The sequence below is a fragment of the Pristiophorus japonicus genome, chromosome 5 (assembly GCF_044704955.1).
Source record: "Pristiophorus japonicus isolate sPriJap1 chromosome 5, sPriJap1.hap1, whole genome shotgun sequence".
Classification (NCBI taxonomy): Eukaryota; Metazoa; Chordata; class Chondrichthyes; family Pristiophoridae; genus Pristiophorus; species Pristiophorus japonicus.
The window spans coordinates 154,361,675-154,505,853 of NC_091981.1; positions in this window are offsets into that span (position 1 = coordinate 154,361,675).

Sequence of the window (144,179 nt, forward strand, 5' to 3'; positions counted from 1 at the left end):
GCCATTTAGGCAAGTTTGGCCAGCTGAGAGTTACTCCAGTTCTTCTTCGGTCAGCATATGTGGCCTCTGTAGAAAATCCTTCTGGAGAGTTAAAGAAATCGGCGCAGGCAAGGATATCGGTGCAGGTAAGTGCAGCAGATACCTGGACAGCAGCAGCAGGAAAGGTAAGAGAGAGGGGGAGAGAGAGAGGGCGGGGGTGGGGGGAGAAAGAGAGGTGTGTGGAGGGGGGAGAGAGAGGGGAGGGAAGCCATTCGGGTGTCATTAGGTGTGGAAAACGGGAGGGAGGAGGCCTGGAATAGGGGCGAGCAACTGGACCGGGAGGCTACTCGGCCTGGGATAGAGACGGGATCAGCAAGACACTCGGAGCTGGGCGGGGAGCGGGACCGGCAAAACACTCAGGGTTGGGGTGGGGGAGTTTGGGCTGGACCGGCACCAGCAAGGGGCTTGGGGCGGGCTAGGGAAGCAGACCAGCAAGCCCTTCGGCCAGGGTTAGGGATGGGGGAATGGACCAGCATCGGCAAGGCACTCGGGGCTCCGGGCGGGCTAGGGAAGCAGACCGGCAAGGCACTCGGGGCGAAGGTCAGGTGGGGAAATGGGACCGGCACTGGCAAGGGGCTCAGGACGGGCGGAGGAAGCAGGCCAGGAGGCCGTTTGGCCTGGGATAGGGGCGGGGGCAGCACCGGCATCGGGAGGGGGTGTTGGGGACTTTAATAATTGGAGGTAAGTTGCTGCAGTATTTTTAAATGTGTTTTTAAGTTGATGTAATGTGTTTTAATGTGTTGCGAGCTGGCTGTATGTTTCACTTTCCAGCCTCAGCTCGCATTGTGTCCCTGGTTACCATGAGAATTCGATCATTTTTGCGCAGATCAAGGCTCCACTCCCAAAACTAAAGGATAGGTTAGGCTGCGCCAAAATGAAGAACTCCAACGGGGAAATTTAGAAATTTTTTTTTGGCGTACTTGGGGGCCCCCCAAAAACGGGTGTAACTCTTCACGTATGCCAAAAAAAAGCTTTTGGGAATATTGAGCCCATAGAAACAGAAATAGACTATTCAGCCCCTCGAGCCCATTCCATCATTCAATTAGATCATGGCTGATCCAAATCTGACTTCCACCCCCTCCAATCCCCACATGAAAGCTCCCAAACAGTGGGAACAATAACCCCTAGAATCTGTCTTCATTGTTTCAAATAAAGTCACCCTGGAAAATTCCTGGAAGGTCAGAGTCAGGCTACATGGACAAACAGTCATCCCTTGCGGTCACACCTCCACCAGCATCTGCATCAGAGAGGAACATCTAGGTTGATGATATCTCTTTTGAGGCCATAGTTATTTAAGCCTCATGTAACTCAAACATGGAAGGGTAAATATAGCAATTATCCATGGCATCAACTTCTCACTGGAATATTTTGGGAATTAAACCATTTCCCAGGTATATATGAAATTAAATTATTGTGAGGTCCAGGCATTGATGGGTACATTACACTACTGCTGTAGTGTTGATGGAAATTCAGCCTGCATTTATATTATAACTGCGGTATTGGCACCAGTGCTGCAGTTATAGTATAAATGCAGCCTGAATCCGCACCAGAGCTGTTATGTATGCAATAAGGTTACAAACTGAGTACTGTTTAACTGAACAAGGTACAACCTTGGCTCTGCTTGATTACGGCCCAAAGTGCCTGACTCACAAAATGGCTGGCCTTTTATACCAGAGCAGCACCATGTGTGTGCTGCTCAGTGGCCTCCAACAATGACACCATCTGGTGGCTACAAACAGCATGTACAAACATGACAAGAGCCAAGCAGAGAGTTTGTTTCATTCAGTTTGCTTTACACCCGATTTACCTTCCGAGCTAAACGTCTATGTGAAGTGGTGTTGGCTTTGCACTGATGCTAAAGCCTGAATAGGTTGTATATGAGTAATGCGTCAAATCAATTCTTGAAAATCCAGCACTGGTATCAAGTTGTTGCTGAGTTTGAAATTGCTGCTTTTTGTATTCAGGAAGCTTGAGAATTGTTTACAAATAATATTTCCTTTTGAACAAGGCAGCCCTGAACTGTGACCTTTGCATTTAATGCAACATGGTTGATTGATTGATTTGTCCATGGCATACCTGTACAAGTTAATAGCTGCTGCCACTGACACAGCTAGTATTAAAATACAGTTGAAATTACAAACTAAGATGGTACATCATTCTGGTTTTCTAAACCTCAGAGTTTGAGCTTGATAATTCTTCCTTAGATGATATATTCTTTTGGGAGAATGCTCTTTCCCCAGCGTCCTTCTTTTCTTCAGCAGCTATTACTGCCACATCAAAAAAGAATCAATGCTGCAAAACAGGGTAAAGGCTATGTTGTGTGAGTGCACTTTTATAATGATCTAGCAGGATTAACATCAGCTTTAACTTAGACTGAAGGGCGCTGGTGGTTATTGCTGGAATTTGTCATTGAAAATTGCAAGTAAGTAGCTTCTCTTCATTCTGCCTCTTGCTGACTATGAGTTTTAATAGGCTTTTAATCACTCTGGTGGTAAGCGTGAGTGAGAACTCAGAACTAGCACTAAGTACATCATGTTACCAGCAGCTTTAAATCAATTTAACCCCTGCAGCAGATAGGAACGTATCTTGCAATATGCCAAAGAATCTCAAAAACCTCAATATATATTGATATATTTTGATTAAATGTTTGAAACTGCATAATCCTGAAGTAGCTTTTCAAATATATTGTGTATCAAAGCCATATAAAAAGCCTGGTGCAGAAAATAGAGAAATATAGATGGTTGATAATAGTTTTGTGAAAATAAACCAATGATTGAGGTCAACCAATGAGCATAGAAACATAGAAATATAGAAAATAGGTGCAGGAGCAGGCCATTCGGCCCTTTGATCCTGCACCACCATTCGATATGATCATGGCTGTGCATGCAACTTCAGTACCCCACTCTTCTCTTTTCTCCATAGCCCCCTGATCCCTTTAGTCGTAGGGGCCACATCAAACTCCCTTTTGAATATATCCAACGAACTGGACTCAGCAACTTTCTGTGGTAGAGAATTCCACAGGTTCACAATTCTCTGGGTGAAAAGGTTTCTCCTCATCTCGGTCCTATATGACTTACCCCTTATCCTTAGAGACTGTGACCCCTGCTTCTGGACTTCCCCAACATCGGGAACATTCTTCCTGCATCTAACCTGTCCAATCCCGTCAGAATTTTATATGCTTCTATGAGATCCCCTCTCATTCTTCTAAATTCCAGTGAATATAAGCCTACTTGATCCAGTCTTTCTTCATATGTCAGTCCTGCCATCCCGGGAATCAGTCTGGTGAACCTTCACTGCACTCCCTCAATAGCAAGAATGTCCTTCCTCAGATTAGGAGACCAAAACTGCACACAATACTCAAGGTGTGGTCTCACCAAAGCCCTGTACAACTGCAGCAAGACCTCTCTGCTCCTATACTTAAATCCTTTAGCTATGAAGGCCAACATGCCATTTGCTTTCTTTACTGCCTGCTGTACCTGCATGCCTACTTTCAATGACTGATGTACCATGACACCCAGGTCTCGTTGCACCTCCCCTTTTCCTAATCTGTCACCGTTCAGATAATAATCTGCCTTCCTGCTTTTGCCACCAAAGTGGATAACCACATACTTCTCCACATTATACTGCATTTGCCATGCATTTGCCCACTCACCTAACCTGTCCAAGTCACCATGCAGCCTCTTAGCATCCTCCTCACAGCTCACACTGCCACCCAGCTTAGTGTCATCTGCAAAATTGGAGATATTACATTTAATTCCTTTGTCTAAATCATTAATATATATCGTAAATAGCTGGGGTCCCAGCACTGAACCTTGCGGTACCCCACTAATTACTGCCTGCCATTCTGAAAAGGACCCGTTTATTCCCACTCTTTACTTCCTGTCTGTCAACCAGTTCTCTAGCCATGTCAATACATTACTCCCAATACCATGTGCCTTAATTTTGCACACTAATCTCTTGTATGAGACCTTGTCAAAAGCCTTTTGAAAGTCCAAATACACCACAACCACTGGCTCTCCCTTGTCCACTCTACTGGTTACGTCCTCAAAAGATTCTGGAAGATTTTTCAAGCATGTATTCCTTTTCATAAATCCATGCTGACTTGGACCGAACCTGTCACTGCTTTCTAAATGCACTGCTATTACATCTTTAATAATTGATTCCAGCATTTTCCCCACGACCGATATCAGGCTAACCAGTCTAAAATTCCCTGTTTTCTCTCTCCCTCCTTTTTTAAAAAACTTTAGCTACCCTCCAATCCATAGGAACTGATCCAGAGTCCATGGAATGTTGGAAAATGACCACCAATGCATCTACTATTTCTATGGCCACTTCCTTAAGTACTCTGTTCAATTTGTCTGCCATGTCCTTGTTCCCCATGATGAATTCACCTGATTCCGACTGCAAGGGACCTACATTAGTCTTCACTAATCTTTTTTTCTTCACATATGAAGAATACAATCCTGTGTTTCCTGCTTGTTTTGCCATCATCCACCGCTCACAAGTTATTTATCTGATTCACATCAGTTATATCAGGTTACTGACTATATTCCATATTTTTGCAGTCATAAAAGCAATAGGGCCCTTTGGGACAATATTGCTCACTTCAGAGAAAATATGAACCCAGATAAATAAAACTGATATGACAACAGAAGTACAAACCTGTCAAGTCAATTAATGCTCAACAACCCCTCACAAAATATATCCTTACACACCATAAGTAGTCATAAATTGATAATTAGAATTTATTTACAGATACATCTGGTAGTCATTTTCAGGAAAAAGCCACGACATGATAGTTTGCTGGCAAGGTTACACAACAGTTAATAAATCATTTAATTCGAATATTTTTCTTCCTTCCCGCTTTCTTTGCTTAATCTTTCTCTGAGGACACATGGAAATATATGCAATATCATAGGTTTTTAGGCACTATGTTAAATCACAGATGAATCAAAATAAATTGAGAATTTCAAAATACATTGCCAATGCTTACAGCAGTACAAAAAAGCAAAGGAATTGAACAAAGATGGAAGGAAAGGCTTTGATTTACTGGTATGGAATACATTGCTAAGGTTTAATGCTGAATACCTAGAAGCTGACTACAGAACTGGTTACTAAATTGATAAGTACGTTGCTTTTGTTCTGGATGTATATAATTCAAATTGTGATAGATACAACATTTTAGTTTATGTTTGAGATATAAATATTATTTAAAAAAATCCTTGCTATATTTATAGTTATATGAGTTGAAGTATAGATCAACCATAATCTAATTGAATGATGGAACAGTTTCAAGGGGTGAATGGCCTAATCCTGCTCCTATGTTCATATGTCCCATATGCCACAGAAGATAAGAGATCAGAAAATTCAGTTGCAACACAGTTACTAGCATCACCATGGGATATATTTACAAACATTTATTTTACCAATGTCAGCTCCAATGAATTGATAATTAATTTCTAAACTTGTTTTATCAAGGAATATTGGGGCCGAAATTCAGGGTCGCGGTAAGACCTGTTACTGCCCATTTGCGGCGGCCATGTGGCGGAATCCCGTGGCCGCCACTTTGCCGTCAATTGGCTGCCGCGACAGAAATTTGGCCTGGGAGGTTTAGTGACGGTGTGGGCCACCTCCCCGATGGACGGACTTTTGTGGCCGAGTGGGGCTTGCGGCAGTGATGATGCAATCAAAGTGCATACCGCTGCCATTCTGCTCCCGAAACCATTTTCAGCTTAACAAAGCCGATCCTTTTACTGACAGTGCCCCTGCCAGCTTTTAGGGTCAGTGCACAGTGGGAGAGTGCCAGCTGGTGTGTTGAGAGACTTTTTGTTCATCAAAATTTATCAAAGCTTTTTGTTCATCAGAATTTATCGGAGCTTTTTGTTCAACATTTCAAATATGGCAGCAGGATTCTGAAAACTTTGCTGAGTGATAAAAATCTTTCCCTGTCTCTCATTAGTCGTGGCTGGTGGGAGTAAATCTCTGCTACACAGAGGGTCGTGCCTCCACCCATAATGGGTTCAGTTTTGGTAGGGGAACGCCTGCTCCAGATTGTCAGAGACAGGGAGGCATGCAGGAGGAGGTGTCCCTGTACAACGAGTCTTCAGGCAACAGGCAAGAGAGGCAGCAGCCATGGTTGTCCAACATGCAGAAGGGCCTGCAGACGTCCATGTCCAGAGGCTGGGTAGCAGGGAGATGGCGTGAAGAGGAGGGTGAGGTACGCTGACCTGCCTCACCAGATCGTGGGTGAGAAGCCTTGCCAGCAGCAGCCTGCAGAGGCTCCACAACATGATACCAAAAGGCAGAAACCGCTGGTGGGAGTTGTGTACAGGCCACCAAACAGTAGTAGTGAGGTTGGGGACAGCATCAAAGAAGAAATAAGGGATGCATGCAATAAAGTTATCATGCGCGACTTTAATTTACATATAGATTGGGCTAACCAAACTGGTAGCAATGCGGTGGAGGAGGATTTCCTGGAGTGTTTTATGGATGGTTTTCTTGACCAATATGTCGAGGAACCAACTAGAGAACTGGTCATCCTAGACTGGGTGATGTGTAATGAGAAGGGACTAATTAGCAATCTTGTTGTGCGAGGCCCCTTGGGGAAGAGTGACCATTAGGTGGTAGAATTCTTTATTAAGATGGAGAGTGACAAAGTGAATTCAGAAACTAGGATCCTGAATTTAAGGAAAGCTAACTTCGATGACATGAGGCGTGAATTGGCTAGAATAGACTGGCAAATGATACTTAAAGGGTTGACGGTAGATAAGCAATGGCAAACATTTATAGATCACATGGATGAACTTCAACAATTGTACATCCCTGTCTGGAGTAAAAATAAACCAGGGAAGGTGGCTCAACCGTGGCTAACAAGGGAAATTAAGGATAGTGTTAGATCCAAGGAAGAGGCATATAAATTGGCCAGAAAAAGCAGCAAACCTGAGGACTGGGAGATATTTAGAATTCAGCAGAGGAGGACAAAGGGATTAATTGGGAGGGGGAAAATAGAGTACGAGAGGAAGCTAGCCGGGAACATAAAAACTGACTGCAAAAGCTTCTATGGATAAGTGAAGAGAAAAACATTAGTGAAGACAAACGTAGGTCCCTTGCAGTCGGACTCGGGTGAATTTATGATGGGGAACAATGAAATGGCAAACCAATTGAACAAATACTTTGGTTCGGTCTTTATGAAGACACAAATAACCTTCCTGATGTACTAGGGGTCCGAGGGTCTAGTAAGAAGGAGGAACTGAAGGATATCCTTATTAGGCGGGAAATTGTGTTGGGGAAATTGATGGGATTGAAGGCCGAGAAATCCCTGGGGCGGGAGGTGGATTCCTCCACGTTCCTCACCACTTCTGACAGCCTCTCTGGCACCCTTGCCAGTGCCCCCAACATCTGGAAATGCATGGCCTCCAACCTTCTCTCGTAAGCCGCAACATCGATGGGCTCGTCCGAGTCCTCCTCTGTAGAACTCCGGTGTGGAATCCCCCGCCCCCCCTGGAAAGGTGGCACCTGAGGTTGCCTAGCCCCGTCACCATGCTGCAGCCTGCTATTTTCTGGTGCAACACCCAGTGCAGACCCCTCTACGATACTGACTACGCCAAACCACGCACTCCCAGTATCTGAGCTGGTGTGTGTGGGTGGAAGCAGTGACATGGTGCTCTCAGCATTGTCCTCCTCTTCCTCTTCCTCATCACTAAAGTTGCCAAAAGATGGAGTCAGATCCAGGGTATCAGCAATGCTCGAAAGCATTGAGGACACTGAGTTGTCAGTAAGCTCTTCTGTCTGGCTCTCATCAAAGGGTCTCCTCCAGGCCTGGTCCTACAGCAGGATCCTCTCCTTCGCCTCATCTGCCACACGGCCTATCATCTGCAAGCATCAATGGGAGAAGGGCTGCCGTGAGGGGAAGGTAAAGGATTAACGCATGGAGCCTGCATATAGCAGACTTTCAGAAGGTAGGGCACAGTGTGCGCTGTCACTTTCAGGGAGAGATAGCATTAAAGGAAGGCCCTCACTTACCCATGCTGCCCTAATCGGCATCGCCAGTACCTGAGCCCACAGTGGCGGGGGGTGAGGGAGTGCTCATCTGCAAACATAATTTGGAGAAGGGCTGCCATGAGGGGGATGTAAAAAATTTCCGCATGGAGTCTACAAGTAGCAGACTTTCAGAGGCAAAGGCACAGCAGGTGCTGCAGTATTCAGGGAGAGATAGCATTAAAGAAGGGCTTTCACTTACTCTCATCGGCATCGCCAGTGCCCTGGGCCACAGGGAAAGCACCATGTCTGCCGACTCTCGCCTTGACTCTCGCCTCCAAGGATGTGAGGATTTGAATGTCAGCCTCGCCATCACCAGTCCTCCTTTGCTCACTGCGATTATGAGCAAGTTTGGCCTGCAAAACAAAGAATGGTTGGTTTGTATCACCTTGATGATGCATCAGAAATGAGAGCACATGTGTGTTCATGACATGCAGCTGTCAATGTGAGATGAGAGGGCCTCTATTGCAAACACACACACACACATATATTTTTTATATAGAGGCCTCAGCAATGAAATGCTGCATCAGTGATTAAAGAGTGAAGGTGGGAAATAAGGGAAGGATGAAGGAGAGGATCGCAGATGGAAGGTGAGCATTTGGTGGAATAGGTACTCACTTTCATCAAACGAATGATGTCGTTCATACTTTTTCGACATTGGGTCACCATCCTATTATAGATGGAGGTCCCCGACACCTCTTCCACTATCTCCCTCCAGGCATCACTAAACAGTTGGCGAGTCGGTCTCCCTACATCTAGGTAGAGGATTCGCCTCCTTCCCTCCAAAACTTGCATCAGGGACCCCAGCTCGGCACCTGAAAATCTCGTAGCCCTTCTTACCACAGCAGCACCAGCCATCCCTGCACACCACTCGTTCCCTCCTCAGGGCCTAGCTGCAAACCCTGGCTTTTGAGAAGGCCAGGAAGCAGCTGGCTCGTTGGCTACCAATCACCCTAAGGGTGAATTTCCCCATGGGAATACCACCCCAATTAACCCACCCACACTGCTGCAAACTATATGTTTTGAAGGGCAATTAGCGCTGGTGTACTTTTTGGGGTCAAAAAACTGAATTTGGATCCAATGGCCACTGCAACCATAGTGGCGCTAATTGGGGGAAAAACGCGTTAACACCGCCAGCTTTCTGGCAGCTGTAACTTTTGGCCCCATTGTCACTTTATTTGGGAGTTTTTACTTAGTTTCACTTCCCAGAACTTTCTGCTTCTAAGGGTACATTTATGCAACAACTGTTCTGCCTCACACCATTATTACAGTTATAATGGGCTGGATTTTGTGGTCAGCAGCAAATGAACAGTGTCAGCCATTCGTTACACTTGCACTTGTCCATAGATTTTTTATGGGCTTTTGAACTAGCAGTTCCAATCAGCCAACTAACGAAAAAGTGCAGCGCCCCCTACAGAGCATCTGTGACCTGTGTGAACAGGGAAAGCAGCTGTGTATCTCCTTCACCAATCAGATTGAAGACTCGTTAATGAGCAGTGCAGTGTCTGAACCAAGAAGTGTCAGTTAGAATATTTAATTCAATGTCAAATCAGGTACAGAATGCAAAATAATGAAAGGGAAAGCGTCATGTAGCCTACATGGCTACTGTTTGTACTATCACAAGGTGTGCCACAAGAGGGCACAGCAGTGGGAGACTTGTAGGTTACCTGTACAGGTGTGCCTGGCCTAGTATAAAAGGCAGGCCACCAGGTGTGATCCTCACTCTGGAGCTATGAATAAAGGACTAAGGTCACTACAGTTCAAGTACAACACATTGCCTCGTGGAGTCATTATCAGAGCATCCAAGGACATAACAATTGGCGACGAGATTAAAGACTTTCACGCGAAAATGGCTACCCTTGGTACATTGCAGCAGTTCGCCGATGGTGATGATTGGGATGCCTTTGTGGAGAGGCTAGAACATTTTTTCACAGTAAACGACCTGGCAGGAGACAACCCGACCACACTGGCTGATAAGCGCAGAGCTATCCTGCTAACCAGTTGTGGGCCCACCGTCTATGGCCTCGCTGGGACTTGCTGGTACCAGCAAAGACAATGACCAAGACGTATGAGGAGCTCGTAACACTGATCCAGGAGCAACTCGAGACCAAGGAGAGCATCCTCACAGCCAGACACTGGTTCTACACCCACCGACGGCCCAAAGGCCAGGAAATCGCGAAATACACCGCAGACCTCAAGAGGCTGGCGGCACTGTGTGATTTCAGTAACCGCCTCACCGAAGCACTGCAGGACATTTTTGTTATTGGAATCAGCCATGAGGACCTTCTTCATAAGCTACTGTCGGCGGATACCAATCACACTGCAGAAGGCCATCTCTGTGAGCCAGGCATTCATGATCTCGACCTGCGGCTCTAGGCAGATGACTCATCCCCAGGACTCAAACCCAGCAAGTACTGTGCACAGAGTGGTGCTTTTTAGAGGCTGGACTGTAGAATGCGAACCTTCTTAGGGAAGAGAGAACAGGCCCCCGAGTCCCTTAACTCAGAGTCCACCGAGGAGGGCTAATCGAGTAGCTCCATGCTGGCGTTGTGGAGGGAATCACAGGGCTCACCAGTGCCATTTTAAAGACTATGTATGCAAAGGCTGCAATACAAAGGGCCACCTCCAGTGAATGTGTAAGAGAAATATGACTCACTGTTTCGATGAAGAGTCTGCAGATGGCCATGAATCCAGCACAGATTATGAAACGATAGGCAGAGAGGCAGCTCAGCCGCATAACAAGGTATATAGCATGTTTACCTGCACCACCGAGTGTTCCCTATTGAGGATGGAAGTCGAGAGAGATGGCGTTCCAGTCTTCATGGAAGTGGACACGAGGGCGAGTCAGTCAGTAATGAACCAAGAAGCATTTGAGAGGCTGTGGGACAATCAAGCTGAACGACCCAAGTTGGTCCCGGTTCAGGCAAAGCTGCGCACCTACACCGATGAATTTATCCCAGTCATTGGTAGTGCGGATGTTAAGGTACTCCATGATGGCGCGGTGTACAAGTTACCTCTGTGGATTGTTGCAGATGATGGACCAAAGCTACTCAGAAGAAGGTGGATGGAAAAGATCCATTGCAAGTGGGAAGACTTCACCCCTCCAGCGATCGACGTCCCCTGCGCTCAGAGGCAAAGCAAGCCCTCGCCAGAGGTTGTATCCGACACCAGAGAGCAGACCGCTCAGCTTGACTGCATGGAGATGATCTAGCTGGGACGACCCGAATGCACCTTCCAGGTTCCAGCAGCAGGACTCCGGAGGAAGAAAATCGGATCCAGAGGCGACTTCCCAGCTTCGGAGGCAGAACCCACGGAGAAGAGGATCACTGCAATCGACATCGTGGATGGAGGAAAGATGGCGCCCGAACCACGAGGTGATGCGCTGAAGAAAAAGATGGCGGCGGCCAGACCACAAGGTGCAGCGCTGATGGAGCAACACGTGGCACCAAGCGAAGAAGAGGATTGGGGTAAAGAGAGCAAGGTTCTCTTACAGGAGGCCTTCAACCCACCACATTTAAAGGGACAGTACCACACACTCACTCTAAGGGCCCAAGTTTCCACATGATTTGCGCCTGATTTTTAGGAGCAACTGATGGAGAACAAACGGACTATCTTAGAATTCGCAATTCTCCACATTTTTTTTTCTGCAGTTCTAGTCAGGTAGAACTGTTCTACTTTGGAACAGAATTTTTTCTTCAAAAGGGGGTGTGTCCGGCCACTGACGCCTGATTTCAAAGTTTCCACAGTGAAAATGTACTCCAAACTAAAGTAGAATGGAGCAAGTGAAGATTTTTGTAGAACTGAAAAAACCTGTTCTACACATTAAAAAATCAGGCGCAGGTTACAAATCAGGCGCCCAGAACGAGGTGGGGGGAGGGAAGGGAAGTCATTAAATTGTACAATAAATCCTTATTTATACTTATACAAATATTATCGAAATAAATCCAACCTGAATAAACATTTATAAGCAAAGAAAAGATTAAATAAACCATCTTCCTACCTGTTCTACACATTAAAAAATCAGGCGCAGGTTACAAATCAGGCGTCCGGAACGAGGTGGGGGGAGGGAAGTGAGCCGTTCCAGACGGCTGGCGGGAAAGAGAGAAGGTTGCAGGAAGCCTCACAAATTGAGGAGCCATTTCCCGACAGCAAAAGGGGGAGGTCGTCGGGAAACAGCTGCCTTAACTTTCTGAGGCTTCCTGCACCCTTCTCACTGCTACAAGAAGCCTCTGTGCTGATGGCAATGTACTTTTATTAAAAAATGTTCAAAATCTAAACAGCTACAAAGAACTACAAAAATGGCCGAGTGCCAATGTTTTTTTCACACTGAGCATGCGCGAACGCTCCAACGCGCACGCGCAGCGTTGCCGGCAGGAAAAAAACTAATTTAAATAGTACCCACCCCCTCCCACATACAAAATCGGCACGAGTGTCGGCTCCGCCCCCCCTGGGTGCCGCGCCAAGCAGACAAGGAGTTGCAAAGCGCTCCAGAATCGCTCGTTTTTTTTCCGGCGCCGTTTTAGGCGCGAAAAACGGGCGCCCAGCTCGGAGGGGCGCCCGTTTTTTATCGTGTGGAAACTTGGGCCCTATGTAATAGCAACTGTGAGTTAGAGATAAAATATGTAATTGTTGATCAGAATTGTGTACATGCAACAAGCAAGGAAAAGTCGCACGATCGCTATCGGAGCTACAGGGTATTCACAATAAGTAGTGAAACGTTGTGCGATGTAGGATTCCAACTGCACACACCCAATGCAGCGGGAAAACACCCATCAGGATCACACAGTTCCAGCGAGCTACCCAATGCTGTAGCCTGCGTCCCTGGGACCAGAGTAATGTACCACGGAGTATGGCCACAAGCAGCCAATATACACGAGCTGCAGAGCAAGTGATCTCAAGAGGGCAATAGCACCAGTATCGATACCTTACCCCTGATCGGATCCACCTCTCAGGCACCCGATGGCACCAACCGCCACGAGCCTGAAAGAGCAACCTGTGCTAAGGTGCAGCTCCCAGACCCCATCGCCACCAAGGCCATACCCGGAAACGAAGGGTCACCCGCAACAGTCCTCCCAAAGAGGACCAGGACCAGCCAGGATCCCAAACCAAACAACGCCCAGGCCAACGAGTCAGTAGTTCCCTGTGCACTGCTAGATGACAGCTCCTCTGGGAGCAGCAACGACCCAGGTCACAAAGAAAGGACAGGGAGGTCACAGGCATCTGTGAACTTGCCCGACGCTAGGAACCACGGCAACAGCCCCAAGAGCAGGCAACTTGAGCCAACCGGGTTCCCACTGCCAGCACAGGGCACCGCGCCGCCACCAGACTGCAGGGACACCATCCAGCAGTTCTGGAACTAGTTTGTCCTTGCGCACCAGTTACCGATCCCCAGTACATTTCAATAATGTATTTCACCAGTATAACGTACTTATCTCATAACTGAACCATAAATGTAATGCAAACTTCTTTTTCTGGACTTGAATGTTAATGAATGCAATGAGCCTCCGGCATAATATATATATGTGGGGGGGGGGGGGAGCAGAGAATGAAGTGAAGTGGTCAGGGACACACACAAAGAGCAACCACCAGCACTCTACTGCCAACGAAACACCAACTACTCACCCAAGATTGAAACGACCCACCAAGGGTCAACCAGATAGAGCTAAGCCCAGAGCACAGTCAATGCAAAGGCGATTTGCACTAAAGGCTTGGGGGCGAGTGATGTCATTTATCCTACATGGCTACTGTTTGTACTCTCACAAGGTGTGCCACCAGAGGGCACAGCAGTGGGAGACTTGTAGGTTACCTGTACAGGTGTGCCTGGCCTAGTATAAAAGGCAGGCCACCAGGTGTGATCCTCACTCTGGAGTTATCAATAAAGGACTACAGTTCAAGTACAACACATTGCCTCGTGAATCATCAGAGCATCCAAGGACATAACAGAAAGAAAGATTGGATTAAGAGGGAGAGATAGAAGCGAGAGAGAGAGAGAGAAAAGGAGATAGAAAGAAAATAATAAAAATAGCTTTTTAAAAAATTTAAATCTCCAACAATAATTAAAATCTGAAGGAATGAGACTCCATACTTGTTAAGGTTCATTTTCAGTGCCAGAGAGGATTTTTGTTATTCTTTTCTGGGATGTGAGAGTCACTGGCAAGGCCAGCATTTATTACCTATACCTAAATGTCCTTAAGAAGGTGGTGGTGAGCCACCTTTTTGAGCTGCTGCAGTTCGTGTGGTGAAGGTACTCCCATAGTGCTGTTAAGGAGGGAGTTCCAGGATTTTGACCCAATGACAAGTAAGGAACAGCGATATACTTCCAAGTCAGGATGGTGTGTAACTTGAAGGGAAACTTGGAGGTGATGTTGCTCCCATGTGCCTGCTGCCCTTATCCTTCTCGATGGTAGAGGTCATGGGCTTTGGAGGTGCTGTTGTTTAGCAGTAAGAACATAGGAACATAAGAAATAGGAACAGGAGTAACCCATTTGGCCCCTTGAGCCTGCTCCGCCATTTAATAAGATCATGGTTGATCTGATCTTGGCCTCAACTCCACTTCACTGCCCGCTCCCCATAACCCTTGACTTCGATTTCATTCAAAAATCTGTCGATCTCCACTTAAGTATGTTCAATGATCCAGCCTCCACACCATTCTGGGGAAGAGAATTCCAAAGATTCATGACACTCAGAGAAGCAATTGTTCCTCATTTCCGTTTTAAATGGGCAACCCCTTATTTTGAAATTATGCCCCCTAGTTCTCGATTCCCCCATGAGGGGAAACATCCTCTCTGCATTTACCCTCTCAAGCCCCTTCAGGATCTTATATGTTTCAATAAAATCCCTTCTCATTCTTCTAAACTCCAATGAGTATGGGTCCAACCTGCTCAATCTTTCTTCATAAGACAACCCCTTCATCTCAGGAATCAACCTAGTGAACCTTCTCTAAACTGTCTCCAATGCAAGTATATCCCTCCTAAAATAATGCGACCAGAACTGTACGCAGTACTCCAGGTATGGTCTCACCAATGCCCTGTACAGTTGTAGCAGGACTGCCCTACTCCATCCCCTTTGGAATAAAGACCAACATTCCATTTGCCTCCCTAATTACTTGCTGTAATTAAGACTTATCATGGTGTTAAAAATTTAGTTATGCTGGGATGAACAAGGCCTAACTTTTTCTGGCAAGTTTTGTGCATATATATCAGGTAAGTACTGCAACTTCACGCCGTTCCATGTTTTCAATGCCAAGTCTTCTCGGCGAGATGTCATTTTCGTGCAGCTTTTGGAGGATCAGGGCATCTCGGACAGCAACTTCCTGATTTAGGCAGTTACTAGAAGTTGCTGTCTGATTTACATGGTAAGAATGGTGAGCGCTGTCAGCCTCAGTTATTTCTGTCAAAAAAGCCAGCCCAATGTAAATGCAACCTGAATCTGGAGTTGAGTTCCAACCTGAAACTATGCAAAGTGTGACTTCCTTGACTGAGGCCTTAATACTGGATTTACACTGCACAACATAGTATCAATGGAAAGTTGAAACCACCTCATACCAACAATACATTTGTGGTGGAAATGTGCCCTAAAACTCTGTCACAATGGTGCAATGTGAACCTTTACGATGCTTTCTGCTTTTATACTTATTTCTAGTTTACGATTATGTCAGTGTAAAAGATGTATTGGCAACAGATGGAATGGGTGATGCATCACTGATTTCATCATTGTGGATTTTTCTTTGTAACCTGGTAAAGTATCAGGCAAGGCACTATCTCTACTCATAATGACATATAGGGCCCAAGTTTCTGCCTCAGTTGCTCCTGATTTTTTGGAGCAACTGGTGTAGAACGGAGTATCTTAGAAATTCAAAGGGGGGGGAGGAGGAGGAGGAGGAGGAGGAGGAGAAGGGGAAGTGGGGGAGGAGGAAGAGAAGGGGAAGGGGGGGAGGAGGAAGGGGGGGGGAAGGGGAAGGGGGGGGGAAGGGGAAGGGGGGGGGGAAGGGGAAGGGGGGGGGAAGGGGAAGGGGGGGGGAAGGGGAAGGGGGGGGGAAGGGGAAGGGGGGGGGGGAAGGGGAAGGGGAAGGGGGGGGAAGGGGAAGGGGGGGGGGAAGGGGAAGGGGGGGGGAAGGGGAAGGGGGGGGGGGGAAGGGGAAGGGGGGGGGAAGGGGAAGGGGGGGGGAAGGGGAAGGGGAAGGGGAAGGGGGGGGGGAAGGGGAAGGGGAAGGGGGGGGGAAGGGGGGGGGGGAAGGGGAAGGAAGAGGAGAAGGGGAAGGGGGTGGAAGAGGAGAAGGGGAAGGGGGTGGAAGAGGAGAAGGGGAAGGGGGGAAGAGGAGAAGGGGAAGGGGGGGGGAAGAGGAGAAGGGGAAGGGGGGGAAGAGGAGAAGGGGAAGGGGGGGGGAAGAGGAGAAGGGGAAGGGGGGGAAGAGGAGAAGGGGAAGGGGGGGGAAGAGGAGAAGGGGAAGGGGGGGAAGAGGAGAAGGGGAAGGGGGGGAAGAGGAGAAGGGGAAGGGGGGGAAGAGGAGAAGGGGAAGGGGGGGAAGAGGAGAAGGGGAAGAGGAGAAGGGGAAGGGGGGGGAAGAGGAGAAGGGGAAAGGGGGGGGAAGAGGAGAAGGGGAAAGGGGGGGGGGAAGAGGAGAAGGGGAAAGGGGGGGGAAAGAGGAGAAGGGGAAAGGGGGGGAAGAGGAGAAGGGGAAGGGGGGGGGAAGAGAAGAAGGGGGGAAGAGGAGAAGGGGAAAGGGGGGGAAGAGGAGAAGGGGAAAGGGGGAGTGAAGAGGAGAAGGGGAAGGGGGAGTGAAGAGGAGAAGGGGAAGGGGGAGTGAAGAGGAGAAGGGGAAGGGAGGGGTGAAGAGGAAAAGGGGAAGGGGGGGTGCGTGCATTTTTTTCTCTTTGTTTGCGTTTCGTTGTTGGAAGAGGAGAAGGAGAAGGGGGGGGAAAGAGGAGAAGAAGGAGAAGGGGGGGGGAAAGAGGAGAAGAAGGAGAAGGGGGGGAAGAGGAGAAGGAGAGGGGGGGGAGAGAAGAAGGAGAAGGGGGGGAAATGGAGAAGGGGGGGGAATGGAGAAGGGGGGGGAAATGGAGAAGGGGGGGGAAATGGAGAAGGGGGGGGAAATGGAGAAGGAGGGGGAAATGGAGAAGGGGGGGGAAATGGAGAAGGGGGGGGAAATGGAGAAGGGGGGGGAAATGGAGAAGGGGGGGGAAATGGAGAAGGGGGGGGAAATGGAGAAGGGGGGGGAAATGGAGAAGGGGGGGGGAAATGGAGAAGGGGGGGGGAAATGGAGAAGGGGGGGGGAAATGGAGAAGGGGGGGAAATGGAGAAGGGGGGGAAATGGAGAAGGGGGGGGAATGGAGAAGGGGGGAAATGGAGAAGGGGGGGGAAAGGAGAAGGGGAGGGGAAAGGAGAAGGGGGAGGGCCGGAAACGAGAAGGGGGAGGGAGGCTGAACGGGCTGGGCCTGGCCGGCCCAAGACTTCGGCAGGGCCCATCCCCAGCACCAGATTTACAGGTAGGTGGCATTGGGTCGGGTCGGGTCCGGGGTCCGGGGTCGGGAGCACGGGTCGGGTCTGGGGTGGGGGGGGGGACGGTCGGGAGCATGGGTCAGGTCGGCGGGGGAGAGAGAGGAGAGAGGGAGCGCGGGTCGGGTCGGGTCGGATCGGGTCGGGGGGGGGGGGGGGCAGAGGGGGGTCGGTTCGTGTTGGGGGAGGGGGGAAGTGGGAGTCGAGTCGGGAGGAAGCAGGAGCTGGGAGGCAGCCTTATGCACGCAGCCCCAGTGAGGCCATTCGGCCACGGCTGGGCGCTGCGTACTTCGGGCCCCTCCCACACAGTTTTGGGCGCCTGGAGCTACTGCACATGCACGCCCACTGTAGCACGCATGTGCAGAGGTCCCGGCACTGTTTTTAGCGCAGGGACCTAGCTCCGCCCCTTACAGCTCGTGCTGCGCCGCGCCCAACTCGAGGACCAGCAGGGAGCCGGAGAATACGTACGTTTTTTTTTAGGCACACTTTGTCCAGGTCGGGGCTGCGCCGTTCTAGGCGCGGCCCATAAAGGGGAGGAAACTAATTGCCAGATAGCAGTGAATAGAGAGAAAGAAAAAAACAGGCACATACAGACAAACATACATACATACACATACACATTAATGATTATCTCTCCCTTTTAAATGCAACAATAAATGAATTACCCTTGGCCTTTTCTTGCTGTGTGTGTCTGTCCCATAAGTATGCTTGTGTCACTGATTGGTCTTTATATAATAGTCTCTGTTGTATGGCCACTCACCAATAGGTGAAGGTTAAGTATTAAAGCTCATGTTTCCACTGAGACTTGAGGAGTACAGGCTTAATCTTCCCTTGTAGATTGAGCTCTTTATATAGCATTTATAATCAGGGCTGTGGATGCAATGTCAATGGCTGATTGGATTTGTCTTGATTTCTTCCTAATTTTGAATCTAACTGAATGTTGTGGCAATTGCAGTTCCTTTCAGCACAGTGTTATTTAAATTTGTATCTTGGCTGCACTGCATGTATATTGCTTATTAAATTGTGGATCTATTGCTTCATGTCAGGAAATACATTTAATTTTCAAAATACAAAAATATAATTCAAATCAATACTCCATACAGTTAAAAATATGTTCCTGAATTCTAAAATAACTTATATAATATATCATGAGCTGTGATTGTAACAAAATTAGACACTTATTAATAATTATATCCTGAAAGTGAAAACAAATGCACATGTGTGTATGTTAGTTTAAACAATACATTATACAAACAATGTATTAACATGAAGCTGAAGCTTAGTCAGTAGACAGAGTGCTTAAATTATGTAAATTTTAGAATTGATAACTTCATTATTTAAAAAATGTATTTTTGTTTCTGCCTCTGTATTGTATGTGTGTCTGAGTATGTATGTTTGTCTGTATGTGTCTGTCTATATCTTTCTCTCTCTTCACTGCTAGCTGGCAGTTAGTTTCCTCCTCTTTATACGTCATTATGGGTAGAGATATTCCCCATGTTGATAGTTTGTGAGAAAGTCAGCATGAATTTCAGATTTCCAATTGTGTACAGCTTTCCGTAAAATTATCAACAGGAGAAATTTCACCCATTTTGTGTCCGCCTTTCTTTATCTACATTTGGTTTTCAGTTTTGCTTTGTACTTTTTTTTGTGTTCTTGTTTTTATTACTTGCATTTAAAAAAGAATTACGAGCTTTTACATTTTTCAATCTGGCAAATCTCTACAGCCGTAATTGTCAATGTTGAAGATTTCTCAAATATATTTATGGTAAAGCATTTGGCAAGGCATGACATCCTGTGACAAATCGTGCAAATGTCTACACTTGCTGCATCTAGTGTCATTTGCTGCCTGAGTACTCAATTTTGCTTAAAAAGTCACAGAGGCAATAAAAGTGCCAGCTTCTTAGTAGATCAGAGCAATAAACAATTACGCTAAACATGACTACACAGATAGATTTTTAGCTCCATGAGAAGCATTTTATGCCTGGCCCGGTTTGTACATATTTCACTGTTTGTGAGAAGCTACATATAGAACAAAGGCAGCATGCTGAGCAGTTAGATGCTGGAAGCATTTGAATAGATGCTGAGACATCACCCCACAGCATCTCAGCTTGCTTAGAAGAATGAAATCACTAGGAAATTGACAACTTGCACCAAGAGGACAGCTTTAAAATCTTTTGTTTCTGTCTTTCACCACTCCTCTGGCAATAAGATCTCTCCAAACCCTCTCCCTCTGTTTACCCCTTACCCTTATTAAGGACTCTCTCTCTCTCTCTTTCTCTCTCAACAAGGTCACTATTTCTCTCCTCCCACCCACTTCCTATAGGTATCTCTCTCTCCTACCTCTCTCCCCCACCGTGATCTCTTCCCCTCCTTAATCTCCTTAACTAGGTCTCTCATTCCTTTCTCTCTTTCTAACATGATCTCTCTCCCTCTCCAGTCACTTTCTCCCCTAAAACAGGATCTCACACTTCCCTAGCCCCAGTAACAAGTTCTCTCTCTTCTCCCACCACCAGTAACATCGCCTCTCTCTCTCCCAATTATCTATCTTCTCAAGATGTTCCCTATCTCCTCCCTTCACATAAGATCTCTCTCCTCCTTCAAAAGAGGATCCCACTCTCTCATTATCCTTCAATAATCCCCAAGACAATAAGTCCCATGTACAGTCAAACATTCACTGTCTGTAACAACGATTCCAAGAAAACCACAGCAGTTGTTGTAATTTGGCCCACTGAGGTCTATATTGCAGAAGTCAAGCTTCACTAGCAAGTCATCTCACAAATAATAGTTTTTAGATATCTCAGACAGTCCATCTTGAAAAAACAATGTTATTATTTTGTTATGTTTCAGAGTTTCAAACTAAGCACAAGGTTTAAAGCTCATTTCTGAGATTTATGCTTCAGTTCCAGCTTTGACTTATACTTCAGCCTACTGGTCAATATGTCTGATCATCTTTTCAGGTTTACCAGGCAGGAAAAAAATGGTATTTAGTCCGTCTCCTACTGAATAAAGTATTCCTCCTGTAAATAATATAATGGTGTTTTAAAGCAGTTGGAAATAATCTGATTTTCATTATTCCTAGCTGAAATCTTTTGCATATTTGTAAAGAACTATGAACAGATACAGCAAAAAATGAATGAAAATGCACTTTGTTAACGAGTGCAACTTTCAATTGGATACAGTGCAAATCTTTACTTCTTTGTCTGACGAGTGGTCTCAATCTGAAATATCATGCCATCTTTTCTCTAAACAGATGCTGATGGACTTGCGGTGTATGTTCAGCATTTGCTGTTCCGATCTTAGATTTGTAGCCATGCTCCTTTACTTCTACTTGCATTGACTTTACAATGTACTGAAAGATACCTTGGTGATGCTCAGGTCTGAGGCTGAATTATATGACTTCAATATAAATTGTATTTTCTTTTGGGGCAAGTTATTTAAATATTCTATTAACCACTTTTTGGCCTTTTTCATGCCACAAGGTTAGATGATGAAGGCTGGGAATAATTGCCCTGTGCCACACCCCTCCCAAAGAGAACTAAACACTGATTTACTTTAGTTGCTTTCAGTTCAGATTAAGTGCAAATCTTCAGTCAGAGCTATTTCAAAGCATTAGCATACAACTCTCCTTGACCATGACAGATTGAATGCTTGGGAGAATTTGATGATGATTTCTACTGAAGACTTTGCTGCAAACACTCACTAGCTGCCAGGTTTCATATGAAATATTCTTGCACTGTTCTGTAACGTGCACAATCCAAGTGTCGAAATGTGTTCTATGAAAAACATTGAATTAAAAAAAATCAAATTTGGCAATGTTCTCTCCAAATTATGACCAATAATTGATTCATTTATTTTAATAAGGATGAGAAAACCATAATAGTCTACACAGCATTTTATTGGGGGGTAATTTTAACTTAACAGCACCGCCCCACCACCTGGTGTGAAATTGATGAGGTCATGTTGGCCAACCATTTTACACCCTTCAAAAGGAGAGTGAAATCAAGTGGGTGTAAAAAAGGTAGCCAACTAAATCCCATCAGTTTCCCGCCAGACATATTAGATTAAAATTACTCCCATAAACTCTATCTCTACTTATTCTTTGAACTCCCAATCCAAATTATATCCACAGGCATCGGATTCCTTTTTAAAGCTGTTAATCAAGGTAACATTACCTATATTAACTGCTTATCTGAGGGTTTCTTTCCACATATCCATGACCCTGCAGTGGAAAAAGTCCTAATTTCAATTGGTGGTGTAGTAGCATAGTGGTTATGTTACTGGACTAGTAATCTAGAAGCCTGGACTAATAATCTGGAGAACACAAATTCCATTCCTACTGTGGCAGGTCAAGAATTTGAATTCAGTTTTTAAAATCTTGAAATAAAAAGCAATTATCAGTAAAATAAAAGTGACGATGAAGCTGTTGGATTGTTGTAAAAATCCAACTGGTTCACCAATGTCCCTTAGGGAAGGAAACCTACTATTCTTACTTGTTCTGGCCTATATGTGATTACAGTCTCACATTAATGAGGTTAACTCTTCACTGTGCTTTGAAGTGGTCTAGCAAGCCATTCTGTTGTATCAAACTGCTACAATACAACACAAACTGCAGTGTTTCAAAAGCACCTTCTCAGGGCAACTAGGGATGGTGATAAATGCCAGCCTGGCCAGCAATGCCCAAATCCCGAGAATTAATATTTAAAAATTGAGAGGTAGGAAAATAGCCATCAGTTACACCGGATGGGATGCTCGAAACAAAATACATATAATTATGCCTTTTTCACTTTGTATAATGTTAAACAATGCAATTTGAAACACTAGATAACCATTTAATGCACAGTAACCTCTTAATTAATTTCAGCCATGCTGCTTGTTACAGAAACGACACATCACAAAGTGCAATATCATAGGATAAATCTTCCAATCAAAAATGACATTATATTTCAAACAGGTATATATTCTTTATATCTGCTAATGGCTAATAAAGAAGAAAGAGTAGACAGCACAAAATTAAAAGTAAAAAGGGAGCAAGCTTTACATTTGTCAACCTAATTACATGATTTTGGCTTTCTGACAAATAACCAATTAAATTCTGTCTTGGGCAGAATGCAAAATGAGTGACAATGAATGGGCAGCCTGTTTCCAATGAAGACAATGGAAAAGAAAACTGGAGCGAGTGTAAAGCGGATCCGCTACTGCCCTTTATACACTGTCACCCAAGTTTCTTTCCCTATATCCAGTCCACCTATAGAGCAATGTGGTGTGAACAAAGGAGAGAGATCGTGTGGAGGAGTGTGATAGGCCATAGCTTGTAAACATATTGGCACTTACAACAAGACATCTCATTCATTTGTTGTATGCTCTGAGGCCAATATAGCCATTGACAACTTCCTCAGATAAATCTTTTGCTAGAGAGTAAATTTGAATAATTTTCTATAATTTTGATTTATTGGAATTGACATTGATAGGCATTGATTCTAAGCCACAGTGGACATCTCTTGCGATTATTGATTCATATTGGTACCTGGAAGGTCTTGGTGGATGTCAACCTCAATTTGGATACAGTCTCTGGGACTGGGTTTAAAAGGGGCGAAGAGCTCTTTCGTCCTTTTCATCATTCTTCAACAGGTTATGCTCGCAGCATATGAGAAATGTGTCCAAATAATTCTTCTTCAAGGTTAAGATCTCCAAGGTCCGCTTCAGAAGGACATCTTCCAGCTCATGTTTGAGATCCATGACCACAAAGTGGTTGCTGACAGGGAGCTGTCACTAAGGGTGAGTCAGTCTCACAGTGGGTTAACCACTCTACTAATTCCCTTCACTTGTGGATCTAGATTAAGCAGTTGCTGATGAGTAAGCCTGGTATATGGCACTGGACATAAAGGTTTAGACATCAAACTACACCTGTAGGACCTTCCATCATGCTGAAGGCAAATATCTGTCTCACAGCTGATGACGAAACACTGGGATTTGGGATGACTGCTACTGAAAGGCTGGGATGCATTACCTGGGGGCTGAGTAGGAGAACATGTGCTCAGATATCCAGGATTTGGTATCTACCACATTTGACTTGCAGGGGCGACTGAAGCTCTGCACATCCAACTAATGGAACCATCTTTACATTGACATGGTGTAATTTTCATGATGGCAATGCCCGCGCATTCATATTATGGTGAGCTGTGCTGCTCATGCCACTTTGAAGGAACTCCTGATTCCTATTAGTGAGGCAGAAACCCACATTTGCCAGTTGTCCTAATACATAAGAACATAAGAACATAAGAAATAGGAGCAGGAGCACTCAATAAGATCTGATCTTGGCCTCAACTCCACTTTCCTCCCCACAATCCTTGACCATCTCCACCTTAAATATATTCAATGACCCATCCTCCACAGCTCTCTAGGGTAGAGAATTCCAAAGATTCACGACCCTCTGAGAGGAGAAATTCCTCCTCATCTACGTTTTAAATGTGTGACCCCTTATTTTGAAACTATGCCCCCTAGTTCTAGATAAGACAACCGCTTCATCACAGAAATCAACCTCGTGAACCTTCTCTGAACAGCCTACAGTGCACTTAAATCCCTCCTTAAATGAGGAGATCAAAACTGCATGCAGCACTCCAAGTGTGGTCTTAGCAAAGCCCTGTACTGTTATAGCAAAACTTCTCTACTTTTATACTCCATCCACCTTGCAATAAAGGCCAAAATTCCATGTGCCTTCCTAATTACTTGCTGTACCTGCATGCTAACTTTTTGTGTTTCATGTACAAGGGCCCCCAGATGCCTCCCTACTGCAGCATTTTGCAGGTTCTCTCCATTTAAATAATAATTTGCTTTTTTATTCCTACCAAAGTAGATAACCTCACATTTTCCCACATTATACTCCATCTGCCAAATTTTTGCCCACTCATTTAACCTATCTATATCCCTTTGCAGATTCTTTGGGCTAGACTTTCCACTTCACACCGCCCATTTATCACCCATATATCGCCCAAAATGGCCTTTCATCGCCCATTTTGACTGAAAAGTGGAAAGTTAGGCTGGAATATCGCTGGAAAATTGTCCCCCCAACTTTCAGCTCACATTGCCGAGGTGATCACGGAGGTGATCGCCCGCACATCGCTGGGTGCAACTTTTGGCAAATTGCCGGGCTGATTGCTCGCCGAGAACATCGCTGTAGAATACTTGCTTTTCCCTGGCCTTCCTCACAGAACTCGGCACTACGGACGTAATTTTGAACGTCGGATGGGAGGAGGCTGCTAAAACAAGGGGCTTATAATTTGTTGTTATTTAAGGATCTTTTACAGATAGAGCCACTCAAATTTATACTTATATTTATAAATATAATTATATTTGCATTTATTTTGTAGAAAGGGCAGTTTAGTAGTAGTAGAAAGGGCATTTATATCAATAGTGATAGTATTAGTGATCGTGATGGGGACTGTAGCTTCTCTACCATTACTTGTAATTGCTGACTGAAGCCCTTTACGCTCTCAGGATGGACTTTATAAGCTTCCCTATGACCAGGGAGACTCAGACTGGGAGGGCTTTGAGTTTCTCAAGAATAGCAAACTTCCCCAAGGTGCAGGGCGCAATAGACTGCATGCACATCACCCTGAAAGCCCCTTTACAGAACCCAGAGGTATTTCGTAACCGAAAGGGATTCCACTCCCTGAATGTGCAGCTCATTGTCGACCACAACCAAATTATCATGGCAGTAAATGCTACATTTCCAGGCAGCATCCATGATGAGCTCATCCCGCGTGAGAGTGCTATCCCTCACCTGTCAGCCAGAAGGTCATGGTTGGATGCTGGGGGATAAAGGATATGGTCTTGCCAGTTGGCTCCTGACGCCCCTACGTAATCCCCAGATGGAAACCGAGAAGCGTTACAACGAAAGCCATATAGCTACACACAATATCGTCAAAAAGATAATTGGGGTGCTGAAGCAGCGCTTCAGGTGCCTGGACCACTCTGGAGGCAGCCTGCAGTACCATCTTGACCAGGTCGCTGAGTTTATTGTGGTGTGCTGTATGTTGTGTAACCTAGCTATAAGGAGAGGATAAAATTGCCAGATGGGGTTTGTTGGGAATTGAAATAAAAATGTTTTTATTACAATAACAAAATGTCTTAAATAATTTAAAAGAATGCCCAAACACTCACACACCCATCCACCACCTCACACCTCAACCCACCCCCCAACCTGCCCCCCAACCCAGCCCCCCAATCCAGCCCCCAACCGTGAAACAACAGCAACAAACAATCTGAACATTATCAACTAAATAAAAAACATTATTGCACCCCCCTCACTACCTGCAGCGATGTTTCCCTCCAGGTCCTGTTCCCCCCCTGTGTCCTAGCCCACCCGTCTGTTTTGGTCTCAGAGTGGTACCGGGATGACGTTGGTGTGTAGCGGGCAATGTTGAAACTTCCTGCCGTGGTGGAGGTGGTGGTGGTGGCATGATTGCCTGTTGGGGTGTGTTGGAGGGGAACACAAAGCTGTGGAACCACCTTCTGAGTCAGAAGCAAGTGCAGCCTCCCAACTCGCTTGTGGTCTGCAGCATCACGGTATGTTCGGGTGCAGCACCGTGTTCCGCTAACAAAACATGTCCTTACTACTAGGGGGATCAAGGGGTATGGCGAGAAAGCAGGAATGGGGTACTGAAGTTGCATGTTCAGCCATGAACTCATTGAATGGCAGTGTAGGCTCGAAGGGCCAAATGGCCTACTCCTGCACCTATTTTCTATGTTTCTATGTTTCCTCCAGCTCGCTTGTCTCTTGCTCGGCCTCCTCTTCGTCCTCTTCACCACCCGTGTTAATGAGCACTTCCAGCGCTGGCGCTGTTCTTGGTGGCGCCATTGGCGCCTCTGATCCTGGCCAAACTGCAAAGCACAATTAGAACAGAAGGGTACACGTTAGTCTTTCACTGTGCTGGCATACATATGAGATGCATCACTACTACAATAATTGCGATCGAGAGACCTTACAGATTAATGCATCATTTGGTAGTATATATGGTCGTACATCTATGTGGAGCTTTGGAGGATGCATCAGTCGGAGAGAGACAGAATGATAAGGGGCTGTATGGGGAGCAAACAGGGAAGGGGACAACGGACAGATGGCCTGCACCTGCTCTTATGTACTTATGTTCTTATGTTGTCAATCTGAGAGTAGTACAGAGGCAGCATGCGTAACATGACGTCATTTGTATTTTATAATTAAATTGCATAACATTAATTTACATTAATTTAACATCATCATCATAGACAGTCCCTCGGAATCGAGGAAGACTTGCTTCCACTCTTAGCATGAGTTCTTAGGTGACTGTACAGTCCAATACAAGAACCACAGTCTCTGTCACGTAGGACAGATAGTCATTGAGGGAAAGGGTGGGCAGGGATCCTGGTTTGCCGCACGCTCCTTCCGCTGCCTGCGCTTGATTTCTGCATGCTCTCGGCAATGATACACTGCTTAAAACTGCTTAAAACACTCACGTGGTGCATGTGTGGGCTCTGCAAGACCACAGGTGGTGGCTGAGTGACTGTTGGTCCCCACAAGCACCGCCGCTCTCTCCTCAATCGACGACAGCTCCTGGAGCTGAGCAGGGCCACCTCCGGTGTGCCTCTGCTCCCTCCTGTTGTTCGATAACTTGCTCTGCAAAAGTGACAAGAGCATGGCATGAGCTAAGATACTAAAATGGATAGTCAACAGTTTCCATAGTTATACGCTAATAGGGTTTTTATCCATAACTGATCACCACTGAACTCGGCAATTACAATGACAAGAGCGAATGTCCCAAAGTCTCACATAGAAACATAGAAACATAGAAAATAGGTGCAGGAGCAGGCCATTCAGCCCTTCTAGCCTGCACCGCCATTCAATGAGTTCATGGCTGAACATGAAACTTCAGTACCCCCTTCCTGCTTTCTCGCCATAACCCTTGATCCCCCGAGTAGTAAGGACTTCATCTAACTCCCTTTTGAATATATTTAGTGAATTGGCCTCAACTACTTTCTGTGGTAGAGAATTCCACAGGTTCACCACTCTCTGGGTGAAGAAGTTTCTCCTCATCTCGGTCCTAAATGGCTTACCCCTTATCCTCAGACTGTGACCCCTGGTTCTGGACTTCCCCAACATTGGGAACATTCTTCCTGCATCTAACCTGTCTAAACCCGTCAGAATTTTAAACGTTTCTATGAGGTCCCCTCTCATTCTTCTGAACTCCAGTGAATACAAGCCCAGTTGATCCAGTCTTTCTTGATAGGTCAGTCCCGCCATCCCGGGAATCAGTCTGGTGATTCTTCGCTGCACTCCCTCAATAACAAGAATGTCCTTCCTCAAGTTAGGAGACCAAAACTGTACACAATACTCCAGGTGTGGCCTCACCAAGGCCCTGTACAACTGTAGCAACACCTCCCTGCCCCTGTATTCAAATCCCCTCGCTATGAAGGCCAACATGCCATTTGCTTTCTTAACCGCCTGCTGCACCTGCATGCTAACCTTCAATGACTGATGTACCATGACACCCAGGTCTCGTTGCACCTTCCCTTTTCCTAATCTGTCACCATTCAGATAATAGTCTGTCTCTCTGTTTTTACCACTAAAGTGGATAACCTCACATTTATCCACATTATACTTCATCTGCCATGCATTTGCCCACTCACCTAACCTATCCAAGTCACTCTGCAGCCTAATAGCATCCTCCTCGCAGCTCACACTGCCACCCAACTTAGTGTCATCCGCAAATTTGGAGATACTGCATTTAATCCCCTCGTCTAAATCATGGCAGCCAGTGAGCAAGGACAGCTCTTCCCCAAGTGTAACTGAGAGCAGCATGACAGATTTAAAAGGAGCACAGATTAATAGCCCTGTCCAGATCTTAACAGGGAATATAGTAATATATGTCGGAATAACAAGCTTAAATTCAATGGAGGAGCTTAATTTTAATTTTAAAAACAATTTGCATCTTTACAATAAAAAATCCAACTTACTCTTGCTGAAGCAACCAGGCTGTTCCATCGCTTACGGCATTGGTCGGCGCCCCTCGCCTCGTGCGATGCCGAGGAGACGACATCAGCGATCTCACTCCATATCTTCCAATATGCCTGGGTTAGGTGTTTACCCTTAGCCCCGTTAATTGGGCCCACCAGGAGTGCACCTCCGTGACGAGGGCCTCGTTGGCCTCGGCAGAAAACGGCTTGGCCTCCTTCCTCACCCCCTCCACATCATGTAAACTCTGATCAGAGTCAGACATATTACTGTTATTTCTCTCTCTTATTTTGAAAACTGTTATTTATCTGCTTTTTTTACAGTCAATCTGCTCTTTCTCTTTCCTCTAAAGTGATACTGGTATTTATCTGCTTTTTCTATCGTCAACCTGCTCTTTCTCCTCTGCCTTCCTCCTCTCTCTCTATCCTCTCTCTCTCTCTCTCTCTCTCTCTACACCTCCTTCTGTGCATGTGTGGATGACCTCTGACCTCCCGAAATGCGCAAAATGCTGTCAACCGGAAAACATTTTTAAAATTGCATGCGCGAAAGGCCGTTGTTTGGGAAGCTTTTGCCTTCCACATCGCGGGCCGTTTGTTGGGCGAGCGTCACATCGCTGACCTTTTGCATTGCCCATTTGACATTGCTGGCCTATTGCCGTGTGGAAAATCGCCATCCAAAAAAAGGTTGGGACATCGAACATCACTGGAACATCGCCCATTTTTTGGGCGATAGACAGCAAAGTGGAAAGTCTAGCCCTGTGTTTCCTCTTACACAACTTGCTTTCTCACCTATCTTTGTATCATCAGCAAATTTGGCTACATTACACTCGGTTCCTTCATCCAAGTCATTATTATAGATTGTAAATAGTTGAGGCCCCAGCACTGATCCATGTGATACCCCATTAGGTACAGTTTGCCAACCTGAAAATTAACCATTTATCCTGACTCTCTGTTTTCTGTTCATTAGCCAATCCCCTATCCATGCTAATATATTACCCCCAACCCTGTGAACTTTTATCTTGTGCAGTAACCTTTTATGCGGCACCTTATTGAATGCCTCTGGAAATACAAATACATGACACCTAATGGTTCCCCTTTATCCACTCTGCTTGTTACATCCTCAAAGAACTCTAGCAAATTTGTCAAACATGATTTCCCTTTCATAAAACCACGCTGACTCTGTTTGATTGTATTATGATTTTCTAAATGTCCTGGTACTACTTCCTTAATAATGGACCCTAGCATTTTCTCAATGACAGATGTTAGTTTCCTGCTTTCTATCTCCCTCCTTTCTTGAATAGGGGCGTTATAGTTTTGGTTTTCCAATCCGCTGGGATCTCTCCAGAATCCAGTGAATTATGATAGATTGCAACCAATGCATCCACTATCTCTGCAGCACTTCTTTTAAAACCCTAGGATATGGACCATCAGGTCCAGGGGACTTGTCCACCTTTAGTCCTATTAGTTTGCCTTGTACTTTTTCTCTATTGACAGTAATTATTTTAAGTTCCCTCCTACCTATAGCCCCTTCATCATCTATTATTATTGGAATGTGTTTAGTGTCTTCTACCGTGAAGACCGATACAAAATATTTGTTCAAAGTTATTGCCATTTGCTTATTTCCCTTTATTAATTCCCCAAGCCCATCCTCTAAACGACCAACATTTACTTTAACAACTCTTCCTTTTTTATACACCTGTAGAAGCTCTTACTGTCTGTTTTTATATTTCTTGCTAGTTTACTCTCATAATCTATCTTCTCTCTCTATTAATTTTTAGTCGTCCTTTACTGGTTTCTAAAAATGTCCTAATCCTCTGGCCTACCACTATTCTTTGCAACATTGTCTGCCATTATTTTTAATTTGATACCATCCTTAACCTCCTTCGTTAGCCATCCTTCTCTTAGAGTCTTTCTTTCTCATTGGAATATATCTCTGCTGAGAGCTATGAAATATCTCCTGAAATGTCTGCCACTGCTTATCTACCATCTTACCCTTTAATCTATTTTCCCAGTCCACTTTAGCCAACTCTGTCTTTATCCCTTTGTAATTGCCATTATATAAGTTCAGGGCACCAGTTTGAGACCCAAGTGTCTCACCTTCAAACTGAACTTGAAATTCTAACATGCTATGATCACTCTTCCCTAGAAGATGCTTTACTATGAGATCGTTAATTAATCCTATCTTATTGCACATTACCAGATCTGAAAAAGCCTGCTCCCTGGTTGGTTCCACAATGTATTGTTCTAAGAAACCATCCCGAATGCATTCTATGAACTTGTCGTCAGGGCTACCTTTGCCAATTTGATTTGTCCAATCTATATGAAGATAAAAATCGCCCATGATTATTACATAAGAACATAAGAATTAGGAACAGGAGTAGGTCATCTAGCCCCTCGAGCCTGCTCAGCCATTCAACAAGATCATGGCTGATCTGGCCGTGGACTCAGCTCCACTTACCCGCCCGCTCCCCATAACCCTTAATTCCCTTATTGGATAAAAATCTATCTATCTGTGATTTGAATACATGCAATGAGCTCGCCTCAACTGCTTCCTTGGGCAGAGAATTCCACAGATTCACAACCCTCTGAGAGAAGAAATTCCTTCTCAACTCGGTTTTAAATTGGCTCCCCCGTATTTTGAGGCTGTGCCCCCGAGTTCTAGTCTCCCCGACCAGTGGAAACAACCTCTCTGCCTCTATCTTGTCTATCCCTTTCATTATTTTAAATGTTTCTATAAGATCACCCCTCATCCTTCTGAACTCCTACGAGTAAACACCCAGTCTACTTAATCTATCATCATAAAGTAATCCCCTCATCTCCGGTATCAGCCAAGTGAATCATCTCTGTATCCCCTCCAAAGCTAGTATATCCTTCCTTAAGTAAGGTGACCAAAACTGCACACAGTACTCCAGGTGCGGCCTCACCAAGACCCTGTACAGTTGCAGCAGGACCTCCCTGCTTTTGTACTCCATCCCTCTCGCAATGAAGGCCAACATTCCATTCGCCATCCTGATTACCTGCTGCACCTGCAAACTAACTTTTTGGGATTCATGCACAAGGACTTGGAGATGGAGCACACGGTGTCCACCGGTACGCTCGCGGCCTTCCGCGAGAGGTGGGCACCGGAGGGACTGGAGTGCATCATCACGCCCGGCAACCAAATTTTAATTTGATTTTACGTTTTAAAGTTTATTTTGTTTTAATTGCCGGTGCTTTTAGTGTCCCCCTCTCCTTTTATAGGGGGCACTGGAAAAAAGGAAAATTTGATTTTAGTGCCCAAAAAAAAAGCAAAAAAAAAAAAAGAAAAAAAAAAAGGGCCTTGTAAATGTCTGCTGTGTCACCCAGGCGGGTGGCATGGTTTTAATGTTTTTGTTTTTGCAGGTAAACTCAAAAGAGTTTCATGCACAAGGACCCCCAGGTCCCTCTGCACTGGAGCATGTTGGAATTTCTCCCCATTCAAATACTATTCCCTTTTACTGTTTTTTTTCCCCAAGGTGGATGACCTCACATTTTCCGACATTGTATTCCATCTGCCAAGCCTTAGCCCATTCGCTTAACCTATCTAAATCACTTTGCAGCCTCTCTGTGTCCTCTACACAACCCGCTTTCCCACTAATCTTTGTGTCATCTGCAAATATTGTTACACTACACTCTGTCCCCTCTTCCAGGTCACCTATGTATATTGTAACAGTTGTGGTCCGAGCACCGATCCCTGTGGCACACCACTAACCACCGATTTCCAACCCAAAAAGGATCCATTTATCCCGAATCTCTGCTTTCTGTTAGCCAGCCAATTCTCTATCCATGCTAATACATTTCCTCTGACTCCGTGTACCTTTATCTTCTGCAGTAACCTTTTGTGTGGCACCTTATCGAATGCCTTTTGGAAATCTAAATACACCACATCCATCGGTACACCTCTATCCACCATGCTCATTATATCCTCAAAGAATTCCAGTAAATTAGTTAAACATGATTTCCCCTTCATGAATCCATGTTGCGTCTGCTTGATTGCACTATTCCTATCTAGATGTCCCGACTATTTCTTCCTTAATGGTAGCTTCAAGCATTTTGCCCACTACAGATGTTAAACTAACCGGCCTATAGTTACCTGCCTTTTGTCTGCCCCCTTTTTTACATTAGCTGCTTTCCAATCCGCTGGTACCTCCCCAGAGTCCAGAGAATTTTGGTAGATTATAACGAATGCATCTGCTATAACTTCTGCCATCTTTTTTAATACCCTGGGATGCATTTCATCAGGACCAGGGGACTTGTCTACCTTGCGTCCCATCAGCCTGTCCAGCACTACTCCCCCTAGTGATAGTGATTATCTCAAGGTCCTCCCTTCCCACATTCCCGTGACCAGCAATTTTTGGCATGGTTTTTGTGTCTTCCACTGTGAAGACCGAAGCAAAATAATTGTTTAAGGTCTCAGCCATTTCCACATTTCCCATTATGAAATCCCCCTTCTCATCTTCTAAGGGACCAACATTTACTTTAGTCACTTTTTTCCATTTTATATATCTGTAAAAGCTTTTACTATCTGTTTTTATGTTTTGCGCAAGTTTACTTTCGTAATCTATCTTTCCTTTCTTTATTGCTTTCTTAGTCATTCTTTTTGTCGTTTAAAATTTTCCCAATCTTCTGGTTTCCCACAAACCTTGGCCACCTTATACGCATTGGTTTTTAATTTGATACTCTCCTTTATTTCCTTGGTTATCCACAGCTGATTATCCCTTCTCTTACCGCCCTTCTTTTTCACTGGAATATATTTTTGTTGAGCACTATGAAAGAGCTCCTTAAAAGTCCTCCACTGTTCCTCAATTGTGCCACCGTTTAGTCTGTGTTCCCAGTCTACTTCAGCCAATTCTGCCCTCATCCCACTGTAGTAACTTTCTTACAAGCCTTCATTATTTATTGATTTATATTCTGCCCTACAGTGTAGCAACTGTTAGTGAGCCTTTAGACTATTCCCACCAGTGACTTATTTCCGTTTTTATTTCTTATCTCCACCCAAACTGATTCTACCTCTTGATTTTCTGAGCCATTATCATTTCTTACTACTGCACTGATCTCATCCTTTATTAACAAAGCTACCCCCACCTCCTTTTCCTTTTTGCCTATCCTTCCAAAATGTCTAATACTCCTGAATATTTAGTTCCCTGCCTTAGTCAAATTGCAACCACGCTTCTGTAATGGCTATCAGATCATACCCATTTACTTCTATTTGTGCCATCAACTCATTTAACTTGATACGAATGCTAATTTTCACCATTTTTCCCTACTCTGACTCTACTTTCTGGTGCACTCTTATGCTTATACGCTCTGTCTCTTCTTGTCACACTCTGGTTATCATTACCCCTATCGCTACCCTGCATTATTGCCTTCTCCTTTCTCATTGACTGTATACATTTCCCCTCACTTGAAAACTGCCCCCCCTTCCCACAATTTAGTTTAAAGCCCTTTCAGACCACCAAACAGTCGTAGTGAGGTTGGGGACAGCATCAAACAAGAAATTCAGGATGCATGCAATAAAGGTACAGCATGGGTGGCTTTAATTTATATATAGATTGAGCTAACCAAACTGGTAGCAATACGGTGGAGGATGATTTCCTGGAGTGTATTGGGATGGTTTTCGAGATCAATTTGTCGAGGAACCAACTAGAGGGATGGCCATCCTAGACTGGGTGATGTGTAATGAGAAAGGACTAATTAGCAATCTTATTGTGCGAGGCCCCTTGGAGAAGAGTGACCATAATATGGTATAATTCTTTATTAAGATGGAGAGTGACACAGTTAATTCAGAGACTAGAGTCCTGAATTTAAGTAAAGGTAACTTCGACGTTATGAGATGTGAATTGGCTAGAATAGACTGGCAAATGATACTTAAAGGGTTGATGGCGGATAGGCAATGGCAAACATTTAAAGATCACATGGATGAACTTCAACAATTGTACATCCCTGTTTGAAGTAAAAATGAAATGGGGAAGGTGGCTCAACCATGGCTAACAAGGTAAATTAAGGATAGGGTTAAATCCAAGGAAGAGACCTATAAATTGGCCAGAAAAAGCAGCAAACCTGAGGACTGGGAGAATTTTGTAATACAGCAGAGGAGGACAAACGGTTTATTTGAAGGGGGAAAATAGAGTATGAAAGGAAGCTTGCTGGAAACATAAAAACTGACTGCAAAAGCTTCTATAGATATGTGAGGAAAAAAAGATTCATGAAGACAAACGTAGGTCCCTTGCAGTCAGATTCAGGTGAATTTATAATGTGGAACAAAGAAATGGCGGACCAGTTAAACAAATACTTTGGTTCTGTCTTCACGAAGGAAGACACAAATAACCTTCCGGATATACTAAGGGACCGACGGTCTAGTGAGAATGAGGAACTGAAGGAAATCCTTATTAGGGAGGAAATTGTGTTAGGGAAATTGATGGGATTGAAGGCTGATAAATCCCCGGGGCCTGATAGTCTGCATCCCAGAATACTTAAGGAAGTAGCCCTGGAAATAGTGGATGCATTGGTGATCATTTTCCAATAGTCTATCGACTCTGGATCAGTTCCTATGGACTGGAGGGTAGCTAATGTAACATCACTTTTTAAGAAGGGAGGGAGAGAGAAGGCGGGTAATTGTAGATCGGTTAGCCTGACATCAGTAGTGGGGAAAATGTTGGAATCAATTATTAAAGATGAAATAGCAGCGCATTTGGAAAGCAGTGACGGGATCGGTCCAAGTCAGCATAGATTTATGAAAGGGAAATCCTGCTTGACAAATCTTCTAGAATTTTTTGAGGATGTAACAGTTAGAGTGGACAGGAGAAAACTGGTGGATGTGGTGTATTTGGACTTTGAAAAGGTTTTTGACAAGGTCCCACACAAGAGATTGGTGTGCAAAATTAAAGCACATAGTATTGGGGGCAATGTACTGACGTGGATAGAGAACTGGTTGGCAGACAGGAAGCTGAGAGTCGGGATAAACGGGTCCTTTTCAGAATGGCAGGCAGTGACTAGTGGGGTGCCACAGGGCTCAGTGCTGGGATCCCAGCTATTTACAATATACATTAATGATTTGGATGAGGGAATTGAGTGTAATATCTCCAAGTTTGCAGATGACACTAAGCTGGGTGGCGGTGTGAGCTGTAAGGAGGACGCTAAAAGGCTGCAGGGTGACTTGGACAGGTTAGGAGAGTGGGCAAATGCAAGGCAGATGCAGTATAATGTGGATAAATGTGAGATTATCCACTTCGGGGGCAAAAACACAAAGGCAGAATATTATCTGAATGGCGGCAGATTAGAAAAAGGGTAGGTGCAACGAGACCTGGGTGTCATGGTACATCAGTCATTTAAAATTGGCATGCAGGTACAGCAGGCAGAGATGAAGGCAAATGGTATGTTGACCTTCATAGCCAAGGGATTTGAGTATAGAGGCAAGGACGTCTTACTGCAGTTGTACAGAGCCTTAGTGAGGCCTCACCTGGAATATTGTGTTCAATTTTGTTCTCCTAATCTGAGGAAGGACGTTCTTGCTATTGAGGGAGTGCAGTGAAGGTTCACCAGACTGATTCCTGGGATGGCAGGACTGACATATGAGGAGGGCCTGTATTCACTGTAGTTTAGAAGGATGAGAGGGGATCTCATAGAAACATAAAATTCTGACGGGACTGGCCAGGTTAGATGCAGGAAGAATGTTCCCGATGTTGGGGAAGTCCAGAACCAGGGACATAGTCTGAGTATAAGGTGTAAGCCGTTTAGGACTGAGATGAGGAGAAACTTCTTCACTCAGAGAGTTGTTAACCTGTGGAATTCCCTACCGCAGAGAGTTGTTGATGCCAGTTCATTAGATATATTGAAGAGGGAGTTAGATATGGCCCTTACGGCTAAAGGGATCAAGGGGTATAGAGAGAAAACAGGAAAGGGTTATTGAGGTGAATGATCAGCCATGATCTTATTGAATGGTGGTGCAGGCTCGAAGGGCCGAATGGCCTACTCCTGCACCTATTTTCTATGTTTCTATGTTTCTATGTTTCTGACTAATAAGGATTTCCTTCAGTTCCCCCTTCTCCCTAGACCCTCAGTACCCTAGTATTTTCGGGAGGTTATTCGTGTCTTTCTTAATGAAGACAGAACCAAAGTATTTGTTCAAATGGTCTGCCATTTCCTTGTTCCCCATTATGAATTCACCTGACTCTGACTGCAAGGGACCTAATCTTTTTCTCTTCACATATCTGGAGAAGCTTTTGCAGTCAGTTTTTATGTTCCCAGCAAGCTTACTCTCATACTCTATTTTCCCCCTCCTAATTAAACCGTTTGTCCTCCTCTGCTGAATTCTAAATTTCTCCCAGTCCTCCGGTTTGCTGCTTTTTCTGGCCAATTTATATGCTTCTTCCTTGGATTTAACACTTTCCCTAATTTTCCTTGTTTGCCACGGTTGAGCCACCTTCTCTTTTTTATTCTTATACCACACAGGGATGTACAATTGTTGTAGTTCATCCATGTGATATTTAAATGTCTGCCATTGCCTATCCACCATCAACCCTTTAAGTATCAGTCTCCAGTCTATCCTAGCCACTTCACGTCTCATACTGTTGAAGTTTCCATTCTTCACCCATTTCTCCCACACCAATCTTTGAGCCATGCATCCATCTCTCTGATCTTATTTACCTTGTGCCAATTTGATTGTGACTCAGGTAGTAATTGAGAGATTATTACCTTTGTGGCTCTGCTTTTTAATTTAATCCCTAGCTGCTCATACTCCCTCAGCAGAACCTCTTTCTTTGTCCTGCCTATGGCATTGGTACCTACGTGGACCACGACAACTGGATCTTGCCCCTCCCACTCAAAGTTCCTCTCCAGCCTTGAGGAGATGTCCTTAACCCTGGCACTGGACAGGCAACATAGCCTTCGGGACTCATGCTCTCGGCTGCAGAGAACAGTATCTATCCCCCTAACTATACTGTCCCCTACTACCAGTACATTTCCTTTTACTTGAACTTGAATGGCCCCCTGTACCATGGTGCAGTGGTCAATTTGCTCATCCTCCCTGCAGTCCCTGCTCTCATCCACACAGGGAGCAAGAACATCATACCTGTTGGACAAGTGCAAGGGCTGAGGCTCCTCCAATGATACCTTCTGGATTTCCATACCTGCCTCACTCGTAGTCACACCCTCCTGTCCCTGACCATGGACCAAATTTGAAGCATTTAACCTAAGCGGTGTGACTGCCTCCTGCAACACAACGTCCAGGTAACTCTCCGCTCCCTGATGTATCGCAGTGTCTGAAGCTCAGACTCCAGCTCATCAACTCTGAGCCGAAGTTCCTCGAGCCTCCAACACTTACTGCAGATGTGGTCACTGCTGCAACGCATTGCTTGCTCTGCCATCTCTATTGCATTTTAGTTAACTAATTAGCTTTTCAAGTTTTGAAATATCAATTATCTATGTATAGCTTGTAATCTGTAATCACGGCTCTTATTTGAAACCAATGCCCAAGTTTGGAAAAAAGAGAGAAATACTCACCAACTAATCACTTACCTGCTTTCCTGTGACGTCACGCATCGATTTTTTTTTCTTTTTTCCCCCCCACAGGTCCGTGCGCTCCCGCTCTCAGCGCTGGTCTCCGGTTTGCCATTTATCTCCCCGCTGCTCCCACTCCTAATGACCAACTAGTAATTGTCCTCTTTAGCTCCAAATTCCTACCATTTTGAATTAACCTATTTTTTAAACCTTTTAAATGTGTTTTACCCTCTCAGAAAATTACACAAACATATAGGAGATTCTTAAGAGAGAAACAAAGGGGGAGAAATTCGGCTTAGGCCCAAAACGGTCAGCAATTCGGCAAAGTGGATGTTCCTTCCACTGATCCGAGTCATTTGAATGTAAGCGGTGTTATGTCTTTAATACTCATATGAATGACTCCACGAGGTCGAGTATTGTACATGAGCTGTTGTGACCTTAGTCCCATTTATTGGGCCAAAGTTTCCACATGATTTGCGCCTGATTTTTAGGAGCAACTGGTGGAGAACGGACTATCTTAGAAATCGCAATTCTCCACATTTTTTTTTCTGCAGTTCTAGTGAGGTAGAACAGTTCTACTTTGGAACAGAATTTTTTCTTCAAAAGGGGGCGTGTCCGGCCACTGACACCTGATTTCAAAGTTTCCACAGTGAAAACATACTCCAAACTAAAGTAGAATGGAGCAAGTGAAGATTTTTGTAGAACTGAAAAAACCTGTTCTATACATTAAAAAATCAGGCGCAGGTTACAAATTAGGCGTCCAGAACGAGGTGGGGGGGAACGGGGGGGGGAAGGGAAGTCATTAAATTCTACAATCAATCCTTATTTATATTTCTACAAATAAATCCAACCTGAATAAACATTTATAAGCAAAGATTAAATAAACCATCTTCCTACCTGTGTGAAAGTGCTTCAGCTATCGTTTGTTCCCGCGGGAGGAAACCGCCGTTTGTTGCCGCGGAGGGGAGGGAGGGGGAGGAAACCGCCGTTTGTTGCTGTGGAGGGGAGGGAGGGGAAGGAGACAGCGGTTTGTTGCCGCTGCAGAGGGGAGGGAGGGGAAGGAGACAGCGGTTTGTTGCCGTGGAGGGGAGGGAGGGGGAGGAAACCGCCGTTTGTTGCCGTGGAGGGGAGGGAGGGGGAGGAAACCGCCGTTTGTTGCCGTGGAGGGTGGGGAGGGGAAGGAGACAGTGAGAAGGCTGCAGGAAGCCTCAGTGCTGATGTGCTGATGGCAATGTGCTTTTATTAAAAAATGTTCAAAAATTAAACAGCTACAAAGAACTACAAAAATGGCCGAGTGCCAATGTTTCCTTCACACTGCGCGTGCGCGAACGCTCCAACACGCACGCGCAGCGTTGCCGGCAGGAAAAAAACTAATTTAAATAGTACCCGCCCCCTCCCACTTACAAAATCGGCGCAAGTGTAGGCTCCGCCCCCCTGGGCGCCGTGCCAAACAGACAAGGAGCTGCAAAGCGCTCGAGAATAGCATGTTTTTTTCTGACACCGTTTTAGGCGTGAAAAACGGGCCCCCAGCTCGGAGGGGCACCCGTTTTTTACCCTGTGGAAACTTGGGCCAATTGTAACTCCAGAGTGAGGCATAAGTATGGTGGGCAGTTTTTTATACTGGGCCCTGCACACCTATGCAGGTGACCCTCAGGTCTCCCACCTCAGTGCCCTCTGGTGGCACACCTTGTGTGACTATACAGTTAGTATACATAGTCTACATACATGACAAGCAGCAAGGTGGGTGGACCAAACGGGCATCCCGATGCAGTGCGCTGGTTGGAGCCTGAGGAATTCTGATTGGTTCTACTGTCGAGTCTGTAGGTTCTGGGGGAGATTAGCAAAACCACTGGGGAGAGCTCAAGCTGGCAGTAGCCCACCGTTATTTTGTGGAGCAAGGAGGAGCACAAAATCTAACTTTGAACATTTTTTGTTTTTTTGAGCGGCCTCTAGTGTCCCTTTAAGGATCATTAGTTAGGCCGCTCAAGACCAGGTACAACTAGACGGATTTTGCGTGGCACAAGCTCTGCCCATTTGTACTGGAATTCTCTCCCAGATTCATGATTGCTAACATCACTATTGACTCAAAGACGCCCATAGAATATTAATGACACCCCACCCAATACCCATTAAGTTGCAATGTAAAATTGTACGTTTATTATTCACTTTTCATAACATTAATAGGTTATCGAGTGAGATACTGCTTTTGGACAATGGACAAAGACTGTAAGGACTTAGTAGGAAGTCTTTTATTTTTCAAATGATTGAAGTCGCAGAGGTAGCTCATGTGGGAATCTTCTTTCCCCATTGAAAAATGCGAACGTGAGTGTGAATGTCATCCAGTCTATGCTTTTACTATTGGATTCCTCCTGTAAATTAGTTTTGTCTGAGTGATCTGCAAGATGCAATTTTCCAGTCCTCTCATGCTCATATTGTTAATCAATGGCAGTGTGTGCTGGGGTGTTTTATAATAAAAAAAAATAAATTCTAACAGATGAGTGCCAAGTGCCAGGCAGTATTAATAAAGCTATTACTTCACACTCTTGCCTGTGATCCTGTTTTGAGGTTTTGTGTTACAATGAACTATACCAGAGCATGTAGGTGTGCAGGAATCGTAAAAAAAATTCTATTTTTAACATAGTGTCAGCACGTAATAACATTATGGTTGGTAGTCATATCGTGGGTCATAATTGAGGATTGGTAGCTGGATTGCAAGTCTCGGCCTTCAAACAGCTTCTTTGTTCCCAGTTACAACCTGCTTACGCCCTAGTCTCCATTATTATTTATTTTGAATATTGAAAGCAAAATTGATGGAAAGCTTTTGGCAGGAGACATCGGGGGGACTTTTAAACTAAAAACCAGGTGGCTTTAGAGAGTGAGGTTAGTTAAATAGTTAAAAATGGGATTTCTGGCCTGGTCCCACCTCCAACCCACCCACTTCCAGTGGGACTGGGACGGGACGGGATGTGGGCAACCAACCACTCCTAGGGGGCAGACCGTCAATTTAAATATTAAAATGTGGCTGGAAGCTTCTTTTCTAACCTCTATTTTGTTTTTGACTGCACGTTGACGGGTTTCACACAATTCATGGTACCCGGCAGTTAAAGCAAGGCGAGGACTACTGGATCCAGGAGGTAAGTGGCTTTATACCTACCTCCTGGATCCACTGTCTCTGCCATACCCACCCCCAAGATTGGAGATTCCCCCCCCCCCAGGCCTCCGATCACCTCCCCAAGTCTTACCACCTTACTACCACCCCTTCAGGCCATTCTCCCCCCAACGATGACATTGAGGCCAACCACGATCCTTCTGTGGCTGGCCCTGATCTTCCCTCCCCCCCCATCGCATCTCTGCCCGACTACCCCGCCCCCCCCGATCCATTTAATGTCACTGCCCGATCGCTGATCGCTGGCCGAAATCCCCCCGATCGAATGTCTGACCCCAATCCCCTCCGCCTCCCTGATCCATTGCCCAGCCCCCCATCCTCTCTCCCCTCCCCCCCCCACCAACCACGATCCATTGCCCAGCCCCCCGTCCTCTCTCCCCTCCCCCCCCACCCCGATCCATTGCCCAGCCCCTCGTCCTCTCTCCCCTACCCCCCCCATCCCGATCCATTGCCCGGCCCTCGGTCCTCCTGTGAACCCCTCATTCCTTGTGCGGCCGCAGGCCTACCCGCCGGCAACCAGCCAGCCGAAACCGGGCCTCATCAGCCAGCCAAAACCGAGGCCTCATATGCAAATCAGGCCCTGACTTTAAAGTCGATCCCTTGAGTTTCCCGACTGTATCAGTGCTCCCCTCCGCCCCCCGCCACTACCTTCGGAAAATTCCGGTCATCATGTAATAAGTAATCCCATTTTAACCTGTGGTGGCTTTAGACGGACAAAGTGCGGGCTACGAGAAACAGAGAAATGAGAAGCGATCTCTTTAAGTGAAATTTAGAATTATCCACATTAACTATCATAAAATGATATAGATTTATATCATAATCTGTTTGCAGCATCTGATTTATTTCTTAAAAAAAATGTAGATGTACAAGAGCAGCCCAGGGTGAATAGTCCTGTATTTAGTTCCTGTTTACTCTGAGGGACATCTCCTCCCAGGGATATGATAATGCTTGGATCCTGCTCTATGGTGTACCTACAGCCTACTCTTCCACAGTACAACTATGTAACACATTAAAAACTTTTAAAACTCAAATTTGGCCTTATCTACAACACTGCTTCTTGATTTATTTCATCTTGTTTCCATTATTTTCAACCTTGTCCTGCATTATCGGTCTTGGCTCTTCAACCAGGTTACCCAATTTAAAGAAATCGAAAGCGTTGCTCACTGGTGTACCAACACACTGCCATTACTTATTTATCTGAATACTGAATTAAATAACTTGAGGATAAAGGCTGGAAATTTCTCTACAATCTGATCCAAAATCGGACGCGATAGCCTCTACTCCCTTTACATAAGCCTCTGAGCTGAGTCTGAATTCTCAATCAGCTCTTCCGCTCATTTTAACTTCAGCAGCACCAGAATTTTCTGCCCTTGCAGCGGCAAGCTCTCTCTTCATGGCGGGAATCCCATTTGGTGCCCACTTTGCAAACCTGCTGAACCCAACTCAAGAAATGGATTGGGATTGTGGGGAGGTCTAAGTGATGGAATAAATCATTCCCTGTCGGAATTCTGTCAACATGGAACTCCAAGCCTATTTATGTTAAAAAAAAATGTTTTAAATCATTTTGGAGGGCAATAATAAATATCTTGCTATCAGCCTGTAAGACTAAAGGGGCGGAATAACTGAGGCGAGGCGGGACTTTCTGTGCCCAGTGTGGAAGTCCCGTTCCGCACCTGAGAGGAAGTGGAGCGCAATGTCGGGCAGTATGCCCGTAAATTTTCCAATGCTACGTGGCCTCTCCGTGTAGCACTGGCACGAGCACAGGGCCTTCTCCTTCCGTTATAGGGAAGGGCAGTAGGCTGAGGAAAAGCCACTATGCCACTGGGGAGCAGGGTGCCGTGGCCACAGACCGATACAAAAGCAGAGTGCCAGGCTGCACCAACGCGGCACGGACCCCACGAAATGGGCAGCGAAAGGCCGGACCGGTATGTAAGACAAGCAAAAAAAATGGCGCTGCTCACCTCCCCTTTACTTTCGCCCCCACGAGCAGAGTGCAGCCCGGTTTGCGCCCCGCGAGGCTGGCGCTGACAACGACTGCAGTGACCTCATGGGGCTCTACCCAATTTCCACGACGGGACGGAAACAGGTCGCTACATACGGTGATGGCGGGAGTGCAAACGAAGCGAATTTCTCCATCTAAATTTTCTAACCAATCCACAATTTAGAAAGGCAGCATGTGTGTGTCAGAAGTGAGTATTTAGATTTCTTCAGCATTTAGATTTAGTGCTGGAAAGCTCAAAATTCATGTCTCTTGATACCTTGGCCATACCACCAGTTGAAAATATCCCCGGAGATTGTATGCACAGAGCCCCACCACCCAATGACTGGTAAACACCTTCTGAAGGAACGTGTATGTGATATATTCATAGAGCACAGTACACACTGCTCCTAACATGGCAGACAGCTCTGTTGGAAGCCTACGGAATCTGCCTGATTCTGTTTAATTATTAACTCTGCAGTTGCAGTACACAATACGTCCACATCCACAGTGTGGCGCTACAAACATTACGAGCTTACAAACGTTACATTTCTCCATCCTTAATGAAGAAGTTATTATAACAAACATCATACATAACTTTCATGTTTATACATAACACAGAATATAAATTTATTTTGTTCCATATTTACAAATTTCACTTGACTACTTGTTTTCTGTTTCGAAGAGGATACCTTCGCTCTCGAACAGAACCTTCCAAACATGGTGTCGATTCTAAAGTCATTCGAGGCTCATCCTGAGGAACGTTTTCCTCCAAGGAATTTCCTTGATTTTCATTTGAACTCACTCTAACTCCAAGCTCTTTGTTTTCCTGACTCGGACTCAGACTTTCATTCTGATTCTCTCCTGGATTTGTTTCCAGTACATTGGATTTAGGATTTGCTACTGGTGCATCAAAACTATCTGATGAGTCAGAAATAATTGAATCATTCCCATCTTCAACTCCTTCCATGTCTGTAGGTAAAATATGATCAACATGAACAAACCTAACCTGTCCATTATCAAACATCTTTACCAAATATGTGCGAGGACCACATATTTTCACCACTCTTTCTTGTAACCACTTTAATCATTTATGGTGATGGTTCTTCACTCTCAGCTTCTGGTTTAATTTCACACTTCTCTCTTTTACTCTACCTCTATCATGATTCTCTTTCTGTCTTAATTGTGTCTCTTCTACGGACTGTGCCAAATTTAGCTTGAACAACAGGAATCTGGTTCGTGACTGTCATTTGAGAAACAACTCTGCTGGTGTTCGACCAGTAGTTGTATGAGGAGTATTTCGATATGGAATCAAAAAATTAGCCAATTTGTGATCCAATGACAACTGTCGTTACCTTGGATTTGGATCTAACACTTGTTTTATGAGGGCACATTTTACAATTTGTACAGTGTGCTCTGCTGCACCATTCAAAGTAAGATGGTATGGTGGAACCTTGGTATGTTTCACACTATTTTTGCTCGTGAATTGTGCAAATTTATCTGAATGAAATTGTGGTCCATTATCCGCAACAATCTCTTCAGGGAGGGCAAATAAAGAAAATAATTTTCGTAAAATGTCAAATGTTTTATTTGTTATTTTCCACATTGGAAACACCTCAACCCCCTTCGAATGACTATCAATCACAATGAATAATTGTTGTCCTTCTAACTCAGCAAAATCAATATGTCGCCTTTGCCACATCCTGGGAGGCCATTTCCATGACTGTAATGGTACTGATGGTGGTTGCTTGCTTACAGATTGACATGTCGTACACTGACTCACGATGTACTCTATATCTTTATCAAGACCTGGCCACCATAAATAATTGCATGCAAAATTCTTGGTCAAGCACATTCCCACGTGCTGGTCATGGAGGTCTCCTAATAACTTGGACCTGAATTTATTTGGTATAACCACTCTTGCACCCGACATGATACAATCTTTATCGACGGATAATTCGTTCCTACGAATGAAGAATGGATGTGTATCTTTGTCTGTTACTTGGTTTTGCCATCCATTTGCAATATAATCATACACCTTTGACATCACTGGGTCAGGTTTGGTTGCTCTACCAATCTCTTCAGCTGTGACTGGCAGTTCATCAATGTATGAAAAATAAAACACTTCTTCCCTATCGGGTGTAACTTGTGATGGGGAAGGCAATCTGGACATTGCATCAGCATTACTGTGATCAGCTGATCATCTGTATTCAATATCATATGTATATGCTGACAAAATCAAAGCCCATCTCTGCATTCGGGCTGCAGCTAATGTTGGAACTGGGGACTTTGGATGGAGGATTGGTGTTCGGGGCTTATGGTCCGTAACGATGGTAACTTACAACCATACAAGTATTTGTGAAACTTCTTGGCCCCAAAATTTAATTCCAAAGCTTCCCTTTCAATTTGCGCATAATTACTCTCACTGACACTGAGAGTGCGTGAAGCAAAAGCAATTGGTCTCTCCTCCCCACTACGTGATACATGAGAGATCACTGCCCCAACTCCATACAGAGAGGCATCTCATGCTAGCTTAATCTCCTTAGATATGTCATAGTGAACTAACATGGTGCTCTCTACCAATTTGCTTTTACACTCCTTGAATGCTGTATAGCATTCTTTTGACCACTTCCAAAGGACCTGTTTTTTCAATAGTTCATTCAGTGGATGCAATACTGTAGCCAAATTTGCTCGGAACTTCCCATAATAGTTCAAAAGACCCAAGAATGAACGAAGTTCCGTGACATTCCTGGGATTGGGTACATTTCTAATTGCATCCAATTTTTCCATGGTTGGATGTCATCCATCTTCGTCTACTCTGTACCCTAAGTACTCCACTGGGTTTTTAACAGCTCACACTTACGAGCAGACACTCGTACTCTGTGCTTCTCTAGCTGTTTGAGGACTTCATTCAATATGTTATTATGAATTTGCCTATTTGGTGCTGAAATTAGTATGTCATCAAAATAACATACTACTTCTTCAATATCTTGCAAAATCTGGCTTATCACCCCTTGGAATATGGCAGGGGCAGAAGACATTCCAAACGATAGCCTATTAAATTGATATAGGCCTAGATGAGTATTTATATTCAAGCATGACTTGGACTCCTCATCTAGTTCAAGCTGTAAGTAGGCATTCGTAAGATCGAGTTTGAGAAGACCTGACCACCTGTCAGTGTTGTGAACAAATCTTCTATATTCAGCAATGTATTGGGGACATTACCCTCTAGAACCTGGTTTACGGTTACTTTATAATCACCACACAATCTTACTTTACCATCGGACTTAGATACAACAACAATGGGTGTAGCCCAATTACATCGATCTATCTTACAAATAATGTTCTCAGTCTCTAGTCTTTTGAGTTCTTGCTCAACTTTCTCCTTGAGTGCATATGGTACGGAACGTGGCTTGTAGTAAACCGATCTAGCATCCTTCTGTACCCTGACACTCGCCTTGAAGCCTTGGATCGGACTGCCCGTTTCGCAGAACACCTTCGGCTACTTCTTGATAACCTCATCCGTTGATGAAAATCTCGCTTCCACACAGAAAATCTCACTCCAATCCAGCTTTCAGTGAGCTCAACCAATTTCTTCCTAGTAAGGCAGACTTGTCTCCTTTCACTACTATTAGAGGCAAGTTCTGAAATTGATCTTTATATTTCACCGGTACGGTGATACGACCTACCACAGGAATTTTCTCTCCCGAGTAGACTTACAGCTCTCTCTTGGATTTCTCCTGTTGGAAATCACGCAATTTGTTGAGGTACAGCGACTCCGGTACTACACTCACGGATGCAGCCGTGTCAATTTCCATTGGTATCTTGAATCCCGCAACAGCTAATTGAATTTTGATTCTTTCCGAATCGCAGTCCGTTAACCTCGTGCTCCTGATGACGTGTAACTCTAACATCTCCTCGTCCTGTTGTTGTTCTTCCATGCTATGTAGTCTCTTTGGATTTCTACTCATAGTTTTGAACGCTGGACTCATAGCTTTGAAAGCTGGTTGACCCTTCAGTCAGCATGCCGTCGCAAGATGCCCAGTCTTTCTACAGAAGAAACACTGCCTTCACGTATGGACAACTTTGAGCAATGTGCTGTCCCAGGCACCTATAGCACGACTTCGACGCTCTGTTAGAATTTCCAGTTTCTGAGACTTTGGTCACCCACCATCTTTTACTTTGAACCTGCAGGTGATTTACCTCGGTTGATGATGACCGTAATTATTATTTAATTCTCGGGAATATTGTTCGGCCATGCCCAATGACCTCGCTGTCTGACAAGCAATCTCAAAAGTCAAGTCATCCGTCATCAATAACTTCCTTTTGATCGCATCATTTTTCACCCCACAAACAAAACAATCCCGTAATGCTCGGTTTTGAAAGTTTCCAAAATTACAGTGCATCGATAGCTTTTTTAATGCTATGATGTAATCACTGATACTTCATCAGTCTTTTGATTCCGAATCCCAAAACGATAGCTTTCAGCAATTTCTAACGGTTTGGGGTTATAGTGCTGCTCCAGTTTCATTAAAATCTCTTTAAGCGTTGTGTCCTTTGGCTCATCAGGCACAAACAGATTTACGTTCCAACACAGCCCGATTCTGGACTGCATTGTCTGGATCTTCGCTTATGTTATTTGCAGTGAAATACATTGCTAGCCGATCCTCATACGCTTTAAAACGTTCCCGGTCGTGTCTATATTCCCCCAAATGTCCGATTGCAACTGCCATTTTAATCTCTAGTTGTTCACACCATGTGCTGTATTTTACCTCGGATTTTGTAGCTTTTTCCAAAGACAGAAACTTCCAAAATCTCTCTATCGGCTGGCTGAATCCTTCACCAACAAAATTTAAGCTTTAAATCATCCAAAAAATCGCATCTCATCGCCAAATGTGATATATTCAGAGCACAGCACACACAGCTCCTAACATGGCAGGCAGCTCTGTCGGAAACCTCCGGAATCTGCCTGGTTCTTTTTAATTATTAACTCTGCAGTTGCAGTGCACAATATGTCCATATCCACAATGTGGAGCTACAAACATTACAAGCTTACAGACATTACAGTGTACACTTCTGCTAAATGATGGAACATCTTCCCCACTCAATTACCAAGAATAAAATATAAATGTTTCCCACATTATTCAAAATACAAGTCTATTTTCATTTGATGCCTCAGTCATAGATGCTGTCTACCATAATAGTCAAAAACCAATAACTCCACATTAAAAAGGCACTGCTCATAAACACGTCATCCCATGGTGCATGTGAGTGCTGGTTCAATATGCCAAAGCAATCCTCTACACTTTATATTAAGATTTCCATTGAGTCTAAGACCACCAGAACTAAGCAGTAATATCTCTTTGATGTATTAGAAATGTCTGAGTGTTGAAGTGGGTGATGTGGTAAAAGCATTAGCTCAAAGCACGTCAGGTTAAAGTGAAGAAAATATGTTTTATTACTAGAATAATACGTTCATTTAGGAACATTTTCCAAGAGAATTTAACTCTGTGAAATGAAAATGAAATTGGAGTTGTGTGGAAGTAGACAGCTCAGTTTGTCTTTGAGAAATGCTGACACCGACATGGTGCTGGACTGCAAACAGACATCGAGAGAAACTGTGCTGGATAATTAGTAATACATCAGCAGATGTTTGATAAATGTACTGGTGCCTTTCGACAGAAAAGTTAACAGTAAAGCTGTCCAGAAATCTACATGCTATTTGCAAATAGCTTTAAACATGTTTGTTTGTTCAACATCATGCAGTGTGTCCAGAAGAATTCATATCCACCTTCGGAATGATTATACCAGGTGCATAACTTTCAATATTCCCCAGTTACTTAAAACATTAATATTGTACATTTGTTATTACAAAAACATCCAGATTATAAATGACAACCAACACTTTTCCATTTGTGTGGTTGTCTTTTTTCGAAAGGTTGTGCTGTGTGTTAGGTTTCACAATATATTTACAACACAAGACTCTGAAGTTCCGGTTTGTACATTTGATTTTGCAGGAATTTTACATTATTGCAGCAAAAACATATTAATGTAGAAATTTTGATTAAGTACAAATTGCATTCCTGGGAAAAATCCAATGTGCAACCCCTACTCCACACATTTTGTTCAGTTCGAAACACAGATAGCAATTAATATGCCTATTAACATATTCATATGCCACCTTTTTACATTCTGTTAGAATACTCTCGCCCCACTGGGTCTATTTTTAATTTAAATAATGTTGGATTTTTGCGACCACTGGTTTGATATTTCGCATATTTTGCCATTACTTGCAACTCTCAGTACTTTATTTTTGTTTAGAAAAGGACAGGTGGATGCATGCAAACTTAAAGTGGTCTTAAATCATGTCACTTTGGGTCACAGGTCATCACTCAAGCAGCCTTTGTCACTTAATTTAATCACATGCCGTTTAATTAATGTGATTGGCTGAAAGGTTTGCTCAATCATTGATTGATTGAAGGGAACCTTGATGATGATTTCATACCAGCACTTTGATTGAAATGGAATGAGTGAAGCTGAAATTAAAAAAATCAAAACATCAGTATGTCATATTAAAATATATATTTATGCAATTTTTTATTCTTTCATGGAATGTGGGCATCGCTGGAAAGGCCAACATTTAATGCCCATTCCTAATTGTCCTTGAGAAGATGGTGCAGAGCGTCCTTCTTGAACCGCTGCAATCCGTGCGGTGAAGGTACTCCACAGTGCTGTTAGGGAGGGAGGTTCCAGGATTTTGATCCAATGACAATGAAGGAACAGCGATATACTTCCAAGTCAGATTGCTGTGTAACATGAAGGGAAACTTGGAGGTGGTAGCATTCCTATGCGCCTACTGCCCTTGTTCTTCTAAGTGGAGGGTCGCAGGTTTGGAAGGTGCTGCAGAAGAAGCCTTGGCGAGTTACTGCAGTGCATCTTGTAGATTGTACACACTGGTGCGATGGTGGTGCAGGGAATGAATGTTTAAGGTGGTGGATGTAGTGCGAATCAAGTGGGCTGCTTTGTCCTGAGTGGTGTTCAGCTTCTTGAGTGTTGTTTGAGCTACATTCATTCAGGCAAGTCGAGGGTATAGTATCCTGGCTTGTACTTTGTTAATGGTGGAAGGGCTTTGGGGAGTCAGGAGGTGAGACACTCGCCATGGAATACCCAGCCTCGGACCTGCTCTTGTTTATTATTTATTTGGCTGGTCTAGTTAAGTTTTGGGCCAATGGCAACCCCCAGAATGTTGATGGTGGGTGATTCAGCAATCATAATGCCGTTGAATGGCATAGGGAGGTGTTTGACTCTCTCCTGTCAACGGTGTCAAGGGCAGTTACTCTCACCTCACCTCTGGAATTCAGCTCTTTTGTCCAGGTTTGGACCAAGGCTGTAATGAGGTCTGGGGCCAAGTGGTCCTAACAGAACCCAAACTGAGCATCGGTGAGCAGGTTATTGGTGACTAAGAATAACCCAATAATAGAAAAAAAATATTAAAAATTACAAGATTGCTTCTATTTTCAATGTGGCTGAAGGAATTGCATCGACCAGGCTAATGCCTATTTCTATTCCTATACATGGCCACTGCTGGGATTAGAGGAAATGTTACAAGGACACCCTCGAAACCTCCCTGATAAAGTGCAACATCCCCACTGACACCTGGGAGTCCCTGGCCAAAGACCACCCTAAATGGAGGAAGTGCTTCCGGGAGGGCGCTGAGCATCTTGAGTCTCATTGCCGAGAGCATGCAGAAATCAAGTGCAGGCAGCAGAAAGAGCAGAATGCAAACCAGTCCCACCCTCCCTTATCGTCAACGACTATCTGTCCCACCTGTCACAGGGACTGTGATTCTCGTATTGGACTGTTCAACCACCTAAGGACTCATTTTAAGAGTGGAAGCAAGTCTTCTTTGATTCCGAGGGACTGCCTATGATGTTGATGATGATGATGATGGGATTAGAGTAAAACGATTGCAACTCTGCAGATGTAATATTATTTTGGACGACAAAATATCATAATTTTCTAAAATTACAATTGTGTGTGGTGGTTTTTAGATTTTACTTATTTTACACACACAGGGGCCGAAATTGCCCTCCGCCCGAAATGAAGCGCACCTACTGATTTCGAAGGGTTCCGTCCATCCCAATGCATGGGCCAACAATCCGGAGAAATTCAGGTCTTGGTGGGTTTTTTTTGGAGCGGGGCAGAAGTGGTCTCATCTTTGGGGTGGAAGTGCAGATGGGTCAGAGTGGCTGTCGCTCCGAGTCAGTTAAAGGGGAGGGCCACTGCGAATTCTGCAGCCACTTTAGTGGCAAACACTGGGTCACCAGGGAGGGTTTCGGCTGAGCCTATGGCCTAGTATCCAAGCGGGGTGCCGGGCTGATTATTGGCGGCCTGGCCGAACACGTGACCACTATTGTCGGGCCGACCTGTCAGTTGGCCAACCATTAAAATAAAATGGCGGCCACGGCAATGCCCCCTCCCCTTTAAGGGTGGATGTGTCGCCCAGCCACAAGAGGGTTCCCACCGGGAAAAGCTGTCGTGGGTACCGACTGGCGGTGGCGGCACCACTCCCATGGGGCAATTCCACATGAGAACAGATATGAATAATTAAAGTGTTTTAATTTAGTCAGCTAGTGAATGTGTAGAGTAACCACTACAGAAAATCTCACTTAATTTCAGCCGTTCCCCATACAAAGGAAAAAAGAAAGTACACCACACTAACCCTGCTAGTGGGCTAATTAATACTTTTGTTTGGTCAACCTATTCACTAACTCAGACCAAGGCTTACTTTGAGCCTGGTTAGCTCTCTTATTGAGGTAAATTTTCTTTGACCCTTACCTGCCTCACTCAGTAGATCTTACCAACTGATATCTAAAATATGTTTCACTTTAGTCCTGTAGCTTGACAGGAAGTTAGCAAATTAACCACTGACCCTCTTCCGGACTGGGGATTGGCCAGAATCACTGCCAATTAAAATGATCACTGCCCCTTAAAAAGGACCCCTGGGAAATAACTGCTAATATCGGGCTATCCCAGTACAATGAGCCTGGATGGCCTACCATTGTCTGATCTGAAGACAGAAGAATTAGGAGCATGAGTCGGCCATACGGCCCCTCGAGCCTGCTCCACCATTCAATAAGATCGTGGCTGATCTTTGACCTCAACTCTACTTTCCCGCCTGATCTCCAGATCCCTTTAATCCTCTAGAGTCTATATATTCAACAATTCAGCATCCCCAGCCATTTGGGGTAGAGAATTCCAAAGATTCACAACGCTCTGAATGAAGAAATCCCTCCTCAGCTCAGTCTTAAATGGCCGACCCTTATCCTGAGACTATGCCCCCTAGTTCTAGACTCTCCAGCCAGGGGAAACAACCTTTTAGCATCTACTCTGTCAATCCCCCTCAGAATCTTATATGTGTCAATGAGATTACCACTCATTCTTCTAAATTCCAGAGAGTAAAGGTCAAATCTATTCAATCTCTCATCATAGGACAACCCTCTCATCCCAGTGATCAATCTATTTCCAAGGAATCAATCTAATAGCTATCAGACAGGTAGCTTTCCAAAAACTGGTCCACCTGGCTTGGCTTGAATATACATCATCATCATTATAGGCAGTCCCTCGGAATCGAGGAAAACTTGCTTCCACTTTTAAAATGAGTTCTTAGGTGGCTGAACAGTCCAATACGAGAGCCACAGAGTCTGTCACAGGTGGGACAGATAGTCGTTGAGGGAAGGGGTGGGTGGGACAGGTTTGCCGCACGCTCTTTCCGCTGCCTGCGCTTGATTTCTGTATGCTTTCGGCGATGAGACTCAAGGTGCTCAGCGCCCTCCCGGATGCACTTCCTCCATTTAGGGTGGTCTTTGACCAGGGACTCCCAGGTGTCAGTGGGGATGTTGCACTTTATCAGGGAGGCTTTGAGAGTGTCCTTGTAACGCTTCCGCTGCCCACCTTTGGCTCGTTTGCCGTGAAGGAGTTCCGAGTAAAGCGCTTGCTTTGGGAGTCTTGTGCCTGGCATGCGAACTATGTGGCCTGCCCAGTGGAGCTGATCAAGTGTGGTCAGTGCTTCAATGCTGGGAGTGCTGGGAATGCCTGGTCGAGGACGCTAATGTTGGTGCATCTGTCCTCCCAGGGGATTTGCAGGATCTTTCGGAGACATCGTTGGTGGTATTTCTCCAGCGACTTGAGGTGTTTACTGTACATGGTCCATGTCGCTGAGCCATACAGGAGGGAGGGTATTACTACAGCCCTGTAGACCATGAGCTTGGTGGCAGTTTTGAGGCCCTGGTCTTCAAACACTCTTTTCCTCAGGTGGCCGAAGGCTGCACTTGCGCACTGGAGGCGGTGTTGGATCTCGTTGTCAATGCTTGCTCTTGTTGATAGAAGGCTCCCGAGATATGGAAAGTGGTCCACATTGTCCAGGGTCGCGCCATGGATCTTGATGACTGGGGGGCAGTGCTGTGCAGCGAGGACAGGCTGGTGGAGGACGTTTGTCTTACGGATGTTTAGCGTAAGGCCCATGCTTTCATACGCCTCAATAAATACGTTGTTGAACATACAACTGCACTCTTGTCTCCAGCCTTGGCCGAAAAGAGTATTTAAAACAAGTGTGAATTCAATTTAACTTAAAAGTAACACTTCAATAAAAAATAATAGCCCATCCTTCTGTGAAAAATGGTTGACCATCGCAAAACACAGAATTGGTTTGCATTAAATGTTGGGTGAATTTTGGGTGAGTCAAATAGTGCCAAACACCCAAGTCTTGGATACTTTCTTCATTCCTAATTACAAAAAGAAAAATATAAAAGAGAAACTAAATTGATCATTGCAATATATAATGCCATTCTCATATGCAATGTCCTTCCAATGACTACAACACTTTTTTGAGAGCAAATGTGGGTGTAGATTTGAGCTGAGTTTTGCTGTAGTCAGAGAATTTGTCTTCAGGGACAATATATCACCAATTCTGAATTTTCCCTCCTCACAAGTGTAAATGATGAGCTGCTGAGCACTGGGACATGTCAAGAATTAGAGTTTGGACCTTATCAATCATAGATAGCAATCAAGAATTGTATAGACTGTGTTTGTGACACAAGTCAAGAAATAGACCAGATCAGAAATAGAACAGATCTTATGGAGCATTGATTTTAAGGCCCATTTAAATTTTGGCACTCATTATAAACTGATAGAATATTTTTGTTCATTCTTTTTCAATACAGTTTTTTAGATTCACATTTCTGCTTAGTTTTAAATAAGAGTCTTAATAATATGGGTGACATTATCATATGTCCGACCATTAAATTATTTGGGCAGTAATTGGAGCATATTAACAGCCAATTACCAACCAGCGACTGCCATAAGATTTACTGCTTTTTTACCTTAACTTTCTGCTGGTATTAAGTTAAACTAACCAGTCAGGCAAAAGATGTAACCATGCAAATTAGTCATCCTAACAACAGGAAATGAACCGCTTGACCTTTGTTAATGAGCCAGACTTTATTTCGGTTGATAGTGGTGAAGGGAAAATGTCATACAAAATATCATTGTAGGTGTAGCCTACAATTTAGGCAGTTTAGTGAAATAATTAATAAAAATAAGGGACAGTTATGGTATTAAAACCACAGAGTCGACATTCCTGTCTTCATGAGCTTTATGAAAAAGTAGACATGCGTAAAGAGTGATGGAATGTTCGAAGAAAGTGGCAATGAATACTTTAAGCATTACAATTACTCAAAAACAGAAAGTAGAAATGTTGCAGAAATTGGTTTAAAATGCCAATTGCATTTGAGACCAAAGAATAGCAGCAATGTTTCCTGACAAGGAGCATGTGTGTAACAGGTAAAGTCAAACATTTCATTACTTTAGGCTCAGTGGCCTAGAAATTCAACTATGCAGCTCAGTAGATTTTTCATGCGCTAAACAGCCTCCTAAGGCTCAAGTATGGCGGGCAGAAAGTGCATGCTCATTATGAGCTGGATGTGTTTTGTCCACCATATTGGTGTCGGCAAAGAAATAGGTGCCCAGGGCCCACGCCTGAAAAAAGCTTTAGATCCTTTGCATATTCAAATAAGATGCTAATGCTTGTTTAAAGCCCCTCTGCAAAATTGGGGTGCCCTGAATGCAGCTCGTGCCAGAAAACCAGGTCTGCAAAGAGCCTAACAGGTGATCCTTAAAGGGAACGCAGCAGCCACGGCCAACAAGGTAATTGCTTAAATATACTTAGCTGAATGTGGATCTTGGAGCAGCAGGAGTGCTCCTCCCAACCCAACATTAAAACTACGTAGGCTGCTGTCTGGTTTACTCATTCAGGTATGGAGATCATTCCCTGCGCCCCCCCTGAGCATCTGTTTTTGGGTGCGCTTGAATTTTAGGTCAGTGCTTTCTGAGAAACTGCCGACTATCACTTGTGGATAGTTTTGCGATTGCACAGAATTACCAGTGACATGAGTGTCAAACAGTTGCGCAATGGCAGAGTGCAGTCCAGAAGTTGTAAGTCATTCCATGGGCTGCATCCTATCCGGCAAATGTTCCCCTATTGTGTTTGCCGACCTTCACGGGTTCCCTTTCCACCTACACAGAAATATCAAAATCCTTGTCCTTATCTACATATCCTTGCATGATCTTACCTCCTCCTTCCCTCTACAATCTCATTCAGTCCTCTAGTCCTGTTCGTCCAATTCTGACCTCCTTTGTATCCCTTCTCTTTGCTCCACTTTTGAATGCAGAGCCTTCAGTTGTTTTATCCCCACACTCTGGAACATTCTAAGTCCCTTTGCCATGATAGCTCTCCCATATCCTTCAAAAGCCATCTCAAAATCTATCTCTTCAATCTTGTCTTAAGTGACCACCTCAAATCTTTCTTCCTCTAGTTCTTGGTCTCCTGTTAATTTCCACCTTGGTGAAACATTTTAAGACATAATTAATGTGCTACATAAGTGTAAGTTACATTTGTATTGCAGCAAAGATGTGAGCAGTACCTGGTTTTGGGCTCCTCCAAACTGCCCAGACCTTTTTCCAATGTCGTTTTTTATTCCTGCACGGAATGTGTGCATCGCTGGCAAGGCCAGTATTTATTGCCCAAACCGAATTGCCCTTGAGAAGCTGGTGGTCGACCGATGTTCTTGAACCACTGCAGTCCGTGTGTTGAAGGTACTCCCACAGTGCTGTTAATTAGGGAGTTTCAGGATTTTGACCCAGCAACGATGAAGGAACGGCAATATGTTTCCAAGTTCACGAGGTTGGGGGTAATATATTAGCTTGGATAGAGGATTGGCTAACTAACAGAAAACAGAGAGTAGGGATAAATGGTTCATTCTCTGGTTGGCAATCAGTAACTTGTGGGGTGCCGCAGGACCCCAACTATTTACAATCTATATTAACGACTTGGAAGAAGGGACTGAGTGTCACGTAGCCAAGTTTGCTGATGATACAAAGATGGGAGGAAAAGCAATGTGTGAGGAGGACACAAGTAATCTGCAAAAGGACATAGACAGGCTAAGTGAGTGGGCAAAAATTTGCAGATGGAATATAATGTTGGAAAGTGTGAGGTCATGCACTTTGGTAGAAAAAATCAAGAGCAAGTTATTATTTAAATGGAGAAACATTGCAAAGTGCTGCGGTACAGCGGGACCAGGGGGTACTTGTGCATGAAACACAAAAGGATAGTATGCAGGTACAGCACTGATCAGGAAGGCCAATGGAATCTTGGTCTTTATTGCAAAGGGGATGGAGTATAAAAGCAGGGAAGTCTTGCTACAGCTATACAGGGTAGTGGTGAGGCCACACTTGGAATACTGCGTGCAGTTTTGGTTTCCATTTTTACGAAAGGATATACTTGCTTTGGAGGCAGTTCAAAGAAGGTTCACTAGGTTGATTCTAGAGATGAGGGGGTTGACTTATGAGGAAAGGTTGAGTAGGTTGGGCCTCTATTTATTGGAATTCAGAAGAATGAGAGGTGATCTTATCGAAACGTATAAGATTATGAGGGGGCTTGACAAGGTGGATGCAGAGAGGATGTTTCCACTGATAGGGGAGACTAGAACTAGAGGGCATGATCTTAGAATAAGGGGCCGCCCATTGATAACTGAGATGAGGAGAAATTTCTTCTCTCAGAGGGTTGTAAATCTGTGGAATTCGCTGCCTCAGAGAGCTGTGGAAGCTGGGACATTGAATAAATTTAAGACAGAAATAGACAGTTTCTTAAACGATAAGGGGTTATGGGGAGTGGGCAGGGAAGTGGACCTGGATCCGTGATCAGATCAGCCATGATCTTATTGAATGGCGGAGCAGGCTCGAGGGGCCATATGGCCTACTCCTGTTCCTAGTTCCTATGTTCTTATGTGTGTGACTTGGAGGGAAACTTGGAGGTGGTGGTGTTCTCATGCCGCCCTTGTCCTTCTAGGTGGTAGAAGTTGCTGCAGTGCATCTTATAGATGGTACACACTGCAGTCACGGTGAGCCAGTGGTGGAGGGAATGAATGTTTAGGGTGGTGGATGGGGTGCCGATCAAGCAGGCTGCTTTGCCCTGGATGGTGTTGAGCTTCTTGAGTGTTGTTGGAGCTGCACTCATCCAGGCAAATGGAGAGTATTCCATCACACTCCTGACTTGTGCCTTGGAGATGGTGAAAAGGCTTCGGGGAGTCAGGAGGTGAGATACTCGCTGCAGAATACCCAGTCTCTGACCTGCTCTTGTAGCCACAGTATTTATGTGGCTGGACCAGTTAGGTGTGCAAGGAAGCAAGTGATTCTTCAATATGGTCATTTCTCTGTGTCAGTATAACAGGATAATTTTACAAAATCACATATATAACATGAGCCTTGTTCACTGTACGCATATATTGGGAATTCAGGTGTGTGCATCCCCTGATTTCCAATTCATTAATTTTAATAAAAGAAAAATCATTGGGGCATTTCCTGCATTCACGATATGCATTCCTGGCGGGTGATAATCCTAACATCATATATCGTTTTCCACTATAATTAACCCTCATGTGCATGTATCTCCTTGACAGTTACATTTATGCCTTAGCTTTGTATTTCTCTTTAAATTGTGCACCATTTTCCAGACTTCCTGCCAGATACCTGCCAGGAGGAAACCGTGTTGGTACTGTCAGTAACATATTGCTATGTATGGTGCCTTGTCGGTGTGTTACAGGACTGTCTTTCCCATCCAAAGTGTCCCAACTCTTTATAATTATTTTCACCAGCACTTGCAGAGTCTGCTTGCTGTAACTGGCTTTGTGCAGCTGTCGTTGAAGCATTTTCCTTTGCTGTTCAACATTCAACAAGTGGATTCTCGGCCAAAATTTGTTGAAGATAAGTGGCACATCAACTGCTTCATGATTGGCTGATGCTTCTGCATTGCTGCTTATGATAATTTGCAAAATCACAGTCACGCTTGCCACCAAGAAATGCTGTATGATTTATTGATTTTTGTAGAAAATCTGTTAAAAGTTTGAAATGCATATCTTATACTTGCTCTTGCATGAATTAAGTGTGCCGTGACCCATGTGTTTATATCATGTGGGTATTTGGATCCCTGCGTATGTCCCCAAAAGTAACATCTGGCATGCCAAGAGGGATCCACAGGATTGTTGGAAGCATCGTGGCACCAACAAATCAGTTACGAAGCAAAGGCACGGGGACAACTTCACCAGCCCCCAAATTACATATTCCTACACAAGGTTATAGACAGAGCCAAGCAGATCCACAACCAACACTTTAGAGCAAAGCTTTGTAGCCATGCCACATCTAGTTGAGAATCTAGTGCCACATCTAGGTGTCGTGGCCCCGACCTGCGAGGGAACATCTTGCGGCAGGTCGGGGCCTTAAAAGGAGCGGCGAGCAGTGGCCTGGGAGCAACATGGCGGCATACCACTCCAGGGAGCAGCGCAAGGAGGGTGACGGCAGTGAAGAGGGCGACTGGATTGGCCGACACCATAATCTAGGTCGGTGATTGGAGCGTGGGCAGGTATAGCTGGAGCAGTGAGATCGGGGCGAAGGAGCGGTGAGAGGTTGTAGAGTGACGTGATTGGGACCCAGGAATGGAGTGAGTTCGGGGGCCCAGGTGCAGCATGGGTCAACCCACACTGTGATATGTGTGCACACTCGGTTCGTGCAGCAGAGCTGGCCTCCAGTCGTCTTGGTTAACCCTTGCCACTGGATCAAGACCTAGCTCTGGCAAGCCCGTGTGATGGCTGGTGTGCAACGGCCACCACACGTTAAAAAAATCCATGCACAGGCATCTTCCACCCTTCATTATGCAGTTCAGGACCTGGAATATTAGATCCTTCATTGAAACACCTGTGAACTCATTGAACTCATCCCTTTTTGGCGTGGAAGCAAATCATCCTCAATTCGAGAGACTGCCTAAGAAGAAGAGTTGAGAATGATGTTGCACAAATGCACAACTCATGGGAGGAGGAGGCTCCACGCACATCCTTGTCCTCAAACATTGTGGAGCCCAGCGCATTGAATACGAGAAGCAAGGCTCAAATATTCTCAAGTCTGTTCAGCCAAAAGTGCCAAATGGTTGATCCTATGCAATCATCTCGAGAGGTCCTCTTCATCATACATGCCATTGTTCAGCCAATTTGGTTCACCCCACGTGGCATTAAGAAATGGCTGAGCACATTGGACAGAGTAAAGACTATGGGGGAGAAATTCAGGAGCGCCTAGTTTGAAGCACTAACTTTTAAAAGTGGAAAAGATTAGCACCAGGCATTAATCATTTTCTACTTAAAAATAAATTCAAGGTTAGCGCTCCAGGAAGGAAGTGGAGCATGAAATCAGGCACTCCACTTCTTTCCTGGAGTGCAAGAGACAGCAGGTGGGGCGATAACTGTGTAGCTCTGTACATTGGGCCATGCAGCGCTGCCATGTTGAAAGGCTCCTTCCCTCCCTTGAAGGGAAGGGCCATTGCTGCAGGCTCTGCAAAAGAAAAAACTACCTGGACCCTGACGTCAGCCCCGATCCGGCCTGCTCAGTCCGACGTACCGCAGCAGACTGCCTGGTTGATCGATCGCGGGCAGGAACCAGCAACAAAACCTGAAAGAGAGGATTTAAAATTTGTTCCCACTTACCTCGGCCACCTCGCCTTGACGCATCACCCCCAAAGTGCCCGGTTTCCCGATGAACGCTTCCTGCAGCTGTCGGTGTTTTCGCCCAGCGGTGCTGCAGGGGGCGGAACCCAAGTGCAAGTCTGGGGTGCTTCCGGGGCAATGCACACGTCAATGATGTTATGATCTCCGGGTGAAGGAGATCAGGGTGCAATGTTCTACTGCCGCCGCAAACCTCCCACCAATGTTATCGCCACACCCGGTCGGTACCTAGTTAGTGTCTCGTTATCACCCTCCTGGAGGCAATAATGGGAGGTGCTAAGGAGGCCAATTTCTAGGCCTATAGGCCCTAATAACATTCTGGCTAAAAACCTGTACATTAGGGTCGCCAACTCTGGTTGGAGGCATTCCTGGACGTTTGATAATGTGATATTCTGACCACTTAATGCCTGATCATATGATGCCCAATCACGACATCTAATCACATGCTATTGCATTTACCTTATAAATTTTGGTTCCCCTGTAGTTGAGAATCTCTGCTTGTAGTTTCGTGCCAGCAGCCGTTGTATGAGAAGTCCCAAGAAATAGAAGGCCACACGCGAGCAGGTGAAGAAGGGAAAATTGGGTGTGGGGAAGAGGGGAAATGGAGGGTGAGGAAGACGGGAAACCAAGGGCGGGAAATCCGAAGGTGGGAAAGTGATTTGCAGAGGTGGGGCCAGAGGTGGAAGGAACTTTGATTCCACCAGTATCTAATGGCTCAATGAAAGTGTATTTGATTACTGATACTAATGTGGTGACACTCAAATTCCCCTCATAACCAACATTAATATAATAACTCACTGATAGTCTATATGTAACTGTAGCAATAGGTGTAATGCCCTGACCAACCTGCAACTTTAGTAATCTCATAACCCGTTGACATTCATGCTGAAACCGTTGCCAGAATCCCCCTGCACGGCACAAGGTGCAGTCAGGTTCCCCAGTTGATGCCACTTTTAACTGACCCGATCTCTCTACCACCTTGCACTCTGGTTTGGACTCTGGTTCCATGTGAAGGTGACAACTCTGAACTGGGTATCTCACTCGGAGCTGGTCTGTGCTTAGGACTTCACACATCAAAACCAGTTGATACAGACCGACCTGAACCAAACCAATTGATTGTACAAAGGGCAGCTTGCTCAGTGTATGGGCCACTTCTCACAGGGCTGGTCATCCTAAATTCAGCTTAGCGCTTACATTCCTTGGATTGGAACATTCCTTGGATTGGACTCGATAAAAGGAAAGCTTTCATAGATTTATAGAAATTAAAGTACAGGAGGCCATTCTCTAGTTTCTCAAAAATCTTTTTATATTTCTTCTTTTCAAATATATATCCCATTCTCTTTGAAATGGAGTTTTACTATGTACCTCAATCATTGCATGTGGTGAAGTCTTCTTAGGCAGTCCCTCGGAGTCAAGGATGACTTGCCTCCACACTATTATGAGTTCTTAGGTGACTGATGAGACCAATGCGGGACCTACAGTCTCTGTCACAGGTGAGGCAGGTGGTGGTTGAAGGGACGGGTGGGTGGGGTGCTCCTTCCGCTGTTTGCAGCTGGCTTCCATGTGCTCCCGGCAAAGAGACTCGAGGTTCCCGGCGCCTTACCGGATGCTTCTCCTACACTTTGAGCGTTCTTGGGCCAGGGATTCCTGGGTGTCGATGGAGATGTTACACTTTTTCAAGGAAGCTTTGAGGGTGTCCTTGAAGCATTTCCTCTGGCCACCTGGGACTTGCTTGCCGTGTCAGAGCTCTGAGTAGAGCGCTTGTTTTGGGAGTCGAGTATCGGGCATGCGGATGAAGTGGCCCGTCAATCGGAGCGTGGTCGATGCTTTGAAGTTGGGGATTTTGTCCTGAATGAGAACATTGATATTGGTATGCCTATCCTGCCAATAGATTTGCAGGATCTTGTGAATGCAGCATTGGTGGTACTTTTCCAGTGCTTTGCGGGGCCTGCTGTACATAGTCCATGGGCTAGAACCTCCACTTTTGAGCTTAGCGCCCAAAAAAGGCATTATTTCCGGCAAAGACGTTACAAAAGGATTTTCAGATCGCCGGCTTCTCACTCATTCTCAAAACACCTAGTTTACATTTTTGAAAATGGGCATTATCGTGAGCGATATCAAATCGGCGGTTGCGTTAAATTTTTCAGACCTTCTGTTGTAAAGTGTGGCCGTCCTTAGCAATGGCATGGCAATGCTCGATTCCTGCGATTTTGGAGGTCAAGGGTCACCATGACATGCGTGCAGAAGAGGAGAAAAAGAGAGAGGGACCTCAGAGGCACTGAAAGTGTGTGAAGCTGTGGTGTGTGCTTGTTTGGCTGTTGTGGGAGGCACGAGGGAGATTCACCAGCAGCAAAAAGCCCACTAAGCACCAAGAACATAGTTGGCACTGAGCTTTTGTCCAACAAATAACATATAAAATGGAAGGGATGGAGGAGGCCCTGGAGCTGATAACCAGGTCCAACATCGCCACACTGCACCCCAAGGTGACGCACCTCCATTGCCAACCACACATGAGAGCCAGCAGCAACATCTTGTTTCTGGCTTGGAGCACATTCCCACCTTGGGACCGTCCTCTCCCATATACGTCCAAGCAGCACTTCGGCTGTCACCTCCCCCACCCCCTCCCCCCCGCCAATGAAGCATCGCCTGAAGACCTCCTCGGTCAGGTGGCTTGAAGTCAGGAGGGGAAGGGGAAGGTGTAGAGCTGGGGAGGAGAAGCGGAGGGGGGGCGCGGGTCGTGGGGGGGGGAGGCGGGGAGAAGGGTTGGTTTGTACAGAAATACTAATGATTTCAGACTAATGTTCAGTTAAAAAAAAATTTTAATTTAACTAAACCTTGCAACACATTGAATCAGATAGCTGTACCATTACAACCTGGTGATTCCTTAACATCGAAGGGTATAATCACATTTAACTTCAAGCAATGAAAACTTTAATGGTCACCAAGGTGATGCCCACCATTGATGTATGACCTGCACACCCAGCAGTGTTTCAGCTATGGAAATAACACCAATGTTCTTTTAGGCAAAGCGATCATTGATGAGCTTCTGACGTAAGGCTCTTGCAGCTATCATGCCACCGTGGGCCCTTCCATACAGCCTTTTAAAGGACGTGACATTTCATCTACAACATGGCGTCCATAACGCTGTGATTCGTTCCGGTTAGTTCCACTTTTTGTGGGCGGTTTTTTGAGCGAGCGATATGGGCGAAATGTGTGGGAGGTGGTGAAATTGACGGTGGCCGATCTCCATGGCTGCTAGTTTGGGTAAATATGCTCTTTATAACAAAAAACAGTTGCCGGGCGTTAATATTGAATCTCGGTGTTAATTCCATGAGGAAAGTAACGCTGGGCGATATTATGGCCATTGAATTTGCCCATTCTGTGGTACTGCCCCAAAAAAGTGGGCGGGCGGGAATATTTATTCTCGGCGTTAAGCCCATTGGGAAAATAACGCTCAGCGATATGTCTCCTAAAAAAGCTCATCAGTTTCCATTTTGTGCCAAAATGGCCGACATCTGGGCATTATACATCATTTCAGCGGTAAAATGAGCGTTAAGTGGGCATTAAGCAGGGAAAAAAAGTGGAGGTTCAATCCCCATGTCTCTGAATCATACAGGAGGGCAGGTATCACAACTGCTCTGTAGACCATGAGCTTGGTGCCGGGTTTGAGATCCTGGTCTTCAAACACTCTCTTCCTCAGGTGACCGAAGGCTACACTGTCATACTGAAGGCGATGTTGGACTTCGTTATCGACATCTGCTTTTGTTGACAGTAGGCTTCCAAGGTATGGAAAGTGGTCCATGTTATCCAAGGCCTCGTCATGGATATTGATAATCGGGGGGCAGTATTGTGAGGCGGGGTCAGGTTGGTAGAGAATTATGGATGTTTAATGTAAGGCGCATAGTGCCGTACACTTTGGTGAAGGTTTGGAGTTCGACCACCGAGTGTGTACGAATGCAAGCATTGTCTGTATACTGTAATTCAATAACAGAGGTTGGAACAACCTTGGTTCTGGACTGGAGGCGATGGATATTGAACAATTTCCCCTTTGATCTATAGATTAGCTCCACTCCAGCGGGGAGCTTATTGAGGGTGAGATGGAGCATTGCAGCAAGGAAAGTCGAGAAGAGCGTTGGTGCGATGACACAACTTTGCTTGACCCCGGTCCGCACATGTATTGGGTCTGTGGTGGATCTATTGGTCAGGATCACGGCTTGCATGTCATTGTGAAGTAGATGGAGGATGGTGACAAACTTTTGAGGGCATCCGAATTTGAGAAAGACAATCCATAATCTCTCATGGTTGACAGTGTTGAAGGCCTTTGTGAGGTCAAAGAAGTCCATGTACAGGGGTTGATGCTCTCCCTGCATTTTTCTTGAATTTGATGCACGGTGAAGATCATGTCCATTGTGCCCCTTAGTGGACCGAATCCGCATTGCGACTCTAGAAGGAGCCCTTCAGCTACTGAGAGAAGGCGATTGAGGAGGATTCTTGCGATGACTTTCCCTGTGGCAGACAGCAGGGAAACTCCTCTCTAATTACCGGTCGGACTTGTCACCTTTCTTGAAGATGTGAACCTCAGTCGGAGCTGGTCTGTGAAACAAAGAAACATAGAAACATAGAAAAAAGGTGCAGGAGTAGGCCAGTCGGCCCTTCGAGCCTGCACCACCATTCAATATCATGGCTGATCATTTACCTCAGTACCCCTTTCCTGCTTTTTCTCCATACCCCTTTAGCCGTAAGGGCCATATCTAACTCCCTCTTGAATATATCCAATGAATATTGGAACTTCACACATCAAAGCCAGTTGATACAGACCTGAACCAAACCAATTGATTGTACAAAGGGCAGCTTGCTCAGTGTATGGGCCACTTCCCACAGAGCTAGTCATCCTAAACCCAGCTCAGCACCTACATTTCTAAACCATTCCTTGGATTGGACTCAATAAAAGGAAAACTTTCATAGATCTATAGAAATTACAGTAGAGGAGGAGGCCATTCCCTAGTTTCTCAAATATCTTTTTATATTCCGGCTTTTCAAATATATATCCCATTCTCTTTGAAGTGAAATTTTACTGTGTACCTCAATTGCCGCATGTGGTGAAGTATCCCATGGTATAATAGCCCTTAGTTTAAGAACTGTCCTCCTCCCTTTCCCTTTGTTTCTTCCAGTGAGAATCCTCGTTTTCCATTCCCTAATTCCCCATTCGTCCACAAACAGAAATAATCCTTCACTATTTACCCACAGTAAGGTCTCTGGTTACACTCATCCCTTTTATTGGCTGCTCCTTTCTCAGTGCCGCTCCCACTCACCACCTTACTGCTGCAGCTCCCGGCTCTGTGGCAAATGCTGGTCCCCACACTCACCCCCCACTCGCTTTATTCCCAATCCCCAACCACTAGTTCCCTTCTTTCCCATGACCTGTCATTCCCTAATTCCCTATATCTCCCCTCGAGCTCCCATTCCCTAGTCTCCAACTTTCTCCCTGATCCCTATTCCCCAGTCTCCCCTTGATCCCCCAGCCCCTCCTTCTCTCCCCTCGCCCCCCACAACTCTGAAGCCACCAGCCCCCCCAAGCCCCCCGATTTCAAACCTCCTCACCAATTTCAAGCCCCACCGATTTCAAGACCCCTGCTTTCGGAGCTCTCACGAGTTGAGGGACTCACCAAACGCTGACACTCTGGGATTTTCGAACCTCTTGATGCCCGACTCTCCAGTCCTCTGCCGATTGCATTTCCCATGATTGCGGCTTCCTGCAGCGGTGATCGAGCCTGAGGCTTTAACTGCAGCGGTGATGTCATGGAGTGGGGGTTGGGCACACTGCGGCAGGAATTTTAAATACCTGTTCTCCCGGTCTGCTGCAGGAGAGGTACCCCCGATTCGGGGAAACCCCCGGTCATTCTGGAGGGCTGGGAACCTTAATGTGCACTAGAGTCAACCAGTCCCCAAGCCAAGCTGTTCAAGTACAGCTATAACATTGATATATACCTGACTATTTGAAATATTGCCGACGTATATCCTGTCCACAAAAACCAGGATAAATCCAACCCTGTCAATTATTGCTGAATCATCCTCCTCCCAGCCATCGGTAAAGAGATGGAAAAGTCATCTGTAGTGCTTTCAAGCAACGCATGTACATGAATAACCTACTCACTGATGCTCAGTTCAGGTTCTGCCAGAACAATTTGGATCCAGACCTCAGCACAGCCTTGATCCAGACATGAATGCAGGAGGTGAGTGCCAGAGGAGAGGCGAAAGAAGCTGCTGTCAAAATCAAGACAACATTCAACTAAGTATGACATCAAGGAACTCTTGCGGAACAGATTAATGGCGGAAAAGTAGTTGCTGTCACATCTCACACAAAGGGGAAATTTTAACCCCAGAAAATGGGTGGATTAGGATCGGGTGGGAGGTTAAAGTGTTAAAAATCTGAATCCCGACCCCAATCTGCCCACTTCCGGTTGAAATGAAGGTGGGACGGGGCGAGCAGCCAACCCGCTTGCAGGAGGCGGATTGATACTTCATATATTATAATGAGGGTCTATGCCTCACAGTGACCCACCATTTTAAATTAACTGTGGGTGGGCAAGTTTTCCAAGCCTCAGGGAACCCTCCACCTAAAGGGAGGCGTGGACTGCTAGATCCAGGGATTACCTGCTGGATCCAGCACTCCTGCCTCGCCAACCTCCCATGATTGGATACTCCACGACCCTTCCAATGTCCCCTCTATCTCCCCCTGAGGTATCCAATCTCCTCCCCCATGAGGCCTCCAGTCTCTGATCACCCCTCCACCCTGCGATCATCTTCCGACCTCCATCCTCTGGCCCCGTTCACATTCCGACCTCCCCCTTCTGCCTCCGATCACCTTCCGACCTGCCCCCCTCCAGCCCCGATCACCTTATGACCTCTCCCCTCTGACACCTGATCACCTTACGAACTTCTCCCTCCGCCACGCAATCCTCTTCTGGCCTCCGATTGTCCCCCCCTCCCGCGATTTCTCCCTCTGTGATTTCTCCCTCCCTCCTCTCTGTGGCCTGGTCCTGCAGGCCTGCCCACCGCTGCCAGCCAGCCTCTCCATCTGGCTGGCTGCGGGCTCGAAACAGTGATTTGAAATGCTAATTAAATTCGGCAGGGTTTGTGGGAAATCCGTTCTCCCGGGTTTCCCAACCACTTTCCAGCACCTGCTCCCTACCCGCCTCCAAATTAACATTCCGAGCAAAGGCTGGTTATCGTGTTTCAATGTGGCTAATTCCTGCAGTCCCAGGACAATGCTGCAGAGGCCCTCAGAGAGGCATATTCGGTCCAGCTTCTGTCACCCTGACTTGGAGTATATTGGTGTTCCTTCATTGGGTCAATATCCTGGCATTCCCAACCTAACATTACCTGGAAGTAGCATTGCTACAAGGACTGCAACACTATTCAAGTGACATAACAGCCAGTAGGACAGAACCAATGAAGAATGACATTTCAATTGTAGATTCCTACCTGGGGCCACCTTTCAAAAGGAAACAAATTTACTTGGTTCAACCTAACAGATATGATAATAGAATACATTAGCTGCTGGAGCAGTGTTGATGGTCCTTGGCCTGGACTGTCCCATATCAGAGGGGACGAGTGTGAGAAGAGGCAGGACCGAAAGAATGTTAAATGATTGTAAAAATATCAATAAAAGAAGGTTGTAAACGTTTTTATCAAAGATTCATGAAAGAATATTGGAATTTGAATGTTTTGAGATGAAAATGTTGTTTCCATTAATGTTGCATGCATCCACTGTCTTTCCCTAGAGGAATCCAAGAAGTGATGACATTCTCTCGACAGTGTTTGACAGGGAACATGTAAACCTGGAAATTACTGTAAGAGGTGTTACCATATGAATTCCTAAAGCACTCAAATCAAATTCTTCTCCTTTATTGTAATAGATGCATCAACCTGTTTATTTTAAAACAAGGTAATGCCTATGTCTAAATAGGGAAGAAGAATTGGATCCAAATCATTAAGTATTCAAATGGAAACATGAATCATGGAAAGATACAACTATAGTTCCTTACAATTACATAATCAATGATGGAGAAAGAATCCAGCAACAAAAATTATCATTGAACTTTTGGGAATTTGCGCGCATTTGCGTAATTCATAAAAGGGAGACAAATTAGAGTTATCCACTGGTAGTCCCTTGTCCAAGAGAGTAAGTGTTGGACAGAGTTCATTTGCTCGGAGGTGATACATAGTTGTCATTGGAAATGAAGCCTGACCAACCTAGTCACAAGTGAATGACAGATTAGAAATGTCTTTCATTGTCTGGTGCTGAAGAAGTAAAGTTATTAGAAGCTTTTTTTTTTTGATTGACATGCCTCTCAACTTCGGCAAACCATAGTTGTGCAAAGGAGAGGAATAATAATTTGATATTTGATGTGTCAAGAATCGAGAGAAATATTTCCTGTAGAATATAATGTCAAACTAAAATACAACCAGCTTAGAGAGTCATAAAAATTCAAGTAGTCAGCCTGGCAAACTTTACCTTCCTTCTCGGTGATGTTTCTGAATGATGAAACCTGTCTGTTAATTCGTGCACTGTTAGATTTTATGTCACACTTCACATTTTTTTGGAGGGTCTTGCGCAGTTCATGGAAACAACAATGACTTGTCAAGTTATTAGTAGTAGTAATTTAATAAAAAGGTGAAAACAAACAACAGAGGTGAGTTCTATCAGTTCTGTGATCTCTATTATCATAGTTTCTAACATGATGAAATTCAGCAAAAGGTTAGACCAATCAAAAACAATATAGTATTGATTTTCAATTCACACTGACTGGAACCACAGTACAAGTTTTTACAAAGGAGTAATAGATTTTCACGGCAATTCAAATAAATGGAATGTATATGTATATGAACATCCAGGGCTGTATTTTTGTTTACCGCCCCAGCCACTCTTTAACCCCGGCCCAGTTTCCTCTCTGGGCCTTATTAAAAATGCAGTGCTGTCTCTCGCCACTAAGAGGGAGCCCATGGCATTGCTGTAGTGGGACACTGGTTACAGCAGCAGAAGAGGAGAGCATGGTCTTAAAAGGGCTAGATGTCCCACGAACACTGCAGACTCAGGCCTGGACCTTCAGGTTGGCTGCACTTCCACCAGGGGCAGATCAGGCTTTCTCCTGGTGTACTCGCTGCCTGGTGAATCCCAGGTCAGGGCTGTGTGAAAACTCTTGCCTGGGAATCCTGTCCCCTAGATAATACCTCACAGAAACTGGTGGTGAAGGCTGTGATCCAGCATAGACAGGTCCCAGCCTAATTCCCAGGGCTTCTGCCACAGTCCTGCCCAATTTACAGTGGGAGTGCACCGAAATACCAACAGAAATTCAAGGCCTTCACCTTTTAACATAGCAGCAGTATAGACTAAAACAGGATGATTTGGTCCATATTCTGCCAGTGCATTGTCTTTTTCACCATGTAATGTGTAGTTTACATAAGCCTGCTGTTTCCACTTGCACTATCTTCCTTGGTGTATTCTTGTTACCAGCTCTCCTTGTGAGTACAGTATTTTTGAGAATCTTTCTAACAACTATGGCTTAGAAATTTGTGTCCACCACAAAACCTGCTGGTGCCACCGCCACCGGAAATGGTGGCACTAACAGAACCTAAAAATTGGCGCTGAGGACTAATTATCATTCGCCCAGCAATAAACTCATTGTGGAATGCCATCCTGGTGGCATTGGTCCAGCAGGATGTTCCAATGTCTAAAAGCCAGCCTTCCACCATCCATGCTGCAGCCACTGGGGTAGCACTGCATGACATCAGTCGGATAGGCAAAGGCACACCCAAGACAGTCACTAAGGGAATGTATAAGGGTGATGAGTTGATTTCTTGATGTCATATTGAATGGATAGATGTATAAAGTTGGATTGGAAAGTTTGCTTTGTGGTGGCTTTTATTTCAGCATTGTGGACAAGCGGACAGTAACAGAGGTGGTAAGGGGTTGAAAGGGGAATTGGGGTTTTGGTCACTGGTACTGATGGCGGATGATTCCATCCCGGATATCCAGGCCAGAAAGGGGCTGTCTAGGTTGCATCCTTCCTTCTGATTCCTCCTCTTCTGCTTCCTCCTTTTCTGTGTCTTCCTCTTTTGCATATTCCTCTTCTGCGTCTTCATCTTCTGCTTCTTCCTCTTCCCTCTGCGAGCGAATGCTGGAAATCTAAAATAAAAGCAGAAAATGCTGGAAATACTCACCCGGTCAGGCAGCATCTTGATTTGAGACATGAGCTCTGTTTCACTCTTGATGGATGCTGCCTGACCTGCTGAGTATTTGCAGCATATTCTATCTTCTCAGAGGACTTCCTTTACCATCTAAGGCCTTGCAAGCATCCAGCAGCACTCCCTGCACACGTAAAACACTTTTATCATCTATTGCACCAAGCCAATACTTCAATAAAATATAAAAACTCCAGTCCAAAAGCTTAAGTGCAAACTTATCTTAAAAAACAATTTCCTAGTAAAGGATCCCCTCGGAATGAGTGATCATAGCATGATTGAATTTCAAATTCAGATGGAGGGTGAGAAAGTTGGATCTCTAACCAGTGTACTAAGCTTAAATAAAGGAGGTTATGAAGGTATGAGGGCAGAGTTGGGTAAAGTGGACTGGGAAAATAGATTAAAGTGTAGGACGGTTGATGAACAGTGGTGTACATTTCAGGAGATATTTCACAACTCTCAAGAAAAATATATTTCAGTGAGGAGGAAAGGGTGTAAGAGAAAAGATAGCCATCCATGGCTAATGAAAGAAATAAAGGACGGTATCCAATTAAAAACAAGGGCATACAAAGTGGCCAAAATTAGCGGGAGGACAGAAGACTGGGAAGCTTTTAAAAGCCAACAAAGAACGACTAAAAAAATGATTAAGAAAGGGAAGATAGACTATGAAAGTAAACTAGCACAAAATATAAAAACAGATAGCAAGAGTTTCTATAGGAAGATAAAAAGGAAAAGTGACGCTAAAGTAAATGTTGGTCCCTTAGAGAACAAGACCGGGGAATTAGTAATGGGGAACATGGAGATGGAAGAAACTCTGAACAAATATTTTGTATCAGTCTTTACGGTTGAGGACACTAACAATATTCCAATAGTGGCTAGTCAAGGGGCTATAGTGGGGGAGGAACTTAACACAATCACAATCACTAAGGAGGTGCTACTCAGTAAGATAATGGGACTAAAGGCAGATAAATCCCCTGGACCTGATGGCTTGCATCCTAGAGTCTTAAGAGAAGTAGCGGCAGGGATTGTGGATGCATTGGTTGTAATTTACCAAAATTCCCTGGATTCTGGGGAGGTCCCAGCAGATTGGAAAACTGCAAATGTAATGCCCCTATTTAAAAAAGGAGGCAGACAAAAAGCAGGAAACTATAGACCAGTTAGCCTAACATCTGTGGTTGGGAAAATGTTGAAGTCCATTATTAAAGAAGCAGTAGCAGGACATTTAGAAAAGCAAAATTCGGTCAGGCAGAGTCAGCATGGATTTATGAAGGGGAAGTCATATTTGACAAATTTGCTGGAATTCTTTGAGGATGTAATGGACAGGGTGTATAAAGAAAAAACAGTGGATGTGGTGTATTTGGACTTCCAGAAGGCATTTGACAAGGTGCCACATAAAAGGTTACTGCACAAGATAAAGTTCACGGGGTTGGGGGTAATATATTAGCATGGATAGAGGATTGGCTAACTAACAGAGAACAGAGAGTCGGGATAAATGGTTCATTCTCTGGTGCCGCAGGAATCAGTGCTAGGACCCCAACTATTTACAATCTATATTAATGACTTAGAAGAAGGGACTGAGAGTAACATAGCCAAGTTTGCTGACAATACTGTTATGTATGCAATAACTGTTAGACCGAGTACTGTTTAACTCCAAGAGGTATGACCTTGGCTCTGCTTTATTAAGGCCCAAAATGATTAATATACAACATGGCTAGCCTTTTATACTTGGGTTGCACACCAGTGCGTGCAGTCCAATGGCCTTCAACAGTGACGCCATCTAGTGGCTAGTGATCCCAAAAGTACATATATGACAGATACATAGATGGGAGGAAAAGCAATGTGTGAGGAGGACACAAAAAATCTGCAAAAGGACATAGACAGGCTATGTGAGCGGGCAAAAAATTGGCAGATGGAGTATAATGTTGGAAAGTGTGAGGTCATGCACTTTGGCAGAAAAAATTAAAGAGCAAGTTATTATTTAAATGGAGAAAGATTGCAAAGTGCCGCAGTACAGCAGGACCTTGGGGTACTTGCACATGAAACACAAAATGATAGTACGCAGGTAGAGCAAGTGATCAGAAGGCCAATGGTATCTTGGCCTTTATTGCAAAGGGGATGGAGTATAAAAGCAGGGAAGTCTTGCTACAGCTATGTAAGGTATTGGTGAGGCCACACCTGGAATACTGCGCGCAGTTTTGGTTTCCATATTTACGAAAGGATATACTTGCTTTGGAGGCAGTTTAGAGAAGGTTCACTAGGTTGATTCCAGGGATGAGGGGGTTGACTTATGAGGAAAGGTTGAGTAAGTTAGGCCTGTACTCATTGGAATTCAGAAGAATGAGCGATAATCTTATCGAAACGTATATGATTATGAGGGGGCTTGACAAGGTGGCTGCAGAGAGGAAGTTTCCACTGACGGGGGAGACCAGAACTAGAGGGCATGATCTTAGAATAAGGGGCCACCCATTTAAAACAGAGATGAGGAGAAATTTCTTCTCTCAGAGGGTTGTAAATCTGTGGAAATCGCTGCCTCAGAAATAGACAGTTTCTTAAACGATAAGGGGATAAGGGGTTATGGGGAGTGGATGGGGAAGTGGAGCTGAGTCCATTTTCAGATCAACCATGATCTTATTTAATGGAGGGGCCGAGGGGCCGTGTGGCCTACTCCTGCTCCTATTTCTTATGTTCTTATTCTTATGTGTGTGTCCCTTTAACAGGTGCTGACAGTGTCTCTGTCAGTCAGCTGAACGCTGGGTTTTCATGGAGAGCTTAGAACTCAGCGCTAAGGTCAACATTTGCTGATCTCTTAATTCACATTTTCTGTGCTATCGCCAGCGCTAAGGTCCTCACCAAAATGGAAGCTGCTGAGTCCTGCACCAGAAAAGTGCACTAGAATGGCGGCCACCATATTTTGACGGGATCATGGCAGTGACTCATGGAGATAAGTGGTCCAGTTTCCAAGCCTATGATTTTTATTCGTGCTCTGTATGTCTTGTTGCCCCCACAGTAAAATTCTTGCCTTTCTAATCTTTGTCAAGTGGTGCAATTTCTTTGAGTTTCCATCAGGTGCTCCGAGTTCTGGACATCATATTTGATTACATGCTTCTTGCCTCCATGTCTTGTTGGGAAATACCTTCCAACCTGCCAAAAATGTCCTGCCATTTTACTTCATTACACAATTCAATTGGACAGTTAGGGTCCAGTCACTGAAATGCACTTTCATAACCCTGTTGTTCAGCCACTTCCCAACACTTCTGTGCATCACAAGCATGTTGTCATTTACACATCAATGACTCGTTAGCTGTTTGAGCAGGAACATTATTACAGCTGCTTTAGAATTGGCTGTTTTTTTTTACATTTACACTAACTGTTGTGTATCTGTAAAGTATGCACTCCCATGTTCCGCCACCAGTGAGCTCATCCCCTGAAGTCCCAAGGGATCCCAGCATCCCATGGGAGCACTGTATATAAACCAGCTCCTAAGGCCTGTTCCTCACTCTGGAGTGTCTTATTAAAGACTGAGGTCACTGTCACTTTAACCTCCCTGTGTGCAGCCTCATCTGTGTAAGGAACCACAATAACTGGCGATGAGAATACGAATCCAATGCAAAGATGCAGCAAATTGTGGGCATCATGGAGAAGTTCTCGGAGGGTGAGGACTGGGAAGCCTATGTCAAACGGCTAGACCAGTACTTTGTAGCCAGCGAGCTGGACGGAGAAGGAATCGCTGCAAAAAGGAGAGTGGTCCTCCTCACAGTCTGCGGAGCACCGACCTACAGCCTCATGAAGAATCTTCTGGCTCTGGTGAAACCTATAGATAAGGCGTATGAGGAGCTGTGTACACTGGTTCGGGAGCATCTTAACCCAAGGGAGAGCGTGCTGATGGCGAGGTATCGGTTCTACACGTCCCAGCGATATAAAGGTCAGGAAGTGTCGAGCTACATCGCCGAGCGAAGGCGACTTGCAGAACAATGTGAGTTTGATGGCTACCTGGAGCAAATGCTCAGAGACTTTTTTGTACTGGGCATTTGCCACGAGACCATCCTACGAAAACTTTTGACTGTAGAGACACCGACCCTCAATAAGGCCATTGCGATAGCACAGGCATTTATGTCCACCAGTGATAACACCAAACAAATCTCTCAGCACATAAGTGCTAGCAATGTTCATAAATTAACTGGAACTGTGTTTGCGAGCAGAAATGTACAGGGCAGAACCCATGAGTTTTCAACTGCCAGCAGGCCTCAGCTGACCCAGATGACTCAGAGTCCGCAACAAAGGATGAATGCAAGTCAATTCACACCTTGTTGGTGTTGTGGAGGCTTCCATTCAGCCTATTCATGCCACTTCAAAGGGTATGTTTGCAAGAGCTGTGGAACAATGGGGCACCTCCAACGAGCTTGCAAATGAGCTGCAAGCTCTGCAAAACCTGCTAACCACCACGTGGCAGAGGAAGATTGGTCCATGGTGGATCAAAGCAATTTCGAGCCTCAGAGAGAGGAGGCAGATGCTGAAGTACACGGGGTGCACACATTTTCGATGGAATGTCCACCTATAATGCTAAACGTAAAATTGAATGGCTTACCCGTAGCCATGGAATTGGACACTAGCGCTAGCCAATCCACCATGAATAAAAAGATATTTGAGAGACTGTGGTGCAACAAGGCATTCAGACCAGTCCTGAGCACCATCCACACGAAACTGAGAACGTACACCAAAGAGCTTATCACTGTCCTGGGCAGCGCCATGGTCAAGGTCATCTACGAGGGCATGGTGCATGAACTGCCACTCTGGATTGTCCCGGGCGATGGCCCCACACTGCTTGGAAGGAGCTGGCTGGGTAAAATCCGCTGGAACTGGGATGACATCCAAGTGCTATCACATGTCAATGAGGCCTCATGTACCCAGGTTCTTAATAAATTTCCTTCCCTTTTTGAACTAGGCATTGAAAACTTTTCGGGGCGAAGGTGCGGATCCACTTGATCCCAGAGGCACGACCCATTCACCACAAGGCGCGAGCGGTACCTCACATGATGAGGGAGAGAGTGGAAATCGAGCTGGACGGGCTGCAATGCGAGGGCATCATCTCCCCAGTGGAATTCAGTGAGTGGGCCAGCCTGATTGTTCCAGTACTCAAAATGATGGCACGGTCAGGATTTGTGGCAATTATAAAGTAACTATTAATCATTTCTCGCTACAGGACCAATACCCGCTACCTAAGGCAGACGACCTATTTGCGATGCTGGCAGGAGGCAAGACGTTCACTAAGCTCGACCTGACTTCGGCCTACTTGACACAGGAACTGGAGGAGTCTTCGAAAGGCCTCACCTGCATCAACACGCACAAGGGACTGTTCATTTACAACAGATGCCCGTTTGGAATTCGGTCGGCTGCAGCGATCTTCCAGAGAAACATGGAGAGCCTACTCAAGTCGGTACCACACACAGTGGTTTTTCAGGACGACATATTGGTCACGGGTCGGGACACCGCCGAGTACCTACAAAACCTGGAGGAGTTCCTCCAACGACTGGATCGCGCAGGGCTGCGGCTGAAGAGGTCGAAATGCGTCTTCATGGCAACAGAAGTGGAGTTTTTAGGGAGAAAGATCGCGGCGGATGGCATTCGGCCCACGGACGCCAAGACAGAGGCTATCAGGAATGCGCCCAGGCCACAGAATGTCACGGAGCTGCGGTCGTATTTTGGTAACTTCCTACCGGGGTTAAGCACCCTTTTAGAACTCCTACATGTGTTATTGCGTAAAGGTGAGAACTGGGTATGGGAAAAAAAACAAGTAATTGCTTTTGAGAAAGCCAGAAACATTTTATGCTCCAACAAGCTGCTAGTATTGTATAACCCATGTAAAAGACTTGTGCTAGCATGTGACGCATCGTCGTACGGAGTCGGGTGTGTATTACAACAAGCTAACATTGTGGGGAAGTTGCAACCTGTCGCCTATGCTTCCAGGAGCTTGTCTAAGGCCGAGAGGGAAACCGACCACAAGCCCCTCACATCCCTGTTCGCTGAAAACAGGCGGATAAATACTAATGCCTCAGCCCGCATACAAAGGTGGGCACTCGCATTATCAGCGTATAACTATACCATCCACCACCGGCCAGGCACCGAGAACTGTGCGGATGCTCTCAGTCGGCTACCATTGTCCACTACGGGGGTGCAAATGGTGCAGCCTGCAAACTTGTTGATGGTGGCGCAGCCCGCAGACTTGTTGATGGTCATGGAAGCGTTTGAAAATGAGAAATCACCTCTCACGGCCCACCAGATTAGGATTTGGACCAGCCAAGATCCTCTGCTGTCCCTAGTAAAAACTGTGTGTTGCATGGGAGGTGGGCCAGCATCCCCGTTGAAATGCAAGAGCCAATCAAACCGTTCCAGCGGCGAAAGGACGAGCTGTCCATTCAGGCAGATTGCCTGTTGTGGTATAACCGTGTAGTGCTACCAAAAAAGGGCAGGGAGATGTTCATCTCGGATCTCCACAGCACACACCCGGGTATAGTAATGATGAAAGCGATAGCCAGATCCCACGTGTGGTGGCCCGGTATCGACTCTGACTTAGCGTCCTGTGTACGGCAATGCAGCATATGTGTTCAGTTGAGCAACGCGCCCAGAGAGGCACCACTAAGTTTGTGGTCCTGGCCCTCCAGACCATGGTCGAGGATCCATGTCGACTGTGCGGGCCCGTTTCTCGGTAAAATGTTCCTGGTGGTGGTGGATGCTTTTTCAAAATGGATTGAACGTGAAATAATGTCGGGAAGCACCGCCACCGCCACCATTGAAAGCCTGAGCACCATGTTTGCCACCCACGGCCTGCCTGACATACTGATCAGTGACAACGGGCCATGTTTCACCAGTGCCGAATTTAAAGAATTCATGACCCGCAATGGGATCAAACATGTCACCTCGGCCCCGTTTAAACCAGCCTCCAATGGGCAGGCAGAGCGGGCAGTACAAACCATCAAACAGAGACTTAAACGAGTCACAGAAGGCTCACTCCAAACCCACCTGTCCCGAGTACTGCTCAGCTACCGCACGAGACCGCACTCGCTCACAGGGGTGCCCCCGGCTGAGCTACTCATGAAAAGGACACTTAAAACCAGACTCTCGCTGGTTCACCCCAACCTGCATGACCAGGTAGAGAGCAGACGCCAGCAACAAAATGTAAACGATGGTCGCGCCACTGTGTCACGGGAAATTGATCTGAATAACCCTATGTATGTACTGTACTATGGACATGGTCCCAAGTGGAGCGCGGGCACGGTGATAGCTAAAGAAGGGAATAGGGTGATTGTAGTCAAATTAGACAATGGACAAATTTGCAGAAAGCACCTGGACCAAACGAGGCTGCGGTTCACAGACTGCCCTGAATAACCCACAGCAGACACCACCTTTTTCGAGCCCACAACACACACCCAAAGGATCAATGACACTACACCGGACCAGGAAATCAAACCCATCACGCCCAACAGCCCAGCAAGGCCAGGCTCACTTAGCAGCCCTGCAGGGCCAACAACATGCCAGCCCAGCAAGGGCACAGCCAACACACCAGAACAGACATTTGTACCGAGTCAGTCCACCAGGGAAAGAAAGGCTCCCGACCGCCTCACCTTGTAAATAGTTTTCACTTTGACTTTGTGGATGAGTGATGTTGTGTATCTGTAAAGCATGCACTCCCATGTTCCGCCACCAGGGACCTCATCCCCTGAAGTCCCAAGGGATCCCAGCATCCCTTGGGAGCACTGTATACAAGCCGACCCCTAAGGCCTGTTCCTCACTCTGGAGTGTCTTATTAAAGATTGAGGTCACTGTTACTTTAACCTCCCTGTGTGCAGCCTCATCTTTGTTAGGAACACAATACTAACAAAATCAAATAAACAAAAATCATCGTTTAAAACTTGGGTGCGCTTGACATTTTGTCAGTGGGTCATAAATAACTACAAAAAAAGATTATTAATATTTATGAACAGAGAGGAAAATATAACGCAGAATTCTATCACCTGCAGTGGAAGCTTTCACAAACAGACAATGCATAGTTTTCTTCTCATCTCTACCCTTGAATTAACTGCTCTTCAGAGTATTCCAGCCATGTGAAAATTCCCTTTCTCTTTCCATTGTGATTTACTTTGTCTCTTTAATTCTGTTCACCATTGGAGTTGTCCCTTTGCTTTCCTGTTTGTGATTGTGAATTGGCAAAGCCTGTTTCACAGTCAAATTGGTTACTTTAACTCAATCCTGGCAAATTCAAGCTGCAATTTCTTCCTTTCTCTGCCATGTCCACTTGTGATCACCAATTTATTTATGATATTCAGCACTCCTCTGACCAGTACTCTTAATATTTCATTCAATTCATCCGCTCGCTCCTTTGTCATATGCATTTTATTGCCCTTTGCCTGACAGTATTGGTTAAGTGCCCTGATGCTCACTCCTGAAACTTTAATCTATCCTTCTCCAATGCTAATCAACCTGCTGTGTACGTCAAGCACTTTCTGTTTCAGTGATGTGGGTTTTCAATGCACAGTGTGCTTGCTTATTTCAGCAACTGAGCCAACCCAAAAAATGTTCATTATTGTAACAACAACCCTTCAAACATTAAGGCCAATAAATTATGGTTCCTGATATTAACAGTCGAATACTTATCAAGATTATATGACATTCGTTTGCCCACTATTTAAATGCAGACATTTTAAATAGGTTAATACGTCTACTTAAAAGAGCAGAGACAGTATCACCTTACATGTGCATTGATTGTTCATCCAATAATATCACCAACAACATTTCTAGGCTAATAACAAACACAAGGAAAACTTCACCATGATTAAAAAAAGTGCTTTTGCTCCCTCGATGACACGGTGAGTTTATCTGGTGAGTAGCAAAGCTATATTGATCAGGAGAATCAAAGGTATAATCGTCAGTGTATCCTGAGTTAGCTAATCTCATTAAGGCAGCAGTAGGACGAACATAGAGAGGGACCCACTTTGTTTCCCATAGCATAGCAAAGCATCATTTTAGATAGAACAGAACAATAACAACCACAACTTGCAGTTATATAGCATCTTAAATGTAGTGAAAGTCCCAAGGTGCTTCACAGGAGCGTTGTCATACAAAGTTTGGCACTGAGCTACATAAAAAGATATCAGGGCAGATGACTTGGTCAAAGGGGTAGGTTTTAAGGAGTGTCTTAAAGGAGTAAATAAATATGGAAAAGTGGAGAGATTTAGGGAGGGAATTCCAGAGCTTAGGGTTTCGGTTGCTAATGGCACGGCCAACAATGTTGGAGTGATTAAAATCAGAGGTGCACAAAAGGCCAGAATCGGAATAGTGCAAATATCTTAGAGGGTTGTGGGGCTGGAGGAGGTTACAGAGATAGGGAGGGGCGAGACCATGGAGTTATTTGAAAACAAGGATGAGAATTTTAAAATCGAGGCGCTGCTTAACCGGGAGCCAATGTAAGTAAATGAGCACAGCGCTGATGGTTGAACAGGACTTGATGCGAGTTAGGATACGGGCAGCAGAGTTTTGGATGGGCTTAAGTTTATGTAGGTTGGAAGCTGGAGGTTGCCAGGAGTGCATTAGAAAAGTCAAGCCTAGAGATAACAAAGTCATCTATAAGGGTATAAGCAGATGATGAGCTGAGGCAGAGTGGAGTAGGGCGATGTTATGGAGGTGGAAATTGCCGGTCTTAGTGATGCTGTGAATATGTGGTTGGAAGCTCAACTCGAGTTTAATCATGATACCAAAGATGCAAACAGTCTGCTTCAGCCTCAGACAGTTACCAGGGAGAGGAATGGAATAAGTGGCTAGGGAATGGAGTTTGTGGCGGGGACTGAAAAAAATTATTTTGGTCTTCCCAATATTTAGCTGGAGGAAATTTCTGCTCATCCAGTATTGGATGTTGGACAAGCAGTCTGACAATTTAGAGACAGGCCATTTGGCCCAACTGGCCTGTGGCCAGTTCTGATGAAAGGTCATTGATCTGAAATGTTCACTCAGTTTCTCGCTCCACAGATGCTGCCTGACTTGCTGAGTATTTCCAGCATTTTTAGTTTTTATTTCAGCCTGTGCCGACATTTACTCTACACAAGAGAAAGATCTCCGACCCCGGAGTGGAGGGGGTCCAATCCCAGGAGGGGTTCTGATCCCTGATCGGGGAGGGGAAGGGGGGGGCCTCCGATCCCAGGAGAGGTTCTGATCCCTGATCCCAGGAGGGGAAGGGGGGACTCCGATCCCAGGAGGGGTTCTAATCCCCGATCGGGGGAAGGGAGGGGGGAGTTCCGATCTCAGGAGGGGTTCTGATCCCCGATCCCAGGAGGGGAGGGGGGGGGGTTCCAATCCCAGGAGGCGTTCTGATCCCCGATCAGGGGAGTGGGGGAAGGCAGATCAGCACTTCTATTGTCTAAGATAGATGAAAGGGTAATAGCACATCAGGTGCCTTCTAACTCTGTGATAGTTTTCAATAAATGCGAAAACAACAATTACCAAACACTCAGTATTTCTAGCCAGTAGCCATTAACTATCTTTGTGAAATAATCCTGAATAATGATGCTTATAACTGCATTTCAGAAAGATAAAAATATAACACAGACATCATCCATTTCAACCTCAACAGAAGGCAAGTGGTGGAGTTAAACAAAATCAATACTTCAGACAACCTGGAGGAACGATTTTCCTGTCATTAATAAACCATGTGCACCAGTTCACAAGGCATAATGACAAGAGAAAAGCAGCAAAGATCTATAATGCTGTGTCTCTATCTGTTTACACATGACGTGCATTTCTGGGAGAGGTGGGGGAGATGAAGGGGGAGCTTGGAAATTATATAATAATGACGCAGATGTGATATAATAACCCATGCCAAGTCATTTTTTTCTCTGTATGCTAGATGTATTCTACTTCCAATTGCCGCCCATGTAAATGGGTTTCCAGACTTTCTGGGCACTAAACAATATATTGAAGACATTTCAAAGGGTCATGAAGGAGAGTTTATCTACCATTTTTAGACCATCTCTGCTGATCCTTAAGGGTTTTGTGCCAATTGTTCTTTATTTTACTCCCTGCACCATTACTGGCACCAATAGGTTTCCCAATGGGAATCTCATTATCTCCGAGGCTTGTGGATGGGTTGAGAAAGCAACAGTGGCAACACTGATTGACACAAAAACAGAATTTGAGTCCTAACAAGGTCATAGGACCTTCATTTTAATATATTAATCTGCCAATTTGGAATGTGACATTTTTCAGGTGTCCGTGGGACATCGGGCATAACCTTGCAAAATTAGTCAATGTTGCCCTATCCGGAAACATTAGCAATTTCTACCTCCTAGTTCTGTAATAACATGTGGGTAAAAGTACTGGCTAATGAAAACCAATGGCCAGGACCAGGAAGTGCTTAAGGCGCATAATTCTTTTTGCTGTTAAGTGTACACATGAGGAGATCAAGAACTGTGCAACTCACTTGCCTGAAGAATTATAGGCATATAAATTGGATCATGCCTGATTCGAGGCCAGTTCTGGTGGGCAGCCTAGACGTGTACAAAGTGCTCTAACCAATATGACATGTGGCGTACCTCTGGCGTGGAATGAATACATGCACACCGCATGCCATAAATACAAGTTGTTGTTGTTGTTGTTAACCCTTCAGTGCTTGTTTTCCACCAGAAACCAGTTTTAGCATCTTAGCCTCAAAGCTCTGAATGTATTGGCGAGATAATAATTGACCACAAGTGAATATGAGGCTTTAGTGGCAGCAGAAGAAGAAATGGATAGATGAGGGTAATGTGCACTTTGCTAAACATCTGACACTGTTTTGAGTAATGTCAGCCGTGAATCAAGAACAAAGTTTTAATTGTTGTGTAAAAGTGATTAATAATGATTTAAAAAGGAACACTCTGAGTAAATTGTAATTATAGTGACAGACAGAAGTTAACTATGACACTTCATTAAACTCACAGATTTTTATGATGGTGATTTTTCTTCTTAAATGAAAAGAACACGTCAGTATGGATGGCTGATTCCATAATGAACTTTGATGAATTTTTTTTGAAGTACATTAAACTGACTTGCATCCTTCTTAAATCCCATTATAAAACGTATTCCAGATATGCCTTCCGATGCATATAGAAAGAGCTGGGAGTACCGGCATGAAGGCCAACATGTTGTGCTTTGCCAGTAATAACCCTAAATTGCCTGGAGTGTTAGGAGTGCCTCTTAAAAGTCAGGCATTGTATTGAGTTAGAAATTCTCATATGCTGAGCAGGGTAAAGAGAAAAAAATCAACCCTTTTGAATTGGGCCCAAATATCCAAGGTTAATTTTCTCCGAAAGCTGCAGCAGTTAGATAAGACTTTCCCCTGCAAATTAGTTTTGCCTGCCTGGATTACAGCTAAATTTATGCAGCTGCCTTATCCTTTCAGGAGCAGCTCTGAAGTGCTGTAATTAACTGGCACACATAAAATGTGCAAATTTTCTGCTTGGTGGCAGCAATCCCTCATCTTCATCTTTTCAATTCTGACCCTGTTGAATAGGTAGTTTATTTCAGGAGCTTTAACCCCTGAGGTCTATGGCACAATTTTAACACCATTTCAAATCAATGCAGAGCCGCGTTAGCTCGACAGATGCAAAGGGTAATTTGTTTGTGTATTTTTTAATTGTATTCTGCTTCCTTTAACAGATAAACATTAGGCAAAGAGCAAACGCAGGATTGTGTCGGTGTCTATCAATGGGAGAACAAACAATATTGTTAGCAAATTGGTTTGCTCAATGTTTTTGTACATTGTCTTGATGTAACCATTTCTTGAAACTTTGGAATGCTGCTTCAAAATATGTTGCTCATTACAATGTGTTTCTGCCGAGGCTCCACTATACACGAGCAGTAGTTGAGTTGTCTTCCAATAAGCTATTTAACAGTCACTTAAATTCATCCTTCTTAACAGTTATATTTTTATGCAGCAATAAACAGCACGTCATTATAATGTAAACAGACGATTTGAGACTTTTCCACATGAAGTGTTAACCCACCAGTACAAGCTGTCTACTCACACTCTAGAGCAGTGTATCCAAACTACAGGCTATGCTACTGGCACCAAGCTTTCCCTGACAATTATCCTCTCTGGTTAGAATTTACAACCAGAAGTTCCATTCTATCTCCAGTTACAAGCTTGTCCTCTGACCTGAAACCTTTTCCACAGTTGCCGTTCCAAACAAATAATTCTGCTGGTCTCCAAAATAGAAATATAATTTTACAACACAGAAAAAGGGCCATTTGGTCCATTGTGCCTGAACTACTCCCTGCCCTATTCCTATAGTCCTTTAAAATATTTATCTATTTCCCTTTGAAAAGCTATTATGGATTCTCCTTCCATCATTCTTTCTGGGAGGACATCCCATGTTCTAAAAACCGTCTGGTTAAAAAAAGTTCTCCTAATCTCGCCCTGCGTTCTTTTGGTGATGATCTCAAATGTATGCCCTCTTGTTACTGCCTCACTGACCAGTGGAAATAGTTTTATCCTAATTGCCTCATCAAAAAACCCTCATAGATTTTGTTATGTTGAACGATATATGCTTATCATTCTGGCAACTTTATGGGCTCAATTTTGCCCAAAGCCCTTTTTTGGCATATTGCTATAGTTACACCCATTTTTCTAGGTCAGAACTACACCAAAAATAAATGTGCCAAGTTTCCCTGCTCTATTTTTCAAAATTGGTGCCGCGCAGCCTGTCCTGTAGCCTCGGGGGGTGGAGCCAACTGTCTGTGCCGAAAAAACGATGTTGCCCTTTCTGCTCATGCGCAAAAAAAAGGACGTTTTTGACATGATTGCTATGGGCGCGCATGCCCAGTACAGCTCCCGGTCTGCAATCGGCCATTTTTAAAGAGCCAGTTATGTGTGAGAACTTTAATTCTCATTGGAAAAATCGGAGCTGCAATACAAGATGCAATGTGGCACAAGGACCAAGAATTTCTTACAGGATTAAGTGGAGGCACTAGTTACTGTGATTGAGGGCAGATGGCACGAGCTGGACACCAGCAGAGGTCACATAAAAGTTCCACCCAAAGAAATGAAGAGACGCTGGAACCAACTTGCAGAAGATTACTGTGCAATGGTGACCACCCCGAGGTCTGGAGGCCAGTGCAAAAAGAAGTGGCAGGACATTGGTCAAGTAGTTAGTGAAAGTAATATTTTCATTTATTCACTAGAATTGCAATTGTAACTATGACCATCTGTATATGTCCCACTCAGCAGAAAGACACCCTCTCTAAAAAGTTATATTTTCATCTTTGCAGAGGAAAGTGACACACAACAAATGAGAAAGAACTCGAGCAGGAGGAGGCCCGGCAAATCTGCACCCACTGACACCTGTGGAAGAGAGGGTTGCTGCTTTGATGGGTCCTGCCTGGAGAAAAGCAACCACCACTGCACAAGCTGGGCCCACACTCGAGGGAGAGGGTAAGTCCTGCAAATTCCACAATCTGGCTTTGCTAAATGTTAAGTACTGCGCGGGCTAGATATGCTTCAGTTCATGGGGATGTCTCCGTCAGCTATACTTCGGATGATGCAATGTACTATCGTTCATGTGGTCCTTCAAATCAGCCTGCTGCCTGCGCTGTGTGAGCCTACTCATGCCACCCACCCTGCCCCCTCCTCTGCTGCTAACCATTTGTCTGTTCTGTTATATTTTGCATAACTTGAGGCCAACCCTGACGATGCAGAAGAAGATTCAGGCGAGGACAAACCTGAAGAGGAGAACATCTTCCAATCTCACTTTCCAGACCAAGAGCTTGGGGGTGAGGGGGAGGGGGAAGGGGAGGGGATGGATGAAGTCCCCACTGTTGTGCTCACTTTTGAGGAGGTGCAGGTGTCGCCCATTGAAGTGATAACCCTCCCCTGAGTAGTGGCTTGAGTGTTGGTGGGACATTCCATGGTTTCTCACAGTCCGAGGCTGGGGATTCCAGTGGGGTGCAGCGAGACACACCCAGGGTCACTCCGTCTGAGGCTGCAGGTCCCAGTGGGGTGCAGCGAGGCACACCTAGGGCCCCACCATCCCAGGCTGTGGATCCCACTTGGATGCAGCGAGGCACACCCAGAATCCCTCCGCCCGAGGCTGCAGGTCCCAGTGGGATGCAACAAGCCACACCCAGTGTGAGGAGGGGAAGGAGAGCTCGACAGTGCTCTCCTGAGGTGCAGGATCTAACAGATGTGGTTCACATGATGGCAATGAATGCAGAGAACATTGACCTTATGCAATCACTCCTGGACACCATCAATGGGGTGGGTGATAAGGTATTGGGACTGTCGGGAGAAGTAACAACACTTTCACGAGAAATGGGAATGCTGTCCGGGAACATGAGGCAGGGAATAGCTCAGTCAGCTGAAATCATGTCGGTGCACATGAGGGAGGGAATGTCGCAGGTAGCTGATGCGCTATCAATGAACACGAGGGAGGGCATGGCACAGGTAGCTGAGACACTGTTGGTGAACATGAGGGAGGGAATGTTGCAGGTAGCTGAGACACTGGCGGCAAACATGAGGGAGGAAATTTTGGAGACTCCACGCCCATTGAGAGAAACAATTGCTACTCCCTCTCCAATCGTCTCTGAAGGGGCCCAAGCCGGGCCCTCCACATTATCGCCTGTCCCCCCCACCCCCATCAAGAAATGTGCATTACCCGAGATATTTGATAGAATAAGCTTGGTACCAACCCGAGAAACGCTGCACCACCGCCTGCAGGCGTGCAGTCAATAAGACCAAGCGCAGCGGGCGGTGTTAGAATAAGGTGGAGGAGAGATGGGTGCAGTCTTTCTTTGCTGCTGTTGTTGTTTTTGTCGTTGATATCATTATTGTTGTTACTGTTGTGACTGTTCTCAAATTAAATGTTTTTTGTATGTTATGGAAATTTACAAGTTTAAGTTAGTAAGTGATCTTAAAGTTTGCAAGTGATCTTAGAGTTTGTAAGTGATCTTAAGTGAAAACGTTAAAGTTTGATACAAGAATATGTTCATTAAAGTTAATTTAAGTACAAACAAATATTTGTTAAACTTTTGAATAAAATTTATTTTAAATTATAACTGAATCATTTGCATTATTTGTTCGATTATTAACACAAATTTTTGAACTGAAGAAGAATCATTCCCATTATTTGTTCCATTAACACAACACAACATTACGGGCTCAATTTTCCCCAGTGATTTGCGCTGTTTTTTTGGAGCAGGCCGCTTTTTTTGGCCTATGTTTAAAAAAAACAGTTTCCCCGATCAATTTGCACCTGAGTTACGCAGTTAGTTATGATTGTTTGAGGTACGTTTTTTTTTTCAGCCAAAGGGGGCGTAACCTGCCATCCATGCCAATTCTGGCCATTTAGGCAAGTTTGGCCAGTTGAGAGTTACTCCAGTTCTGCTTAGGCCAGTGTATGTGGCCTCTATAGAAAATCCTTCTGGAAAATTAAAGAAATCGGCGCAGGTAAGGAAATCGGCGCAGGTAAGGAAATCGGCGCAGGTAAGGGAATCGGCGCAGGTAAGTGCAGCAGATGCCCGGACAGCAGCAGCAGGAAAGGTAAGAGAGAGGGGGAGAGTTTTAGGTGGTGAGGGGGGGGGGGGGAGAAGAGAGTGTGGTGGGGGGAGGGGGTGGGGGTGGGGGGAAGCCTTTTGGTGTAGTTAACTGCAGGGACAGGGAGGGAGGAGGTCATTCGGCCTGGGATAGGGGCAGGGGAGTGGACCGGGAGGCCAGTCGGCCTGGGCTAGCGGCAAGGAAGCGGACCAGTCAGGCACTCGGTGTCAGGGTTAGGTGGGGGAGTGGACCGGCAAGCCCTTCGGCCAGGGCTAGGGATAGGGGAGCGGACCGGCAAGGCACTTGGGGCCAGGGTCAGGTGGGGGAGCGGATCGGCAAGCCCTTCGGCCTAGGCTAGGGGCAGCGGGCTGGGACTGGCAAGGCACTTGGGACTGGGGGTGGGGGGGGGGGAGTTGGAGCGACACCGGCAAGGGGCGTGGGGCGGACTAGGCAAGCTGACCGGCAAGCCCTTCGGTCAGGGCTAGGGGATAAGGGAGCGGGACCGGCTTTAATAATTGGAGGTAAGTTGCTGCAATATATTTTAATGTGTTTTTCAGTTGATGCAATATGTTTTAAAGTGTTGGGAGCTGGCTCTATGTTTCATTTTGCAGCCTCAGCTCGCATTGTGTCCCTGGTTACCGTGGCAACCCGATCTTTTTTTGAGCAGATCAAGACTCCACCCCCAAAACTAAAGGGCAGGTTAGGCCACGCCAAAATAAAGAAATCCAACGGGGAAACTTAGAACATTTTTTTTTGGCGTACTTGGGCCCCATAAAAAAACGGACATAACTCTTCAAGTATGTCAAAAAAAAACTTTGGGGAAAATTGAGTCCTACGGAACAGTAAACATGATTCATTTGGAATAGTTGCCGCTAAGCCTCCAAGTAGCAAAGCGTTCACGGACGAGCTGCTGGCGCAAGACTTGAGCAATCGTTAACGGGGCACGACGGCCCGCCCTCCTCCGTTGTCTTGCTCCGGGTTCAGGTAGTTGGATAGCTTCCTCATCCTCCTCCTCCTTCTGCTCGTCATCTGCATCTTCCTCATCATTATCATTTGCCACTCTCACTTCCAGTGGGTCTTATACTACCAGCTGCTGCTGCCTCATGATGCTAAGCTATGCAGCATGCAGCACACAACAGTGAACTGACCGACAATCTCAGGGGTGTATTGCAAGTAACCTCTGGAATGGTTCAGGCAACGGAAACGCAGTTTCAAGATGCCAATGGTCCTCTCTATTATTCTGCGCGTCGCAATGTGCGATATTTTTGTATTCCCGGTCAGTTTCTGTCCTCCTGGCTGCTGCTGAAACATGGCAGATATAGTGCTCTCGTGTAGGATGAACACCATTATGGGTTCTCCCAGGGTATCTTGCGTCAACTGACATGATGCGATGCAGTTGGTGAGACGCGGGAGCGACCTATCAAAAGGCAGCTACAGCGGGAGAGAAAGCAAAATAGAAGTAGAAAGTAATCAAAAAGTGACGTCACAGCCAATGGGGTAAGTGATTGGCTGGTGATTGGTGAGTAGCTTTTCTTTTATTTTTTATATCAGTAAGTGAACTGTAACATTGTTATTACCAATTTAAGGGTATCTAAGGTTAAGACATGGCAGGAGAGCTCGGCCATGTGATATGCTCCTCCTGTACCATGTGGGAACTCGGGGACACTTCCGGTGTCCCTGGGCGCTACGTGTGTGGGAAGTGTATCCGCCTCGAGCTCTTGACGGTCCGCGTTGCGGAATTGCAGCTGAGGGTGGATTCACTCTGGAGCATCCGCGATGCTGAGAATGACGTGAGTATCACGTGTAGTGAGTTGGTCTTACCGCAGGATAAGGGTCCACAGCCAGATAGGGAATGGAAGACCAGCAGGAAGAGCAGTGCAAGAAAGATAGTGCAGGGGTCCCCTGTGGTCATCCCCCTGCAAAACAGATACACTGCTTTGAGTACTGTTGGGGAGGATGACTCATCAGGGGAGGGCAGCAGCAGCCAAGTTCATGGCACCGTAGGTGGCTCTGCTGCAAAGGAGGGCAGGAAAAAGATTGGGAGCGCGATAGTGATAGGGGATTCGATGGTGAGGGGAATAGATAGGCGTTTCTGCGGGCGCAACCGAGACTCCAGGATGGTATGTTGCCTCCCTGGTGCAAGGATCAAGGATGTCTCGGAGCGGGTGCAGGACATTCTGAAATGGGAGGGAGAACAGCCAGTTGTCGTGGTGCACATTGGTACCAACGACATAGGTAAAAAAAGGGATGAGGTCCTACGAAAAGAATTTAAGGAGCTAGGACCTAAATTAAAAAGTAGGACCTCAAAAGTAGTAATCTCGGGATTGCTACCAGTGCCACGTGCTAGTCAGAGTAGGAATCGCAGGATAGCGCAGATGAATACATGGCTTGAGCAGTGGTGCAGCAGGGAGGGATTCAAATTCTTGGGGCATTGGAACCGGTTCTGGGGGAGGTGGGACCAGTACAAACCGGACGGTCTGCACCTGGGCAGGACCGGAACCAATGTCCTAGGGGGAGTGTTTGCTAGTGCTGTTGGGGAGGAGTTAAACTAATATTGCAGGGGGATGGGAACCTATGCAGGGAGACAGAGGGAGACAAAAATGAGGTAAAAGCAAAAGACAGAAAGGAGATGAGGAAAAGTGGAGGGCAGAGAAACCCAAGGCAAAGAACAAAAAGGGCCACTGTACAGCAAAATTCTAAAAGGACAAAGGGTGTTAAAAAAGCAAGCCTGAAGGCTTTGTGTCTTAATGCAAGGAGTATCCGCAATAAGGTGGATGAATTAACTGTGCAAATCGATGTTAACAAATATGATGTGATTGGGATTACAGAGACGTGGCTCCAGGATGATCAGGGCTAGGAACTCAACATCCAGGGGTATTCAACATTCAGGAAGGATAGAATAAAAGGAAAAGGAGGTGGGGTAGCATTGCTGGTTAAAGAGGAGATTAATGCAATAGTTAGGAAAGACATTAGCTTGGATGATGTGGAATCTATATGGGTAGAGCTGCAGAACACTAAAGGACAAAAATCGTTAGTGGGAGTTGTGTACAGACCTCCAAACAGTAGTAGTGATGTTGGGGAGGGCATCAAACAGGAAATTAGGAGTGCATGCAATAAAGGTGCAGCAGTTATAATGGGTGACTTTAATATGCACATAGATTGGGCCAGCCAAACTGGAAGCAATACGGTGGAGGAGGATTTCCTGGATTGCATAAGGGATAGTTTTCTAGACCAATATGTCGAGGAACCAACTAGGGGGGAGGCCATCTTAGACTGGGTGTTGTGTAATGAGAGAGGATTAATTAGCAATCTCATTGTGCGAGGCCCCTTGGGGAAGAGTGACCATAATATGGTGGAATTCTGCATTAGGATGGAGAATGAAACAGTTAATTCAGAGACCATGGTCCAGAACTTAAAGAAGGGTAACTTTGAAGGTATGAGGCATGAATTGGCTAAGATAGATTGGCTAATGATACTTAAGGGGTTGACTGTGGATGGGCAATGGCAGACATTTAGAGACCGCATGGATGAATTACAACAATTGTACATTCCTGTCTGGCGTAAAAATAAAAAAGGGAAGGTGGCTCAACCGTGGCTATCTAGGGAAATCAGGGATAGTATTAAAGCCAAGGAAATGGCATACAAATTGGCCAGAAATAGCAGCGAACCTGGGGACTGGGAGAAATTTAGAACTCAGCAGAGGAGGACAAAGGGTTTGATTAGGGCAGGGAAAATGGAGTACGAGAAGAAGCTTGTAGGGAACATTAAGGCGGATTGCAAAAGTTTCTATAGGTATGTAAAGAGAAAAAGGTTAGTAAAGACAAACGTAGGTCCCCTGCAGTCAGAATCAGGGGAAGTCATAACGGGGAACAAAGAAATGGCAGACCAATTGAACAAGTACTTTGGTTCAGTATTCACTAAGGAGGACACAAACAACCTTCCGGATATAAAAGTGGTCAGAGGGTCTAGTAAGGAGGAGGAACTGAGGGAAATCTTTATTAGTCGGGAAATTGTGTTGGGGAAATTGATGGGATTGAAGGCCGATAAATCCCCAGCGCCTGATGGACTGCATCCCAGAGTACTTAAGGAGGTGGCCTTGGAAATAGCGGATGCATTGACAGTCATTTTCCAACATTCCATTGACTGTGGATCAGTTCCTATCGAGTGGAGGGTAGCCAATGTAACCCCACTTTTTAAAAAAGGAGGGAGAGAGAAAGCAGGGAATTATAGACCGGTCAGCCTGACCTCAGTAGTGGGTAAAATGATGGAATCAATTATTAAGGATGTCATAGCAGCGCATTTGGAAAATGGTGACATGATAGGTCCAAGTCAGTATGGATTTGTGAAAGGGAGATCATGCTTGAGAAATCTTCTGGAATTTTTTGAGGATGTTTCCAATAAAGTGGACAAAGGAGTACCAGTGGATGTGGTATATTTGGACTTTCAGAAGGCTTTCGACAAGGTCCCACACAGGAGATTAATGTGCAAAGTTAAAGCACATGGGATTGGGGGTAGTGTGCTGACGTGGATTGAGAACTGGTTGTCAGACAGGAAGCAAAGAGTAGGAGTAAATGGGTACTTTTCGGAATGGCAGGCAGTGACTAGTGGGGTACCGCAGGGTTCTGTGCTGGGGCCCCAGTTGTTTACATTGTACATTAATGATTTAGACGAGGGGATTAAATGTAGTATCTCCAAATTTGCGGATGACACTAAGTTGGGTGGCAGTGTGAGCTGCGAGGAGGATGCTATGAGGCTGCAGAGTGACTTGGATAGGTTAGGTGAGTGGGCAAATGCGTGGCAGATGAAGTATAATGTGGATAAATGTGAGGTTATCCACTTTGGTGGTAAAAACAGAGAGACAGACTATTATCTGAATGGTGACAGATTAGGAAAAGGGAAGGTGCAACGAGACCTGGGTGTCATGGTACATCAGTCATTGAAGGTTGGCATGCAGGTACAGCAGGCGGTTAAGAAAGCAAATGGCATGTTGGCCTTCATAGCGAGGGGATTTGAGTACAGGGTCAGGGAGGTGTTGCTACAGTTGTACAGGGCCTTGGTGAGGCCACACCTGGAGTATTGTGTACAGTTTTGGTCTCCTAACTTGAGGAAGGACATTCTTGCTATTGAGGGAGTGCAGCGAAGATTCACCAGACTGATTCCCGGGATGGTGGGACTGACCTATCAAGAAAGACTGGATCAACTGGGCTTGTATTCACTGGAGTTCAGAAGAGTGAGAGGGGACCTCATAGAAACGTTTAAAATTCTGACGGGTTTGGACAGGTTGGATGCACGAAGAATGTTCCCAATGTTGGGGAAGTCCAGAACCAGGGGTCACAGTCTAAGGATAAGGGGTAAGCCATTTAGGACCGAGATAAGGAGAAACTTCTTCACCCAGAGAGTGGTGAACCTGTGGAATTCTCTACCACAGAAAGTAGTTGAGGCCAATTCACTAAATATATTCAAAAGGGAGTTAGATGAAGTCCTTACTACTCGGGGGATCAAGGGGTATGGCGTGAAAGCAGGAAGGGGGTACTGAAGTTTCATGTTCAGCCATGAACTCATTGAATGGTGGTGCAGGCTAGAAGGGCTGAATGGCCTGCTCCTGCACCTATTTTCTATGTTTCTATGTTTCTATGTCGTTACACACGAGCTGTACATTCATGGAGTGGAAGCCATTTCTGCTCTTGTACATCTCGGAATCCTCTCGAGGTGCTCACAAGGCGATGTGGGTACAATCAATGCAGCCCTGTACCTTTGGGAAGCCAGCAATCCTGGAGAAGCCCACAACCCTGTCATGCATTGCCTGGGCGGTCATGGGGAACTTTATGTAGTGATTTGTCCAGGCATATAGTCACATGGCGAATCCAGACATGTGTTGCATGTTGACACATTCCCAGTTGTGATGACGTCTCCTCCGCAGCACCATCATGCAAAAGGCTTGCACAAGGTATAGTATTGTTATTATTGCCCCCATGATTAAATTTTACCTTTGCAAAAAGCTCAAAACGGCAGGCAAGCAGGACAAGGTTCTTTTTTCTCTCTCCCCACAGGTCTGTATGGACTACACCCAGGTTTGAGCAGGCGCAGTGATCGGGAAACCCCCCCATCTCCTGGGCTACATTTGATGTGCAGTGCAGTCTTGTGATGCCTTCTTTATGCCTTCTACAGCCCTCCACCCACCCAGGCTTGATTTGATGCGTAGTGCAGGCTTCTGATGCCTTCTGATTGCCTTCCATAGCCCCCCCACCCACCCTCCCAGGCTTCTTTTGCAGCTGAGGCCCGAGCCCCTGTGTCCGGGTGTGAGACCGATTCTGCCGGCCAACGCTCCGACCCTCCAGCCCTGTTTGCAGATGTTCGGTGGTGGCGTGTGGGTTGAAAAAATGTGAAAACTTACAGAATTCCATCAAACTTCCATTTACTGCGTTATAAGATAAAAAAAATGTAATCTTTATTATGCATATTTAAGTGTTCTTGACTCCCTCCAAAACTTCGCTGAAAAACAATAGTGTCTTTCTGCGCCGTTTGTTCAATGTGTGCTGCTTTTTCTTAACTCCCCAGAAGGCTGTCAGGAGTGGTCAACTCTGAGAAATTTTTTTATGCAAACTTCCATAATTGACAAAAACTGGCGCAGACATCAGGTTATGCCCCCTATTACATAAAAGAAAACGGACCTAAAAAAATCCTAACTAACTGAATTACACTGACGCGCACAGTACTTGGGGAAACTTTAATTTTTTAACTTACGCCAACAAAAGCGGTGCATGCCAAAAAAACTAACACAAATCACTGGGGAAAATTGAGTTCTATATTCCTGGTTGTGCGGAAGTCCAGCCATCAAGCAACCCACCTTTAGCCAGGACCTCTCTATGAATGGTGTTGGTACCACCAATCTACTTGCAGAAGTTGCAATTTGTGGGTGAGAGAGGTTCACTCTAATAATGTGATATATTCACACAGCTTTCTAACATGGCAGGCAGCTCTGTCGGAAGCCTCCAGAACATGCCTGGTTCTGTTTATTATTAACTCTGTAGTTGCAGTATACAATACGTCCACATCTACAGTGTGGAGCTACAAACATTACAAGCTCCCAGACATTACACTTCTCCCTCCTTAATGAAGAAGTCAATATGACAACATCATACATAACTTGCATGTTTATACATAACACAGGATATAGACTTACTTTTTTTCCATGTTTACAAATTTAACTAAACCACTTGTTTTCTATTTCAAAGAGAATACCTTCACTCTCGAACAGAACCTTCCAAACATGGTGTTGAATCTAAACTCTTTCGAGGCTCATCCTGAGGAACGTTTTCCTCCAAGGAATTTCCTTGATTTTCATTTGAACTCACTCGAACTTCAGGCTGTTTTGTTTTCCTGACTCGGACAAAGACTTACATTCTGATTTTCTCTTGCATTTGTTTCCACTACATTGGATGTAGGATATGCTACTGGTATATCAAAACTATCTGACAAGTCAGAAATAATTGAATCATTCCCACCTTCAACTCTTTCCATGTCTGTAGGTAAAATATGATCAATGTGAACAAACCTAACCTGTCCATTATCAAACATCTTTACCAAATATGTGCGAGGACCACATATCTTCAGCACTCTTCCTAGTAACTATTTATGATGATGGTTCTTCACTCTCACCTTCTGGTTTAATTTCATACTTCTCTCTTTTACTCTCCCTCTATCATGATTCTCTTTCTGCCTTAATTGTGTCTCTTCTACGGACTGTAACAAATTTGGTTTTAAAAATGAGAATCTGGTTTGTGGCTGTCGTTTGAGAAACAACTCTGCTGGTGTTCTACCTGTAGTTGTATGAGGAGTATTACAATACGTAATCAAAAAATTAGCCAATTTCTGATCCAATGACAACTATCATTTCTTTGGATTTGGATCTAACATTTGTCTTATGAGGGCACGTTTTACAATTTGTACAGTGCGCTCTGCTGCACCATTCGAAGTAGGGTGGTACAATGGAACCTTGGTATGTTTCACACCATTTTTTCTTGTGAACTGTGCAAATTCTTCTGAACAAAATTGTGGTCCATTATCCGAAACAATTTCTTCTGGAATGCCAAATGAAGAAAATAAACTTCGCAAAATGTCAAATGTTTTACTTCTTGTTATTTTTCACAATGGAAACACCTCAACCCACTTCGAATGGCTATCAATCACAATGAACAATTGTCCTTCTAGCTCAGCAAAATCAATATGTAGCCTTTGTCACACCCTGGGAGGCCATTTCCATGGCTGTAATGGTACTGATGGTGGTTGCTTGCTTACCGATTGACATGTCGTACACTGACTCACGATGTACTCTATATCTTTATCAAGACCTGGCCACCATAAATAACTGTGTGCAAAACACTTGGTCAAGCAAATTCCCAGGTGCTGGTCATGGAGGTCTGTTAATAATTTGGACTTAAATTTATTTGGTATAACCACTCTTGCACTCCACATGATACAATCTTTATTGACTGATAATTCATTCCTTCGAATGAAGAATGGATGAATATCTTTGTCTGTTACCTGGTTTGGCCATCCATTTGCAATATAATCATTAACCTTTGACATAACTGGGTCACGTTTGGTTGCTCTACCAATCTCTTCAGCTGTGACTGGCAGTTCATCAATGTTTGAAAAATAAAACACTTCTTCCCTATTGGGTGTAACTTGTGATGGGGAAGGCAATCTAGACATTGCATCAGCATTACTGTGATCAGCTGATCATCTGTATTCAATATCATATGTATATGCTGACAAAATCAAAGCCCATCTCTGCATTCGGGCTGCAGCTAATGTTGGAACTGGGGACTTTGGATGGAGGATTGCTGTTAGGGGCTCATGGTGCATAAGGTTGGTAAATCTTCGACCATAAAAGTATTTGTGGAACTTCTTGACCCCAAAGATTAATGCCAAAGCTTCCCTTTTAATTTGCACATAATTACTCTCACTGGCACTGAGAGTGCGTGAAGCAAAAGCAATTGGTCTCTCCTCCCCACTATTTAATACATGAGAGATCACTGCTCCAACTCCATACGGAGAGGCATCACATGCTGGCTTAATCTCCTTAGATATGTCATAGTGAACTAACATGGTGCTCTCTACCAATTTGCTTTTACATTCCTTGAATGCTGTATAGCATTCTTTTGACCACTTCCAATAGACCTGTTTTTTCAATAGTTCATTCAGTGGATGCAATACTGTAGCCAAATTTGATAAGAACTTCTCATAATAGTTCAAAAGACCCAAGAATGAACGAAGTTCAGTGACATTCCTGGGAGTGGGTGCATTTCTAATTGCATCCAATTTTTCCATGGTTGGATGTAAACTATCTTTGTCTGCTCTGTACCCTAAGTATTCCACTGAGTTTTTAAATAACTCACACTTATGAGTAGACACTCGTACTCTGTGCTTCTCTAGCTGTTTGAGGACTTAATTCAATATGTTATTATGAATTTGTCTATTTGGTGCTGAAATTAGTATGTCATCCAAATAACATACTACCCCTTCAATATCTTGCAAAATCTGATTCATCACCCGTTGGAATATGGCAGTTGCAGAAGACACTCCAAACGGTAACCTATTAAATTGATACAGGCCTAGATGAGTATTTATATTCAAGCATGACTTGGACTCCTCATCTAGTTCAAGCTGTATGTAGGCACTCATAAGATCTAGCTTTGAGAAAATCTGACCATCTGTCAGTGTTGTGAAAACATTTTCTATATTTGGCAATGTATTGGGGACATTACCCTCTAGAACCTGGTTTACGGTTACTTTATAATCACCACACAATTTTACCTTACCATCAGACTTAGGTACAACAACAATGGGTGTAGCCCAATTACTTCGATCTATCTTACAAATAATGTTCTCAGTCTCTAGTCTTTTGAGTTCTTGCTCAATTTTCTCCTTGAATGCATATGGTACAGAATGCGGCTTGTAGTAAACAGATCTAGCATCCTTCTGTACCCTGACACTTGCCTTGAAGCCTTGGATCGGACTGCCCGATTCACAGAACACCTTCGGATATTTTTCGATAACATCATCCGTTGATGCACATCTCGCTTCCACACGGAAATTCTCACTCCAATCCAGCTTCAGTGATCTCAACCAATTTCTTCTTAGTAAGGCAGGCCTGTCTCCTTTCACTACTATTGGAGGCAAGTTCTGAAATTGATCTTTATATTTCACCGGTACAGTGATACGACCTACCACAGGAATTCTTTCTCACGAGTATCCTCGGAGTTCCATCTTGGATTTCTCCAATGGGAAATCCCGCAATTTGTCGAGGTATAGCGACTCCGGTACTACACTCACGGATGCACCCGTGTCGATTTCCATTGGTATCTTGAATCCCGCAACATCTATGTGGATTTTGATACTTTCCGAATCACCTGTCCATTCACCTCGTGCTCCTGATGACATGTAACTCTAACATCTCCTCGTCCTGTTGTTGTTCTTCCATGCTATGTAGTCTCTGGGGATTTCTACTCATAGCTTTTAACGCTGGACTCATAGCTTTGAAAACTGGTTTCCCCTTCAGTTGGCATGCCTTCGCAAGATGCCCAGTCTTTCTGCAGAAGAAACACTCTGCTTTCATGTATGGACAACTTTGTGCAATGCGTTGTCCCAGGCACCTATAGCACGACTTCAACGCTGTTAGAATTTCCAGTTTCTGAGACTTTGGGCCCCCACTGCCTTTTACTTTGAATCTGCAGGCGATTCACCTCGGTTGACTGACGACAGGAAATTATTATGACATTCTCGGGAATATTGTTTGGCCATGCCTATTGACCTCACTGTCTGACAAGCAATCTCAAAAGTCAAGTCATCCATCGTCAATAACTTCCTTCTGATCGCATCATTTTTCACCCCACAAACAAAACGATCCCGTAATGCTCGGTTTTGAAAGTTTCCGAAATTACAGTGAATAGATAGCTTTTTTAATGCTACAATGTAATCATTGATACTTTCATCAGCTTTTTGATACCGAATCCTGAAACAATAGCTTTCAGCAATTTCTAATGGTTTGGGTTTATAGTGTTGCTCCAGCTTCGTTAAAATCTCTTTAAGCGTTGTGTCCTTTGGCTCATCAGGCACAAGCAGATTTATCAGTGTTTCATACAATGCCGGACCAGCTTCTGATAAGAAAATTGCTCTCTTACATTCCAATATGCCTGATTCTGTACTGCAGTGTCTGGAACTTCGATTATGTTATTTGCAGTGAAATACATTTCCAGCCGATCCACATATGCGTTAAAACATTCCCGGTCATGTCTATATTCACCCAAATGTCCCATTACACCTGCGGGTGCTGCCATTTTAATTTCTAACTGCTCAGTGTGCTGTATTTTACCTCGGATTTTGTAGCTTTTCCCAATGGCAGAGAAACTCTCAAAGTCTCTGGAGTTCAGAAGAATGAGAGGGGACCTCATAGAAACGTTTAAAATTCTGACGGGTTTAGACAGGTTAGATGCAGAAAGAATGTTCCCAATGTTGGGGAAGTCCAGAACCAGGGGTCACAGTCTGAGGATAAGGGGTAAGCCATTTAGGACCGAGATGAGGAGAAACTTCTTCACCCAGAGAGTGGTGAACCTGTGGAATTCTCTACCACAGAAAGTAGTTAAGGCCAATTCACTAAATATATTCAAAAGGGAGTTAGATGAAGTCCTTACTACTCGGGGGATCAAGGGTTATGGCGAGAAAGCAGGAAGGGGGTACTGAAGTTTCATGTTCAGCCATGAACTCATTGAATGGCGGTGCAGGCTAGAAGGGCTGAATGGCCTGCTCCTGCACCTATTTTCTATGTTTCTATGTCTCTTTGTCGGCTGGCTGAATCCTCATCAACAAAATTTCAGCTTTAAATCATCTGAAAAATACCATCTCGCCGCCAAATGTGATATATTCACAGAGCATAGAACACACAGCTTTCTATCATGGCAGGCAGCTCTGTTGGAAGCCTCCAGAACATGCTTGGTTCTGTTTATTATTAACTCTGTAGTTGCAGTACACAATACGTCCACATCCACAAACACTACAATCTCACAGACATTACAAATAATTATTCCTTGTCCAAGATACATGTTGTGTATTGATGCATTTTTGATGAAGTGGAACTCTGTGAATAAAAACACTCATAAATCCATGGATATTTTAATCGGAATAATGCCCTGTGGTGTTCAGCTTCTAAAACAAAGCTACAGCATGGAGAAAAAATAAGTTTGATGATACTTAGGTTTGTCAAAAAAATACATAATGAAGATGAATAGTCTCATTTCATTGGCAACATACATATAACTTAAACCATGGGTCGGAAGGTCAAAACATCAAAACATCTACAGAAAATAACATTTTATTTTACCTCCAATGTATCTCTTTTTTAAAATGAATTGAGCATCAGTATATAAATAAGATTAAACCATGCTGAAGTTATTCAATTGTCATTGAAACCTTTAATTTGAAAACATTTGGGAATAATGTTGAATGAATGATTTAGATATAATATTTGGATTTGTGGTATGATGTGACAAAGTATCCTGTGTTACAGCATTAAAAGTAGCAATGCTAAGAATAAATTATTTGTTCTGATGAAAGGTCATTGACCTGAAATGTTACTGTTGTTTCTCTCTCCACAGATGCTGTCTATCCTGCTGGGTATTTCCAGCATTTTCTGTTGCTTTCATAAATTATTTGGACTTAACAAAAGAACATCATCTCATAATCACACTTATAGTATAAGCAGTCTGACAATTTAGAGACCAAAGAGGGGTCGAGAGAAATGGTAGTGAGGTCGATAGTAAAAGCTTTTACCGATATATAAAATGGAAAAGAGTGACTAAAGTAAATGTTGGTCCCTTAGAAGATGAGAAGGGGGATTTAATAATGGGAAATGTGGAAATGGCTGAGACCTTAAAAAATTATTTTGCTTCAGTCTTCACAGTGGAAGACACAAAAACCATGCCAAAAATTGCTGGTCACGGGAATGTGGGAAGGGAGGACCTTGAGATAATCACTATCACTAGGGGGGTAGTGCTGGACAGGCTAATGGGACTCAAGGTAGACAAGTCCCCTGGTCCTGATGAAATGAATCCTAGGGTATTAAAAGAGATGGCGGAAGTTATAGCAGATGTATTCGTTATAATCTACCAAAATTCTCTGGACTCTGGGGAGGTACCATCGGATTGGAAAGCAGCTAATGTAACGCCTCTGTTTAAAAAAGGGGGAAGACAAAAGGCAGATAACTATAGGCTGGTTAGTTTAACATCTGTAGTGGGAAAAATGCTTGAAGCTATCATTAAGGAAGAAATAATGGGACATCTAGATAGAAATAGTGCAATCAAGCAGACGCAACATGGATTCATGAAGGGGAAATCATGTTTAACTAATTTACTGGAATTCTTTGAAGATATAACGAGCATGGTGGATAGAGGTGTACCGATGGATGTGGTGTATTTAGATTTCCAAAAGGCATTCGATAAGGTGCCACACAAAAGGTTACTGCAGAAGATAAAGGTACACGGAGTCAGAGGAAATGTATTAGCATGGATAGAGAATTGGCTGGCTAACAGAAAGCAGAGAGTCGGGATAAATGGGTCCTTTTCGGGTTGGAAATCGGTGGTTAATGGTGTGCCACAGGGATCGGTGCTGGGACCACAACTGTTTACAATATACATAGATGACCTAGAAGAGGGGACAGAGTGTAGTGTAACAAAATTTGCAGATGACACAAAGATTAGTGGGAAAGCGGGTTGTGTAGAGGACACAGAGAGGCTGCAAAGAGATTTAGATAGGTTAAGCAAATGGGCTAAGGTTTGGCAGATGGAATACAATGTCAGGAAATGTGAGGTCATCCACCTTGGAAAAAAAAACAGTAAAAGGGAATATTATTTGAATGGGGAGAAATTACAACATGCTGCAGTGCAGAGGGACCTGGGGGTCCTTGTGCATGAATCCCAAAAAGTTAGTTTGCAGGTGCAGCAGGTAATCAGGAAGTCGAATGGAATGTTGACCTTCATTGCGAGAGGGATGGAGTACAAAAGCAGGGAGGTCCTGCTGCAACTTTATAGGGTATTGGTGAGGCTGAACCTGGAGTACTGCGTGCAGTTTTGGTCACCTTACTTAAGGAAGGATATACTAGCTTTGGAGGGGGTACAGAGATGATTCACTAGGCTGATTCCAGAGATGAGGGGGTTACCTTATGATGATAGATTGAGTAGACTGGGTCTTTACTCGTTGGAGTTCAGAAGGATGAGGGGTGATCTTATAGAAACATTTAAAATAATGAAAGGGATAGACAAGATCGAGGCAGAGTGGTTGATTCCACTGGTTGGGGAGACTAGAACTATGGGGCACAGCCTCAAAATACGGGGAGCCAATTTAAAATCGAGTTGAGAAGGAATTTCTTCTCCCAGAGGGTTGTGAATCTGTGGAATTCTCTGCCCAAGGAAGCAGTTGTGACTAGCTCATTGAATGTATTCAAGTCACAGATAGATAGATTTTTAACCAATAAGGGAATTAAGGGTTATGGGGAGCGGGCGGGTAAGTGGAGCTGAGTCCAAGGCCAGATGAGCCATGATCTTGTTGAATGGCGGAGCAGGCTCGAGCGGCTAGATAGCCTACTCCTGTTCCTAATTCTTATATTCTTATGATAAGAATGGAACCAGGTGAGTTTGTCCACCCAGCTGGACAACAGTGGAAAGGTGTTGGAGAAGGATGTAGTGGTCAACCATGTCAAAGGCTAAGGCAAGTCAAGAAGGACAAGAAGGGATAGTTTGCCTTTGGCACAGTCACAAAGGATGTCATTTGTGACTTTTATGAAAGTCATTTTGGTACCGTGGCCTGTGCGGAAACCAGATTTGAGGAAACTGAATTTCTTGTTATACAAGAAACAAATGATTTCAATATTTTGTCCCTACTCTGTGTCTGAAATTAGACTCTTTGAAAATTGATGTACAAATGCTGAATATGTCCATATAAAATTTATTTGTCTGCTAATTTATCAGGGGAAAAAGCAAAATACTGCAAATCTGAAATAAAAACAGAAAACGCTGGAAAACACTCAGCTGGTCAGGCAGCGTTAATGTTTCAGGTCAATGGCCTTTCGTTAGAACTGGTAAAAGTTAGAGATGAAACAGATTTTAAACAGGGACAGGGAAAGGGGGAGGGGAGGAAAGAACCAAAGAGAAGGGGGCCGAAATTGCCCTCTGCCCTGTTTGGGCGGATAATTTGAATGAAATGATGAATTACCACCATGATTGATGGGATGGGGAATAGAACATTTTGGGCACTTTTGACTGCAAAAATGAACAGGGCACTTTTGGGGGTGGGAATGGCCTCTACGGAGCGGTGTGGAGGCGGGATCACCGAATGAGGACCCAATGTCACCTGACTCGCATTCACTCATAACGAGGCAGCTGATCCCTAGCCTTCTTAAAGGGCAGGTATTTCAGGTAGTTACTGCTCATTCTGATCAGAGTGATTGGTTTGTGTTGTTGTGTCACATGTGGTAAAATGGCAAGTCAGAGAGGTAGCATGATGGCAAGCAGATTCACAAATGCCCAAATTGAGACGCTGCTGCAAGCTGGAGGCATCTCCTATTTCCAGAGTCTGGCAGGCCCTCTTGGCAGGTCTTCCGAGATGCTTGGGCAGAGGTGGCTGCAGAGGTGTCGGTGACCTCAATATTGGACCAGGAGAGACAGCTCCAAGCACTGTGCCACTGCTTCTTACGCTCACACGCACCAGCTCAGATACTGGGAGTATGTGTTCTTTGCAGCTTAGCTTAGGAGAGAGGTCTGCACTGGGTGATGCACCGGGGCTTAGTGGGCTGCAGCAAGTTGTTGAGGCCAGTTCGTTCGATATATTCAAAAGGGAGTTAGATGTGGCACTTACGGCTAAAGGGATCAATGGGATATGGAGAGAAAGTGGGATATGGAGAGAAAGCAGGAATGGGGTACTGAAGTTGTATGATCAGCCATGATCATATTGAATGGTGGTGCAGGCTCGAAGAGCCGAATGGCCTACTTCTGCATCTATTTTTCTATGTTTCTATGTTTCTATGTCACAGGCAAAGTGAACCTTGGGAACCAGATCCCCGGAAGACGACTTTGCATGTGAGTTCTGCTGGACAGGACTCAGATGAGCACCTCGATGTGGAGGCATTCAAACAAAGGGTGTTGGCCATGCACTCGGAGATTTTGGGGGCAATGGCAAAGGTGCCTGAGAGCCTGTTGCAAGTGGTCAGGAGCGCGGAGGAATCTGCCTCCCGCATTGCAGACAGCTCTGCGCACACCATGGAGCCCATCCTTGTAAGTGTACAGACCATGTCGGACTCTCAGAGTGACCTTGCGGATCCAGCTCTCATGACGCGTGTCGTAGGAGATGTGGCAGCTGCCATTACAGCACAGGCGGAAGTGACCCAACATCTCAGTGCTGTAATGGAGAGGATGGCTGCTGGCGTGGAAGCTCAGAATGCTCTCACGCAGTCTCAGCAAGAGGCTGCGTCTTACTGCACAAGATCCTGCAAATCCCCTAGGAGGACAGGCGCACCAACATCAGTGTCCTCGTCCAGACTAACATCCCCAGCATTGAAGCATTGACCACACTAGATTAGCTTTGCTGGGCAGGCCACATAGTTCGCATGCCAGACACGAGACTCCCTAAGCAAATGCTCTATGCGGAGCTCTTTCATGGCAAACGAGCCAAAGGTGGGCAGCGGAAACGTTACAAGAACACCCTCAAAGACTCCCTGATAAAATGCAACATCCCCACTGACACTTGGGAGACCCTGGCCGAAGACCGCCCTAGGTGGAGTAAGTGCATCCGGGAGGGCGTTGAGTTCTTCGAATCTCAACACTGAGAGCGTGAAGAGGTCAAGCGCAGGCTGCGGAAGGAGCGTGCGGCAAACCAGTACCACCCACCACTTCCCTCATCGAATGTCTGTCTCACCTGTGACAGGGTCTGTGGCTCTCCTATTGGACTGTTCAGCCACCAAAGAACTCACTTCAGGAGTGGAAGCAAGTCTTCCTCGATTCTGAGGGACTGCCTATGATGATGATGTCTGCTGGTATCGAGTTTGTGTCTGCTCTCATGCAGTCTCAGCTGGATGCCACGGGAGCTCTGACTGCTGCTATCACCGCTGGGTCCACCACAGTCCACCGGGGATCTGACGGTATCGCAGCACCTCACCAAACTGTGCTCCAGCAGATTGGTGGGGTTGCTGAGGTGCTGCCCTGGGGGAGTGGCGCCGAGTCATTGGAGAAGGAACGTGCTGTCCTCTCTCATGATCACAGCATTCCCAGATCCCAGCCCTGCCACTCCATCATTGCACCCAGCCAATCCAGAGTGTTAGCGCTAAGGCTGAGGCGGCCCTGTCTGCAGCCAGCACTCCCAGGGCCAGAGCTGGTCGAGATCGACCTAGAAGGACATCTATAGTGTCTAGAGGTGAAACAGAGCAACCTTCCCACAGCCATGCTGCAGCCACAGGGGAGATACTGCGGCAGAGTTGTAGAGGGGTTATAAGGAATCGTACAAGGGTGATTGAGAATGTTGATGTTGTTGCTGCACGTTCTTGTTGTATATATCTTTATTTGAAATTTCAATATCTGTTGCTGTGTCTCATTTCAGTGTGGGGAATGATGTGTGGACGGGCTCATTGGTGAGGCCATGGGGATGCACAGAAGAAGCTGGAAGTGGCGAACAACTTAGTGAAAAGGAGCGGCAATGAGACAGTCTCGGGCGTCCCTTGCAGGAGCAGGATGGCGAGGCCACCTCCTGCGTGGTCACGGAGCCTCCTCCTCCTGCACCTCCTCCTCCTGCGCTTCCTCCTCCTCCTGCACCTCCTCCTCCTGCACCTCCTCCACCTGCACCTCCTCCTCCTCCTGCACCTCCTCCTCCTCCTGCACCTCCTCCTCCTCCTGCACCTCCTCCTCCTGCCCCTCCTCCTCCTCCTGCACCTCCTCCTCCTGCACCACCTCCTCCTGCTCCTCCTCCTGCGCCTCCTCCTGCTCCTCCTCCTCCTCCTGCTCCTCCTCCTCCTGCTCCTCCTGCTCCTCCTCCTCCTCCTGCGCCTCCTCCTGCTCCTCCTCCTCCTCCTGCTCCTCCTCCTCCTCCTGCGCCTCCTCCTGCTCCTCCTCCTGCACCGCCTCCTCCTGCACCGCCTCCTCCTACGCCTCCTCCTCCTACGCCTCCTCCTCCTGCGCCTCCTCCTGCTCCTCCTCCTCCTGCACCTCCTCCTGCACCTCCTCCTCCTCCTACGCCTCCTCCACCTGTGCCTCCTCCTCCTTCTCCTCCTCCTCCTCCTACACCTCCTCCTTCTGCACCTCCTCCTCCTGTGCCTCCTCCTCCTCCTGCCCCTCCTCCTCCTGCCCCTCCTCCTCCTGCCCCTCCTCCTCCTTCTGCTCCTCCTCCTTCTGTGCCTCCTCCTCCTTCGCCTCCTCCTCCTCCTCCTGCCCCTCCTCCTCCTGCCCCTCCTCCTCCTGCACCTCCTCCTCCTGCGCCTCCTTCTCCTCCTGCACCTCCTTCTCCTCCTGCACCTCCTCCTCCTCCTGCGCCTCCTCCTGCTCCTCCTCCTCCTCCTGCGCCTCCTCCTCCTCCTGCCCTTCCTCCTCCTGCCCCTCCTCCTCCTGCCCCTCCTCCTCCTGCACCTCCTCCTCCTGCTCCTACTCCTCCTCCTGCACCTCCTCCTCCTGCTCCTCCTCCTCCTCCTGCTCCTCCTCCTCCTCCTCCTCCTCCTCCTCCTGCACCGCCTCCTCCTGCACCGCCTTCTCCTACGCCTCCTCCTCCTACGCCTCCTCCTCCTGCGCCTCCTCCTGCTCCTCCTCCTCCTGCACCTCCTCCTGCACCTCCTCCTCCTCCTACGCCTCCTCCTCCTGTGCCTCCTCCTCCTCCTTCTCCTCCTGTGCCTCCTCCTCCTCTTGCCCCTCCTCCTCCTGCCCCTCCTCCTCCTTCTCCTCCTCCTCCTCCTGTGCCTCCTCCTCCTTCTCCTCCTCCTCCTCCTGCACCTCCTCCTCCTGCCCCTCCTCCTCCTGCCCCTCCTCCTCCTGCACCTTCTCCTCCTGCCCCCCCTCCTCCTGCCCCTCCTCCTCCTGCACCTCCTCCTCCTGCCCGTCCTCCTCCTGCCCGTCCTCCTCCTGCACCTCCTCCTCCTGCCCCTCCTCCTCCTGCCCCTCCTCCTCCTGCACCTCCTCCTCCTGCCCCTCCTCCTCCCCCTCCTCCTCCTGCACCTCCTCCTCCTGCCCCGCCTCCTCCTGCCCCTCCTCCTCCTGCACCTCCTCCTCCTGCCCCTCCTCCTCCTGCCCCTCCTCCTCCTGCCCCTCCTCCTCCGCTGCTACTGCTTCGTCGTCGGCCAATGGCTGTGCCCTCATGATTGTCAGGTTGCGAAGCATGCAGCAGATGACAACGAATAGGGACATTCTGTCAAACAAGTACTGCAACACTCCTCCTGAGTGATCAAGGCAGCGGAACCGTTGTTTAAGGATTCTGATGATCTGCTCAATGATGCACGTGGTGGCTGAATGAGACTCATTGCACGATTGCTGCACAGGAGTGGTGGGTTGTGAAGGGGAGTCAGTAGCCACGTGCACAGTGTGTAGCCCTTGCGTCCTAGGAGCCAACGGCAACTTTCATCTGATGGCTGAAACTGACCTGGCACACCGGTCTGCCGCAGGATGAAGGCATCATGGCTGCTGCCAGGATACCGGGCATCAATGTCCATGATTTGGTGCTTGTGGTCGCACACCAACTGAACATTGAGTGAGTGGTATCCCTTGCAGTTTCGGAAGATATCCGGATTTTCTGCAGCGCCCTCAATGCCACATGGGTGCAGTCTATGGCGCCCTGAACCCTGGGGAAGGCTGCTATCCTGAAGAAGCCAGTGGAGCGCTCCAACTGCTTTGCCCTGGTCATTGGAAAGAAGATGTAGTCCCTCCTCCCATTGTGCAGAGCATCTATGACATGGTGGATGGAGCAATGCGCCGCAAATTGAGAGAGTTTGGAGATGTCTGTTGTAGCTCCTTGGAAAGATCCAGTGGCATAGAAATTCAGGGCGATGGTAACCTTTGATGCCACTGATAGAGCTGTACTCACCCTTGTTTGAGGCTGCAGGTCTAGCTGGAGGAGATGGCACAGCTCCGTCACCACCTCTTTCCTGAATCACAGTCTCTGCAGACACTGGTCATTGAGGTCCATGTAGGAAAACTGTTGTCTGAAGACCCTTGGACCATAGGGTCTTCTGCCACCACGTCTGTGTCTGTGTATTGCTCTGTCACCTTCCTCATCCACTTCTGCCTCCTGTCATGCTGGTCCTGACCCTTTGCATCCTGGTGCTGGCAAACATCTGGCTGCTGCTGAAGCTGCCTTCTCCTCTCCATGTCTCTCTCTCTGACTATTGGTGTCAGCATCCCTGACCCTCCTCCTCGCTGCATGCCCTTCTTAGAAACATGGAAAATAGGAGCATTAGTAGGCCATTCGGCCCTCGAGTCTGCACTGCCATTCAATATGATCATGGCTGATCCTCTATCTCAACACCATATTCCTACTTTTTCCCCATACCCCTTGATGCCTTTTGTTTCTAGAAATCTATCTGTGTCCCTCTTAAATATATTCAGTGACTTGGCCTCCACAGCCTTCTGTGGTAGAGAATTCCACAGGTTCACCATCCTCTGAGTGAAAACATTTCTCCTCATCTCGGTCCTAAATTTCCTACCCCGTATCCTGAGACTGTGACCCCTTGTTCTAGACTTCCAGCAAGGGGAAACATCCTCCCCGCATCAAGTCTATCCAACCCAGTCAGAATTTTATAAGTTTCAATGCGATCCCCTCTCATTCTTCTAAACACTAGTGAATACAGGCCGAGTCGACCCAATCTCTCCTCATACGACAGTCCTGCCATCCCAGGAATCAGTCTGGTGAACCTTTGCTGCACTCCCTCTACGGCAAGTATATCCTTTCTTAGGTAAGGAGACCAAAACTGCACACAATACTCCAGGTGTGGTCTCACCAAGGGTCTGTATAACTGTAGTAAGACATCCTTGCTCCTGTACTCAAATCCTCTTGCAATGAAGGCCAACATACCATTTGCCTTCCTAACTGCTTGCTGCACCTGCATGTTTGCTTTCAATGACTGGTGTACAAGGGCACCCAGGTCCCTCTGTACATCGACACTTCCCAAACCATCACCATTTAAATAATACTTTGTCCTTATGTTTTTCCTACCAAAGTGGATAACTTCACAGTTATCCACATTATACTGCATCTGCCATGTGCTTGCCCACTCACTCAACCTATCTAAATCGCCTTGCAGCGTCTTTGCATCCTCCTCACAACTCACAATCCCACCTAGTTTTGGAAATATTACATTTGGTTCCCTCATCCAAATCATTTATATATATTGTGAATAGCTGGGGCCCAAGCACTGATCCCTTGGTGCCCCACTATTCACTGCCCGCCACCCCAAAAAAGACCCATTTACTCCTACTCTCTGTTTCCTGTCAGTTAACCAATTTTCAATCCATGCCAATACATTACCCCCAATCCTATGTGCTTTAATTTTGCGCACTAACCTCTTATGTGGGACTTTATCAAAGGCCTTCTGAAAATTCAAATACACTACATCCACTGGTTCTCTCTTATCTATTCTATCAGTTACATCCTCAAAAAACTCCAGTAGGTTTGTCAAACTTGACTTTCCTTTCATAAATCCATGTTGACTTTGTTTAATCCTGTTGATATTAACTAAATGTGCCATTATCACATAGACTCCAGCATTTATAATAGACTCCAACATTTTCCCGACTACAGATGTCAGGCTAACCGGTCTGTAGTTCCCTGTTTTCTCTCTCTCTCTCCTTTTTTAAATAGTGGGGTTACATTTGCCACCCTCCAATCTGCAGGAACTGTTCCATAATCTATAGAATTTTGGAAGATGGCAACCAATGCATCCGCTATTTCCATGGCTACCTCTTTTAGTACTCTGGGATGCAGATCATCAGGCCCTGGGAATTTATCTGCCTTCAGTCCCATTAGTTTCTCCAGCACTATTTTCTTATTAATAATCATTTCCTTTAATTCCTCTTGCTCACTAGACCCTTGGTTCCCTAGCATTTCTGGGAAGTTATTTGTGTCCTCTTCCATGAAGACAGAACCGAAGTATTTATTTAATTGTTCTGCCATTTCCTTGTTCCCCATTACAAATTCTCCCATTTCTGTCTGTAAAGGACCTACAATTGTCTTCATTAATCTTTTTCTTTTTGCGTACTTGTAAAAACTTTTTCACGTCCTTTCCCATGTCCTTCTTTATCTGCAGGTGTATGGCCATCTCGGTGGCCTTCTCTATCTCGGTGTCCCATCCTATCTCTGTCTCTCTCCCGCTGCCTCTGCATCTGTAGTTGGTGGCGCTGCTCTCTTCTGCGAGCCACCGTGCCCTGCACAATATGCAGGAGGCAGTCCACTGCCAGAACTGCGCGCATTATTTGCAAGCAGTGGCCTACTCTGCTAATGCTAGCCCTTGGAACAAGTTCGGTATTGGAGACTGTGCAAAGTGAGGGCCAGTAATCGTTGAAGCTCGAATTAGAGGCAAAACGTTCAAAGCCTCAACACAGAATAAAAATTTGTCCGACAACAATGGTGTGAGCCGCAGTGTGCCTTTAAATACCGCTGGCGGTTTCAATTGCACATTTGACTGTGACAGAAAAACCTGTCACTGGCACCGACAAGCATTCGATCGACGATTTCAGGGCAATGTCGCTTCCGGACAGGAACGGCTCTTGAACACTGGGGAGATTTCAGCCCCAAGGTCTGTGATAGGGTGGAAGCAGAAGAGATTAAATGACAAAAGGGATGATGGTGCAAAGCAAAAGGAGATGGTAATGGGACCAGTTAAGAAACAAATGATGGGTATAGATGGGAATATCACAATCAGCAATAGCTGCCATCTGAAAAAATGGGGGCAAAGGTTATGGTCTGACATTGTTGAACTCGATGTTGAGTCCAGCAGGCTGTAACGTGCCTAATTTAAAGATGAGATGCTGTTCCTCGAGCTTACGTTGTGTTTTGCTGGAACAGTGTAAGAGGCCGAGGATGGAGAGGTCAGAGTGGGAGTGGAGTGGAGTATTAAAGTGACATGTGACTGTAAGCTCGGGGTCATGCTTGCGGACTGAATGGAAGTGTTCCACAAAGCGGCCATCCAATCTACGTTTCCTCTCCCCATGTAGAGGAAACCACATCATGAGCAGCGAATACAGTATATTAAATGCAAGAAGTACAAGTAAATCGCTTTACCTGGAGGGAACGGTCCCTTCGGAATACTGAAAGAGAAGGGGAGAGGAAGATATGTTTGGTGGTGGGATCACACTGGAGGTGGCAGAAATGGCAGAGGATGATCCTTTGAATGTGGAGGTTGGTGGGGTGAAAGGTGAGGACAAGGGGAACCCTATCATGGTTCTAGGAGGGAGGGGAAGGGGTGAGAGCAGAGATGTGGGAAATAGAACAGACACAGTCGAGGGCCATGTCAACCACAGTAGAGGGGAATCCTCGGTTGAGGAAAAAAGAAAACATATCAGAAGCACTATTGTGGCATTGTCAGAACATATGCGATGGAGACGGAGACGAAGAAAGTGGATTGATGGAATAGAGTCCTTATAGGAAACGGGGTAGTAGGAAGTGTAGTTCAGGTTGCTATGGGAGTCAGTGGGCTTATTTGTCAATAGCCTATCCCCAGAAATGGAGACAGAGAAGTTGAGGAAGGGAAGGGAAGAGTCAGAGATGGACCATGTGAAGGTGAGAGAAGAGTGGAAATTGGAAACAAAGTGAATTAAATTTTCAAGTTTAGGGCGAGAGCAGGAAACGGCACTGATACAGTCATCAATGTATCGGAGAAAGAGCTGAGGAAGGGGGCCTGAGTAGGACTAGAACAAAGAATATTCCACATATCCCATGAAAAGGCAGGCATAGCTAGGACCCATGCGGGTTCCCATAGCAACACCTTTAATTTGGAGGAATTGAGTTGAGTCAAAGGAGATGTTGTTCAATGTGAGAACAAATTCAGCCAGGTGGTGGAGAGTGGTGGTGGATGGGGACTGGTTGGGCCTCTGCTCGAGAAGGAGCGGAGTGCCCTCTGGCTGTCTTGGTGGGGGATGGAGGTGTAGAGGGATTAGACGTCCGTGGTGAAAAGGAGATGGTTAGGGCTGGGGAACTGGAAACTGTTAAAGTGGTGGAAGGTGTCGGAAGAATTACGGATGTAGGTGGGAAGAAACTGGATAAGGGGAGAAAGAATAGAGTCGAGATAGGAAGAAATCAGTTCTGTGAGGCAAGAACAGGCTGAAATGATGGGTCTACCAGAGCAGTCCTGTTTGTAGATCTTGGGAAGGAGGTAGAAGCAGTCAGAGAGTTGGCGTTCAACCTCCGCAAGGTTTGGCAAACAACAACAGCACCACCCTTGTCAGCAGGTTTACTGACAATGTTGGGGTTGGATCTGAGAGAATGGAATGCTACAAGTTCAGAGGGAGGTAGATTGGAGTGAGTGAGTGGAACAGAGAAATTGAGACGGCCGATGTTACGCGGCAGTTCACAATGAAAAGATCTAGAGACAATAAGCAGCCAGAGGGAGGGGCCAAGATAGAATGAGAATTCTGTAAATGGAAGAATGGATCTGCTGTGTGGGGGAATACTCCTGGCCAAAGAAGCAGGCATGGAGATAAAGGTGATGGAAAAAGGGCTCAGCATCGTGCCGAGTTCAAAATTCATTGAGGTGGGGAACGTAAGGGGATGAAGCTCAGACCTTTGCTGATCGTTTGAGCTCAGAGAGAGGAAGGCCAGAGGGGATAGTAAAAGCATGGCAAGGGGTGAGATTGGAAGAAGGGATGGGATCAGGGGAAAGTGAAGGGGAAGAAGGTTGCGGAAAGGTTTCGGTGTTCAAGAGTTGTTGAAGCTTGCGGTCTTTGACACCTGAAAGGAAGAAAAAAGGTTTTTGTTAAAGCGCCGGATGAGGCGAAGAAAAGAAAAAGAAAGACTTTGATTTTTACAGCGCCTTTCAAGACCACCAGACATCTCAAAACACTTTACAGCCAATGAAGTACTTTTGCAATGTTGTCACTGTTGTATCAGTGATTACATGCTCCCACAAACAGCAATGTGATAATGACCAGATAATCGTTTTTTTTAATGTTGATTGAGGGATAAATATTGGCCAGGACACCAGGGATAACGCCGCTGCTCTTCGAAATAGTGCCATGGAATCTTTTACATTCACCTGAGAAAGTAGACAGGGCCTCAGCACTGCACTGGAGTGTCAGCTTAAGTTTATGTAATTGTAATGTCTGTAAGCTTGTAATGTTTGTAGCTCCACACTGTGGATGTGGACGTATTGTGCACGGCAACTGCAGAGTTAATAATAAGCAGAACCAGGCAGATTCCGGAGACTTCCGAGAGAGCCGCCTGCCATGTTAGGAAGCTGTGTGTGCTGTGTTCTGTGAATATATCACATTTGGCGACAGAAGATGGGATGTTTCGGATGATTTAAAGCAAAAATTTTGTTGGTGAAGGATTCAACCAGCCGACAGGGAGACTTTGGAAGTTTCTGTCTTTGGAAAAAAGCTACACAATCTGAGGTAAAATACAGCACACAGTGTGAACAGCTAGGGATTAAAATGGCAGATGTATTGGGACAATTGGGGGAATATAGACACGACCGGGAACATTTTAAAGCGTATGTGGATCGGCTAGAAATGTATTTTATTGCAAATCGAAGTTCCAGACAATGTGGTCCAGAACCGGGCTGTGTTGGAACATAAGAAGGCGATCTTATTATTGGAGGCAGGTCCGGCATTATATGACACTCTTGTAAATCTGCTTGTGCCTGACGAGCCAAAGGACACAATGCTTAAAGAGATTTTAATGAAGCTGGAGCAGCACGATAACCCTAACGGTTAGAAATTGCTGAAAGCTATCATTTCGGGATTCGGAAAATAAAGACTGATGACGTATCAGTGATTACATCGTAGCATTAAAAAAGCTATCGATGCACTGTAATTTTGGAAACTTTCAAAACCGAGCATTATTGGATCGTTTTGTTTGTGAGGTGAAAAATAATGCGATCAGAAGGAAGTTATTGACAACAGATGACTTGATTTTGAAATTGCTTGTCAGACAGCGAGGTCAATGAGCATGGCCGAACAATATTCCCGCGAATTAAATAATAATTACGGTCGTCAGTCAACCGAGGTAAATCACCTGCAGGTTCAAAGTAAAAGACGGGCGTGGCCAAAAGTCTCAGAAACTGGAAATTCTAACAGAGCGTCGAAGTCGTGCTATAGTGCCTGGGACAACACATTGCTCAAAGTTGTCCCATACATGAAGGCAGAGTGTTTCTTCTGCAGGAAGACTGGGCATCTTGTGAAGGCATGCTGACTGAAGGGTAAACCAGTTTTCAAAGCTGTGAGTTCAGCGTTCAAAGCTATGAGTAGAAATCCAAAGAGACTACATAGCATGGAAGAAAAACAACAGGACGAGGAGATGTTAGAGTTACACATCATCAGGAGCACGAGGTTAACAGACAGCAATTTGGAAAGCATCAAAATCCACATAGATGTTGCGGGATTCAAGATACCAATGGAAATTGACACGGGTGCCTCTGTGAGTGTAATACCGGAGTCACTGTATCTCGATAAATTGCGTGATTTCCAACTGAAGAAATCCAAGATAGAGCTGCGAGGCTACTCGGGAGAGAAAATTCCTGTGGTAGGTCGTATCACTGTACCGGTGAAATATAAAGATCAAATTCAGAACTTGCCTCTAATAGTAGTGAAAGGAGACAAGTCTGCCTTACTAAGAAGAAATTGGTTGAGCTCACGGAAGCTGGATTGGAGTAAGATTTTCTGTGTGGAAGCGAGATTTCCATCAACGGATGAGGTTATCAAGCAGTATGTGAAGGTGTTCTGCGAATCGGGCAGTCCGATCCAAGGCTTCAAGGCGAGTGTCAAGTTACAGAAGGACGCTAGATCGGTTTACTACAAGCCATGTGCAGTACCATATGCATTCAAGGAGAAAGTTGAGCAAGAACTCAAAAGACTAGAGAACATTATTTGTAAGATAGATCGATATAATTGGGCTACACCCATTGTTGTTGTACCTAAGTCTGATGGTAAAGGAAGATTGTGTGGTTATTATAAAGTAACCGTAAGCCAGGTTCTAGAGGGTAATGTCCCCAATACATTGCCGAATATAGAAGATTTGTTCACAACACTGACAGGTGGTCAGATCTTCTCAAAACTGGATCTTACGAATGCCTACTTACAGCTTGAACTAGATGAGGAGTCCAAGTCATGTTTACTATAAATACTCATCCAGGCCTATATCAATTTAATAGGCTACCGTTTGGAGTGACTACCATCCCTGCCATATTCCAAGGGGTGATGAACCAGATTTTGCAAGGTATTAAAGGGGTAATATGTTATTTGGATGACATACTAATTTCAGCACCAAATAGGCAAATTCAGAATAACATATTGAATGAAGTCCTCAAACGGCTAGAGAAGCACAGAGTAAGAGTGTCTGCACATAAGTGTGAGTTATTTAAAAACTCAGTGGAGTACTTAGGGTACAAAATAGACAAAGATGGTTTACATCCAACCATGGAAAAATTGGATGCAATCAGAAATGCACCCAATCCCAGAAATGTCAGTGAACTTCGTTCATTCTTGGGTCTTTTGAACTATTATGGGAAGTTCCTACCAAATTGGGCTGCAGTATTATATCCACTGAATGAACTTTTGAAAGAACAGGTCTATTGGAAGTGGTCAAATGAATGCGATACAGCATTCAAGGAGTGTAAAAGCAGATTGGTAGGGAGCACCATGTTAGTTCACTATGACATATCTAAGGAGATTAAGCTAGCATGTGATGCTTCTCCGTATGGAGTTGGGGCAGTAATCTCTCATGTATTAAGTAGTGGGGAGGAGAGACCAATTGCTTTTTCTTCACGCACTCTCAGTGCCAGTGAGAGTAATTATGCGCAAATTGAAAAGGAAGCTTTGGCATTCATTTTTGGGATCAAGAAGTTTCACAAATACTTGTATGGTCGTAAGTTTACCATCGTTACGGACAATAAGCCCCTAACAGCAATCCTCCATCCAAAGTCCCCAGTTCCAACATTAGCTGCAGCCCGAATGCAGAGGTGGGCTTTGATTTTGTCAGCATATACATATGACATTGAATACAGACGATCAGCTGATCACAGTAATGCTGATGCAATCTCTAAATTGCCTTCCCCATCACACCCGATAGGGAAGAAGTGTTTTATTTTTCATACATTGATGAACTGCCAGTCACAGCTGAAGAGATTGGTAGAGCAACCAAACGTGACCGTGATGTCAAAGGTGTATGAGTATATTGTAAATGGATGGCCAAACCAGGTAACAGACAAAGATATTCATCCATTCTTCATTCGTAGGAATGAATTATCAGTCGATAAAGATTGTATCATGTGGGATGCAAGAGTGGTTATACCAAATAAATTCAGGTCCAAATTATTAGGAGACCTCCATGACCAGCACTTGGGAATGTGTTTGACCAAGAGTTTTGCACGCAGTTATTTATGGTGGCCAGGTCTTGATAAAAATATAGAGTACATCGTGAGTCAGTGTACGACATGTCAATCGGTAAGCAAGCTACCACCACCAGTACCATTACAGCCATGGAAATGGCCTCCCAGGGTGTGGCAAAGGCTACATATTGATTTTGCTGAGTTGGAAGGACAACAATTGCTCATTGTGATTGATAGCCATTCGAAGTGGGTTGAGGTGTTTACAACAAGTAAAACATTGGACATTTTACGAAAATTGTTTTTTGCATTTGGCCTCCCTGAAGAAATTGTTTCGGGTAATGGACCCTAATTTCGTTCAGAAGAATTTGCATAATTCACGAGCAAAAATGGTGTGAAACATACCAAGGTTCCACCATACCATCCTGGTTCGAATGGTGCAGCAGAGCGCAGTGTACAAATTGTAAAACATGCCCTCCTAAAACACATGTTAGATCCAAATCCAAGAAAACGACAGTTGTCATTGGATCACAAATTGGCTAATTTTTTGATTACATATCGAAATACTCCTCATACAACTACTGGTCGAACACCAGCAGAGTTGTTTCTCAAATGACAGCCACGAACCAGATTCTCATTGTTAAAGCCAAATTTGGCACAGTCTGTAGAACAGACACAATTAAGATAGAAAGAGAGAAGTGTGAAATTAAACCAGAAGGTGAGAGTGAAGAACCATCACCATAAATAGTTAAAGTGGTTACCAGGAAGAGTGGTGAAGATATGTGGTCCCCGCACATATTTGATAAAGATGTTTGATAATGGACAGGTTAGGTTTGTTCATATTGATCATATTTTACCTACAGACATGGAAGTAGTTGAAGGTGGGAATGATTCAATTATTTCTGACTCATCAGATAGTTTTGATACACCAGTAGCAAATCCTAAATCCAATGTACTGGAAACAAATCCAGGAGAGAATCAGAATGAAAGTCTGAGTCCGAGTCAGGAAAACAAAGAGACTGAAGTAAGAGTGAGTTCAAATGAAAATCAAGGAAATTCCGTGGACGAAAACGTTCCTCAGGATGAGCCTCGAATGAGTTTAGATTCGAGACCATGTTTGGAAGGTTCTGTTCGAGAGTGAAGGTATCCTCTTCGAAACAGAAAACAAGTGGTTAAGTTAAATTTGTAAATATGGAAAAAAAATAAGCTTATATCTTGTGTTATGTATAAACATGAAAGTTATGTATGATGTTTGTTATAATCTGAATGGTGACAGATTAGGAAAAGGGCAGGTGCAAAGAGACCTGGGTGTCATGGTACATCAGTCATTGAAGGTTGGCATGCAGGTACAGCAGGCGGTTAAGAAAGCAAATGGCATGTTGGCCTTCATAGCGAGGGGATTTGAGTACAAGGGCAGGGAGGTGTTGCTACAATTGTACAGGGCCTTGGTGAGGCCACACCTGGAGTATTGTGTACAGTTTCGGTCTCCTAACCTGAGGAAGGACATTCTTGCTATTGAGGGAGTGCAGCGAAGGTTCACCAGACTGATTCCCGGGATGGCGGGACTGACCTATCAAGAAAGACTGGATCAACTGGGCTTGTATTCACTGGAGTTCAGAAGAATGGAGGCGACCTCATAGAAACGTTTAAAATTCTGACGGGGTTAGACAGGTTAGATGCAGGAAGAATGTTCCCAATGTTGGGGAAGTCCAGAACCAGGGGACACAGTCTAAGGATAAGGGGGAAGCCATTTAGGACCGAGATGAGGAGGAATTTCTTCACCCAGAGAGTGGTGAACCTGTGGAATTCTCTACCACAGAAAGTTGTTGAGGCCAATTCACTAAATATATTCAAAAAGGAGTTAGATGAAGTCCTTAATACTAGGGGAATCAAGGGGTATGGTGAGAAAGCAAGAATGGGGTACTGAAGTTGCATGTTCAGCCATGAACTCATTGAATGGCGGTGCAGACTAGAAGGGCCGAATGGCCTACTCCTGCACCTATTTTCTATGTTTCTATGTTTCTAACTTTTTCATTTAAGAGGGAGAAGTGTAATGTCTGTAAGCTTGTAGCCCCACACTGTGGATGTGGACATATTGTGTACTGCAAGTGCAGGGTTAATAATAAACAGAACAGGAAGATTTCCAGAGAAGCTGCCTGCCATGTTCAAAACTGCGTGTGCTGTGCTTTGTGAATATATCACATTAATCAAGTTCCTGGAGTGGGACTTGAACTCATAACCTTCTGACTCAGAGGTGAGTGTGCTACCTACTGAGCCACAGTTGACATTGATGGATAAAGGATGAAATGGAACTGCAGACCAGAAAAGCTTTTGAGATAGAGTTAGTCCGGTGCTGCTGAAGAGAGAGGTCGAGCACGTGATGGGCTGGCACATAGCGTTGACTGTGGATCTCAGGATGCAGCGACAGCAGTGGTTCAAGGAGCACTGAATATCTTGGCGATATCTGCAATCATGGGTGGACCCAAAACATGAAGGGTGGAATTTTTGTTCGAAACCACCTGGAATAAGTCAGAACTGGAGACAATTGCTGAGGAAAGAGATGTGGCTGTGAAAGCGAGTTTTATTAAATACCTGATCAAACATAAGAACGGAAACAGAAAGCAATGAAGATGAACAAGGTAAAAGAGACAAATGAAAATCCCATCAGAGAGAAAAACAGAACTTCTTCAAGTTGGGCATTCCTTGAAAAGAAGTCCTGGCAGTGAATTAATACAAAATACAAATACTAATACAAAAGCAAAATATTGCAGATGCTGAAAATCTGAAATAAAAACAGAAAATGCTGGAAATACTCAGCAGGTCAGGCAGCATCTGTGGAGAGAGAAGCAGAGTTAATGTTTTTAATTTACCAGAGGCGTTAGCCTATTTATTTTAAATAGATTAACAACTCTGTTAAAATAGCAGAAAAAGGAATTTCATATCACTGCATTAAGCTTGTGTATGTTAATATTCAATTCGGAGGTCTTAGGCTAGCTACTTGGAATTTTCAAAATTCTATAGGCTGCACTGAACAATTCATCAAATCACACTCATGTGATACGCTTTTACTTGAGCTTTTGTCTTTCCCGATGTGAGTCTGTAAGAACGTCATGTAAACTCAAAAATATAAGTGATATTTTCAACCTGATTCCAGTTGGAGAGAAATTGCAAACTGCTCTACAAAGGTTCCCATGACAGCCCGATTGCCATCAACATCTTCGATGACACAGTTTAGTGTAACATCACAACTGCATTAGTCGGCTGTTAAATCCACTTTTTATATTTTGATATATGTTCAGTATGTTTAAATTATATATGCTTGTTTTATAATTACAGTTTAAATGGGAATCTTGCCTGATCTGACACTTGTGACTGCGTGGCACAAGTCAGTAAATCAAGTTTGCCTTTTGGACTCATATTGACTAGCCACTGGACATGGACTATAAAAACATAAGAATTTTTAGGAACAGGATACAACAGGCCCATCCTTATTAATAGACCAACCCCACCTACTCGCCTTCTTGCTATGTCCCTTAAGCCCTTCCCTCTTTAAAAGTATGTTTCATTCTCTTTTGAACCCATGTACACCGTTCCAACTTCCTGAAAACTCAAATTCTGGATGTCTGCAATTCAATTTTGGGGGCATTTACATTAAGGGAGTGAATTTCCTCAGCCGCCTTCCGTGTCTTAACAGTACACAACCGGTGCTATAATTTTCCAAGCCAGGACAAAGCTGGATATGTTTATTGCCTATTGTCCCTGTGTTCCCTTGCATTTTTTGAGCCTTCCCATGATCCACCTGGTGAGTGGCCACTCGCCTTATTTGCATGTGTCAAAATGAGGACCAATTACATAGCAGCTGCAAGCTTTTTCAGTTTGCACTGCTAATACACTGTGGGTAAGTTAGACTGAGAAATGTGAGGCATAGCAGCTGCCGGGATCAACTGATAAAGGTGGAATTGAGGAATTTGTGAGCCTGAAGATTCTGGCTAGTTTAAACATTGATTGCTACAACTTGGGAGCCCTTTCTAAAACTATTTTTTTGAGATTTATCACTACAAATACCTGCACTTGTTTCTAGCTGCCACTTACAAGATCTTTCCACTGGAAGATTTTCAGATCCTGCCCTAACCGTACAGGGTTTTTCAGGAGCAGATATGGCATTCCCTATGGGCATGCACTTGTCTGCCATTATCATGGAGAAGAAGGAGGAGCAGCACAAAATGGAACAAAGAAAGTCAGGTATCATTTGAGAAGGATGCAGCTCACTATTTATTACCCCTCCCATAGAATATACAGACAGCACAGGTCTGAGAAGGACCTCTCTGAGGTACTGTGTATAATAAGAGCGCACTTCGCCAACCAGGCAACAGAGCATACCCAGAACCTGATATGTCCTTACTATACAGTATAAATGCACACGAGGCCCATACTTGAGAGAAGGTCACTCTGTGACCAGTTACCTTTATTACCAAGATCTCAAGAGACAGACGGTGGGTGGAGCTTCCCCTTTTATACCGGAAAGTCCAGGTGAGGAGTGTCTCCCACAAGTTCGCCCCCTGTGGTCAATGTTCTCAAGGTGCACAACTTAGGTCAGCTTATACATGGGTTACAATGATAGTTGAATACATGACATTACCTCCCCATCAAAGTCTTATTGGGATCACAGGTTAAGTCTCTCTGGTGGTTTACGCTCCCTTGCAGAGCACCTGAGTTGGGGCTCCAGTTGTTGGGCGCTGGCCTGAGTGTCAGCTGTTTGCGGTGCCTCAGGCCTGTCCAGACTGCCCACAGTGACTGGGCTCTCCTTCACTTGGTTCCAGTGTTCGGTCACCTGTGGTGGAGTAAACTCTACGTCGTGTTCTTCCTCTGCTTCTTCTATGGGGTTGCTGAACCTCCTTTTAGTTTGATCAACGTGTTTGCAGCAGATTTGTCCATTGGTAAGTTTAACTACCAAAACCCTATTCCCCTCTTTGGCAATAACAGTGCCTGCAAGCCATTTGGGCCCTGCAGCGTAATTAAGGATAAAAACAGAGTCATTGACATCAATACAATGCGCCCTAGCATTCCTGTCATGGTAGTCACATTGTGACTGACACCTGCTCTCAACAATTTCTTTCACAGCAGGGTGTATAAGGGATTACCTGGTTTTGAGCGTCCTTTTCATTAGCAGCACTGTGGGTGGAACCCCTGTGAGCGAGTGTGGTCGGGATCTATTGGCCAACAGGAGGCATGATAATCGGCTTTGTAGGGAACCCCCTTGGATTCTGGGCATCCCCTGTTTGATTATCTGCACTGCTCGTTCCGCCTGGCCGTTTGAGGCCGGCTTGAACAGTGCCATTCTGACATGGTTGATTCCATTGCCTGCCATGAAGTCCTGGAATTCAGTGCTTGTGAAGCACGGGCCATTGTCGCTGATCAAGACGTCCGGTAGACCATGGGCGGCGAACATTGCCCGTAGACTTTCTACCGTGGCAGAGGATGCGCTTGAATTTAAAATGGCACACTCAATCCATTTGGAGTAGGCGTCTACTACAACCAAAAACATTTTTCTCATGAAAGGACCTGCATAGTCCACATGGATGCGTGACCATGGCTTGGCGGGCTAGGACCAGAGGCTAAGGGGGGGGTTCCCTGGGTGCGTTGCCCAGCTGAGCACACGTGTTGCACCTTTGAACACAAAGTTCCAGGTCTGCATCTATCCCTGGCCACCAAACGTGTGACCTGGCAATTACCTTCATCATGACAATGCCTGGGTGCTCATTGTGAAGTTCTCTGATAAACACCTCTCTGCCCTTCTGGGGCATGACTACTCGGTTTCCCCACAGGTGGCAATTGGCCTGAATCGAGAGTTCATCCTTGCGCCTATGAAATGGTTTAAATTGCTCAGGGCATGCCTTGTACGTGGCTGCCCAGTCCCCATTCAGGACACGTTTCTTAACTAAAGACAGTAGCGGGTCTTTATTTGTCCAGACTTTAATCTGACGGGCTGTCACAGGTGAGCCTTCGCTTTCGACAGCTTCAACAGCCATGACCATCTCAGCATCATGCTCAGCTACCCCCTCAGTGGTGGCTAGTGGTAGCCTGCTGAGAGCATCAGCATAGTTTTCAGTGCCCAATCTGTGCCGAAGTATGTAGTCATAGGCGGCTAACGTAAGTGCCCACCTCTGTATGCATGCCGATGCATTCGCATTTATGGCCTTGTTGCCGGCCAAAAGTGACATTATGGGTTTGTGATTTGTCTCCAGCTCAAATTTCCTGCCAAACAGGTACTGGTGCATTTTTTTTACTGCATATACACATGCTAGCGCTTCCTTTTCTACCATCCCGTAGCCCCTTTCTGCCTGGGACAGACTTCTGGAGGCATAAGCTACCGGCTGTAACTGACCATTGACATTCACATGCTGCAACACACACACCCGACCCCTTAGGACGACGCATCGCACGTTAAAACAAGTTTCTTACGCGGGTCATATAACGGTAACTGTTTGTTGGAGCATAACAAATTGCGTGCTCTATCAAAAGCCCTTTTCTGGCTGTTCCCCCAAACCCAATCGCAACCTTTGCATAGGAGCACATGTAGCGGCTTTAACAGCATGCTCAATTTGGGAAGAAAGTTGCCAAAATAGTTCAGGAGACCCAGGAACGAAAGTATCTCCATCGTGTTACGGGGTCTGGGTGCTCTCTGGATTGCTTCCGTTGTGGACGCAGTAGGTCTGATCCCATCTGCTGCTACCCTCCTCCCCAGGAATTCTACCTCTGGAGCTAAGAAGACGCACTTCGCCTTTTTCAGTCGTAGCCCTACTTGGTCCAGTCTGCGTAGCATCTCCTCCAGGTCGTGGAAGTGTTCTTCAGTATCGCGACCCGTGATGAGGATGTCGTCTTGAAAAACCACTGTCCTTGGAATCGACTTGAGGAGGCTTTCCATATTTCGCTGAAAGATCGCGGCGACCAAACGAATCCCGAATGGACATCTGTTGTACTCAAACAACCCCTTGTGTGTCGTGATGGTGGTCAGCTTCTTTGACTCACTCGCCAGCTCCTGGGTCATGTAAGCTGAGGTCAGGTTCAATTTTGAAAAAAGTTTGCCACCGGATAGCGTCGCAAAGAGGTCCTCTGCTCTCGGTAGCGGGTACTGGTCTTGGAGTGACACCCGATTGATGGTGGCCTTGTAATCGCCACATATTCTGACCGACCATCCGCCTTGAGCACCGGCATGATCGGGCTCGCCCAGTCACTGAATTCGACTGGCGAGATGATGCCTTCCCTCAGCAGGAAGTCCAATTCGCATTCTATCTTTTCCCGCATCACGTACAGCACCGCTCTGGCCTTGTGGTCTACTGGCCTGGCGTCCGGGTTTATGAGAATCACTACCTTGGTCCCCATGAAAGTGCCGATGCCGGGTTGAAATAATGAGTCAAATTTGTCCAGGACCTGTGAGCATGATACTCGCTCCACAGAAGAAATTGCATTGACATCGCCCCATTTCCAATTCATGACAGCAAGCGAACTCCTCCCCAGTAGTGCGGGACTGTCCCCCAGGACAATCCAGAGTGTCAACCTGTTCTCCGAATCTTTGTGGGTCACGACTACTGTGGCGCTGCCTAGCACCGGAATGATCTCCTTCATATATGTCCGTAGCTCTGGCCTTGTATATGTCAATCGGCAATAATTTTGGCCTCCTGGCCTTGGACACCCACAACCTTTCGAACTGTTTGATATGCATCAAGGACTGGCTGGCCCCCGTGTCCAGCTCCATTAATACTGGGATGCCATTGAGGAGCACTTCCATCATTATCGGTGGTGTCCTGGTATATGAGCTGTATATGTGCTCCACATGAACTCGCTGAACTTCAACTTCCAGCGATTTCCCCCAGTATTCATTTGGCCTCGTAGGGCTTACATCGGGTCCGTCCTCCTTGTACATCAACCCGGCTGCAGACTTCCTGCACATACGCGCCAAGTGACCGCTGATGTTGCAGCTTCTGCAGGTATATTGCTGATACCTGCAAGCTCTGGTTTGGTGTTTGCCTCCACACCTCCAGCATGAGTTGGAGGCCCCATTGTTGGAAACAAAAGGTCCATTACCAGTCGATTGTCTCTGACTGTTTCTGTAACTGTCCTTAAGCGCACCATTAACAGGTGTTGATGGCCCCATTACTGGCTGCATTGTCCATTGCAATGGCATGAATCACCATTCAGCTATTCATTGTCTCGGTTGAATTCCCCCTTTGGGTTCGACTGCATGCTGGGCATGTCCGATTGCCCTTGTCTGCCTAGAGAACTGTGTGCCGCATTAATAATGTTGACTCCCTAGTCGTTTGCCGCATTTGAGCCAAGATTTTGCCACAGATCATTCTGGTCTCTTCCTCCCCTGAGATAATTGTCTGGGCTATCAGAGCCACCGCTTCCAAGGTCAAGTCTTTGGTCTCAATCAGTTTCCTGAAAACCCCAGCGTGCCCGATGCCCTCAATAAAAAGTCTTGCAGCATCTCCGCTCTGCATGCATCTGCGAACTTACATAGGCTTGCCAGTCGCCGGAGATCTGCCATGGAATCTGGAATGCTTTGCCCTTCTCGCCGCCGGTGCGTGTAAAACTGGTGTCTCGCCATGTGCATGCTGCTCGCCGGTTTAAGGTGTTCCCCGATCAACTTACTGAGCTCTTCGAACGTCTTGTCCGTCGGCTTCTCTGGCGCTAGAAGGTCCTTTATCAGGGAATACGTTCTGGATCCACAAACCGTCAGGAGATGTGCCCTGCGTTTGTCGGACGAATCCTGTCCCAACCATTCCTTAGTGACAAAACTTTGCTGTAGTCTCTCAATAAAGTCATCCCAATCATCACCAACACAGTACCTCTCTTCTGTGCTGCTAGTGGCCATGTTCGTGTGGTTTAAATCCCAGTTTCTCGTCGCCAATGATATGTCCTTACTATACAGCATAAATGCGCACGAGACCAATGATTGAGAGAAGGTCACTCTGTGACCAGTTACCTTTATTACCAAGCACTAAAGAGACAGACGGTGGGTGGAGCTTCCCCTTTTATACTGGAAAGTCCAGGTTAAGAGTGTCTCTCACAAGTTCGCCCCCTGTGGTCAGTGTTCTCAAGGTGTACAACTTAGGTCAGCTTATACATGGGTTACAATGACAGTTGAATACATGACAGGACCGACTGCAGGAAGACATCTAGCCACACTCACATGCCCGCTCTGCTCTCTCAATGACTATGAAAGTGACCATTATCCTCAACCTGGACTGAAACTGGACCAGAGTGAAATGAGGCTCCCTGCAGGGAGCGTCTCACTGCACTGTAAGGTCAGACCTTAATGCCAAATTACACTGCACAGGGGTAATTTTCACCTTCAGTGCCTCGTGAAAAATTACTGCCATATGTTTAGCATCAATACAATCACTTTGCACTGGCACTCAATTCTGTATGACTCAAGAGCAATAATGGTTCTTCTATGATTAGGTGACTAGAATTGCACACAAAACTCCACTTGGCATCTAAACAACGGTTGCAATCTCTTTTGATTTATACGGTATTCCTCTGCTATTGCAATTCTGGTTGACCATCCCCAAGGAAATGGGTGATGAAACCAAACCATACAGCCGTCGCAAAGATGAGCTTTCCGTCCAGTCCGAATGTTTAGTGTGGGGTAATCGTGTTGTTATGACCAAGAAAGGCAGGATGAGATTTGTACGTGAGTTACATAGTACGCATCCCAGTATTGTCATGATGAAGGCCATTGCCAGGTCCCATGTTTGGTGGCCTGGCATTGACTTGGACTTAGAGTCATGCATGCATCAGTGCAGCAATTGTATGCAGTTAAGCAATGCCCCAAAGGAAGCTTCGCTCAGTCTGTGGTCATGGCCATCTAAACCATGGTCTAGAATCCACATCAACTTTGCGGGCCCCTTCCTCAGTAAAATGTTTTTGTGGTGGTGAATGCATATTCTAAATGGATAGAATGTGTGATCATGTCATCCAACACTTCCACTGCCACCATTGAGAACCTGAGAGCCATGTTTGCCACACATCGTCTGCCAGACATCGTTGTCAGCGACAACGAACCTGGAATTTCAAGAGTTCATGAAACGCAATGGCATAAAACACGTGTGGTCAGCCCCGTTCAAACCCGCGTCCAATGGTCAAGCGGTGCGGGCAGTTCAAACCATCAAGCAGAGCCTGAAACGCATAACTCATGGTGCCTTGCAGACATGCCTGTCACGCATACTGTTCAGATACAGGACAAGGCCACAAACGCTCACTGGGGTCCCGCCTGTGGAACTATTGATGAAGAGAGGCCTCAAAACCAGGCTCTCTCTAGTCCATCCTGACAATGATCATGTCGAAACCCGACGTCAATGCCAGCAGAGGTATCACGACCGCGCTGCAGTGTCACGTGACATATCTGTAAATTACCCAGTATATGTACTTAACCATGGTCAAGGGCCCAAGTGGCTCCCGGGCAATGTTACGGATAAGGAGGGTAACCAGATGTATATGGTTAAGCTCAAGAATGGGCAGATGTGCAGGAAACACATTGATCAAATCAAGCTAAGACACACTGACGAACCGGAACAGTTGGAAGAAGACACCGCGAGCTTAGACGACTAATCAACTCACATCCAGCCATCAGAAGAACCCACTGTGATCAATGCCCAGCCCCAAGTCGTGAGAGACTCAGAAAGCACTGGGATTGTACTGAGATGGTCAACCAGGGAGCGAAGGGTTCCGGACCGTCTGAACTTGTAATATGGACTTGTGCCAAGAACTGGTGGGGGAATGATGTAATGTATGTACATAAGGTCTGCCCACCACCAGGGGGCACTACCATCGGAGATCCTAGGGTCATAGGTACACTCATGCTGGGCCCGGTATATAGCCTGAACTTCACCTTTGTATCTTCACTTCTGGAAGCTGTTAAAGACTGACCAGGTTACACCTAGTTACTGGCTCACAATACGGAGTTCATTGTATCATTTCATACACCACATCCTCCAAATCTATCAAATCATAGGGAAAGCCAGGAAAATTTAGGATATTTTTATTTACTGTCTTCAAAAAGTTTAATACATTATGTCAACTTGGGTCAAAATAATCAACTTTTAGCTAAACATACATGTTGGTAAAATCAGCAGGTACTTTTCCTTTTATTCAGAAAGAATAGAGTAGACTGATCCTAAATCATAATAGACTTATATATAAAAAGATAGCCGTTATACGAGGGCTTTGGAGTTAAGTATGTCGAGCTGTGTAGTATTTGCATGACATATTTTGAACTTTAGGGTTTTTAAGAATCGATTTGGAGTTTTATTGAAGTAGGGTTTTCTGTCTCAGCTTCCAGTCCAATCTGTTGAGAAATACAGTATTTATCATGAACAAATATGATTATCATCTGTTTCTCAACCTGCGTCACCTTAAACCAAGATTCAATATTATGGCACGCAGCAACAAATCATCTGTTATTTTATGACTCCGTTTTAAATTTCCCTTCATATTAAATTACTAGGAACTGAAACAGAATGAAAGCTTCTTCATCAATCACAATGGGATAAGACACTTATAGGGTTGTAGCATTTCGGTGAGGTTTGTATCCTTGACCTTTAGAATATGAGAAAAATTGATAACAGATCGCTCTCCGATGTGAAGAAAGTGTACATAAATAAAAATTGGAGTGAGCTACCTTCCTTATGACTGATGTGGCCAATAAAGTAAAGGTCCTACATTAACAACTGGAATTTTAAGATCATTTACTTCAGATATATTCTTGCTAGGCATATATTAGATGTGTAAAAAAAATTAAGCTATGCAACTTCAGTTTTTATATACGTTATACATGCTAGAGAGATGTTACGATAATAATTAATTACCTCAAAAACATAATTTTCACAGCTTGCTACTCCTCTGTCCTGCAAGCATTGAGATGGGTTTAGACTTTGTGCAATCGTGTAAAATGGGTGATAGCAAATCGACAGGCCGTTTTACAACTCTCTTGATTTTTATTTCCACTGAAGTCAATAGAAATAAAAATCGTGAGGGATATAAAAAGCCCTGCCGACTGCCTAGAAATTGGATAGCGCCCTGCCCATTTTCAGGAGCAAAACGGGTGCCTAAGCATTCAATATGGTGGGTGAGTCACGCGCATTCATTATGCAGCAAAAGTTCGTTCCTGGCATACTGGTCCCACTCCAGAGACCTGAACACAAAAATCTAGGCTGACACTTCAGTGCAGTACTGGGGGAGTGCTGCACAGCCGGAGGTGCCGTCTATTGGATGAGATGTTCAACCAAGGTTTCATCTGCTCTCTTAGGTAGATGTAAAAGATCCCATGGCACTATTTCGAAGAAGAGCAGTGGAGTTATCCCCAGTGTCTTGGCCAGTATTTATCCCTCAATCAACATCACTAAAACAGATTATCTGATATTTAGCACATTCTTATTTGTGGGAGCTTGCTGTGAGCAAATTGGTTGCCGCAATTCCTACAGTACAACAGTGACTACAATTCAAAAACAGTACTTAATTGGCTGTAACATGCTTTGGGACATCTGATGATCGTGAAAGGAGCTATATAAATTCAAGTACTTTCTTTCTTTTTCTCTCTCTCAGAAAAAGAGGCATCCAGGGCCAGTGCCTGAAACTGACGTTAGGACCTTGTATATGCAAATAAGGAGCCTGGCGTCTGTTGAGGACCCCATTGCAAAATTGGGTTGTCCTGAAAGCAGTCGCGACCAATTGTCTGCCTATTCCATTTTTCAGGCAGATAATTTAAGCAGTCAGACCTCCTACTGGAAACAGATGCTAATCAGGCTGAGATGATGTATTCAGGACCTGTTGTGTATAGAAGAACTCCACGAGGCTGAGTACTGTGAGCTAAACTTAGTGTGACCTTAGTCTTCTTTATTACAACTCCAGAGTGCCTAAACAACATGGCAGCAAAACCTTTTATACTGGCCCTGCACGTGTGTGCAGGTGACCATTAGGATTCCAACAGTTGCGCCCTCTGGTGGCCAGTATTACATAGTTACATACATAACATCACTCCCCCCAAAGTCTTCGGTACAAGTTATTTACAAGTTGAGGCGATCCGGAGCCCTTCGCTCCCTGGTTGATCATCTAACTTCAAACCCTGGCGTGTGTGAGTTGGCCAGACCATTGCTGCTCTGCACCATGGCTGGTCTGACTGCACTGTGAGGAATGGTGGGTTCATCCTCGTGATTGACAGTGAGGTCGATTGCTAGTTGGGTGTGTGTTGGTGGATCGTCGATGGTGATGTCCTCTTCAAGTCATTCCTGGTTGTCAGTAAATCACAATTTGGCCTGATCTAAATGCTTTCTGCACATTTAGCCATTTAACAGTTTGATTATAAACACCCAATTCCCTTCCTTCGCCAAAACAGTGCCAGCAACCCAGTTGGGACCATGACCGTAATTCAGGACAAACACAGGATCGTTAACATCAATGTCACATGAAACAGCTGCGCGATTGTGGTACATGTTCTGCCAGTGTCGGCAGGTTTCCACATGATCATTACGATCCGGGTGGACTAGGAAGAGCCTGGTTTTGAGGGCTCTCTTCATTAACAATTCTGCCAGGGGAATCCCGGTGTGTGAGTGGGGTCGCGGCCGGTAATTGAACAGAATGCGAGACAAGTGAGTCTGCAGGGAGCCATCCATCATGCGTTTCGTGCTCTGCTTGATTGTTTGGACTGCCCGCTCCGCTTGACCATTAGACACGGGCTTAAACGGAGCAGACCTGACATGCTTGATGCCATTGCAGGTCATAAACTCGTTGAATTCCGAGCTGGTGAAACACGGTCCATTATCACTGACAAGGACGTCGGGCAAGCCATGGGTAGCGAACATGGCCCGGAGGCCTTCAATGGTTACTGTGGACATGCTGATGACATGATTACGCATTCAATCCATTTGGAGTAAGCGTCCACAACTACTAAAAACATCTTTCTTCGAAAGGGGCCGGCAAAATCTATGTGGATCCTGGACCACGGTTTGGAGAGCCATGACCACAGACTCAATGGAGCCTCCCTTAGTGCATTGATCAATTGCGAGCAAGCGTTGCACTGATGCACGCATGACTCCAAGTCCGAATCAATGCCGGGCCACCACACATGTGACCTGGCAATTGCCTTCATCATGACAAACCTGGGTGGGTACTGTGTAGGTCACGTATAAACGTTTCCCTGCCTTTTTTTGGCAAAACCACGCGATCACCCCATAAGAGACAATCCGACTGGATGGACATTTCATCTTTACGTCGGTGAAATGGCTTAATTTCATCTTGCATTACCCCGGGAACGTCGGCCAGTTCCCATTTAGGACGCAACTCTTTACTAATGATAGCACAGGATCTGGCGAGCTGTGACAGGTGACCTCTCGCTCTCAAAAGCATCCATGACCAGTAGCAAGTCTGCGGGCTGTGCCATTTCAACCCCAGTGGTGGATAATGGTAGCCGGATGAGAGCATCGGCACAGTTTTCAGTGCCTGGTCTGTGGAGGATAACATAGTCATAAACGAATAATGTTAGTGCCCATCTTTGGATGCGGGATGGCGCATTGATATTTATACCTTCGCTCTCTGAAAATAGCAAAATGAGCAGCTTGTGGTCAGTTGCAAGCTCAAACCGAAGTCCAAATAGACATTGGTGCATTTTCTTAACTCCACATACACAGGCTAACGCCTCTTTCTCGATCATATTATAGGCTCTCTCAGCCTTGGACTGACGTCTGGACGTGTACGCAACCAGTTGGAGGTTGCCTGATACATTGGCTTGCTATAACACACAGCCGACCCCGTACGATGCGGCGTCATCAGCTAGCACTAAACATTTACATGGGTCATAGTGTGCAAGTAACTTATTTGAACTTAGCAGGTTCCTGGCCTTCTCAAAGGCTGTGTCTTGAAATTTGCCCCAAACCCAGTCATCACCCTTATGTAGCAACATGTGCAAAGGCTCTAACAATGTGCTCAACCCGGGTAGAAAGTTACCAAAATATTTGAGGTGTCCCAGGAATGAATGCAGCTCCATCTCATTCTGTGGTTTGGGTGCATTCTTGATGGCCTCTGTCTTTGAGTCCGTGGGCCTGATGCTGTCTGCTGCAATCTTTCTCCCCAAAAATTCGACTTCTGGCGCCAGAAAAACAAACTTGGAGCATTTCAGCCTGAGTCCCACTCTGTCTAGGCGACTTAGAACCTCTTCCAGGTTGTGTAGATGTTCGATGATGTCACGACCTGTGATCAGGATGCCATCTTGAAACATAACGGTGTGCGGAACAGATTTCATGTTTCCATGTTTCTCCATGGTTCTCTGGAAAATGGCTGCAGCCGAGTGAATCCCGAAAGGGCACCCGTGGTATATAAACAGCCCTGTGTGTGTGTTGATGCACGTCAGTCTTTTCAAAGATTCAGCCAGCACCTGTGTCATGTAGGCGGTGGTTAGGTCCAACTTGGTGAGTGACTTCCCTCCCGCTAACATTGCGAACAGGTCATCCGCCTTGGGCAACGGGTACTGGTCCTGTGACGAGACTCTGTTGATCGTTACCTTGTAGTCTCCGCAGATTCTGACCATGCAATCGCTTTTCAACGGCGGAACAATTGGATTGGCCCACTTGTTGAACTCGACTGGCGATATGATTCCTTCGCGTTGGAGTCTGTCCAATTCGATCTCGACTTTCTCCCACATCATGTACGGAACAGCCTGAGCCTTGTGATGGACCGGCCTGCATCGGGGCCTAGATAGATCTATACCTTGGTGCCTGTGAAGTTGCCGATGCCTGGTTCGAATAGCTAGGGAAATTTGCTCAGCACTTGAGCACACGAGGTGTCATCCACTGAAGATAGTGCTTTGATGTCATTCCAATTCCATCTAATCCTTTCTAGCCAGCTTCTGCCGAACAGTGTTGGGCCATTGCCTGGAACAATCCACAATGATAGGTCATGCACAGCTCCATCATACGATACCTTCACTGCCGCACTTCCAATGACTGGCATGAGCTCTTTGGTGTAGGTACGCAGTTTTGCATTAATCGGGCTCATTTTGGGCCTTTGTGCTTTATTGTCCCACAGTTTCTCGAAAGCCTTCTGGCTCATTATTGACTGACTCGCACCCGTGTTCAACTCCATGGATACTGGAACTCCATTTAATTTGACTTTCAGCATTATAGGAGGGCTCTTGGTGGTGAAGGTATGTACCCCATACAATTCTTCCTCGGATTGAGTTGCCTGTGCTGCGTGATCCGTGCCGGATCGATCATCCTCTGCCACGTGGTATGTCACAGCACTTTTGCACATTTGCTGGAGGTGCCTAATCGTTTCGCAGCCTTTGCACACGTAGTGCTTGAATTGACATTGATAGGCCCGATGATTACCCCCGCAGCGCCAACACAGTGCTAATGGATTCACATTCACCCTCTATGGCGGACTCCGAGTCATCACAGGTCTTGCAGCCGCAGACGTATAGGCCCTGCCATATGCAGTTCGGCCTGCTAGTGACATCATTTTATGCACAGTACTTGCCGGTGAGCTTCGATGTTGAGAAGATATCTGTTTGGTATTATCATCCGTGGCCATGCATGCCTGGGCAATCGCGATGGCCCTGTTCCGGTCTAGGGTTTCGGCAGCCAGCAGCTTTCGAAGAATGACCTCGTGGCTGAATCCCAGCACGAAAAAGTCCCACAGCATTTGCCCCAACGCAGCTCCAAAATCGCAAGGTCCTGCGAGGCGTCTCAGGTCAGAGACATAATCTGCCACGTCCTGGCTCCCGGAGCAATGGTGCATATAAAAACGATACCTGGCCATGAGGATACTCTCCTTCGGCTTGAGGTGGTCCCGAACCAACGTGCACAACTCTATATATTCCTTCTCCATTGGTTTTGTCAGTGTGAGCAGATTCTTGATGAGGCTGTATATTTTAGGCCCACAGACGGTGAGGAGAAGCGCCCTGCGCTTGGCCGCGTTAGTGTCTCCTTCCAGCTCATTGGCCATGACGTACTGGTCGAGACGCTCAACGAAGGCATCCCAATCATCACCCTCTATGAATCTCTCTAATATTCCAACGGCAGCTATGGTTGCGTGAAGGTTCGTATTCTGTTACTCATCGCCAGTTGTTGTGTATGGAAGAACTCCACAAGGCTGAGTACTGTGAGCAAATCTTAGTGTGACCTTAGTCTTCTTTATTACAACTCCAGAATGTCTAAACAACATGGCAGCCAACCTTTTATACTGGCCCTGCACGTGTGTGTAGGTGACCATTAGGACTCCAACAGTCGTGCCCTCTGGTGGCAAGTATTACATAGTTACATACATAACAGGACCCCCAACTCCATTTTTGTCTCTGCCTGTGTTACCACCATTAGTTCCTGATCCCACCCACAATCCATGGGTTGTACTAGTTGGGAGGCAGCCATTTCCAGCGATATCTAAAGGGGTCCTCAGCTGCTCTCAGGTGAATAAATGGCAAATTTTGGAAGACATTTTGCTGGTATTATGTGTTTTTTTTTTACTAATTAGACTATTTCAAAATGGTTTTCGTGGCTATAGAATATTCTGAACCTTTAAGTGGCTTCTGGCCGCATATTCCTCTTCATGGGAGTCCATTTTGCAATTGCACTCTAACAAGAGGAGAAGGAGGAGTGGGAAGAAGTAGAAAGCAGAGCTGCAGGTGCAGGGAGAGCAAATGAACAGAAATGGGCTCAGAGGAATCCTTATCTTCCCCACGGAGTGGAAAGGCCCAGGACAACATACCTGCACTTTTCTGAGCGGTAGTGCATAAGGAGACTGTGACTCTCTAGGGAGAACGTAAGAGTTGTGTCGCTTCCTGGAACAAGACTGCAACTAACCGCCACAGCTAACAGACCATTGCCTGTTAAAATCAAGGTTACTGCAGCCATGAACTTCTTCATCCCAGACTCCTTCCAGGCTACCATGGAGGATATTAGTAACATTAGTCAGTCTGCTGTCATGAGGGCAGTAACATACTTTGAAGGTGTGAGTTCAAACAGAAGGAGGTGCAGTGAGTTGGAGGAGAATCACAGGAAGCAGGGGATGGCTAAATTAGGGTAGTGCAGATAGTAATAGAGATTGAAATACAGTTTTACTCTAGCAGTTCTGATGAAGTTATTCATTTGTTTCTTCATTGCAGCCAGGTCTGGGGAACAATGCTTATGGCATTTAAATGCTCGATGGCCTCTCTTCGTTGCCGTTGAGAAAATTGCCTGGGCTAATTAGAGCTACTGACTTGGTCTATGAGCACCTCTGTCACTTGTCTGATAATTTGAGGGTTGTGGTTGAAGTCATGGTGCTCCAGAATATCACTGTCCACTATCCACCATCAAAAAGTGCACCTCCCCTTTAACGTGCTGCCAGTTGTTTTTAAGCAGCATTCGCCCCATCAGATTTTCAGCCCTCCAAATCGATGAGCTGACTTTAGAGAGCATGATTAATGTTGGTAGTCAGAGATCATATTTCAATTAGGCGCAACCAAAAAATGGCACAAGCCCCCCACCCCTTTGCTGACTCCATCAAGTGGGTGGAGCACATGCTCCACTCCACCCACCGACTACCCCATATATACCATATGTGGACATCATGCCCAATGTGGCTGTTGAGATAAAAGGATATATTAGAATGTTCTAAAGTTTTGAATTGGTTTCTATACAGATATAAATGAAAAAATAACTTACATTTATATAATGCCACACACCCTTATGATGTCCCAAAGTATTTTTGAAGCGAAGTAAAGGTTGTAATGTAGGCAAATGCATTTTGGGCACAGCAAAGTTCCACAAACAGCAATGAGATAAATGACCAGATAGAAACATAGAAACATAGAAAATAGGTGCAGGAGTAGGCCATTCGGCCCTTCGAGCCTGCACCACCATTCAATGAGATCATGGCTGATCCTTGACCTCAGTACCCTTTCCTGCTTTCTCTCCACACCTCCTGATCCCTTTAGACGTAAGGGCCATATCTAACTCCCTCTGAATATATCGAATGAACTGGCATCAACAACTCTCTGCGGCAGGGAATTCCACAGGTTAACAATTCTCTGAGTGAAGAAGTTTCTCCTCATCTCAGTCCTAAATAGCTTACCCCTTATCCTTAGACTGTATCCCCTGGTTTTGGATTTCCCCAACATCGGAAATATTCTTCCTGCAACTAACCTGTCCAGTCCCGTCAGAATTTTATATGTTTCTATGAGATCCCCTCTCATCCTTCTAAACTCCAGTGAATACAGGCTCAGTCGATCCAATCTCTCCTCATATGTCAGTCCAGCCATCCCGGGAATCAGTCTGGTGAACCCTCGCTGCACTCCCTCAATAGAAAGAACATCCTTCCTCAGATTAGGAGACCAAAACTGAACACAATATTTCAGGTGAGACCTCACCAAGGCCCTGTACAACTGCAGTAAGACCTCCCTGCTCCTATACGCAAATCCCCTAGCTATGAAGGCTAACATACCATTTGCCTTCTTCACCGCCTGCTGTACCTACATGCCAACTTTCAATGACTGATGTACCATGACACCCAGGTCTCGTTGTACCTTCCCCTTTCCTAATCTGCTACCATTCAAATAATATTCTGCCTTCGTGTTTTTGCTACCAAAGTGGGTAACCTCACATTTATCCACATTATACTGCATCTGTCATGCATTTGCCCCTTCATCTAACCTGTCCAAGTCACCCTGCAGCCTCTAAGCATCCTCCTCACAGCTCACACCGCCACCCAGTGTCATCTGCAAACTTGGAGATATTACACTCAATTCCTTCATCTAAATCATTAATGTATATTGTAAATAGCTGGGGTCCCAGCACTGAGCCCTGCGGCACCCCACTAGTCACTGCCTGCCATTCTGAAAAGGACTGGTTTATCCCGACTCTCTGCTTCCTGTCTGCCAACCAGTTCTCTATCCACGTCAGTACATTACCCCCAATACCATGTGCTTTAATTTTGCACACCAATCTCTTGTGTGGGACCTTGTCAAAAGCCTTTTGAAAGTCCAAATACACCACATCCACTGCTTCCCCCTTGTCCACTCTATTAGTTACATCCTCAAAAAATTCCAGAAGATTTGTAAGCATGATTTCCCCTTCATAAATCCATGCTGACTTGGACCAATCCTAAGACTGCTTTCCAAATGTGCTGCTATTTCATCTTTAATAATTGATTCCAACATTTTTCCCACTACTGATGTCAGGCTAACTGGTCTATAATTACCTGTTTTCTCTCTCCCTCCTTTTTTAACAAGTGTTGTTACATTAGCTACCCTCCAGTCCATAGGGACTGATCCAGAGTTGATAGACTGTTGGAAAATGATCACCAATGCATCCATTATTTCTCGGGCCACTTCCTTAAGTACTCTGGGATGCAGACTATCAGGCCCCAGGATTTATTGGCCTTCAATCCCATCAATTTCCCTAACCCAATTTTCCACCTAATAAGGATATCCTTCAGTTCCTCCTTCTCACTAGACCCTTGGTCCCCTAGTATATCCGGAAGGTTATTTGTGTCTTCCTTCATGAAGACAGAATCATTGGAGGTGTCGATTGAGGGATAAGTGTTGACCAGGACATGAGGAGAACTCCCCAGCTCTTCTTCGAATAGTGGCATGTGAGGTTTTATGTCCATCTGAACAGGCAGATGGAGGTCTCAGTTTAACATATCATCTGAAATCCTCAGTATTGGCAGCCTATATTATATGTTCAACTTCCTGAAGCTGGGCTTTAACCTGCAGTCTTCTAATTCAGAGGCAAGAATGCTACCACAGGACCAAGCTGCCATAAATAAATTCCATACATTCAACCACATAGCATAATGACTAAATACAACAGATAAACTGCAGTAGTCAGGAAAGACAAACAATTGCATCTGTAATGTTAGCACATTGTGTGATAAATTTCCTATCACATGGACTGTAGTATCATTCTAGCTAAAAGGATGTATCAGAATGTGTGTTACATAATTCTGCCCATGTGATGCTAACTACAGCCCACAATACCAGCCCCAAATCCAGATAAAGGAGGGGAAGGGTTAGCAACCCTACTATATGAAACCCTGCTTGCTACAGATATAGAAATCAGAAGATGTCAGTCTTATAACCAGAGCCATAAAGTTGCTGGGTGTTCCCTAGAGGACTGCAGGATGGACAATGGCCAAACCCTGCAACAGCAAGAGGCTGGTGCCTTGAAGAACCCTCTGCTCACAGTTCCCTTAATTAAAAGATTGGTTATTGGAAAGTGCATACTTATGCCAGTTTGCCAGCTTGAAGCACAGTTAGCAATGAGATGAACAACTACTCTATTGACATATTGGGTGGTAATTCATGTCATTGGCTCGGAGCCTCGGAGCCGGCTCCATGAGGATTGCAGGGGAAAGAGAACTGTACTGTGCTCAGGAATGCCAGAAGGTGGCAAGGAAGACATTGCACTGATCTTTGGTAAGGCATCTCAACGTTCCCTCCTGAATTGGGTCCCATCACCGGCAGATTGCTCTGTGCAAGGTTCCAGACACTTTACTTCAAAACGCAGTGCTCTGCACCCACAATAAAATGCAGTAATGAAGTTAAAGATGGCTTCTGCAATGGACAGCAGGACATAATTGGTCCAGTGCCACAGCTTGATATCCTAATTGTGATGAGAGACTTGAATACCAAAGTTGGATCCTCAAATGAGAATCTGTTTGAAGCTGTGGGAACACATGGAATTGGTAGGAGAAATCAAAATGGTGAAAGACTCATAGAACTATGTCAAGTCAACCGCTTGGTTATAGAATGCATCCTCTTTACCTATAAAGACATCCACTGGGCAACATGGGCATCATCAGATAACATTAGGAATCAAAGACCCAGAAATTTGAGTAGGCTGGAAACCTGCTGCTACCACCGTGGGCCAAAGTTAACGGCTGCTTGCAAAGAGAACACAGGCAGCACATGTATTTTGGTGCTGCCTGCTGAATTACATTAGCTCAGCACAGAACTTTCAGTTTTACGTGCTGTTTCAGGCGGTGCTCTCAGCAGGAGGCCCAATGTAATGTGGCCGTAGCATCTCTGCAGCGAGGCAGCGTTGTCTTAAAGCTAGCCTGTCATTTCAGAAAGCAGTTTCAATCCCTTAAAGGGGAACTGCCTTCTAAAAGAAAAATAACAAAAATCATTTAAAAATAGACAATCTTTAGCCCTGAGAGCTCAACTGCTTTCTGAAAAAAATATATTAAAAATAATTCCGAAATGGCAGTCTTCAGCTCTTAAAGTTGAACTGTCTTCCGCACACAACAAAATGGTAAAAGTGCTTCAGCACTAACACAAATGGTTCAACAAGCCAGCGTCTTGCATGCAGCACTTGCAGCTTTGTGCAGGGGGTCAACACTGCAAGAGCAGTACTTTACCCACAGGGACCAGGAGATCCTCCAGAAAGAACTTTGTGGGACCAGAGCACCGAGGCCATCACTGCCAGCCAGTGTCATCTCCACGACCTGGCTCCAGTACCCAAAGAAATTTCCTGACCTCAGACCACTGGTCAAGGTCAGTGAATGCATCTTCAAAAGCCATCTCCTACCAACTGCAGCACGAGCCTCACATGCTGCTCATTACACATCCCCAGCTCCCATCACTCACCTACCAACAATCTGTACCAAACACTGGGCACACCTCCCATTCCTATCCTCACCTCACCCCCTTGGAGGAGACGGTGCTGGCCATTCTTGGCAGGGGCATAGTTGTGTTCCTGGCCAGCAGTGGGCCTGAAAGGATACCAGTTGCTGGTATCCTCATACGTTATTCTCCTTCTCACATCCCACTCCCCCCTCATCCCACAGTATCTTCTGATTTACAAGGTGCGTATGGTGTAAGTGTATAGCTCTTGCTTTCCTACCCTCCTCTCACCACAGCTCTCCCCTAGTGCCTTCCTCATTGTAGACACCCAAGAAATGCAGCTTGCCCAGCCAACGGTTGACTAAAAAGAATCATAAAATCATAGAATCATAGAATGGTTACAGCATGGAAGGAGGCCATTCAGCCTGTCAAGCCTGTGCTGGCTCTCTGCAAGAGCACTTCAACAAGTCCCACTCCCTTGCCCTTTCCCTGCAGCCCTGCAATTTTTTTTACCTACAGTTACTTATCTAATTCCCTTTTCAAAGCCATGATTGAGTCTGCCCTCAGCACCTTTTCAGGCAGAGGATTCCAGATCCTAACCACTGTGTTACATTTTTCCTCGTGTCGCTTTTGGTTCTATTGCCAATCACCTTAAATCTGTGACCTCTGGTTCTTCACCCTTCTGCCAATGGTAACAGTTTCTCTCTATCTACTCTGTCTAGACCCCTCATGATTTTGAAAATTTTTATCAAATTTCCTCTCAACCTTCTCTGCTCTAAGGAAAACAACTCCAGCTTCTTTCGTCGATCCACGTAACTAACATCCCTCATTCCAAGACTCATTCTCATATATCTTTGCTGCACCTCCTCTAAGGCCTTCACATCCTTCCTAAAGTGCGGTGCCCGGAATTGGGCACACTTCTCCAGTTGAGGCCAAACGAGTGTCTTATAAAGGTTCATCATAACATCCTTGCCTTTGGACTCTATGCCTCTATTTATGAAGCTCAGGAACCCATATGCTTTTTAACTGCTTTCTTAACCTGCCCTGCCATCTTCAACGATTTGTGCACATATACTCTCAGGTCTCTCTGTTCATGCACTCTCTTTAGGATTGTACCCTTTACTTTATATAGCTTCTCATTCTTCCGAACAAAATGTATCACTTCACACTTTTCTGCATTAAATTTCATCTGCCATGTGTCCGCCCATCCCACCAGCCTGTCGATGTCCTCTTAAAGTCTATCACTATCCACCTGATTGTTAACTATGGGGCTAGATTTTACACATTTTTTGCATGCTTAACGCCCACTTAACGCCCATTTTACTGCTGAAATGACATATAACGCCCATATATCGTCCATTTAGCCACAAAATGGAAACTGACGGACATTTTTCGGAAACTTATCGCCGAGCGTTACTTTCCCCATATGCGCAACGGCGGGAAAAAATAATACCGCCCGCCCACTTTTTTTGGACGGAAACATCAGAATGGGCGAAATCAGCCGCCATAATATTGGCCAGCGTTAGTTTCTGCACGGAATTAACGGTGAAATTCAATGATACCGCCCGCCCACTTTTTTTTGTTGTCAAGATCACATTTGCCGAAACTAACGCCCAGGAGATCGCCCAGCGTCACTTTCACCACCTCACACACATCTCGCCCACAATATCGCTTGCTTTAAAAACTGCCCGGAAAAAGTGGAACTGTTCTGAACTAAAGCCAGCGGTGTGGGTGCCATTTTTAAAATCGCAGGTCGCTTCATTCAAAAGGCTACTTCAACTTTGGGGGAGATTGGATTGACTCTGGAGTTCTTCTCAGGTGAAGTGACCATCTCAACAGACATATTTTCAGACTCTGGACGATTGGGGGTTTACTGTAGGTGTATTTTAGTGAGGATATTATTCCTTCTCATCAATCGCTATTATACTTTCATTGCAATGGGGCCAGCCATTTCTCAGCCTACATCGATTAATACGCAGATGCTGCAGAGTGCAGATGGCTCAATGTGTGATGCACATCATTATGTGCCCAATTTAAGACCTGCAAGAATGAGGAAGAGGGCCAGACCATACACACCCCGCATGTACAGGGAAAAGAGGTCTTACCTCGACGTGTCCAAGAGCACCTGCCTTCGGAGACTGTGCTTCCAGAAGGTGGTGATCAACGAAATATGTGAGCTCATCAGGCCACATATGCAGCCTGCCATCAGGACATCAGTGTCGGTCAAAGTCACCGTGGCACTGTCTTTCTACGCGTCCGGTTTCTTTCAGGCCTCCACGGTCGAGATTTGCCCTCTGTCTCACCATGCCACCCATCGCTGCATTAGACAGGTTACGGAGGCCCTGTACATGCGAAGGATAGACTTTATCAGCTTCCCCATAACCACGGAGGCTCAGACTGACAGGGCTGGAGCATTCTACCGCATTGCTAAGTTCCCCAGGGTGAAAGGAGTAATACAGTGCACTCATATTGCCATGCTGGGACCTTCTCAAGATTCAGAGCTTTTTCGTAACAGAAAAGGATTTCATTCCCTGAAGGTCCAACTAGTTGTTGACCACAACCAGATCATAATGGCAGTGAATGCCAAATGTCCAGGCAGCTTCGATAAGGCTCACATCCTATGTCAGAGCGCTGTCTCTGACATGTTTTAGAGTCAGCCACAAGGACAATGCTGGATGCTTGGTGATAACTAATATGGCCTAGCCACCTGGCTGATGACCCCCTCTGAGTGACACCCACACCGAGGCCGAGAGGCGATACAACAAGAGCCACAGAAACAAATCCAATGTGGTCCAGAAAACAGTAACTTTGCTTAAACAGCACTTCAGATGTCTGGAACACTCAGGAGGGGAGCTACAATACAACCCTGAGCAAGTAGGTAAATTCGTGGTTGTGTGCTCCATGCTGCACAACCTGGCTATCAGGAGGGGACAAGAATTGTGAGAAGGGACTGATGCTCCACCTCAGGAGAGAGAGGAAGAGGACAACGATGGGCTGGATGCTGACGTGGGCCAGTCAATCAGGCTGGCTATGCAACCATGCCCATGACCCCCTCCATACCGCAGGAAAGGGCCTGTGGTGGCTACATAGCTGCAAGACTCTTACGTGAGGAGCTGATATCTGAACGATTTGCTTGAAAACACGTTGCTGTGAGTGACAACGCTGACACATTGCTGTATGTGTGCAGCTCAGACATCCATCAATGGTGCCCATCACCTTGGTGCAAGTTAAAATTTACGTTGATTGAAGTTAAGTTTTATTTAACCCTTTCATGTTAAGGAATCACCAGTGTGTAATGGTCCAGCTATCTGAGACAATGCACAACAAGGTTATGTTCAATAAAACATTTTTTATATCAATGTTGATCTGAAATCATAAGTATCATGGGCAAAAACACCCAACCCCCGCCCACACCCCACTTTTCCACTATTGACGTCCATCAAATGTTCAACATGTCCAGCAACACAGAATACAAAGGCAAAGCAGGAGGGTGATCCCCTCCCCCCATACATTACAACAAATTGCATACACCCAGAAGGAAATATAAAATAGCCATCACCTGCGAACATGCACCTCACTTTCCTTCTCCCCCTCTCCTTCTTCTTCCCACCTCTACCCCTTCCGCTCCTCGCTCCATGTCGCCTGGCCGAAGAGCTCCTCGGGTGGGGCCTCATTGGGCGGTTGAGGGCAGAGGTGATGGTTGCACAGGTACGGGAGCAGGGGGAGCCGAGGGGGTAACATTCTCTGATGCAGAAGCAGGATCTTGGTCCTGCCTCTCATCTGTCGTTCACAATGGTGGTGCAAAACCTAGGCGTGGAGTGCCACACTCCGGGACCACTGGGAGGCCTGTGCCAGCAGTGTTCCTGGCTATCGCTTCCAGGGCCTCTACTATCCGCGAAACATACTCAATCATGGTGGCCAGCTGTCAGGATATGCCCCCCAATGCTTCAAGGAGCTGGCCACCAATGTCTACAGTCCTCCTGGACAACTGTACCATCTCTCCGCTCTCATGTCGCGCTCGTGGACCAGGCATGTCGCGTACACAAAACCTCCGTGGGGTCAGCGCCATTCTGGGGACAAATGGGGTGCCCTGTGGTGAGGTACCTCCAGAGTGGAGGCAGGAATGACCGGAGGAGCACGAGATGGCCTTGGGGTGGAATGGCTTCTGGAGCCTGGTGAGGCAGGTTCCTCAAAGTCCGCGCTCTCATCCGTAGAGAACAGACCCAGCGGATTGATGGGCGAGAATGCGAGTTACTCAGCAGATGTAGGATTGTTCGGCAAGTCCGGCCCTGTGCCCCCACCTTCTGGTCTCTGTGGTCTTGCCTGGGATCGCGCTGCTGACTGAGCTGCAAAACACAATGAGGTTATTAGAGGAGAAGGTGGGTGCTAGGGTCACAAGATGAGTCCAGCACTACACACAGCATATGCACGACAAAAGCACCACCGCTATCAAGATCATCACAAACATCACATTTCATGACCATCAACACATGGTGCATTGCAATGATTTTCATTAGGCCAGCATTATTTCTAGGACAATTTTAGAAATCGTCTATCATATATGATTGTTTGGATATGAGTGGGTGTGGTATCTATTAACTTTACATCACGCAATGGTGTCAACTTTACTCACGTGGCATCACTTCAGGGTCTGCAGATGCTTCCGTGGCTGTCCGGGTGTGCTTCCCCTCGAGTATGAGCTCACGCTTCTCCATCTCAGTGATGTCGCTGACAACTGGTGGCCCCTCACCTGTTCGCCTCTGCACGGACCTCATCGTCGATAGCTTCTTCTGTAAAAGGTGACAGGATGACATGGCATGAGATCATTGCATGATATCATTGCTAGGTACTGTCACAGAGACTGATACAACAAATAACCTGTTGTGTATAGAAGAACTCCATGAGGCTGAGTACTGTGAGCTAAACTTAGTGTGACCTTAGTCTTCTTTATTACAATTCCAGAGTGCCTAAACAACATGGCAGTCAACCTTTTAAACTGGCCCTGCACGTGTGTGCAGGTGACCATTAGGACTCCAACAGTCACACCCTCCGGTGGCAAGTATTACATAGTTACATACATAACATCACTCCCCCTGCCCCCACCCCCAAAGTCTTCAGTACAAGTTATGTATAAGTTGAGGCGATTCGGAACCCTTCGCTCCCTGGTTGATCATCTAAGTTCAAACCCTGGTGTGTGTGAGTTGGCCAGACCATTGCTGCACTGCACCGCGGCTGGTCTGAACGGACTGTCAAGAACGGTGGGTTCATCCTCGAGATTGACAGTGAGGTCGATTGCTAGTTGGGTGTGTGTTGGTGGATCGTCGATGGTGATGTCCTCTTCAAGTCGTTCCTGGTTGTCAGTAAATCGCAATTTGGTCTGATCTAAATTCTTTCTGCATGTTTCGCCATTTAACAGTTTGATTATAAACCCCTATTCCCTTCCTTGGCCAAAACAGTGCCAGCAACCCACTTGGGACCATGACCGTGATTCAGGACAAACACAGGGGCGTTAACATCAATGTCATGTGAAACAGCCGCGCGATCGTGGTACATGTTCTGCCGGTGTCGCCGGGTTTCCATGTGATCATTAAGATCTGGGTGGACTAGGGAGAGCCTGGTTTTGAAGGCTCTCTTTATTAACAATTCTGCCGGGGGAACCCCAGTGAGCAAGTGGGATCGCGTCCGGTAACTGAGCAGAATGCGAGACAAGCGGTCTGCAGGGAGCCATCCGACACGCGTTTCATGCGCTGCTTGATTGTTTGGACTGCCCGCTCCGCTTGACCGTTAGACGCGGGTTTAAACGGAGCAGACCTGACATGCTTGATGCCATTGCAGGTCATAAACTCGTTGAATTCTGAGCTGGTGAAACACGGTCCATTGTCGCTGACAAGGGTGTCGAGCAAGCCCGGAGGCTTTC